We start from the raw sequence: 144179 nt of genomic DNA on the forward strand, positions 1-144179 counted from the left end.
TAGATGGTGTTCTTTCCTCTGAGTCCCTACTGAGCTGATGATATGGTGCTACTTGACACGCCATTTTAGATGTGATGTAAAACTGGACAGCTTGACTGCTTATACTTATTAAAATTCCCATCACACTTGCAGTAGTTTTAGCCTAACTGGCTGGCCAAATTCCAACTTAGGTAATTACATCCTGCCTACTTAAGGGTCCCCTGCTTTTTTCAATGGGATATAATGTCTGCCTTAACTTACTAAACTTTTGGGTGGATAAAGTTGAGATCAGTTGCTACTTTACATGCCGCTTGTCTGTGTTGACCCAATACCTATAAAAATGTCTCTCTATAGATAGATAGATAGATAATAAGGTATCCAACACAGGTAATTATATATGGGTAAATATTAGAGCTGGCTGGAGGATGACAATTCCATTTTATGACAACTTTTGAGGTTCCAAAATTTGTTTGTGTTTTCGTTCCATGTTAGAACAAAACCAAAACCTTTCAGATGTTTTCACAAAATGGAATTGTGTCAAAATGTCCATTTTCAGATGAAAAGGGGCAGGGGTCCAATGCAGATGTCTTTCTCTCTCTCTCAGTCTCAAAATGACCAGGGAATAAACCCTGGACCTCAGAAAATGTTGTCAAAATCTATACATCTCTACAAAACATTTTGGCTTCAACAAAAAGCATATTGTGATGGAGCAGTTCTGCTCTCTCAAATGATGCAAGTTATAAACATCTCAAAAAGTGCATTTAATTTTTTTTACAAAGGTATTTAAATAAACTGGCATCTTTTGAGCCAAACCTTGCCAAAGTCAAGAAATACAAAGTTATGACTGAGATGTCCATCTTTATCTTGTATGGGACTCTCACCCATAACAATGAATTAGGGGACTGAAGCATTGGTCTAAACTATGAAATTATTGGCTTTGGTTACTTGGTATCACATTATTTCACCATCGGTCAGTCATCGTTTTTATTTTCTGCTATTCTTGAGTACTTGAAGGCAAATGGCAAAATGCCACCAACCAAACATTTATTTTTCTGCATTCCATTTGTATACACTTTTTGTATTTTAATGAAAAGCAGTTACACAAGTTATCTCCACAACCCTCGATCTTCTCAGAGATAAGATGTGCCAAACCTCACTCTTTCGATCAGACCCTTTGCTTATGTAAGTCAGTGTCGCTCCTCTGAAGGCAATGACCAGTTTACAATATCTGAAGACCTCACCCTTTTATTGTATACCCCGCAAATCACCATGTGATAAGTGCCATTAAATAGCATCTATTGACCAAGAAAATTCAATGCATGTTTCAGGAGATTTCATACTGCAAACTGTGTGGCAATGGATCTGTGAATTGCTTACAAATTTCCAGAGTCATTATCAAGATGTGACCAAATTCAAAACAGAATTGTTGTTTCCCAGACAGACCTTGTATAAATCTATTGATTTACACCATATTTCCCCATCACTGGAAGCACATTTCCCCAGTATGTAATAGGGCATCCCTAAAATGCTTTGGAATAATCACACTTCCCTCAAGATATGACTAGGGAACTACTTCTATGTGAAAACTATGCAATTTGAGAACTGCAAACCTCATGTTTTGCCATCTATGTCAATTTCCCTACCCATCAGCCACTGCTGCATGGATATGTCCAGGGAACAGGGCTGGAGGCACGGGGTCTTTTTTTTTTTTTTTTTTTTTAGGAACATCCCATCATTTTGACCTTGTGAATCAATCTGCAGGGAATAATAGGTCCCCAGTCTCACCTCAATGATATTTTAGCCATACTTGCTGAAGAAGCAGGAGTCAGTCACATGGTTATACACGAACCCAAGTTCTACACACAACAAGCACCCAATTAGGCATATTTGGTTATTCTATAATTTTCCTTGCAATGTTAGTGCTGATGCCAGGTGCTGGACTGACAGCCCTGGCAAATGAAACCTTAACTTAGGTCTACACTTACCTCCGGGTCCGGCGGTAAGCAATCGATCTTCTGGGATCGATTTATCGCGTCTTGTCTAGATCGATCCCGGAAGTGCTCGCCGTCGACGCCGGTACTCCAGCTCAGCGAGAGGAGTACGCGGCATCGACAGGGGAGCCTGCCTGCCGCGTCTGGACCCGCGGTAAGTTCGGACTAAGGTACTTCGAATTCAGCTACGTTATTAGTTCGAAGTGGGGGGTTAGTGTGGACCAGTTATTCCAAACTAAGGGCAGTGATGGTGCAAGAATCACCACACTGCCTAAGTGTGCTTCATGCCTAACCTGGAGAGTCTGCCTCCACAGGTACAAGGAGAGCTGAGACTCCATTACCTGTTCAAACCTTAGTACCTCTTCTGACAACAAAGATTCCATTTATGACCCTGGTTTCTATCTTCTGAACACTTGTCTACTAGGAGCTGGCCTGAAATCAACAAGTGCACTTCACATAGGCCCACCAGATAATAAACGTGGATCCAAGGCTGGATTCTTCAGTCTTGCCCCAGGAGGCATATTTGATTTATTGCCATTTCAAAAGGTTTGATTAGATTTAACTCTTACCATGCCATTAATGCTAAGTTCAGTCTGTTATGGAAGGAACTGAAAATTGCTTACATTATATTATATACTTAAAAAAACAGTTTGTCCACTTTAAAATGATGCTTATTTACCAAGAAAGGAAGTCAGCAACTGTTCTGTCATTGGTGAATAATGCCATATGAATCCCGATTATGCAATGCCGGGAAAATTATTGCCTCTAAATATAGCCTTGTTTGATATGGAAGTGTCTTTGGAATAACAAATTTTCTCTTATGGATGTAAATATTATACTTTAATAAAACCAAAATCACTGCTACAAATCTCAAATTTAGCTAAAGGGTATGCATTGTAAATTCAACTTTGTTACCCTCACTTTCATAACTCACAAGAGCCAGTCCACTTGGTGATTCTGATTTACTCATTCCTGTCTTACTAGAGGTGCTGGTAGAACAAATACATTGTAGTATTTTGTACTGAACTGACAGGAAAACTATGCTTAGCCCTGTGTAAAACCTTCCCATTGTTTAATGCTTTCTGTCACGCTATCACATTCTCTCTGCATAATAGAAACAGCACCCACAGCTAGTAGGCTGCAAATTATAGAATAGTTCATCATTCAAGGCTCCCCAGCATATGATAGTATTGCAAATATTTATATTAGCAACTTTTGTGTTTGACTGCAAGACTGGAGATCTTTCTGAAAGTCTTATGGAGAATATAGTAATAACTACAGCTCCATGCACAAACACTGACCATCAAAAAACAGAGTGGGTGATGGAACTGCTGAAGTTCCAGCCTTTTACAAACTTGTTTTTCCATTCAGGGCAGAAACACAAGTCAGTATTTGCAAGTAGTTCCTACTACACAAATGCCCATGCTGCCTTGTGAAAATAGTGAGTGCTTTGCCCTGCAGTAAATTTACAATTCTGACAGATTAGATGGATTTAGATGGAATTTAACAGAATTTCTATACTACAAAAGCTGTGTTTGCTGGCTGAAGTTTTGAATGTAGTCCTTGAATAAAATAGATGGAATTCTAGTGGGGAAAGAAATGGTGTTTTCACACACACACACACACACACACACACACACACACACAAAAGCATCCACTATTGTCAGGACTAGAATGAAGACCTGTGTTCACAGGGAGATAACCTAGCTTTAAAAGAGCCACTTGGGCTCAGTTGTGCATTACCTTGACCATAGCAGTGTGGGAAACTCTGGCAGGAATTCTGCCTCAGAACTCAACCAACAGCTCCCAGCATACACGAAGAACTCACCTGCTACTGCACCTCTACAGGAGGGCAGGATACTCATTGCACAATCTGATGCAGAGAGCCCTGGACCATGGTCTCTGCTCTAACCCTCCGAGTCCCTTGAGGGAATGTGTGTTCCTCTGACCAAATGGACTGCATTAATTTGTGACAGGTCCTTATTACGGGCCACACAAGGGGCTGGGCTCCTGCACATTCTCACTCCCTCCTGTCCACTCACAGAAATGTCTCTCACTATCTGAGATACTAGGACTTACTATAGGAGAGACCAATGTATTTCCTTGCCCCATTTTGGGATGTTCCATTCATATGGATGCTTTTGTTATCAAAGTGCACAAAGAAGAGAAAAGTCTTCCTCTTGTGGAGACTCATTTACATTTTCACAACTTGCAAATGATTGATTTTAAGAATGAAACCCTGTGCTAAATTATGCAGAATGTTGGCCCTTTTAGATCATATGTTTTTGGTGTGTTGTTTGAGAAAATGCCTGAGTTACATCTGGAACTTATTACGTCATAGGTACAGAAATGTTTTTTTCTTTTTCCTTGGTAATGCTCGCTTCCTCGTTGACATCATTCAGTGGGTGCCTTGATTACAATACTTACAAAATTGACTTTCAGTGGGACTTTCCCCCCCAAATCCTTTAGGCACTTTTGAAAAATCTCTCCCATAATGTTCTAGGCGCCTCAACAAATTGTAACTACTTGGCAGAATTGAACAGGCAACATTTCAAAATAACAATCCCCCACCCCCGCCAAATCCCAACATCATCCTTACAATGATATAACCCAAACAGACAACACACACTGACATTAGGAAGGTTACATCTCCCTAAAAACTGGTAGGTGTCTGCTAGGTAGCTGATGGTGGGTGTTGCAATATCACAAGCCAATCAGACTCTCTCTGTGTTACTTGACTGGAATGGACTCTACTAAAAAGAATCAGAGGTTTGACTGCAAGTATCCTATCCTTATAATACACTAATAGGTTTACACCTGGAAAGTGCAGTAAGAAAATTGCAAGTGTAAAATGTTATGCACGTACAAGTGGAAGCTGGACAGAAGCCTAGTTGAAAATATAGCCTTTTATTTCACAGTATGGCCACAATCCTGCAATCTTTAAAATAAATACCCTTTGCAAGGGAGAAGTCTACAGGCAGTTACTGTAGCCTTCTGTGTAATTATCACTTTAAACTAAACACCCCGGTTCTTTTGTTTTTGTTTTTTTTTATTTTTTTGTGAACCAAGCTGCATTTGGTCCTTTGAGGAAATATTTTGAGATGGATAAATGTTAAAGTGCAGCGGTGAGACGTCACCGCTGTCTGCAAATCTGGGGCTGTCGTTGAATTTTTGACTTTGTACACTAGTTTATTTCTTATATCCATTCATGAATCATTCGTTAGTGATACAATGGTTATCAGATGCCATAGGAGCATGAAAAATTTCAACTCTAATAAACGCTATCGTAACTGTCACTTCTTTATGATGTGCAGGAGGATATGTACATGGGATTGCCAGCTTTTCATCAGCGCAAAGTTGGACATCTTTTCTTGGGAATTCAGTTCCCCATCAAGCTGTCCTTCTCAGAAGTTAATTTGGTGTAGTCAAGACAGGCACAGCCTCCCATGTGCACACCTACATGCCCGCTTGCCCCTACATCAGGGAAGTTGGGGGATCAAGGATAACATGCTATTTTTGGTTCCCACTCCTTGTTTGAGGTGATCAATTAATATGATCAGTAAATATTATAGGCTGGTTTTATTGAGTTAGATAGGTTTTTTTAAATGCTAGAACAGAAATTGAACTCCTATCAGGACCAAATAACCCAAGATCTTGAAGAAAAATGTAAGCAGTTATGGAGTAGGAGTAAGAACAGGATTTTAATAAGAGCCGGCCTGAGCTGTAGAGATCAGATCTGTACATGGAGATGAGCTTTCACAAAGCTGGGGGGGGGGGGGGCGGGTGATGATCACATCTAGGGCTTCTAGGAGAACAGGAGGGCAAATGAAGTTAGAAGAGAAAGAGACAAGCAGGGGGGATGTAGGCAAGGACAGAATCATGGCAAGCCATGAAGGTGAAAACAAGAAGGAAGTGACATGTTCATAGTGACGGGACAGGAAGATCTGTTTTAGAAGTAACATGCTGAATAGCCTGTTTTTCACTCCTCTGCTGACATTAGGCACAGTGGGCCTGATTCTCAGTTACACTAAAGCTACTTTATAACTCCAGCAGCATAAAGGGGGCTCCTTAAAATGGGCTTAAATTAATTAACACTCATTTTAAGGTCCCTAGACCAGTGAAAAAAGTAGCCTTAATGTAAATGAGAATCAGGCCCAGAACTTTTATTGTGTCAAATGTGTTCTTGCCCCACTATGTTCAAGGCTCCTGTTTCTCTCAATACAGGGTTACCAATGGCCTGATTTTGAAAGAATGCCTCCAATTTTCTCAGCATAAAATTATATCCACAACTTATTTATGGGTGTAAATCAGAGGATGTGTAGGCAACTATCAGATTGTGCCCACCTATTGTGTAACTGGACAGCTATGGTAAATATTGTCATTTGTGCTCACAATTAAATGAGGGTGCAGGGTCTAACCAGAAAAGAAAAGAAAAAGCCATGTTGAGGCCTTGTTAAACTTTGAACCTTAATTATACTTTGTAGGAATCCTCAATAATATATTGAAGGTTCTGAAGACTATAATGAGAGTTTAAAGGACAGAACAGTCCCTCATTTTATATTGTTCCATAATATGGGGACAACAAGGTATCACTCCATATAGTGAATGGCAGGTAACAAAATACCAGAGTTGCCTACGTTTCAAATGTGTTGCCAGTTTTCCAGATCATCCTGAGGCCCAAGGGCAATCCTTGCACCCTCATGACTATTTCCCTCCTTCATCTGCCCTTTTCTTTATCACAACTGATTAATCCACTTCCCACCACCATCACCACCTCCCATAGAGTCATAGATTCCAAGGCGAGAGGGGGCCACTGTGATCATCTGTTCAAGTCTGACCTATATAACACGGGCCACAGAACTCCCCCCGAATAATTTCTTTTGAACTAGAGCATATCTTTTAAAAAAATCCAATCTTGATTTAAAAATTGCCAAACCACTTGAATCCCCTTGTTCAAGTGGTTAATTACACTCACAGTTACAAATGTATGCCTTATTTCCAGTCTGAATTTGTTTAGCTGTAGCTATTGGTTCGTGTTATACTTTTCTCTGCTATCTTGAAGCACCCACTGTCAAATATTTGTTCCTTATATATGTACTAATAGACTGTAATCAAATCTCCCCTTAACCTTCTCCTTGTTAAGCTAAATAGATTGGGAAATAGATTCCCATTTTTAATCGTTCTTGTGGCTCTTCTCTGGCCCGTCTTGAATTTATCAACATCTTTCTTGAATTGTGGACACCAAAACTGGACACAGGATTCCAGCAGCAGTTGCACCAGCGCCAAATACAGAGTTAAAATAACCTCTCGGCTTCTACTGGAGATTCCCCTTTTTACGCATTAGCCCTTTTGACTACTGCATTCCACTGGGAGTTCATTATCCAGCTTGGTCCTCCAAAACTTATTCAGAGACACTGCTTCCCGAGATAGTCCCCACGCTGTCTCCTAACTGGCTCCACGCATCTCATCCATCTGGATCCTTCTGCCCTTTCTCTATGACTTCTCTGCCCCCAGCACCTGAATGAGCCCCCCTTCCTACTCTCTACAAAGTGCCCTGGCACCTGCTTTTGCTGAGGAAAGAGGAGCAGCCAAAGATCAGGGAAGAGAGGGGAAACTGACCTGCCAGGTGAAGAGCAGCTTAGAGAAGATGTATCTGCTCCTCAGCCTGGACTTTCAGAAATCTAGGATTGTCCCAGACAAACTGCTGCCCTTGCCTTCTGTATTTGCTGATTCATTTCTGAATGCATAAGATGAACCTCAGGAAGGTCGGGGTTAAACACTGTGGGGCAGATCTTCAACTGGTGTAAATCAGATTAAATCAGCTGTAGTCATTGGAACTATGCTGATTTACACCAGCATATATATGCTGATCTTACACTGAAGATCTGGGCCAGAAGCTGGATTTTAAAATTATGTCTGGTAACTTTACAACCTATAATAACTTTTGTAATTATGGACATTGCAACCTCTTCCCATGCTTCTGGATGTTGGAAGGGCATCAGAGAGAAATTCTCTCCCCTTTCTATAGCATTGCATGGCTAGGTCCATTACATGCGGTTGGGGTGGTATCTTCCTCCTATTGCCAAATTCAGCTTGATAGAGTGATGGTCTGATGCTATGTAATAAATCCTAAGTGCCTGTATGAATACATATGGCAGCGTATGCATCATATTAGATAAGAATGGCATTTCACGAACCATATAGTTGCAAAGTAGAGCTGACTCTGAGTGATGGAGAGATGAGGACTGTTTTAGGTTATAATCTAGTGTTCCAAGTGAATATGAAACTATTTGGGATTATCAATACATTTTTAATTTAAACAAATCAAATTATACTAAATTAAAGATGTATTTAGCCAACATTGTAATATTAAATGCTTAAAAATGTTAGATGTCTGAGATAAATATAATAAAACAGCTCGTTTAATCTACAAATTAATCCCCCCAAAAAATTGAATTTTAATTACCTTGATAATGATCAAGCCGAAGCATGACTGGCATATCCCTTTCAAGAGATAGCCAAGCAGCAGAGAAAAGCAACCATTATGGGTCAGATTCAGCTGTCATTTACACCCTTGAAAATATTGAGTAACTCCCTTAAATTCAATGAGCTTATTCCAGTTTGCAATGGCCTAACTGAGAACAGAATTTGGATCTGTACCTGAAGTTAGCCCAACACATTCCTGCCCTGTAGATGGCTCTAGTAATGAAAACCTGTCTTGCAAATGACTCATTGTGAGAAGACTGTGCTGAAGATGTTGAAAATCAGGATGATGCATTTGAAAATGAAATTAATCAATATGAAGATGAGGATCAGCGGTCTATCAGAGCAGAGCTGTTTGATAATAATGAAACCTGAGGAAACAGCCAGCACTAGGGAAACACATGAAATTGCAGGAAATGTCAGTGATAATAATGAATTAGTAACTATTTCAAGACACAGAAGAGACAGAGTTTGTAGACAAAGAAAGGTGAACTAGAAAGTTATGGCACTTGTGAGAGGCCAGATTTTTTGAAAACTTGGCTGTATAAATGTGTATGCAAAATATATGTCTAATTTTCTTCTGCAATTACGCTAAGTGTGTATTCAAGTTAAACAATTGCCCACGCAAAGAAATTTTATTAGTAATTTATATGCTGAGCTGCTCAATCTGCAATGCAATGGTGGGAGCTGCATGTGCAAACTAGGTTATTCAGTTACCCATGTACTTTCCCCCCCCCTGTAAAATCTGGGACAAAATGTTTATCCAAAATTAGGTAATAAATTAAAAGGATTAAAAGGTGGAACAAACGCTCATCAGTTAACATCACTAATTGGTTAAAACAACCAATTATTGACACAATCACTGGTCCTATCTTGCAAGATCTTCTCAGAGATAATGGCTATTCCCCAGCACACAGCAGCTTTAACAACCACCATCCCCACCAGTGCCTCTGGCCAGCACACAGTAGGTTGTCATGTGGCATTTCTTGCTGCAGACACATATCTGTATTCAATGACTGCCCTGGCTGGTTACTGACTTGCAAGCAGAGTGTCAGTTTTGACCTATAAAGCCCTAAATAGGTTGAGAGCTGCCTGTTTAGGTGGCTGCTCTCTATTTGGCACACTGCAGCTGAGGTTAACAGATATTGGAGAACCCTGGTTTCAAAGAGAGCAAGAGAGAGCTGCTCTTAGACAATTCACCTGGAAGGAGACCTTAGCTTTGCTCCCTGTGGCCCCTTCTCAGTAGCTCAAATCTGTTGACCTACAGGGGTGAGCTACAAACTTGTCTACTCCCCCTACTCCCCAGGTTTTGAGAGCTGGAAAGGTGAGAGGAGTCTTGATTGGTGTGCATCAATGGCTGGGATTTGTTAGTGTTTTAATTCCTCTTTTGGGGTTTTGAGAAGGCTGCTTCACTTAGTTTTGTTGTATTGGTGGTGGTGTATTGTTTTGTGCATTTAATATATGGCACAGGCTCCTAGAGGCCCAGGATAGGCACTTTTTAATGCTTTATATAAACTTAAAGAAATGTATATCATGAGGAGCACAGATAAGTAACTGATGGAAGGGCTCAGAGTTGAATTAAAATATGATTTCAGCTGACATTCATCTGATGAGCCTGAAAGGGAAAAAACCCCAAACAGGAGAAAAAAGACTAATTATGAGACACACATACTTGGAGAAGTAACCTAAGGTCACCACTCCATGTGCCAATCTTTCCACATGGCATGAAATCACTGTCTCTTTTTTTTTTTTTTTTTTAATTGACTGCTTTGAGGTCTATACAGTTAACTTAATAAATGACAGGTGTTAGCAACTGTAAGCTGATCTTAATCGCGGCAGCAGCAGCCAAGAGGGGGAATTCTCCACTGCCAGTGACGGTAAAGAAACTGGCAGTAAGAGGCACAAGGTCTGTTTCCTGGCCTAAATGGCTGCCTACATGGCAGCCATTACTGTAGTATCTGAGTACCTCACAATCATGAATGTATTTATTCTCCGAGCAGCCCTGTGAGGTAGGAAAGTGCTGTTATTCCCATTTCAAAGATGGGGAACTGAGTAACAGAAAGACTAAGGGCCAGATTCTCAAAGTCCTTAGGAGCTAACTCCCTTTAGGTACCTAACTTCCATTGAAGTCACACTAGGTGCCTATCTGCATCTTTAGGCACCTACGCACTTTTAAAAATCTGGCCCTAAATGACGTGCCTGAAATCACATAAGAAGTTTGAGGTGAAGCAAAGCGTTGAACTCAGGTTCTCCAAGTCCTACTCGTGCTGCCTAACCACTGGGCCAACCTTCCTTCTAGGGCCTTGTTGTTAGGGTGCAACATGTGATATGCTGCCCTGGGTGGCAGGGGCTTGGCCAAGTGAGGGGATTCACTTTTGGGGTGCAGTAGGACTAACTCCTGGTGTCAATGATTTCAGTAGGAGTTCCGACAACTAATACTTTAGGATTTGGCCATCATTTTGTAAGATGTTGGCTGGATGTCTTTATTTATTTATTTTTAAACATTTAACAGTAAACAGTGGAGTGGAATAGTTAATCTACCCTGCCCTTCAAAACGTAATCCATAGTCAGTAACTCTAGTGTAATATGTAAAATGCAGCAAGTTCTTGGGAATTACAAAGAGACTGAACTGTAATGTGCCACCACATGCCTGCAGAAGCCACAATCTAGATGTTTATTATATATTTACTGGATCATACTCCTAAATCAAGAAGCTAGACATCTTCATGGGGACTGATGCTCATTTATGCTATTGGTATTATAAAGGCACCTTAAAGCGAATGTGTAACATTTTCAAAAGCACCTAAGTGAGCACCTTGACTTTCAGTGTAACTGAGGACTCTAAGTTCTATTCAGGCATTTTTGAAAATGTTACCTAGTGTAAATGTAATTTTCACCCACTTTAAAGCTACTTCAATGCTGCCAGGAAGGTACAAAGTACAATTGTAAGTAACATTTACTTGCATGATCTTTAAAATAGTGCTTCTAAAGATTAAATGAAATCCAGGTTCACACGTTCCTTGGAATTGTATTTCAACAGTGTTTACTGCTTCCCACATTCTGGCAGCAGTATTGCAGATGCACAACTATATTGCAGAATCCTATTTTATGCCATACTAGAAGAATATTTGCCTAGTAAACTGGAATAACCAGGTATTGCCTTTTTTCTTGGGTTTGTATTAAAGGGTTAGTCTGAACTATACATCAAATTGAGCACAGGGGTTTAAAAACCCCTTTATTGGAAGAATGCAAACAATATAGCCTATCTTTTTTTATTTTTATTTTTCATTTTTATTGAGTACTTTTAGGACCTCTGATGACAAAGGGGGAAAAACAGACAAAAATATTGCTTTCAGTCTATTGTAATAAATAATTTGCCTCAAGTTCCAAGTCTGTTGTTAAATGAAATTTGAGGTAATCTTCTAAGCAGAGCTTCAGGGCACCTATGACTTTTAAATGGAACTATTCTGTTTCTAGGGAAATACATAGTTTTAAAAATTAAGCTTGAGGCTAAAAGCCTCAAACAATAAATCTCTTCCAGCACACTTCTCTGGGGATAAATGTACTATGCAGTCTACAAGCAGGGCACTTGGCCTACCTTTGGGTCTCAGGGAAGCAAAAGTCCCTTTGTCCTTCCTCAAAGTACGGATTCCAGCTGGAGATCCTCTGTGCCTTGTTGAGTTTTCGAAGACTCTAAAACATCTCCTGAAATTACTCCATCTGTTGACTTGGCGAATGATCTCTAAACAAGAAGAACGGGTTAGAAAAATTATCATCTAAACATTTTTTGTCAGAAAATGCCATTTTTGCAACATTGCAAAAAAACAAACAAAAGTCAATTCCGAGAAAAATTCCTGGGGAGGGGAAATATTTGAAAATGACACTTTTTCATTTCTGAAATAAAATTCCAAAAATTTCTGATTTGGTGGGAATTTTGTTTTGAATTTTATTGGGGTTTCTCACTTTTATATCTTTATTTTATGACCTGCCAGGAACAGTAGTACATACTACGCTCTACAACTGACATGTCATAGTATGACATAACATAACGGTTAAAATAGTCTGGTTTAGTTTTACTTTAAAATCATTAAGGGTAATTTCTGCTTAGTACTGATGGGTCTAGAAAAGAAGAGACGATATTACAAACAGAAACAGGAGACACTTGGAAATGAGGACGTGTGGCCTCATGGATAGAGCCCTGGCCTGGGACTCAAGAGACCAGAGCTCTATTCCCTGATCTGCCATTGTCCTTGGCAAGTCACTTCCCCTCCTTGTGTGTCAGTTTCCCCATCTGTAAAATGAAGATAATAATACTGACCTCCTTTGTGAAGCACTTGGAAATATGCTGATGAAAGGTGCTATATAAGAGCTAGGTGGTATTATAGTTCAACATGGCTGCAGAAACTCTCAGTTGTTATGAAATGTTCTGCTGGAAAATTTTCAACCAGCTCTACCTCAGTTATGCAGCAGGGATCCGTGACACTGCCCACCAAAGTCCATAGTCTCTCATTGCCCCTCTCCTGTCCAAGCATACTCTATTCTTGGTTATTCCTTTATCTTGTTGTTAAAGTCAGTTTACTTTATACTAACCAGAAATTTTCCATATTCAGTGTGTTGTAGATTTTTGTATTGAAAATGCATAATTAGATTGTGGAAAAATTGGAGACTTAGAAGCTGTGTTGGGGACAATTGTAGCTTTTGGCAACCTGTAAGCAGTAAAGTAGTAGGTTTGGACTGTGATTCAGGAAAGTATCAATATTCAATGGGACTTGAACACCTGGTTAAAGTTGAGCCTGTGCTTAAGTACTACCCTGAATGGATGGACTGAAATATGTGCTTTCCTGAATAAGAACAATAAAATACGATGATTTCCTTTGTCTTAGTCTTGAGTGCCACCCTCCCCAAGCAGAAGAGGTTTTTGGTACTACCCTTTCTCTGCTCCTGTGAGAAGAGTTGGAAGTGACATTAAAACTGAAGCAGCAAGTTTAGACTTCCTAATTCCCTACACCAGCAAACCTTGACAGCATCATGTTATATCTTTGTTTCATTAAAAAAAATCCCAAATGCACCGCAAACACCTCTCCTTTCCCCTGTCCTTCCAACACAAAACTGCTTCCCATGTCTTTGGTCCACATGTGTATTTCCTTGGCTATACAGGTGAGTTATTAGTGTGAAATAAGATATTCTGTGACCCTGGTGAATCTGTTTAAGGTTTGAACAATGACAACAAATGGTCTGAAAAGCCTCTTGGAATCAATTATGCCCCTTTACCTTAAACTGTGAAGGGACATGGCATGGACCAAATATGGGCTGAATTTTCCCATATATTAAGCCCTATTGTGCTCCATATATAAAGAAGAGATGGGATGGCATATACTGAATATGTTGAAAATGATGTAAAATCAGCTGTGTTCCAGAAAGAACTATACACCACACGTGACAGAGATAGCCCAAGGTGGCTGTGATGTGACTTTGGCTTTGCAGAACTTCTTTGGCTTGCAAAACAAAGACCAGGGTAGTTTTGGATCTGGGTTGTATTTTAATTGAGAGTTTGGATATGAGGTTCTGGTTTGGGGCCCATCTGTCTAAAATCTATAGAACTAGATTCTCCTTTGTAAAGCATGATTAACACCCATGAAGGCATAGAAATTACACTGGTGTAAAACCAGGGTAAATGAGTTCAGTTCAAGCCTGTGTTGCTTATTATAATACACATTTTGCTGGAAATGTGGCTGTGTGCTTTATTTATATACACAATCACTGCATATGAATGCATACTTGCCACAATTGCACACTCAGCTGACCTGTTAGTCTGAAATAGCACATGTAAATAAAATAACTATCACTGCAAATGCACTAATTGCACCGTAAATTAGCCACACAATTGTGTGCACACTTTTGCACATGCAATTTCCTGAAACTTAAAGTCACTGAATTCAATGGAAAGTCTGGTTAATCTGGAGCCATTTCAAATATATTACAGCATTGTAATGCTTGTGTATCTAGAAAAATAGGTGCAGCATTACTAGATCTGTTATAGGTGGCTGGTATCTTCACATGTTCTTCAGGTTGCCTGCCAGTTATTTAGAACTTTGCTGAAGTTTAACCATGTGGGCTGCAATTACCCATGCCAAGAGTGAGGTTAGGGTTGGCTGGTTTGTTTTCCCAGTGTTAAAAAATAATTCTGCCCACCTTTCACTTGAGAAACTCTGGCACCTCCATGCTTTGGGTAGGGACTTGAATTTTATCAATGAAGAGAGGAAACTGTAAGGGGAAAGGTAAGGGAACTGGGAACCAGTGTGGAAGGGAGGAGGGATGGGTCTAACAAGGAACCAGGGTGTTGGGAGAGAACTGGCACTGGCTAGACAAAGACACTGGAACAAGGAACTAAACAAGGAGGCGACTGAGGCAAGGAGCTGGTGAAAGGGTGGAGTGGAGATGGAGATTGGAGCCCAAGCCAGGGATGGATATGGGGATTGGGAGCCAGTAGGAGTGGAGGGAGAGACCGATTGGATGAGTTGGGAGGAGGAAAATGAGGTTTGCTGGACAAGGAGACTGAGACTGAGGGTGGGGCGTTGGAAGTCGGGGAGAATTTGGGACTCTTACAAGGAGCCCAGAGAGGGAGACTGGGGCTGGTTGATCATAAAGAGTGGGACTGGGATGAGGAGGAGAGACTGAGACTAGTTGGCAAGGAGAATGGGACTGGCAAAAGGAGCTAGTGATGGCAGATGGATGGGAGTGGAACAAGGACTGGCTGGAGGTGATGGGGTAACAGACAGAAGTGTCTGTGACCAATAGACCACTGTCCTCCAGAGTCTAGAATGGATCCCAAGATTCCTGAGTTTTAGCATTCTTCTGCAGTCAGCAATTATCTGTGAAACCCGCTGATAAAGTGTGTGTCTCATCCTTCTGTCCTGCTGGTCCACATAGTAATAGTAGGTTATCATCCTCTATTAGTTATTCCATTAACTCAACTGGTAGATATCTGTGTGGTGGCTTGAAAGGTCCCAAGCCTACTGATGAACCATGTGGGTGTCAAAACGATGCCATATGAAGGAATTTGGGGGGAAGGAATTTGGGAAGGAATTTGGGAAATTACACACAAAAACCACATTATTAGAACATTGAGGTTTGAAAAACCAAGCACTCAGAAATAGGAAATGTGGGAATTAAAGTTGCCTGTGCAATTTGGCCCCTTTGTGCATAAGCACTATGATATAGTCTTTAATTACAAGGCCACTTTTTTTCTATGGGACCCCTGCCTCATTCACTGCACAAGATGGACCTGCTCTTGGAATGAATCAGGGTTCACAAGGGAAGGAGGGAAAGAAGGAAGGAATCTGTTGTCTATAGGACCCCTCCCTCATTTGTTGCAGAATTGTGAAGGTATATAGTGAATGAGGCAGATGATTGCAGGAAGAGCAAGGATAATCTCATGGTTAAGGTACTTGAATGCTGACCTGAAAAACTGGATTCTATCCTTGCCCAGCATCACATACAAACTCTGTGGCAGAGGTAAGTCACTTTAACCAAATTTTCATGGGTGGTCACTAATTGTATGTTTCTCGTTTGTTTTGGTGTCTGACCTAAGACCCTGAACTGCAGGAGTGCTGGGCACTCACAACAGCAGCTGAAATCAGTGGGAGCTGTGCTTGGATATACAAAGTACTTTATAATGCTAAGTACTTTTAAAAATCAGGTCCTAGACATCTCAGGTTGGACACCCAAAATTAGTAGAAACTTTCAGGTAAATCAGTTTTTCTTCTTCTGTAAAATGGGGATGATAATATACCCTCATCTGACTTGGATGTTGTATAGATAAAGTAATGTTTGTCAAGCACTGAGATACTATAATGATGGCTGCCAGAAAAAAGCCCCAAACGAAATTAATCATTCTGTCTTCAGAGCAAGGTTTGAATAGTGTGCAGTAAATATGGCAGGGAACACACTTTGAAGAAAGAATTAAACAAATTATTGAATAGATGCTCATTAGTCAAGTACTATTCATTCTGATCACTGTCTGAAGCAGAGGTCCTACAGAAAAAATAGCTACCATGATGCATACACACAAGGAGGGATGAATTAAGTTCCCCGGGCATATATAAATAGGATATAGATTTTTTTTTTTTAATACACCCAATGGTAGCGCAATCTTTCTATGAGGGCATTCTTATGATCCACTACCTTGTATTATGTTTCTGAATGTTACATATTAGAAACACAGAGTAATTATTTTTGCTCATGTATCATAAATGTTACACTACAATTTAGCCAGCTATTGTATTGTGCAGCATCCCCAGACAAATGAATAACATTTTGGTTTCTATCTCATTCTGTATTTAGACATTTATATTATTGACTTACATAGAGGCTGACCGATCTAGCTGTTTTCAGTTTACTTTTCAATGCATTATGACTTTGGTATTTCGGTCAATATGTTGATCATTTGTATGACGCCCCATCTTAAACTGTTTAATAAAATGTAAATAACAGGAAGGTATATCCAAAGTCAAAATAACTCATTATTGCTGGTTATACACTCGTCAAAATCCTAAAGGGGCCATGACCTGATTGTAATTTTCCCCTAGAGCCATACAATAATTTTAGCTGCGAAAGGAAATTTTATGGCATGTAAGATTAGCCCACACTAATGCAAGGTCAAAAATAATAGAATCAATAAACAAACTCAATACTGCTAACATTTTGAGAAAATTACTACCAGAAAACAATGTCAACAATGGATTGAAATGGGTCTCCAAAGTTGTCTTATTGATTTCCTTTCAGTTTCATGACAATCTAACTCTTTTTTCCTTTGCAATATGGCATTCTTTTGCTTTTTTTCTGCCCCACCCCCAGATCTGCAAATTATAACTGCAGAATATTTTTTGCAATGTTTACTATTGTGTGTATGGCAAAATGAATGTGATTACGCCTACATTATGGAATAGGAGAGAGCCTCTGATGCCATCAATAAATGCCTAAAAAGCCATAGACTGGTTTTAAAGGTTTAATTTTGTTTGTGATGAATGAAAACACCAGCACAAAATAGAAAATAAAGTGAAAGCAACTTTTAAGGTCTGTCTGGAACTGTCAGAATCAGGAATATTAAAACTAGAGACAGAAATTCAGTGCTTAATGCATACTTGTTAAGTATTGCATTTCATACAGTTAATACTTTATGCTACCGTATAACCCCAAACCACATGAGTTATGCCCATGAAATGAATGAGTTGCAGCCTTAACTTTAAAATGGAGGATGTGTGGTCTAGTGCTTTGAGCCAGGAGCTGACTTCCTGTTCTCCACACCAATCTGATATGATTGTGAGCAAGCCGTGTAATTTCTCTCTGTGTTAGTCTAGCTTCCTGTAATAAGGGTATAATATATCTCTCCAATAGGTTGTTTGCAATGTGTTAATGTTTGTACAGTGCTTTGAGATCTTGGATGAAAGGCTCCATATGAAAACAAAGCAGTAGCATTATCACTCTTTTTGCTTTAATTCTTATTTAAATATGCCCAAAGGTTGAGTACACCACTTCTACTCTTTCCCCTTACACGGGTGACTGGATGTTTCTGGTTATTTGTATATTTCACATGAAGCATGCCTGGTATGTAGAGCTGAATGAATAGTGGGAGAAAATGCTGCAAATATTCACCTGAATTAAAAAGTATATTTTGATTCAACCCATGTCCGTGACCCTTTCATGTTCCTTTTCAATGAACATTGGAGTACTTCAGCTTTGCTGACACAAATACTCATGGAAAAATATCTTAAGCTCAAAAGCTTGAATATTCATCAAAAGCAAAATTGCAATTGGATTTTCAAATGTAGTAGAGAGATAGTAACATATGATCTGCATAACAAACTAACATACGGTGGGTGAACTGTGACTATTCACAATGAACTGTTCATAAACAATCTGCAGGGCAAAAATAAGGAGTAAACTTGAGAATTTTATTATACGTTTGCAGACAATTCATGACCATGAAAAATTGAATTAATCAAATCTATTATTCATTGCTTATCATTTCTTCAGCTCTCCTTTAAAGTATCCTTCACTAAATTGGACAGCATGCATTTGGATGGCAAAAAGCCAACATTTCCTCAGAGGTCAAATAACCACCATTCCACCAGCCTAGACTCTCAGCCACTATGGCCTCGATTTAAGAGACAAGTATCGGAGGGTTAGCCGTTTTAGTCTGGACCTGTAAAAAGCAACAAAGAGTCCTGTGGCACCTTATAGACTAACAGACATATTGGAGCATAAGCTTTTGTGGACATGAGTCTGACGACGTGGGTATTCAAGATTTAAGAGAGTCTCTCTACGCACATGCTGAAATGATGCCTATCCTTGTAAAGCAAAATGTCCTGTTACGCTAACATATGTGGTTATCCAGTAATTCCATGAGCAATGGGAAAACCTCTTTGTGTGGGACTATTCCTCTTGTACATTTGGAGGTCTGACATTTGCAAGCTATAGTTACTGACCAGAGATGGTTTCAAGTTGTGATTGGCATTTTGAAGTCTTAAAGTCAGGAATGTTTGAATCTGGGATTGTAGTTTTTGGGTCCATCTCTAACATCAAAAGTAAAAGTTATTGGGTTTTTGTAGTTTTGTAGTGAATCAACTTCTCATAGCCTTACAATGGTGTTTGAGCAGTTTATGTTCTGAAAATATGTTGTAAGGGGCATCTCCTCCACCATTAGTGTGTGCGTGTGGTTTGAGAAAGAGAGTATGTGAGAATGGGAATTGAAACAAAGGTATTGTTGGTGCCACTTGTTACCATTGTAGTGTTGTGTTGTAGTGGGTGATTCCACTTGTTGCCATTTCTAGGGGAGGCAGGTGCTGTTAGGTGAGGACTCTGGCTGCTTTAAAATGTACTGGTCTTTTTTAGACAATGAGGTGTCTCTTCTCATTCCTTCACAGAATACTGATATTACAACATCTTGGATGTGTTGATTTCTCATTGGATTCACTTCATCAGGTTTCACAAGAATATTCTTGTTTTATTTTTCCAATCATTGTGGGCTTGCACACTTCAAAACAAGCCGGAAATCCAAAGCTAAAATCAACTAAAACAATGCCAGAGTCTTCAGGCAGGTGATGTATCATAATTCTACTACATCATCAGGCAGAACACTACAAAAACTAGTAGTACAATAAGGTGAGTTGCACCACTGTTGATTTGTGTGCATTTAGGTCTAGTCATTACAGTTTTTGTTTATAGCAGCCCAATCTAATACTTTTTGCTTTCCTTTTCTCCCCTCCCCACCCCACCTCTCTGAGTTTAATACTTTTGACCATGCAAATGTATTTTGGGTTGAGGCTTAATAATCTTCAAACCTAACTGAGATTTGCTGTAAGTAGAGTCAACTCAACTGATTTTGCTGGAGTTATATCATATGCACAATGTCATGCCCTTAGCACTTGAGCAAAATTAATTTGTATTTTTCAGTGGTCATTGTTGATGGGTTCAGCTGCATTTTCTTTACTTTTAAAATTTGTATTTGAGTGAGAGATGAATGGGTCACATTCAGCTTTGGTGTAACTCCACTGAAGTCTGTCTCAAGTATTTCTAGGGCATCCTTAACCATAATAGCTAAGTGCTATATACAGTAATTAGGGTTTCCATAGTGTTGTCCATAGTGGACTCTGCTCTGTGCTTCTCCAAAGTTCAGCAGTTTTGCATATGTCTTGGGTACAACACAACTCCCTTCCTCCCCCAAACATAATCCTTTTGGGCTTTCTTTTTGTAATAATTATATTAATTATCATTAGGGGCAGATGTATTATGCAGTCCTGATGTGGTCGTTGCTGTAGCAACATCTGTGTTTTGCAACAAAAGCAAGTGCTGTGTTCCTTATAAATAGGGCTTAACTTGTCATAAGGGCAGGCTATCAAAAGTTCATTTGAACAAGATGATTTTCTGTGAGCCTGATGCCACCAGCAGGAACAGATGTTTGGACAAACCAGTATTGGCGACTACTCAGTATGCAAGATTTAGCCAACGAATAACGGTGGAGTTTGTGAATCTAATCAAACTTTGACAGTCACCCAGAACTTGTTTGGAATGCATTTGTCACTGTCATTTTAAAAAAGCCTCCGAAGGGAGTTGTCACATAAAAGTGTGTGGTATGAACTCAGGGACCTAAAAAATCAATCATGGCAATTATTTTACTAAATTATTTTAAACAGTAGTGTGTCCAGAAATCTCTCTGTTAAATGTCTGCTGTCACAGCAACAAGCTGTGCTGTTTCCATCTCTGACCTTTTTCATGTTAAAATGTGTGTCAGTATGTAAAACAGAAATGCTCCATACGAAGATAACTGCAGCACTGCTTTGCTTTCCTGAACCAAAGGTCCTGAAGATACATATTTTGCAGGAAATGAGTATAATGGGACAATTCACCATTTCGTAAGGGGGGGGGAGGCGGAAAATCCCAACAACAAGCAAAGGTTGCTTTTTTCTATGGTTGTTTTGTCATGTTCATTTTCACTGTAATATATTTGAGGGAACAGAATGAAAGACTTAAATGGCACACATGGTGACTAGATGACTTAATGATCAAGTGTGAAATGACCATTAAAGCATTGACCATTTATCCTTAATACTTAATTCAGACCTGAGATCCTAAGTTAAATGAGTTTAGTGGTTTCAGATCAGTACCAAGTGGACAGGAGTCCATATGTCACAGAAATCTAAATCACCATGTGCAATTGGACATCAGCAACAGCACTGACTTAGAACAGACATGGATCAGATTCGCAGATGATGACAATAAGGATGCGAGTAGTTCCCCCAAAGTGGGTTTTGAGAAACATTTATGGACATTTCCAAAACATTCTATCTTTTTTGTAAAGGGTGTTTTAGGGTTGATTGGTTTGTTTGTATCATTATGGTTTTGTTTTTCCCCTATGAGAAATTATGGCCTAATATTTTTCCTGAAGGGTTGCATCCAATTTTCCCTCCCCCCACACTCCCCCCCTGCAAAATAAATAAATAAACACTACCACACCAGCAGCTCACTATGGACACTTGGGAATTGTGCCTTCATGTGACCACAACTAGTCATTTCAATGAAATGCCTGGATTCACCTGTGAAAATGTGGTAAGTGCATGTGCCATTTCAGTGCACACAATTAACACACAACTTACTTCAAAATTAGGCATAATGTTTCACATCTACACAGTTGTCTTCATGCTGAATAACACCAAAAGGAGGTGGGTTGGTGTAAGTCATAATAGCTTCATTTACTCCACTGGAGCTATACAAATTTACACCAACTGAGAATCTGCCCCACCATTCCTTAGGGATTTTAGTCAATAGGTGGAATCAGTGTCATCATAGGAGTCTTTTTAAAGCTACATTAAAAGACATTTGTAAGGCACTTTGTCATGCCTGGATGAAGATGCTCTCGAAGTGTGAATTTATTATATTATTATTTATGTATTTATACATACTATGGCAATATCTGGTCATGATCGGGTCCCACTGTGCAAGATGCTGTACAAACACAGAATGAAAGAATTGACAATGTAACTTAGATGTTATTACAAACTTTATGTACAGAAATCACATCCATCATCTCTGGCATGGAAGGAACCCACTCTTCTATTTCTCTTAGTTCTTTGCCTAGGAAGTCATAAATGTATTTGGTTGATTAAATTTAACACATCAATAATATCTGTATACTGTTGTGCCTCAGAACTTTATAAAATCAGCCTCTGGGATACCTATTACTGTAGTTATCTGTAAATATATAAATCTGGTACAGGCAAGTAAAGGAAATGAGCTGTAGTAGCATTTCAGCTACGCTGTTCTTCCAACCCAGTAAAACTCTGGCATTAGAGAGATTGTTATTGTCTGTTACTGGCCAACCTCGTGATATTTTTTCCTGAGTGAATGTATTTTTCTGAATAAGAGAGTGGAAGTACATAAACACTACTCTGGTAACTTGTTTGGTTTCCAAACAAGACTCTGAATCAGTGAAAAAAGAAGCTGTGAGGGCCTGTTGCAGCTGAGCTACAGATCTAAGATTGTGTAGTTGAGCCAAGGTGCATGTCCCAGAAACCAAATGAGAGTCACAGCTGTGAAAGAGTACAACAGACTGGCCACATGCAGAACAGCTATTCTGGGATACTTAACCTGAGCAAATGCAAACCCAGAAAACCTGTCGTAGAAGTCCAAACTTGACCCTGAAATAGCAAAAAACAAAGAATTCCAAAAATATAAAATACCCCACAAAATTAAGTGTGATCTAATTGTTAAAGAATGGAGACTGAATGTCAGGAAATCTGACTTCTATCCCAACTCTACCCTCCGACTTCATTTCTGACCCCTTTTGTGACATTGAGCAAATTACTAAACTGTATGTGTTATCATCTAGACTATATCTTCCCTGAGCAACAGATAAGAACCACAGAAGAAAGAGGGCTATTTATGTTTAAACACAGAAAATGGTTCAATTTTTGTCAGCTCCCTTTTGAATTAATCTGATTAAACTGCAGCACAGTCCCAGGCCAGATGTGAACTGTTAGCTCTTCATGCTCTAAGCCACAGTACACAGCTCCTCCCACCTGACCAACCACTGTAAACGTGCTCCATGGTTTGAAAACAGAAGAACAATATCCTTTTCAGAGAAACTGTAACATGTGGAAATGAGGCTTGCAGCAGTAGATTCTCCCTTTTGAGATTATGTGACTTTGCTAAGTAATGAAGGATTGCAGAAAGGTTATAGTCATTCTCTCCCAGAAGCAGGGCCGGCTCCAGGCACCAGCTTACCAAGCAGGTGCTTGGGGCGGCCACTCCGGAGAGGGGCGGCACATCCAGCTGTTCGGCGGCAATTCGGAGGACGGTCCCTCATTCCTGCTCGGAGCGAAGGACCTCCCGCCGAATTGCCGCCGCAGATCGCGATCGCGGCTTTTTTTTTGTTTGGCTGTTTGGGGCGGCCAAAACCCTGGAGCCGGCCCTGCCCAGAAGAGGGTAGTATGAGAATTTCCTGGAAAATAATAGCCACACGGTGGGTGAGGTAAATTTTTTTTTTTTAATTGGACCAAGTTCTCTTGATGAGAGAGACAAGCTTTTGAGCTACACAGAGCTCTTCTTCAGGACATTAATAGTATTGTAAAACTGGGATAATACTGGCATTTTCTTCAGGACCTGAAAGAGAGCTCCGCGTAGCTCAAAAGCTTGCCCCTTTCACCAACAGAAGTTGGTCCAATAAAAGGTATTACCTCACCCATCTTGTCTCTCTAATACCTTTTTTCTGTGAGTTGAACCTTTACAATTGCAGACATGTATGCAGAAATAGGAGCCATTTTGTTCTCAAAGTTACTGTACCATTTTACATATACAAACAGTGTGCTCTCTCCTGGAGAATATTTTTTAACTAGCTTATTTTGTTGTTGTCATTAGTTTATAAAATAGTAATTCTGACTCACTCATTGATACAGTTGCAGTTGAAGTACAACAAAAGAAAATATAACTATAATCTTCATGAGGGAGAGAGCATATGTATATTTCCTCTGTACCAGCTGCAGTAACTTCACCTCATGCCATAGCAGCTACCCCTGGAGACAAGCAGACTCTATGGGGCCATATTTTCTAAAGAGTTCAGCTTTCATTTAGGCACCTATATTAAGTGGCTGGGTTTTTCAAATGTGTTCAGCTGTTCACCTGTTCACCTAGGAGCTACTGAGTGCTGAGGGCTTATTAAAATCTGACTCTAGCATTTTAAATGTGCAGTAAAGAGAAAACAAAGCACAGCTGGTATAGTTACATACTTCCATTGTATTATTGCTTGTGTTATGACAGATGTTTTATGTAGGATTTTGAAGCTAGCTAAAAATTTGACCCAAATTTGCAGCCAGCTTACATTTCACTGGGGTTATGTGACATTTTAGACCATGACAGAAGTCCAGACTTGACCCTGAAATAGCAACTGCTATTTAGCTAACTGCGAACATGCTCTCAAGTTTTGAAGGGAAAAGACAAAAATTATTCTTCAAAAACATGATTCCATAATAGCTCCTGCACTGAAGATGGTGGAGGGTGGGAGATGAAACTAAACTAGTTTCTTCATATTAGCCATATACATATCAACTTGAGAAAACTAGTGCAATACGAGTAGTGATCACTGGTTATTTGGCACTCATCTTCAAAACCAAATGGCATGTTGGAGATATCACATGCAGGATCAGGTTAGCATGTAGACTGAGCACATATGCTACTTAGTAAAAATAATAGTTTCACCTGATTCACCGAGACCTCAAGGCCAAGAATCTGTTGTCCGACTGGGTTGTAAGGAAATCAAATGCTCAGCCCAAGCTTATGGGGATGATACTATGTTAAAAAGGGGGATGCAACCTTTGGTGCAAACTTACGGAAACAATCTGAAGAAAGGCAGAGAATGAAGTAAAATTCAGTGCAAGCCTGGGGCAATGGTATTACTATATGAGGCAAAACCATGGATACTCAGTTTAAGAAAACATGGTGAGCACTATTCACCCCCTCTACTCTGCTAGTGGAAACCAGCAGAAACTTGGGTAAGGAGACCCCAGAGTCAAATGTCTACCCAAAGCAGGACTTAGAGCAGCACAAGGCACCCTCACTATGTTTGTGGGTTGCAGACATGGCTGATGCAGCCTGAAAGTAAGTAGGAACGGCATTAAATTCACTAGGACAGGAAGTGTGGTGCAGTGGTTAGGGTACCAGCTTAGGCTAGAGTTCAATTCTCTTCACCACCACAGATTTCCTGTGTGGTGCTGCTAAGTCACATAGTCTCTCTGTCCCTGAGATCCCCTTTTTTTTTAAAATGGGGATAGTGGTATTAACCTACCTCAAAGGGGTGTTGTGAGGATAAATGCATTAAAAGATTGTGAGCCATTACAGTAATGGGGGCCACATAAGCAACTAAAATACATACATAAAATAGATGTGTAATGACTCTAGAACAATGTGCCATTTGTCAGATCCTAATCTATTTTTTTTTCTAGCTAGAAACACTTTCCCATAGGAAAAAGTCTGTGCATTTAACCTGCATGATCTGTAGTTATATAAGTAAAGGGGATGTGTGTAATATCATAATGGGATATTGCCATGTGTGCCATAAAATTTAAAGTTAGTAATACATAATGCAAGAGCAGGTTTTCTCACTTTATTTCTGTATCTGGAAAGTTCAGTACTGGCACCATATCAATATTTATTAATGCATTGTGAACTAGAACCTGTGATTATTACTCATACTATCTCTTACTTTACAAGCTTCAGCTCAGAAGAATAAAACCACATCTGCTTTTACTCACCCCATATTTTATTCAATGTTTTAACAGCTTTGCCATAAATATCTCATCCATTATGATTCAGTTGTGACTGTATCAACATCACATCTCCTGTTTTATTGCTGTCATTACTGTTAAACAACACACTTGTTAATTCTGTTAACTAAGTTCATTGTTCTCACTAGTCAGCAATCTCCATTTGTTGAGTCCACAGCATTATTGGTTGTAAATCAAAACCAGTGACTGATTGAAGCATTTTCCTTCATTTGGAAAATGACAATAAGTTCTACATAAAGGCTGCTTAATAAAAAACCTATTTGAGAGGCCAGGTAATTACTGATTTAGTGAGAGCAAAAATACTGGTATTTGTTCTCTGCAAGTCCCATCATATCAACCAGATGAAAGAGGTGTGAGTATACACTAAGTTGGGGTGAATTACTCAATACATGTACTTGATACTATCAATAAAAACAAGATCAGTGAAATGAAGGGGGAAGAGGGAATGTTAGGGTATGTCTACACTACCCGCCGGATCGGTGGGCAGCGATCGATCCAGCGGGGATCGATTTATCGCGTCTAGTCTAGACGCGATAAATCGACCCCCGAGCCCTCTCCCATCAACTCCTGTACTCCACGAGAGGCGCAGGCAGAGTCAATGGGGAAGCGGCAGCAGTCAACTCACCGCGGTGAAGACACCACAGTAAGTCGATCTAAGTATGTCGACTTCAGCTACATTATTCACGTAGCTGAAGTTGCGTAACTTAGACCGATTTCCGCCTCTCCCCCAAGTGTAGACTAGGACTTAGAGAAACAGTCAGATGGAAAACATCTTGCTCAGTTTTATAACTACTTACCTTCCATACTAGCTCTAATGCTCACTACTTCTCCTTGAAGTGGGCAAGCCACATCACCCTTGACATAATCCCTAAGCTTCCCTGCTCCCTCACAGTAATTGCTTCGTTTGGCAGGGAAGTGTTAGGTGAAACTGTCCTAAAGATACCTTGACATATCTCACTCTTGCTCAGGACTTCTGAGTTCTGGGAAATATTCTTTGTGCCGTAAGAAATAGTATTCAGAGAGCATTGGAATGTAGTGTGATTAAACTGTGCTGTCCATTCCAAAATAATGCATCAAACTCTTCCCCCAACTACTTAGACGCTAAGATATCTCTCTCTCACGCACACACATGCGCCAAAGAATGGTTTGATCCATCCTTCCTGTGGGAAATATTTAGAAGAGCTATTTTAACTTTGAAAACTCCACTGGATCACTGCTTCTTGGATCCAACTGCCCCGGAGGGCTATGTGCCCACCCTGACCTCTGCCAGCTCTCACTTTGATGAAGTGCTAAGCGTGGTACCTTCTTTGTGTGTAATCACTTTCCCTTGGGAGCTCCCAGCAGTGATTACCCTTTACCTAACCAGCACCATTTCCAATATTTTTAAATAAAACCAGGTTTATTTGACACTGAAAACAGAAAAATCAAGAGTAAATCCAAGTTGAGGAGAACGTAACATGCTCATCACAGTGTTACACTAACTATGAAGCAAACTACAGAGGCTAGATCAGATAATTTAAAATCCATTCATTAAGCAGGATTAAAAATCTGTGTAATTAGTCTATTTACCTCTGTACTAATCACAGTCTTGCTCCCAGTCTCCTCACTGCAGTAGGGAAGGGGTGCACTGTAGTAGTTCTATCCCTGTTGCTGCTAATGCTCCCTAATGGACCAGAGCAAGCACTCTGATGGGGACATTGAAAGAGCAGAGTCAAGACTGTACCCACCTGCACAAAAGGGTATGTAGCAGTTCTGTGAAGCCTGCAACGTCCCAGCATGGTACACTGGTGTAAGGGATTAAAGAGGCATACATCCCTTGTACCGGCACACAAATGGGTCCTAACTTGGTCCTAAACAATTCCAAGACGTACTAGTAAAAAATTAGTTCTCTTGCCTCCAGTAACTATGCATCTACATCTAGGATTGATAGCAACTGAGATTTGTTGAGCTGCTGTATCTTGGCCCATTTCAAACTGTCTTTTGTGCAAAAAATAGAATCTGCCCTTTTAAGGATATGTGAGTCAATTGATTTCACAACATGAGTAAGCTTGTCTTATTTTGAAAAATATGTAGTCATTAGATCTAATTTTTTTTAAGTACAATTCCTAAAGGAAAATATACCTCGCTTATGATTTGAAAGCTGTCTCTTGAGAAATCTTCTATGCCTGGTGATCATTTGAATTCCTTGCAGTCCTTAACTTGCTGGCTGTGTGCTAGAAATCATTTTAAATGAATTGAATAAAATTCACAAGTGTTATGTGCCAGCATATGATGAACTCTTAGGAAATATGACTCAAATCTAGATTTTCTTCTTTTTTATTATAATAAATAGGAATGGACACACATGATTTTAATGGCACATGTCTGAGTGAGATCTTTTCTTGGCCTGTTATCATTTGGAAGCATGTAATGTGTTGGTTAAGTCAGGTGGTTCAAGATATTCACAAGATTGAAAATTTTTATTTTGCTATATTTCATTGACATTTCCTATCGATATGTAACCCCTACGAACCAAATAGTGCCCAGGGTATGCATGGGTGCAGCTGCTATTGATGCTAATTAAGCCCAATTCTGTAAATAAAATACAATTAAATGTTGTTTTTTCCTGAGATATAGGTATATTCCCATTTTTATCCTACAATAACCCTTTTTCCCCCAGGGGTCCATAAGTGAAGGGTTTGTTCACCCTAACCAACTGCTGAGGTCAATACTAGGATACGCCAAGCAGGCAGCCCTGTCAATGGAACCAGTTCAGATTCAGTACAATACAAAGATCAGGCAGTGTGGCCTAATAGAGCAGTATGGCCTAGCAGAGGGACTAAGGAGACCTTGATTCTATTCCCAGCTTAACCATCAGATTGCTGGGTGATTTTGGCTAAGTCTTTTTAACTTCTCCATGCCTCTGTTTCCTCATCTGTAAAATGGGGATAATGATACTTAACTACGCCGTAAAGTGCTTTGAGCTCTATGGATGAAAAGCACTACTTAAGACTAGATATCCTAATTAAATCTACCTGGCCACCTTTTGGGGGGACTTGGACTATTAAGGGGCAGATTTTCAAGTTCTTGGCACCCACAGTCTGGATCAAATTTCCAAAAGGGCTCATCTCCAATGTAGACACACAAATAATTATCAAAAATGCTCAGCCCCTAGCAGTTCCCTTTGTGACACTCCTGTTTAGGCTTTCAGAAGATGATACAAAATTGTTCAAAATAGTTAAGTCATAGCAGACTGTGAAGAGTTACTAAGGGATCTCACAAAGCTGGATGACTGGGCAACAAAAGGGCAGCTGAAATTCAATGCTGATAAGTGCAAAGTAATGCACATGGGGGGGGGGAGGGAAATAATCCCATTATACATATATAATATTAGCTGTTACTACCCAAGGAAGAGATCTTAGCCTTTTTGACTGCTTGATTCTAACAGTATGTTAGGAACTATTAGAAAAGGGTTGGAAAATATCATCAAGCCAATATATAAATCCATGGTGCACCCAGACATTGAATATTGTTTCCAGTTCTGGTTGCCTCATCTCAGAAAGGGTATAATGGGACTGGAGAAGGGCAACAAAGATGATCAAGGGTATGGAATGGCTGCCATTTGAGGAGAGACTAAAAATATTAGGGCTGTTCAGTTTAGAAAAGAGACAACTTGTAAGGATTTGATAGAAGTCTGTAAATCATGAAATGGTGTGTGGAAAATTAACAGAGAAGTGTAATTTACCCGTTCACACAATACAAAGAACTAGGGGTCACCCAATGAAGTTGCCATGGTGTAGCTTTAATACAAATAAGAGGAAGTACTTTTTCACACAACACACAGTAAACCTGTGGAACTCATTGCCATGGGATGTTGTAATGGCCAAAAGTATAACTGGGTTCAAAAAAGAATTACATATATTCACAGAGGATAGGTCCATCAATGGCTATTAGCCAAGATGGTCAGGGATGCAACCCATGCTTGGAGTGACCTGAAACTTCTGACTACCAGAAGCTGGGAATGGAAGACAGGGGGGAGGGATAGCTCAGTGGTTTGAGCATTGGCCTGCTAGACCCAGGATTGTGAGTTCAATCCTTGAGTGGGCCACTTAGGGATCTGGGGCAAAATCAGTACTTGGTCTTGCTAGTGAAGGCAGGGGGTTGGACTTGATGACCTTTTGGGGTCCCTTCCAGTTCTATGAGATAGGTATATCTCCATAAATTACTCCACAATTGCCCTGTTCTGTCCATTCCCCCTGTATGGGCCATCACTGGAAACAGGATACTGGGCAAGATGGACCATGGTCTGATCCAGTATGGCAACTCTTACATTCTTAAGAGCTCAACATCCCATGTGTGGACTGAACGTCTGGCCACTTATGTTAGTATGTTAATGGGAAATGGGAGCTGAGCTCAATCTATGCCTGTTTTGTCTAGAATTACACTAGATGGTTGTGTTGAGCTCATGTGCTTATAATTAGACACAGGCTTAAGTACCTTGCTGAATAGTGTACAGAAAGATGCATCTCATTGGGGGCCCATGAAGGTAAGGTACTTCCCACCTACACTAGAGTAAGAGACTCCTCGGGCCAGGCAGGGTAGTCTTTGTTTAAGTTAGTGTGGGTCAGATACAGTATGATCTTTCTTCATTCCCTGTAGCCTGACAGCATATTTTTGTATTCCTTTTTTGCTTAACCACCTTTTGCTGTGATCAACCTCCACTCAGACAGCAGTAATGACTGAGATAAGCAATATGCTAATAGTATAGTAATGCATCACATATTGTAAAGCAGTCACTGGTAGAATGAATCCTAGTGAGGTTCGAGAGTGGAAAGCGGTCATGGGGAGGGCCTGCTTCTCCCCTCACCCATGATTGCCCTGTGGGATGGGCTATTCTCATGGACCCATCCCTCCCTTCCTGGTCTTAGGTGACCTCTCCATTTCAGTGCTGTGGTCCAAGTCTAAAGCCTCGGATTGGGTCACGCCCTCGGCCCCTTATTGTCTTTTTAGCTGTCACTCTGCTTGGGAGAGCCAACTTCTGAAACCGAGATCATGTGGGAGACTCTCTCTCTGGTATCACTCCCATGTCTAGGGGGCAATACAGAGACCACCTCTTGGGTGTGGTGCACAGTGGGGTAGGGCTGCTGTGGGGCAGTTGCCCAACTATGGCTGAGGAGAACCTCCCTGGTCAGCACTGGAGCAGCATTCAAAGGGAAGGGAGACAGGAGTTGGAGCCTGCCTGGGCAGTGAGGCTTTGGTAGGGTTCTGTGTCTCCACTGTTCCAAGTTCAGGGTTTGGCCCAGTGTAACTTCTATAAGCTTTGGCCCAAGAATGTACCCAGCTGAAAAGAAAACTGTTACTTAGGTTGTAAAGAACCGTATGTATAAATGGGACACCACTCACGTGACTGCACAAAATATGCTTCAAATTATGTCAGTTTAAACTGGGCATTGTTCTTATGCTGTTGCATTGTGGGGGGTTGTTTGTTTGTTTTTCTTTTCACAATCAATTATTACATTTATTGACAAAGAAACGAAAGAACTTGAGGGTACAGTGGAAAAACAAAGGCCTGCTTTATTCTGAATATCCTCTCAACTATTAAGTCTGTTTGTTTATAAGAAGCCTGAAAGCGGCTGCTGTGTCCCTTTGCTGAGATGTTTATGTTTCTGCAGAATTAGTAATTGGAGAGGGAGTGCCACTAATTCCCATTTCCCCATTTGGAACTTACTGCTAGGTAGTGTATCAAATTGAACACAATGTGTAGCTCGGCTCAGTGACAATCAGTTTACCCATTTGTTGGTATTTTTAATTGAATTTAATAATGGAACTAAAGCTGTGTGGAATAGGGTGGCAATTGATTCACAGGGGCCTGTTGGAACCTGTTCTGCACAAGGGTTTTGTTTTGAGATTCAGATCTGAATCAGCTCCAAAACTACCAGTGAAACTCGGACAAAACACAGCCCAAAAGCAACTTCAATCATCCCAGGCTTGCTATCATCTTGAAATTTGAGCCAGGATGGCTCAGAACTTGATCCAGTCTCTCTAAAAGGCTCTCAGACCTCAACTGACCTGGTGTCAGGTTGTCCTATGATTAAGGCATAGGTCTGAGAGTTCTGGATTCAATTTCTCACTTGTGCATAACCTTAGGCACATAATGTAACCTCAGTTTCCCCATTTGCAAAATGGAGTGAATAGTACTTTCCTATAAGGGGTTATTTTTGAGCCTTTAATTCAATCATATTTATAATTTGTAAAGAACTGAGTTCCTCATATGAAAGGAACTTGGGGGGGGGCACTTTAAAACAAACAAACAAACAAACAAAAACTGTGCATAATTCTGAGGGGGACTTCCTTACCCTAAACCAGGGGTAGGCAACCTATGGCACGTGTGCCGAAGGCGGCACGCGAGGTGATTTTCAGTGGCACTCTCACTGCCTGGGTCTTGGCCACCGATCTGGGGGGCTCTGCATTTTAATTTAATTTTAAATGAAGCTTCTTAAACATTTTAAAACCCTTATTTACTTTACATACAACAATAGTTTAGGTATATATTATAGACTTATAGAAAGAGACCTTGTAAAAATGTTAAAATTTATTACTGGCACGTGAAACCTTAAATTAGAGTGAATAAATGAAGACTCGGCACACCACTTCTGAAAGGTTGCCTACCCCTGCCCTAAACTTTGCTTTCAGCACTTTAACTGTATTACATATGGACTTGTAACTCATTTTAACTCCGCTTTGTTTCCTTTCTATAAAATTTTGTTCCAAGGAATTCTAGAGAGGACTGAACTTTTCAGTAGGAAGCATAGTTCTGAAAAGAAGTGACTAAAATGTGGGAGGGATTAAATAATAGTTAGCATTTATATAGGGCTTTACAACACCAGAGTTTTCTACTGTACAAATATTAAGGGTTATAACCCTGATCTTGTGAGGTACTTGGCTCCTATCAACTCACTGAAATCATTGTGCTTGTATTTCTTGATCACACAGGACCTGATTCTGCAAGCCTTGCTCACATTGAGTAGTACTTACGCATGCAAATAATTCTGTGGGTTCAATGGGGTTCATGTATTAATAGGCTGAAAGGTGAGAGAATTGGACTGTATCTCTCACTACTTTACAGCACTCACGGATAAGGGCATTTGGTGATAACTGTGATACCCACTATGTTGGGTGTTCTTGTTTTGATTTTCTTGAGCTGTTGAAATCAATGGGATTACTCAGCATGAGTTGTACTGGAAGGGTTGCAGAACTGGAAGATGATACACCATGGAGATCCTCAAAGGTTAATTCAAATTGCCACTTCCCTCACTAGCTTTGGGGTACTGACAGTGAGTACAACATGGTGTGTTAACTTATATGCCATTTCCATAGCAGCTAGGAAAATAAATGTGCCTCCGTCCTGAAGCTCAGGCCCACCTGAAAAAGAGGCTTCCTGACTGAAAATTTCAGTAGCCAAGTCTCCGTTCTAGACAGGCATTTGCCAGCTGGATGACCTCTAACTGGGCAACTGAATTTGTATTTGGGACTGTTATTAATCTGTGCCAAATATATGATCTCATGTGAAGCTTGTACTTGGTATTATTTAATTTGGTTCCAATTATTCCAGAAAAAACAATTAAGAACATGAATAATTATAAAAGTAAGGTCAACTCAATTTTCTCTACTAATGTTTTTAGTTACTAAACTCATTATTGCTAATTCATTTCATAATCTTTGCCATCTAACCTCATTTGTTTCATTTATAAGTGGCAAGAAGGGAGCAACATAAAACTTCAGTGAAAACAAAGCAGCAAAACCATGTCATTTTAGTGATTTCCTGAGCAAGTAATTATCCATTGTTAACCTTTATGGGAAGAACTCTTCTGATTTAACCACAATATAGTTGTTAAATTTATCAAACAGAAATTTCTCTCCTTCCATTTGTAACTGCAACTGCCTAAAGTAAAACAAAAAATTAATAATTGTATTATATATATTTCATTTATAAAATATATATCCATTTTCTAAGGCTTAGAAGCAAGCCATTTTGCCTCTTTACTACATAATCAAAACTAAGAACTTATAAGTGAATTTCAAATAGTTTTTTGGTGAATCTGAGTCCTGGGCCTGCAAATATACCCTGGAAATCTTTTAAGAGCGGGTTCTCTCATAGTATGTAAGATCTGAGCCAAGATCTATTGAAATCAATGGGAGTCATTCTATTAATTTCACTGGACATCAGCTCAGGCCTTTTCACTTTAATCTTGCAAGTTACAATGTATGGGCAGATCCCTGCACAGTTTACATCTACGGGAATTTTGCGCCACTGCGCATGCGCGGAATTCATTACTTCTCTGTAGAAAAATGACTTTCTGACAGGGAAGCAAAGAGAAGCCTCAGGAGTGGTCAGGCACCACTCCCCAGCTGAATGGGTGCATTATTTCAGGCAACGAGGTAAATCACAGCAGGGGGCGGTGCTGGGGATGCCCCGGCCAGTGGCTCCTTCCCTGCACCGGGCCCAGCTGCTAATCCTGGCTGGACTGGGGATGGGGAAGGACGGGACTGCCTTTTCCCTTAGGGTTGGCAGGTGTCCAGTTTTCGACTGGAATGCCCCAGTCAAAAAGGGACCCTCGTGGCTCCAGTGAGCACTGCTGACTAGGCAGTTAAAAGTCTGGTTGGCAGGGCTGGCAGGCTCCTTACCTGGTTCCGTGCCGCTCCCCAGAAGCGGTGACATGTCCCTCGATTCCTAGGTGAAGGGACGGCCATGGGGGCTCCATGCGCTGCCCCCACCCCAAGCGCTGGCTCTGTACCTTCTATTGATTGAGAACTGCAGCCAATAGGAGCTGCAAGGGTGGCGCCTGCGGGCAGAGGCAGTGCACAGAGACGCCTGGCCACGCCTCCACCTAGGAGCTGAGTGACATGTCACTGCTTCCGGGGAGCTACCCAAGGTGAGTGCCACTCGGAGCCCACTCCCCGAAACTCCTCCCACATCCCAACCCCCTACCCCAGTCCTTAGCCACCTCCCGCACCCAAACTCCCTCCCAGAGTCCACTCGCCCTCCTGCATGTCAAACCCTGCCCCAGCTCGGAACCCCCTCCCGGACTCTGAACCCTTCAGCCCCAGCCTGGAGCCCTCTCCTGCACCCCAAACCCTCATTCCCAGCCCACCCTACAGCCTGCACCCCCAGCTGGAGCCCTCACACACACCCCCGGAACCCCTGCCCCAGCCCAGATCCCCCACTTCTCATTTCTGGCCCCACCCTGGAGACCACACCCCCAGCCCAGAGCTCGTACCCAGGGCTTTGGAGTTGTGCTCCGGCTCCGGAGCAAGCTCCAGGCAAAAACCTGCAGCTCCACTGCTCCGGAGCTGCTCCGCTCTTCAGCTCTGGGCTCCACTCCAAAGCCCTGCCCGTACCCCCCTCCTACAACCCCATCCTCTGCCTCAGCCTGGAGCCCCCTCCCACACTCTGAACCCCTCAACCCCATCCTGGAGCCTCCTCCTGCACTCCAAATCCCTCATCTCTGGCCTCAGCCCGGAGCCCGTACCCCCAGCATGGAGCCCCCTCCTGCACCCTAAACCCCTCATCCTGGCCCCACCCCAGAGCCCACACCCCCACCTGCACCCAAATACCCTGCCCCAGCCCAGTGAAAATGAGTGAGTGAGGGCTGGGGAGAGCGAGCGACAGAGGGAGTGGATGGAGTGAGCGGGGAGACGGAGCCTCGGAGAAGAGGCAGGGCAAGGGATGGGACCTCTTGGCAGGGGTGGGGAAGGGAGTGGGGCAAGAGTGTTCAGTTTTGTGCAATTAGAAAGTTGGCAACCCTATCTTCCCCTGCAAGGAGCAGACTGGGCCACCTCAGATCCACCCCCAGAAATCTTCCCTGGCTGCAGGACGTGCCGCACCCCTCCCCCTGCTTTCTGCCCCATTGCTCCTCAACTGCAGGGGGAGGGGTCACTGTACGGGGAGCTGCTCCTTCTGTCTGCCACCCATGCATCTGGACCCCCCCCCCATCGAGCCTCCCCCCCCGCACTCAGAACCTCCCTACTGAGCCCCCCACATCCTAACCCCCACCTCAATGAGTCTCACCCCCTGCATCCAGACCCCCACCCCTGCACCCACACTACCACTTGTTGAAGCTCCCTGCACTTAAACCCTCACCTCAATGAGTCCCAATCCCCCTGCACCTGTACCACATCTCATTGAGCCCCCGACACTTGACCCCCCCTGCTGAGCACCATCCCCTCATACCCAGACCTCCCCTGCTGAGCCCCAACCACCTTCACCTGGACCCCTCTGCAGAATCCATTACCCCTGCACCCAGAACCCCCAACAACCCCCTGAGCATCCAGATCCCCCCCCCACTAAGCCGCTGCACACAGATTGCCCCACATTGAACCCTCACCCCACACCTGGATACCTCACACTAAGCCCCTCCACACTTGGATACTGCTGGGATGAACTTGCCTGCCCCACACCTGGTGCGCCTGGCATGGAGGGGCAGTGCCCTGGGGTGTTTCTCAAGCAGGTGTCAGGGTCAGGTGCAGCTGAGTCTGTGTCCTGGCGGTGGGCTGCAGGGTGATCTCCCACCTCCATGCAGCCAGTGGCCTGTGCTCCCCACTGCCATGCTGGAGCCTCCACATTTATTTATTGACAAATAAAATTTGCCAAATTTTAAAATATTGTGTTCAGAAATATTTCTTTTGTGCAGAAATTTTAATTTTTTGGCACAGAATTCCCTCAGGAGTAATAGTTGTGAGACCTGCTGACGTCAATGAGGCACTGCATGAGTTAGGGGACCAGCTTCCTGCAAGAGGAGTGAGTCTCTTTTCTCGCGTTTCTAGCCAAAACCAAAAAACAGGAGGAGGTGACTGTGTTTAAAAAAAAAAAAAAAAAAAAAAAAAGCGTATGGGAGAGAAGTTAAGGGTTGGGTTCTGATCTCAGTTATGCTACCAATCAATTTATTAAAATGAATGGAGTTACCTCTTATTTACTATACACTGATTTAAGATCCAAAAATGGCCTTAATGGAACTTTTTTAAACCACTAAAAATGGCTGTTTGCTTTGAGTTTTAGGTGAAAGTTCTTATTTTATTTGAAGAGCGATCCCCAGTTATGACCAATAATGAAATAATTGTACTAGCTATAGAAAAATACTCCTATTTCAAAATCAAACTTATAGTAAAATCCTTTGAGCTATATTGATATGTAGGGATAGTAAATTTAACAATGACATGTTGATGGGAGCCTTGATAATTCCTTAATTGTAGGGAAACCATTATACAAGAATGTTAAGGTGAAAAGGAAACCTTTGTAGATGTTTAAAGGAGCATATCCACTTCAAGAAGCCTAAATTAAAAGGGGGGACAAAGGTCATGGGCAGTCTTTCACCGGTGATGGGTTTATTGAGAGGGAAGCCAGGAGAAGAATAAACTGCTATATAAATTTTTCTCAGTATGATGGTACCAAGAAAAGGGAACATTTAAACTGAGAATTTGGGGGGGGGGGGAAATAAATGAAGATTGAGGTATTTCCCCCCCCCCTGCCCAGTAGGGCTTCTGCTGATACTTTGGTAGCAGCAGGATATTTTATTGTCTCTTCAAGAAGAGCTATCAGTGCTCTTTGTGAGAAGAGGAGTGGATACTGTGTAACTGCCATCTCACAAGTGCAAGTGAAAACAGAGACAAAGGATGTCATGAATGGAGTGCTTAATAGCATTACACATGGTGAGGCTGGTAAGAAGAATTCTACACATCAAAGCAGCTCATGTCTAGGGTCTGAGGTCTTCTATCCCTCCCTTTTCCTACCTTTCTTTCTATCATAGCCTTCATCCTTTCATCCATGCTCCTCTTTCCTCCTGATCTCCTCATTCTCTTTCCACCAATTCCGCTGGGATCCCCAGTTGTCCCCCTGAGAAGAATCAGCTCTCTAGATGATTTCCCAGCATTCCTATATCGAAAGACAGTGTGGATGACTCAAACAAGCAGTAACAAATTAGGCCAATTGCTGTATTAGAAACCCTTAAAAAATCCCAATTTTCAGAGAGGGTCTGTTTAAAACTTTCTGAAAATTGGGTCCCTTAAGAGATTTCTCAAGTTGGGCATCTAAAATCAGTAGTCACTTTTGAAAATCTTGGCCTAAGTGCCACAGGGAGACCAGGTACCAGCTCTTGCCAAGACTTCAGACATTCACTAAGAACTGACAAACTCACAACTGGAGACCAGACCAGTTCATATGTATGTTAGATTTGCTGAAAATAGATATTAGTCTTATTAGAATGCTTTTACTGTTTAGACCAGAGGTGTGCAAACTACGGCCCATGGGCCACATCTGGCCCACGGGACCATCCTGCCTGGCCCTTCAGCTCCCGGCCAGGGAGGCTAGCCCCCGGCCCCTCCCCTGCTGTTCCCCCTCCCCCGCAGCCAAGCTGCTGTGCAGGCAGCGCGGTGGGTGGCGTGTCTGGCTCCGGCAGGTCAGCACGGCTGCCAGACATGCTGCTCTGAGCAGCCTGGTAAGAGGGCCGGGGGGTTCCAGGGGACAGGGAGCAGGGGGCGGTTGGATGGGACAGGGATTCTGGGGGACGGTCGGGGGATGGAGGGTTGGATCAGCGTGGGAGTCCTGGGGGGGCCTGTCAGGGGGCGGGGGTGTGGATAGGGGTCAGAGCAGTCAGGAGATGGGGAATGGGGGGGTTGGCTAGGGGGTGGGGCCCTGGGAGGGGGTGGTTAGTGGTGGGTGGGGGGGGTCCCGGGAGGGGGCAGTTAAGGGACAAGGAGCAGGGGGGGTTGGATGGGTCAGGAGGTTCTGAGGGGGGCAGTCGGGGTGCGGGAAGAGGGAGGGGGTCAGATTGGGGGCGGGGGCCAGGCTGTTTGGAGAGGCAGAGCCTTCCCTACCCAACCCTCCATACAGTTTTGCAACCCCAATATGGCCCTCGGGCCAAAAAGTTTGCCACCCCTGGTTTAGATTCTATGAAATGCTTATAAATTGCTGCATGCGTTAATCTCACTTGTAATGTCTGTATTCCATGCTATAAGAAAATTATGTAAATTTTGCTTTATAACTTTGAAAATGTTTTGCTCTGAAGTTGTGAACCCAGGGACAAGAATTGTCGTTCCCACCTCTTGCCCATCCAGGAGGACTATCGATATTTAAATGGTCCGTTATAAGAAAAAAACATTATTAGTTGCCCCACCCATGCAGGAGGCCTTGTCCCATTGCTTTGAATGCTGGAAGAGGGAAATAAAAATAGTTGATGTGAAGATTTTTTTCATCTCTTTGACCCTGTGAGAATTCTCACAGGGTCAGACATGCCAAACTAGATCTAGTGATCCTCAGTGGCTGCTTCCTGGGTCCGCTCTGAAAGATGCTTTGAATTGATAGATCACTATAACTCTGTCATTCTTAGGGTTTAGATTGCAGCTTATTTGTTCAACTGTTTCCTTGCTTTAACCTGTACACAACTATCTTATTTCTCTTTCCTAATTAATAAACCTTTAGATAGTTTATTACAGGATTGGTTATAGGCACTGTCTTTGGTGTAAGATCTGGGGTAGAGGACTGGCCTCTTGGGATGGGAAGTAACCGAAGTATTGTGTGATATTTATTTTTGTGTTAGTGACCATTTATCACATAGTCCAGTTTGTCTGGGTGACAAGATAGACTGGAGAGTAAAAGCACTGGTCTAAGGGGTCTGTCTGTCTGACTCCATGGTAAGACCATTATAATGATCCAGGAGTTCCCATTTGTTACTGACTTGGTAAAACCTAATTATCAAACATACCACCACTTGGAGGGATCTGCCCTGTTTTTGACAGTCTGCCCTGAGCTAGGCAGTCACGAGCCACTCCAGACACTGTGACACTCTATATGTATATATCTTTTTGGGGAGGGGCAGGGAAACGTTATCTGAAATGAAACTACTCAGGTTGGCAACAACTGCATGTCTCTAGCACCTCTGTGAAAATTATACTAAACTAGACCCATAAAGCCTTTGATTACTTAGGTCACAAGATTATAAGTGTTGAATTTATAAGCATGATTTTTTAAAAGTGCCAAAATGGTAAAATATTGTGACACCTCCACAAGGATCTTTCTATTCAGACTTTTGGCTAAAACCTAGTGTGGGAACAGTTTAGTATCTGATATATCCTCTGCCAGAGATAATATCCTGCCTTGGAAGGGAGGTGGATTTGAAGAACTAATAGGTCTTTTCCATCTATAACTATTGCCAGTATTCTCATATTTTTAATCAGAAAAATGTGTTGCTGAAAAGTACAGAGAATAACTATCACAATTGCCTGTACCAAAGGCAAATTTTGTTGGATGAGCAGAGATGTTGATGAATGACATGATTTGAAATGTTTTCATCCTAATGGCTTCCTCTGCTGGTGTGTTTTGTTTTTTGTTTTTGTTTTGTTTTTTCAGTTGCCAAAACATTTTATGAGCAGATTTGTGGATAATGACACTCTTACTTGGGGGTTTAAATAAAAATCTGTTCCATTTGCAACTGAAAAGACCTAGAATTAAATTAAGCAAACTGGGTTGGATTCTGATCTCACACCAGTAAAATAAATCAACTGAAGTCAATAGAGTTACACTGCTAGACAACTGTGTAGTAAGTGAGCTCCCAATCACAGCCCTGTTGTTTCTTCCTTGGAAAAAGTTAGGGTCAGAAATGACTGATACTGACAAAATATTATCTTGCAGTAAATTTTCACTATCCACTAGAATGGGCTTTTAATATGCAGAAGTTCCCACTTTCCTGGCCTAAGCTGGAACCATTGGAAGAAAAAGCAAAATTAATTAAGCATTGCAAATGTCTTACTTTACAAAATGTAGGTATTTGTTTCATAATCAGTCCCTTTATCAAGTATTCACCATGAGTCATCATACTTGAGGGGAGGAGTCAGAAACAGGGCAAAAATGAGAAGTCTTTTGTCCAGACAGACCTCATGGTGGACAGTCACACAGAGCTTAGACTTGAGCAGAAATGAACTAGGGAAAAGGTTGATTGGGAATTGTTTGATAGAAGTACTCATTCCTTGTGAAAAATTTAACAAGAAGAGTGCAGAGCTGACTAGTTTATATTTCTTTTTCATGTGTAACTAAGAGCAAATCTTCAACACCTTTTAAATCCTACATTAGAACAGAAAGATGCAGGAACCTCTAGTTCATAAAAGGATTCATAGAGCCTTAGGCCAGATCCCCAGCTGGTGTAAATCTGCATCACTCCATTGAAGTCACTGGAGGCTGTGCCACATTATATCACCTGAGGGTCTGGCCCTGTGTCTTTTATTTGTATAAATGTGTGAGCCTTGCTGATGTCACCTGTACAACTCAGTTGACAGTCCAGTGGAATGAAAAGCTCTTAGTTAGGAGATTAAGTACTGAGAAATGAAAATTTATTCTGTAGAATAAACTGGAAACCTTAAAACGGTGAACCTGTAATTGTCCAATTTTCAACCTCACAGTCAACGTGCCACGGAAAATGCCCTGACATAGCTGAAGCACAAGCATTGTCATGTGAAAAATCTACATTTTCATATGTAAAACACACATTTTATGCACGCAAGGCCTATCGAGGGATTTTGCAATTCCACCCATTTTAGTGTGCAAGTATGGCGGGTGCATCCAATGATACATCTACACTGCAAAAAAAAAGTGTTCTTTTGGGTTAGCTAATCCAGGTTAAAATAACAATGAAGACATGACAACTCGGCTTTTAATTCAGGCTGGCAGCTCAAGTTCAACCCCAAACTCCCTTATAGGCTTTAACTCAAGCTACTAACCTGTGTTAAAAGCCGAGTTGTATTTTTTGTAGTGTAAACAAACCACTAAGAGGCCTTAAAAAATGTGGCCCATTATCAATCTTTCCAGCCAGCAGAGTGTATGATGTATGGGATTTTTGCATGGCATGTTTCCACATGTAACTAGAAAAGGCCACTATCCTCGAAGTATTAACTTCTGTAATATCATTGGAATGTCATGGGAACTTCTGTAATATCATGTATCATCTCCTAATAATGCCAAAGTGAACTTTTATGTCTCACTTTGCAAGGAGATGCCCACAAAGCCCCCTTTGCTGTTTAATCCTTGTAGGATGTCCAGATCTCATTGCAAACATCTCTAATAGGTGATAAATATGCTAGCATCTGCATCTTCAGAATGCTCCTACAAAACACTGTAATATTTTAGTCTGTAAACATACATTTTCTTTTTCTTAAAAGTAGGTTGGAGAGAAGTGTAAATTAGAATCCTTAGATCATAAGGTGACATCCTGGACTAATTTAAATCAATGGCAAAACTCCAATTGACTTAGAGGGCCAGCATTTCACCTATAATATTTAGGATATAAAAAAGACCTTTCAGGTTCTACCTACACTATTATCAGGCCAGTGCAATGTTGATTCCTCTAATATATTTTCTGGTGTTTATTTTCCAGTCTACTTTTAAACAATGGGGTTTTTACCACTTTCCTCAGGATATTATTCCACAATCTAATAGATCCTGTTCATGCTGGACTTTGAATCAGCTTTCAAATACCCACTCATTTCTTCAAAGCCTTCTGAAAAAGAATTGTTTTTTTGCGTTGCCAGTATTATGATTTGTTATTCATCTTGTGGATTTTTAAAGATCTCTGTACTTGGTATTCAAATTTAATGGCCTTGCTGTATTTGGCTGGATACAACACATTCAGTACAATGTACATAATACTTGCATTTCTCTGATATGCATACTTGGTAAAAGCTTTCTCAGTTTCATCATTTAGACAGGTAGGATCCAGTAAATCATGCACTGCACTCAGAGTGGGTGACAGTGGGGTTGGGGGTAGAGGAAAATAGCGGGCAGCTGCTGCAGGAGACCTATCCAAAAGCCTTGAGCCAATGTTTAAACCTGAAAGGTGTGAAGTGGTTTGAAATGCATTAAACTGATATTCCTTTGCTTTCTCCACTTGCAAATGAGGTTTCAGTAGAACAGGGGTTGGCATATCCCTCGCCTGCGCCGCTTCCTGCCGCCCCCATTGGCCCGGGACGGCGAACCGCGGCGAGTGGGGGCCGCGATCAGCCGAACCTGCCGCGTCAGCAGGTAAATAAACTGGCCCGGCCCGCTAGGGTGCTTACCCTGGCGAGCCGCGTGCCAAACGTTGCTGACCCCTGCAGTAAAAGCTTATGTTTCCTATATATGGTCTGCTCTTGTTTCCAACCCCATATGTACCAAAGTATCATTCTAAATCCATTCTGCCACTGGCCAGTTGTGGACCCTCGCACATATCACTTAGTTCTAGATTTTCAAAAATGTCCACTAGTGTTGAGTACCTCTGTTTTCTTGGATATCCAGCTTGAGACATATGGGGCCTGATTTTCAGAAAAGCTGAACATCCTACACCAGCTGATGAAGTCAATGAGAGTTGCACGTGTTTGACAATGCTTAAAATTGTATTTGATATTTCTAAAATTGGGGGCCCAAATACTGAGGTGCACACAACTAGTGGATACCTTTGAAAATCTAGTCCTTAATTTCTCTGATTCAGTTTCTCATTGTATAAAATGGGAAAGTGCCATTCTGGATTCAGCACTGTGCGATGCCAGCTCTGACAGAGGGATGTTGTGATGATAACAGAATATCCATAGCCCCTGCTCCAGTGGGTCACCCCACCTCTTGAACATTTTTGAGCCTAGATTTATCAGTGAAGACCTCATTGCATGCTGCAGAAATCCATTTGACCATTGTATGGTAGTGGCAGCAGCAAAGTGGAATGGGTCACCTGGTAATCTGTCAGTAAAATAAAAATACATCCTTGATCTCAACAGTCTGAGAAGGAAAGTCTCTGAGCTTGATTCGCCTCTCACTTTTATACCAGTTTCAAACCCTGTCTTGGAAACTGGCTATTCAGCAGTTAAAGTACAGTAGCTAGGGACATCTCCTACAGTATATACAGTGGACAATGGAGAAATACTACCTGAGGGCCAAGTTCTGTTCCCATGGAGGGGTAAATTCAACATAACTCTATTGACTTTAATCTAGTCAGTCCAGACTTGCACCAGTGTAAATGAAAGAGGAATTTAGCCCTTGGCTAGAATTTCTCCACTTGAAAGTCTTCATTCTCTACAGTATGCTGTACAGATATGTGCCCCCATTATAACTTTAGCAACTGTAAGCTTAACTGCTGAATAGCCAGTTTGCAATACAGGTTTTGCTATTCATAATTATTGTCTGGAGGAAAAACATCAGTAGACTGTGTGCATAAACAGGCCAAGTATCCCTGTTAGATGAAGGCAATGGTAATTTAGTGGAAGGGATCAACAGAAAGGCAAACCTATTGCATCTCATCATTCTCCCTTAAGCTTTCACTTAATTTCCTCCTAACACACATTGTCATGACTTTTTTTAATTTCACACAAGCTTTTGTCAAGGTTAGAACATCTAATCAGTGAGAACAGAACATTTGTCTTTTTTTTTAATTTAAATTCACTGCTTGCTAGTCGACTCCCTTAAACACACAAGAACACAAACTATCTTCACAAACCTATATACACACTGTCTCTCATTGTCTCACATCCTTGTGTGTGTATGCACATGCTCTTTCTCTGCTTCTCTCACTCACTCACAATCACAGTTTTCTTCTTCAGCATCTCCAGTTTTACTTCATAACTATAACATATCACTGGATCCCCTCTTGCATGGCAATTGTCCTGTTTTTTTTTAAAAATGAGGAAAATAACCTTTTGCTTACCTTAAACCTAAAACAATGGGTGTTTAACTGAGTGTCAGAGAGAGAAAATTAAAATAATCAATGTAATTTGCAGTCTGGTCAATGTCATTGGTATTAATTTACCGCTCCTCTCAACTGATCAGAATCCTTTTACCCTTTCTGCTACTTGGTAGCGTCTCAGCAAAAATTACCAGCATCACCCCACTTCTTGCTGTAGGCTGTGAAAACACAACCTACTATAGGCTTATCCATGCACATTCTAAAAGAAAAAGTCCTACATTTCTCTTTCAGATTTCTAAGCCTTGTTTATGTGCTAGCCATATAAGTATTATGAATAAGAATATAAATTCCTTATTGTTTTCACCCAGGCCTTAAAAATTCTAAGATCTGTTCCAGAAATAAAATTTAGGTATTTTTCGCCTCACATTAATTGATGATCCTGCTGCTGCCATAATGAGGCAGTTTCCCAATAGCCTGGACATGTCTGTTCTTTAGTTGAGGTCATGATGATAACAAAAATTGCACATTTAATAGTCGAATTGGGGGAGGGTGTCAGGTTATCTATCAAGGGATCACTTTGATCCATGACTTCTATGAAGCACACATCCCCAAAAGAAACTCTTGTACCTGTCCCATTGGGATTGGAAGTTATTCTATATAAGGAGTCAAAGGTAATTGGGCCCCCACTAATCCACAATCCCATAATACTGGTCACCATGAAACAGAGAGATTTATGACCAAACTTGTTTTAATAACAAATCTTTCAAATTGATTTTTAAAGGGATATGCTTCACTAATTGTATTAGTTGCTAATTCTATATTTATCTAGCCATTATTGGTAAAATCTGTTTAGCTTGAAAACACAAAGTTCTCACCCCCCCCCTTTTTTTTTTCTTTTTATTCAGTGATTCCTGAGTTGTTGTTGTTTTTCCTCCACTGGATTCCTAAAAGCAGCAAAAAGATAACCAGAGTTCTTGTTGACTTCATTGTTTGCGCACTGGTACCATCAAACATCCATGTGAATATGAACAGATCTAAGAAGTTTATGCTTGTTCATTTACAAAGTAGAACTGTACAAAACTAAAGAGTTTAAGATTTCATTATAAACCCCCAAACCTGGTCAGACTCACTGAAATTATTTTTTTGGTAATCTTGGGTTGACTCTCCATGGTACCAAATCCATCCACTATTTAGCTATTTATAACATTCTTACTTTTATTATTTGTTGATGTTTATTAAGTAATCCCTAGAGGCCCCAATCAAGATCAGGGACCCATTGTACTGTGTACTGTACAGACACCTAGTAAGAGACATCGTCTGCTCCAAAAAATTTACAATCTAAATAGGAAAGACAGATTGAGGGCTTGTCTTCACTACCCGCCCGGATTGGCGGTAGAAAATCAATCTCTCGGGGATCGAATTATCACGTCTCGTCAAGACACGGCAGTCGATCCCCGAATCGACGCGCGTACTCCACCAGCCCAGGTAGGAGTAAGCGCCATCGACGGGGGAGCCACGGCGGTCGATTTGCCACCGTCCTCACAGCGGGGTAAGTCGGATCGGATACGTCGAATTCAGCTACGCTATTTGCGTAGCTGAATTTGCGTATCTTAAATCGATTCCCCCCCCCCAGTGTAGCCTAAGTGAATTGTCCAAGGTCATATGGGAATCCTACATTAGAAATGAGCATTTAATGCAGCTCTTCTGATTCTCATCCTAGTTCAGTAACCACAAGACCAATTATTCCGTTATCATGGCCAGATCTTGGGATAAGTTTCAAGCAAACCCGGGTTGATTGTGTTCGAGCCTGAAATCAGGTGAAACTTTTCAGTTGTGGCCGAGTTTTGCTTTGAGCTTGGGGAGCACTCACAGGGTATAAATGTATGCAAAGTTAATCAAATTAAAAAGATGTTTGCAGGAGGGGTGGGTCTCAGAGTCCAGGTTCCAGCCTGAGTAGGAATGCCAATACCACTATTTTTAGCCATGTAATGCAAGCAGGAGTCAGTTCACCCAGGGTCTGAGAGTCACAGGAGAAGGGGAGGTTGTTTTGGTGTTTTTACTATATAGATGTTCCCATGGTTTATTGAGTGTCTTGCATAAATGGTAGCTATTTAGCTTTCTATAAACAGGAAAGGTGCTTGGAATCAGAAGAATAATCTCCACCAATGTATAGCCACTTCTTAATGTGATCAAGCATTAGATCCTTTAACTGAGATTCTGTCATTCTCTAAGGTCCTGATGCTATCAAGGACACTCAAGCTGGTGTACCTATATCAGTTCAGTTACTATAGTCCAAATTGCCCAGTGCAATTTAGTTAGCATCAGTGCAGTGGTATAGTCTGGTGTAGCACTGGTATAGCTACATTAATGTAGTTATACCAGTGTGAATTTCCTTAATGGAGGCCGTACCTAATGTTCACTTCACTTCCTGACAGTTTTCTGGGGCTTGGAATCTGCATTTCAGCCAAACCCTTGCCCTAGCATTTTCTGATGAAGGTACAGCACCTTATGTTCCTTCTCTTTCATACATTTTAAATTCATGTCACTTGGCAATTCATATGAACAGCCCTTTCCTTTATTTTCCATCATGTCTAAAGCACTAGGAGAAGAGCTTTGGGAGTGCACCAGGAGAATGATGTTGATAATTATGGTTTTAAAGTTTTAAGAGGCTTCATGCATCATATGAAGTTTTATACTTCACCAATAACTTTAAAACATTTAAATTGATTTATCTACAATTGTGGCATATTTAAGACTTTTAAAACACCATGGCACATGTGGCTTTCCCTGCATGTTCTGAAGTATTTTGAAAATACTTTAGAATACGTTAATGTGTGACGTGTCTACAGGCTATTAAAAATTATCAGAGGCGTAATTAACTCTTTAAGCTGTCTGCTTAATGAAAGCAGCAGATAAACTAAGGCATTATATATCACTTAGTCTCAGTTGTGCTAAATTGCTCATCCTTTAGTCACAACAATTGTAACAAAGCTTGGAATAAATCATGCGGAGTGTGCTCATAATGCTAAACCTATGACTTTTGTTTGTGCTTTTGCAAGCATGAATTCTTTCTCATTTCAACAACGTAATAGAACCAGGAAGTGTTTCTAGTTTATTCTTTTCATGTTAGATTTAAATTTGTGCTCAGGTGTAGGTGGTTGTCTTTATTTTTTCATAGTCAAACCCTTTTTGTTTTTGTTTTCCTGTCTGCAATTAATTTATATCAAAGAATTTCAGCCTCATTAATGAGTTACTTTGAATTATTTTACTAGTCATTAGTTGACCGACTGACTAGAGTTTGTGATCACCTTTCAGCCCCTCCCCCTCCACCCGACCTTCCCCACTCATGGGTTGTTCTTTTTCAAATTTACCTACCTGTTCGTTAGAGATGGTCGAAACACAGAATTTCCATTCTGCAGAGAATGCCAACATTTCGAAACTTCCTTTCATCCTTAATCAGAACAAAAAAAAAAAATTTCAAAAATTTCAGCAAAACAAAAATTCTGAAAAATATTGTTTTGGAAATATAGAAATGACCTAATTAAAGCACTTGGTTTCAGACCACAAGGCCTCAATATTTTGGCATCACTTCTCCTGCCATGGAAGTGCAGCCACCACTTAGGATGCAGAAGCTGTTTCCTATTTCAGAGCAGTACTAAACATTGTACAAATAGGAAGATGAAGGAATACCACACCCAACAAAACTGCAGAGGACATTTATCAATTGAGGTACATATTTGGCCCCATCCCTATAGTAGCTTGAGTGCCTGACAATCGTTGAGTGAAATAATCATCACATTGCCCTTGTAATTATGGAAATATCTTCATTTTGCAGATGAGGAACTGACATTGGATCCTAAGATCCAGGGCCGGCTCTAGGCACCAGCGCTCCAAGCATGTGCTTGGGGCAGCACTTAACAAGGGGCGGCACTCCGGCTCCTTTTTATTTTTTTTCCTTGGGGCGCAAAAAGCCGGGAGCCAGCCCTGAGCGGAGGTGAGCTGTGGGGTGGGGGCGCGGGGAGGGCCGTAGGAAGTAACCCTGGGGGGAGGCGGGGGCAGAGGAACCACTCCCCCCCCAGCTCACCTCCGCTCCACTGCCGCCTGCTCCCCTGAGCCCGCCGCTACTCCGCTTCTCCCCCGCCCTCCCAGGCTTGCCTGGGATGGGAGGGAGGGGTAGGAGGGGAAATGCCGCGCGCCCGGGAGGAGGCAGGGCCGGGGATTTGGGGAAGGGGTTGGAATGGGGCGGGGAAGGGGCGGAGTTGGGGCGGGGCCGGGGGGGGTGCAGGACATTTTTTTTTGCTTGGGGCAGCAAAAAACTTGGAGCCGGCCCTGCTAAGATCACAAGGGAAGTGTGTAGCAGAGGAACAGAGCTGAGATCTCCTGAACCCTAATCCAGTAGCAAGGCCATCTTTCCTTGCTCAAAAATAGGCAAGAAGTTGGACATCGCTGTGAGGCTAGCACCCTTACTAATTTTTCATAGATCCAAAAATATTGCCCATCCTTTTTAAAAAAAAAAAAAAAAAGAATGCACTATGGCTTATTTCCTAAATCAACCATACACTGGAATTTTATCTTCACTCCTGAGTTGAGAAATCACATAATGCAACTGCAGTCAATATTTACATTTCATGTGTTCATATTTAAAATAGAAAACAGGAAATTGTATGTAATAAAACTGACATTTGTGCTGACCCCTTATCACCTTTTCGACTGTGGTTCTTTCGTAGGGGGAAAACAGTCTGTACTCCAGGGAGGGTAGAACCTTGTTCTCTTTTTGAAATAGCTTGAAACAGAATCTCCCCAGAGCACTTTTACTCACACGTCAGAGGCACCTCACCCTTAACTTTTCTGTGATAAGGTGGCGGCCTTTTGTCTACTCACAAACAGAGCTGAAAATTATTTCTGCTTCTCTGATGACAGATCATGTCTGTCAGATATGATAGATGGGCATTTTCTTAAAGGAAAAAAAAAACACTTGACATGAAATTTGAAAAATGGTATGGCTGCTCTTGGCCAGACTTTTTAAAGAAAAGTTGACAGAAAATTTGAAATATGGTGTCTAAGCCCATTCTATCCTCTTTTTCCCCCATAAAGAGTCAGCTGCTCTCCATTATCAGTATGCCATGTGGGCCAGTGAGTTAAATATTATGATCTAGCACTGCACAAAAGTCTGAATGTTTTTACCATATTTACATTGTATTGTCATTTTTCTGATAATGAGTTGAACATTTAGCCACTCTTGGTTACTAAAGAGTTCGTCCCAGATCTTCAGAATTGAATATGTGCACATTTGCACACCTAACATGCTTGCATATTTATGACCCGGTCCATCTGTCACTGAAGTCAATAGGAGTATCTCCATTGACTCCAATGGGAGTTGATTTGGCCCTCACAGCACTTCATGTGGGTGTGCTTACCTGAAGGCAGAATTCATCCAATATGTATTCCCACTAGTGTAATGCTGTTGGGTACTGATTACATTCTCACTTCATGATGGTGTAAATCAGGAGTAATTCCAAATGAAATCAGTGGCACAAATGTTCTGCTCCCAGATCCAATTTGAAAGGTGGGATGGATCAGCCCTTTTCTTCTCGCAGCCAATGTTGTTGGCCCTGGTATAGATTAAAGTAGCGTTGGGGCTGCTCTAACTTGTGACAGCTGGCAATGCAGTGCCTAAGGGATTATATATCTCATGGAGATGTCCAGAACACATTGTATTCAGACTATTCTCTTTCTCCATCTCTAGTAACATGAACACACCCCTGCACACCGCTCGTGAATGGCAGAGTGGCACAGAAGCTAGATACATAGGCTCTGTAACAGATAAGAAATTCCCTCTGCCAGGGGAGTTCTCAGATGGCCAGATCTATCTCCTATCTTGAGTAGTGCAAAGAGGCTGGAATGCAGTAGAGATTCCAGCTCAGTGGTGTTATTCAGATGCAACACTTCTATGTGTGAAATCAGAATCATGTCACAGGTATCAAGGAAAATGAACATCTATAACAGGCCATGTATGGCAAATTAGAAAGGAACTGGGAAACTGCAAAGCAATGGGGTAAAATTGCACTTAAGTAAAAATGATGCATGTTCTTGGAAGCCCACATTCAGTATCTAAAGTTAATGAAGTTATAGTCTTTAGGTTTGAACCTTTGATATAGCAAAACATTTTGTAACACACACACTGTGCAAGTGCAATTGCCATTTTAAAACTTGCTCGTATCTTTTGCTGCATTGAAGTATGGTTCCTCCAAGATATCTAAAGACCCTAGTCCACCTAAAGGGTGACGTGTCTTAAGAACTCAACACATTTAGTGATGACAAGCCTTTTTGTTTCTTTTGAAAGTAATAGTGGGTGTAAAAAGCTATTTAACTAACAAACTTTGTTACCTTCCTCTAACAGAAATAAATTCCCAAACTGACTGTCTTCATATTTTCTAGGGGCAAAATATGTTGCCATATAAAACCTCTGTGAGTGCCAATTTTTAGTCTAGAATGAAATTTCACCACAATGTAAGCCTTTGATTGTAGGAATTTATACTAGATATTACAGTTATTGAATGTAAAATTGATACCGAAAAGGTTTAAAAGCAACTGCCAAAAGAGGTTGGTTGGTTGTTTTTTTACATTGGCTTGCAAGGAATATACAATAGTGATTTATTTTTTAAATGTAAAACAAAGGCTTAACTGTCAAAACAAAGGCTCCTTAATAACAGGGGATAAGCATAGTATACATGCTTAGATTGTTGGTTAGGAATGTTTGTTTAGCTAAACTAAATCAATACCATCACCCCAACTTTCTTGAGCAACCCTACAATAACAAACCATTGCGTAACACTGTAGTGTTCCTGAGCAACAGGAAAGTCAGACCAGTGTGCAGAGTCCAGTACTTATGAGCAATATTACAATAACAAAGAAGGTTGGAGCAATCCAGAGTCCATACCCAGTGCTTATGAATAGCATTACTGTTAACAATCCATTGTGTCCAAAACACAACATTCCTAAATAACTTTATAAGTATGAACCAAGAAGTATGTGAAATACAGGGAGGGGGGAATTTGCAAAGGAACAGATTTCTGCTTCCATTTCCCAATGGTTTTATTTTAAACTACACTGAGGAAAAGAAGATTTTTAGAACTTATGAAAAATAACTTGATATTGCCTTTTTAAATTGTCTATTGATATCCTAACCCATACTGGCATTTGTTCATCCAGATCTCTCTACACACATGTATTCATAATGATACATCCTTCAAATGGCACAGTTCTTCTGTGGTTGCTACCTGTCAGTGCTTGTACTCGAGAACCTTGAATATCAGTGACTCACTAATGTTTTATGATATTTTACCTTACTTTATGGTAGTCATTTATGACAAGACCAAAATGACATAAACTGCCATAAAGCAAAGCAGTGCAATCATACAAATGACCATAAATCAAGGTAGCAACACAAAAAGGTCATAAAAGGAAAGAAAATTGAAGAAGAAAACATTTGAGCTTAGATTCAGAAGTCTGGAGTTAGCAGCCCCAAAGTTGAGGACAGATGGATGTGAATAAAAGCAAATTCAGTGTTCCACTGTTACTAATCATTTTGTGTGTGCATGGATGCATCGGCAGATTGATACATTGTTAAATCTTCTTTACTTATAAGCCTGTTATGATGCATATATTAGGCTGCATACAGTGTGCCCAGGTCTTTCTGGTGACACAGTAGCTTCTATTTGTCTCAGTTTGCTCTTGAAGTTGTCCCCAATGTAAATAACTTTTAAGGAAATTTCCCCATAGCCTTTACATATTTATTCAGAGACCATTTTACTGTCCCGTTGCACTGTAAAATAGGGTAGGTATAGAGACTTCCTAGAAAGATGATGCATCCTTTGGCAGGGGGAGAGGCTGTCTAGTCTGATCAAGAGAGAAGATTGGATGTTGCTTGGAAAGGGGATTAAAATAGAGCTCCAGGCAGTTGTGAAGTGGGGTGGGTGGATCAGGTCGGAAGTAGTAGTTTATTCCTCTGTATGAGGTCAGAAATAATTGAAGGGCTCTGTCCTGTGTGATGGTCAGTGTGCCATGGAAAGGAGTGAATCAATGGGAATGGAGGCCCCAGCATCTCACAGTATCAGAGGCTAAAAGGGAGAGGGGGGAACTATATGGAATGTAGTAGAACTGTATGTTCACCACACCTTCAAGTTATACTATCATAAAAATGAGAAACTGCTAGTTGTAGAGATAATAGCATTTATGAGGAGGATTTATGGGCAGTTCATGTGGTATGAATATATACAGTACAAAACACCAGTGGGGATAAATTCCAGTGGACAGTCCTGTTGTTTTAGCAGTAACCTTGAAAGTATGGTTGGTATCATTATTTGACTAAAGAAAGTGTTAATGGAATAATATATATTTCACTTCTTTTTCCACCCTGTGCCATTCACCTCTATATTAACAGCTACTGGTGCTTAACAAAAATGTGTACTGAGATAAACATTGAAGTTTAATTACATTTATTTTAACACCCCATCTTTGCTCATCCTTGTGCCCCTCCCCACCCTACTTGCAAAGCTAATTTTCAGTGGAGTGTGTTTTCTTTAAACATTATAAATAAATATTTTTATTCCCATTCTTTGTTTAAGTCCTCTGCTTATCACCCTATAACTCTGCTTCTCTGTGTCTAAAGCCAGTCTCTTTCCCCTTTTGTTGGTACAGGGGTAGCATTTGCATTAGTTACTGATGTAAACTATGCCAATCATATTTTATACATGTATGGCCATTTTCATTCCAAAGCACTTAATAAATTATGTACATCCAACCCTTTGAAATGCAACTGGTTCTAGGGTGGAGGGTGGCAGCCAGGCAGGCAACTGATCCTGGGAGGTGCTGAGCATTCACAACTCCCATTGTTTTCAGCTCACGCAGTATAAAATTGCTGAGTCAAGAAATCAAACATGGGATAAACTGATCAGGTGATCTAGTGCTGGATTGCTCGCTATGGTACATTTTCGACAGTAGTTTGTAATGATGGGAATGAAAGTGATGGTAAAGAACATCCTGACTAGTGCTGGGTGAAATTTTTCATACAAAACTTTTTTCGCCAAAAAATACAGATTGACCCAAACACTTCACAGATTTGTGTTGAACATGCCAAATTGTTTTGGTTGAAAACAGCAAAAACAAATTCAGAAAAAAATCAGTGGTTCATTTTGACATTTTTGAGATGAAACAATATTTTTTGAAATGGCTTTTTCCAAAATTTCACTTTATTTTTTATTTTAAAAATAAAATCTAGAAAACAAGTTTGACCAGATGAGAACATCAGTTATTCCCACAGCTCTAATCCTGACCTCCCCAAAACACAACAAGGAGGCCATATGGACTAGAGTAAATGAGCTAGAAAAACACTTGAACTCCCAGGAAGCCCATGTGAATGGAAAACTACTAGGATCTGTTCTTTTTAAATGATATAAGGCTTGATCTACTGCCACTGGCTCAGATGGGTTAGGGAATGGGGGATACAAATGCAAGTAAGGAGAGGTCTTTGTACCATGGTACAAAGACAGGCAGAATTTGCATCCAACTTCCTGGGGTTTCTGCCAGTTCCACTGGGGCATCACTGAAATGCTGTCCATGAAAGCTGCCATGGGATGCCCTGAATCAGTGAATCCCACAGTCCCCATGGCCAGCAATCCCACATCGGGGGTTGTGCAGACCTCTTTCCTCCACCCAATGCAGAAAGAGATTTGGGGTGCCTTGCACCATTGCAATCTACTTCTGGATGGACTTTATGCAGTTCGGGGCTCTGTGGGCCTGGGAGTCCTTGGGATATTAATTCATGGAAAGAGCAGTGGACAAGCCCTTTTAAATATCTTTAAAGTGAAATGAGCTCAATGAAGAAGGGTGGTCTTGTGGAGTAGAAGCCAGGAGTTCGTTTCCTGGCTCTGCCATAGACTAATTGTGTGACCTTGGGCAAGCAATTTAATCTTTCTATGCCTCAGCTCATGCCCTGTAAAATGGGGAGGATGCTTCTTCCATATCTAACAGGGGGCATTTTGAATATAAATTAATGAATGTCTATGAAAAGCTCAGAAACTGTGTGGTAATGGGGAGCACATAAGTACTTAGATAAATGAAATAATTATAGGCATTCCATTACCCACATATCACAGTTGTGACCAGAGACCGTGGCAACTGGATGCTTTATTGATGGGTCATATTAATACAAGATTATTAGATATGCTGTCCTTCATTGCATCTGTATGTCCTACAATAAGAGCAATGATTAAATTAATCCAATTCAATCTGAACAGTCATAGGGCCTGCTTTTGTTCCCATTCTAGTCAATGACAAAACTCATATTGAGTTCAGTGGGGTAGGACTGGACCCATAATAGAATGCCTTTGTTTCTTGTGGGTCATCAGCATTCTCTTGCACTTAAAGATCAGGACCAGACACCAAGAGCAGAATACAGTGCTTCTTACTTGCAAGGGCAATGTAATCTGCACAGAAATCAGCAGGATAACTCACATGAGGAAAGGGTTTGCAGAATCAGCCCCCTAGATCCAATTCTTCAGCCATGCCACATATACCAAGAGAAATTTCATTTGCCTTTAAAAAGACTTTTTGCAGGACGGAGTTACCCTGCTCAAAGGAGCACTCTCTTTTACCTCTTTTCACTGACACAGAACTTTTATTTATTACGATGGAGCTTCTGCTGTTACTGTACTCAAGAAAATAAAATAGGACAAATTAACAGAGGGAGCCAAGAGTAAAAAAAGAAGCTGGTATCTGCATTTTTGATGCAGTCTATGCATTCTCATTATTACATTGTCTTTTTGTATTACTTTTGATTTATAATGTAATTGGGGAACTATGGAAATGTTAATGGGAATGATGCTGTTTTGAAAATGACAAAGTTGTTTACTAATTACTGCCTTTAACTTAGGCTAATTTTTGTAGTATTAAAACACTTTAGAAATACCCTTTTCTTGAGGGTTGCCTTGAAATTGTTGTCTAGTTTGAACTCAGTCTTCAGTTAACTGAGTTTTCCCCCTTAAAACTAAGGACACGTAAATTAAAAATTTGCTACACTGGAGTTCAATCTCAAACCTATTCATTTAGTTAAATATTTAGATGAGAAATTGTTGCTTGTATGTTTATTTATTTATTTTTGTAACATCCAGTGTGCTGCTCATTATCTTAGGGGAGATGGAGAATATTGCAATGATTATTAGTGAGCTTGGTAATGAGATTACTGAACCATTTGGAGTTGACTTTTTTGTGATGCATAATTACAGGGGTTTATTTACAGTGTGATTTTTTTTTTTTTTAAATGATTCACATTTGTATTCTTTGTTCTTTGTCTGAAGGATTCAGTTCTTTAACTCTCTGGATGCTTTGTAATTCCCCCTGAAACGGAAATGAAAAAGATTGTTAAAAAATAAAATATAAACAGAAAGATTTTAAACAGCTCTGTAGGCCTGATCCTTCAAACTCATGTATACAAGAGTAGTGTCACTGAGGTCAAATGGGATTATGCATGTAGGTAAAGTTACTAGTGTGTAAGCGTTTGGTCTAGGTTACTGTTTCAGTGTCCATTGAAGTCAGGAAAGATTCATATTGCTTTCCATTGGCACTGGCTGGGACCCTAAATATATGATATTCTGATAGCATATAAACAGAAAGGAAAAGCCACCCTGCAGGTCTCAGATATCTAGCAAACATAATGTGGAAATGTATATTGTTTTATTTCTTGCTTCTCTGTATGACCTGGTCCAAAGCCCATTAAAGTTGATGTAAAGACTCCAGTGGACTTCCTCCTGTCTTCCTCCTTTTCCTGCAATGCTGTTAATATGTACTTTCATATGCTTCCTTTAAACCAGGGGTAGTCAATAGGCATGGGCGGCTCCAGGCACCAGCGCAGCAAGCGCGTGCCTGGGGCGGCAAGCCGCAATGGGCAGCGTGCCGGTCACCGTGAGGGCGGCAGTCAGGCAGCCTTCTGCAGCATGCCTGCGGGAGGTCAACCGGTCTCACGGTCTCACGGCCTCAGCAGCAATTCGGCGGCGGGTACGCCAAAGGCGCGGGACCTGCAGAAACGCCACCGAATCCGTGTGACCGTGCTGCCGAAGGCCGCCTGACTGCCGTGCTTGGGGCAGCAAAAAACATAGAGCCGCCCCTGTCAATAGGCAGACCAAGGGCCAAATCCAGACCACCAGATGCTTTTGAATCTTATTTACTTATTATTAGTATCATTATTGTTGTTGCTGTTTTCTCTGGAGTCTGAACTTTGTCTATACCTTGACCAAGAAATTTGGACCTTGACAAAAAATAATTGACTACCCCTGCTTTAAACCAAGGCTCATGTGATCCAATGGATATACCTGTTGCACTTCCTTTAAATGAAATGAGTTCTTACATCATAAACACTTGTGTACTATGCAGTGGCAGATATCATAAATACAGCACATTTCTGAGACTACACAGAAAAGATGTTCCTTCTCATCACAAAGTGACCAAGAATCTGATTAGAGTATCCCTGCCATGAGGAAAAAAACAGACAAAAAATATTGTATGTTCTGGGTAAATTTTACTCTTCAAATTACAGATTCAGCTAAACTGCTATCCCCCTCATTGTGATAACTCGTCACACTGTCAGAATTTAAGCACTTTAGCGATCTTCTGGGAGTAAATGTCCTTATGTACATGTCTTAAAAGATAGCTACCCTGGGGTTTCTATCAAGCTTACATGATCATATATTGATGCTAGGCTTATTTATTTCAGTGGTTCTGAAGTACAGTTAATCATTTTACTAAGGTGTCCTGTGCGGTATATAATTAATAAAACATGTTGGCTTTGGAAGAGAGCTGTGCCGAAGATTCAGGTGAACCAAAAGAAATATTGTAGCTTCTTTATATTCAACAGAGATCCTAGACTGTAAAGGCTGAGATCTTCCATTGACAGAAATGAGGAACAATGTTAATTTTTTTCATATACCCCCCTTCCCATATCACTTTCCACAATCACTCAACTTAAACACTGATCAACTGCTAAATTTTTGCCAAAAGAGAGAGTAAAATCATTAATTCAACTTCTCACTGTTTTGCCTCTGGTGATTGCTGTCACTTCAGGTAATAGCTTGTCTATGGTTCTGACCCAATTCCAAAACCTGTTTTACCATACTCAACCAATTAATCTAATGGTTCATTAATTGCAAACATCTGAAATCATTAGAACCTGATTGAGCACAAAAGCATCAAACCCTGGGAAGCTGTGACTGCTTAGCCAGCAAATGGTCTCATTGCAAAGGAATGTCAATGTTTATAGTAAATGTAACCTAAACTGGGGTGTTCATTGACATATCCCTCCATTTGTATACAACGGCTCTGACATCTATCAGTTCAAGAGTGCATGATTTATCCACTGCTGTATCCTGGAACTGACAAGCCAAAGATTACAGCTTAACCTACATGAAAGCAGAGGCTGTATGTATTCCTAAAATAAATATTTAGTAACTGACAAGATCTGGTTAATATTAATTCATGATAGAAAGCAGTCAATTTAAGCTTACTTCATGCCAAAATCTATTTGTATTTTGTAAATCATTTTTCATGAATGTGGTCTAGAGAGGCTCAAGAAAATATGGGGAGAGGGAAAGGTTGCTCTATTATTTGACTTACAGATGGGTAATGTATAAAATGTATTAAAAGAGAACCTTCCACTGATACATTCTTTTCCAGTTCTAAACAGTAATTTGTATCTAAACAGCACTATGATAGTAACTAGTGATGTAGTTGATTTTTTTTAAGTGAATTTAGTGTGTGTGAAAGATCTCAAATGGGCAGCATCAGAGAATGAAGTCCTGTGTTTTATCCAGAGAATGTATACAGCATGGATAGTAGTACTGCTAGCACACAGCCCCTTCATTGTGCCTCAACCCCGAACTGGAGGATGAACTTCAAGGGTGAGATGGGAGGTCCGTCTCTCCGACCTGGTCAATCTTTGACTTTCTGTTTTAAAAGAGTATGTCAATGGTGCCAATTGTGCTGATATTTTTGACAATGGGTAAAAATGGAGGGGAAAGGAATGGGGCTGGGGATTCCACAAAAATGGTTTTGAATTTTCTGAAATTTTTTGAGGAGCTTTGTTGATATGGTCTTCTCCACTATAGTAAACAGTCTAAGACCATAAATTAATGTTCCACTGGCCAAGGTTAATTTCTGCATAGAAAGAAAGGGAGATATTGAGCTTGTTAGTTCAGAGTTACTGAGAAGAAAGATTTGAATATGTGTGCAATAGAAAAATAATATTGTTGCCCTTTTCGATCTGAGCATTTAGCCAATATTCATGGTCTTCCAGGTTGTTTCTGTTAGAAGCAGATGATGGAGTTGGGTATTTCTTTGATGCAATCCTGTATATTTAGAAGAATTCACATTAAGTACTCTTTCCCTGAACACAGCAGGAATCAAACAGCAGGGGGCAGTTTCTTTGTACGCAGTTCCCAGCCAACACTCTTTGCCCAAAAGCTATCTCCCCTACGTTTTCCCCAAAGTCACACTACAGGTGCTTCCCTGGCAGCCTCTGGGGCTTCCTTGCTTCCTTGACTACATGCTTTTGTCATGTTCCTTGGCTGCTTTACTCACTCACTCACACCTCCATCCAACAATACACAGCCCCTTGCACGTCCATTCAGTCCACAGCAACCCTCTGTCCACATAGCTCAGATTCCTGACTAGCCTTGCATGTGGCCTGTGATTTGGGCAGTGGCTCCAATTGTTTCAGCTGTCTTAGCTCATAAATGAGTATGATCACGTCTTATGTTTATTCTGAATGAAGAGTGGCTGTTACACGCACCAGCTTCAACAAGGTTTCACCCAACCCTCGGCAGAATAATATTGCCCCTTTTTGACCTGATGGCTAGTTAAAAGTTTGGGTCCTGGGGATGCTCCAGATGGAAGTAGAAATTGGTGGGTTTTTTTTTTTTTAATGCAATCTTGTTTATTTACAAGTAATGTACGAAGTCCTGCTTCTCTGAACACAGGAGGAACCAAGAACTAGAGGATATTAGCTTAGAACACCAAGCTCTTTAGCCAACAGACCCAGAAAGTTCTCTTTGGCTTTTTCCAGAATCACACTGTGCTCGCCAGCTACTGCTTGACTTTCTTAATTTTTGCCTCTGCCTCTTTTTCTGTTCTTGTCTGTTCTCTAGTCCAGTGGTCTCCAAACTTTTTTGATCGCACACCCCTATCAGTAAAAAAATTTTGAGCACGCACCCCCTGCTGCGCCGAAGCAAAAAAAAAAAAAAAAGGCCACTCGGACTCACGCCTGATGAAGCAAAAAAAAAAAAAAACCACTCCTCCTGCCGCGCACACCCCCAAGGATCCTGGTGCGCGCACACCACTTTGGAGACCACTGCTCTAGTCCTCTGTGTTCTGCCTATATTCTCATTCTTTCTCTCTCTCTCTCTCTCTCTCTCTCTCTCTCTGCTCTCACAGTCCAAAACCGCTGGGTGGGTTCACCTAACTCTGTTGTCTTAGGTTGGGGCTTGTGATTAATTTGTCCTTACAGTTATGATAACAGAAGGGTAAGTTCACAACCATTAACCTCAGTGAGATTTTTAACTCGACCCATAACAAGGTTGCAGCTAATTCATAACAATAATACTGTAGGTATAATAGGCCTGAACCAAAATTTCTTATTCAAAAACATCCAAATTTTGGAGGTGACTTGTAATCTGACCTTTGAGCTCATCTTTTTATTTTCTGCTCAGTCCCATCTCATGCATCGTGTGTGTGTGTGTGTGTGTGTGTGTGTGTGTGTGTGTGTGTGTGTGTGTGTGTACATATGTGCAATCTGTATTGTAATCAGACCTGGGTGAATTGGAGGGAATAGATCCGGCTACTAGAGGGGACTATCACCCACTTCAACATCCATCCAGTAAAGGACTCCATAATCACTAAAGTACAGGAAAAAGGGCTGAAAGGGGCTTAGGAGAGAGCCACCATGGGAGTGGGAGCAGACAGCTGGAGGCAAGAGCCTAGGAGTTGGCTATGGAGATGCCGGAGGAGACTCTGGGGGTATTTCTACATTGCATAGTAAACTTGGGTCTGTGGGACCCACGCATGCAGGTCCATTCTTTCCCAACTCACGCTTGAGCGTCCACACTGCAAGCCGTCATATCCATACAGCACTACCAGACCTGAGTCCGATGATGTTGGCTCTGTAGGGTATCCCAGGGTTCTTAGTGCCCTTGCTAGCTTTAGCCACTCTAGGGCTTGGTTCATAATGTACTGTGGGAGAGCTTGTCTGTCCATCCTGTGGGACAGCTTGCCTGTCCATCCTGTGGTACTTGACCAGAAGTGATCTTAGGCCCCCAACACATCCAGCCAAGCCATTTTTGAGTCTGCACGCTCCCTACAACCAAACATGTATCCTGCACTGGCAGACGAACTTCTCCTGCTCACGTTTTCACTCTTGTTTCGTGATTCAGGCAGACATCTTTGGGATGCTGAGGGATATTTTGGTGGCAGTATTTGTCCTATTGAAGACACTTCCTGGATGGAGGTACAGACATGGACAGCCATGACCCAGCTGATGCTTCTCATGCCTGTTGAGATAACTGCAGATTTCCCATATGTAGATTGGTGCTTCTGGAGCAGGGCCATGATCACAGACCAGTGACATTGTCATGCAGACTTGGGATGACCAGCAGTGGCTGCAGAACTTTCACATGAAGAGGTAGATGTTTCTGGAGCTATGTGAACAGCTTGCTTGGATCCTCCAGCATCAGGACACAAGCCTGAGGGAGGGCATGCTGGTCCAGAAGCTGGTCGTTATAGTCATCTGATAGCTTACTAAAGGTTCCTGACTAACCAGTTTGGTGCTTCCAAGTCAACTGTGGGGGTTGTGGTGATAGAGTTTTGTGAGGAAATCAGCACTGTGATTTATCTGAAGGTGGTGGGAATAAGTAATGTTCCTGAAATAACTGCTGGCTTTGAGAGAAAGGGCTTTCTGAACTCCTCTGGGTCTATCAATGGGACTCATGTTTGACCTCCACTAGGAGCATATGAGTACATAAACCACAGACTCCATCATTCTGCAAGCCCTGGTTGACTAAAAGGCAGGTCCATGTACACCAGCATGGGGTGTACTGGGTGCATGATGCTAGTGTTTTCTGGAAATTGGGACCTTTTCAGGGACAAGCTGGCTTCCTTAATACCCTTTACTAGACTGCCTTTTGGGACTGAGCGAGGATCCGTTGGTTTGATCTTCTGTGTTGTTCCTAGGGCAGGGATTCTCAAACTGTGGGTCGTGACCCTTCAGGGGGTCATGAGGTTATTACATGGGGGGGGGGGTCACAAGCTGTCAGCCTCCATCCCAAACCCCATCTCACATTTATAATAGTGCTAAATAGTTTAAAAAGTGTTCTTCAATTATAAGGGGGGATTGCACTCAGAGGCTTGCTGCGTGAAAGGGGTCACCAATACAAAAGTTTGAGAACCACTGGACAGTAATTGCACCTTTTGTATTTCAGGCAGTTGTAGTAAAGCAATTCTCTGTTGTTTGAGTGTGGGAATGTTTATGGGAATCCACCAAGGGATAGATCATCGTGCTTGGAGCACCAATAGTTCTTTCCCCTGAGCATATGGCATATGGACCTCGCTACCAAACATCTAGCAAGGATGTATATACACGTATAAGTTCTCACAATGACACGCTGCATTGTGATCAGTGATGATATAACTATTATTATAAACCAGATTTTCAAAAGAGCTTAGCATCCATGTTTGGTGTGCACCCAGGGCATATATGTGTTCATAAATATATGTATATATACTTAATAGCTCCTATATATAGTAATATGCCAGAAATTGCAACAATTCTATTGTTCAGTAGATTTAAATTACTTATGGAGTGACATTTTTAATTCCTTGGCAATTTTTTTAATGGAAACATGGTTCACAATATTCAATGAAAACATTACATTCTTCTGTCATTAGGGTGAATTTTGTTTGCATGCTCTCTTCCTGGAATACTGATGTTAATTTTTACTTAACTTTAATCTTGCAAGGTATGAAGCAATTTAACTGACTAAGTAACCTTTCATTAAAGTTCAGTGCAGTACTTAGGGGTGTTGGGTGCATTAATTGTTAGCTGACAGCTATTATTTCTGTGAAACCTTTTTATAGTAAAATTTCTGTTTGATTAATTGGAATTTACCAAATTTGCATTTCACTGAGCCACACTCAACTTGTGCTTCGAGTTACTGTAGATATTTAACTGGAAAACCAATAATTCTTTAAAGTATTAAATATTTATTCAAAAATAAAAAAAAATTCACTGAGATAGAGTTCATTAAAGATTGAACTTGGATCTCGACAGTGTTGACTTTGTATGCAGGGAATCATAATAGTACATTATTAGAGTAAGAGCACTTTTTCATATAGATATGATTTCATATCCAAGGCCAAATCCCGGACTGGACCCTGCTGTGTGTGTGGCATGAAGCCTACTGGAGCTGTACTGACCAGCCTGGCTCCACAGCTGCAGAGACTTAATGGGAACCCGAGGGGGAAATGCTCACCAAAAGGGTTGTGACTTTCTAAGGCTCGGCTGTGCCTAGGGATGAAGTCACAGGGTATGTCTACACTACGAGAGTAGTTCGATTTTACTTAAATCGAATATGTGGAATCGATATTACAAAGTCGAACGTGTGTGTCCACACTAAGGACAGTAATTCGACTTTGTGAGTCCACACTAACGGGGCAAGCGTCGACATTGGAAGCGGTGCACTGTGGGCAGCTATCCCACAGTTCCCGCAGTCCCTGCTGCCCATTGGAATTCTGGGTCGAGCCCCCAATGCCTTCTGGGGAAAAAAATGTGTCGAGGGTGGTTTTGGGTAACTGTCGTCATACAACCGTCACTCCCGCCCTCCCTCCCTGAAAGCGCCGGCGGGAAATCAGTTCGCGCACTTTTCTGGTCAGTGACAGCGCGGACGCCACAGCACTGCGAGCATGGAGCCCGCTGCGACCATCGCTGCAGTTATGGCCGTTGTCAACACCTCGCAGCTTATCATCCACCTTTCCCAGAGGCTGATGCTGAGAAATCGGGCGAGGAGGCTACGGCAGCGCGGTGAGGACCTGAAGTCTGAGAGTGGCACAGACCTGTCACAAAGCACGGGACCCCACGCCGAGGACATCATGGTGGCAATGGGTCATGTTGATGTTGTGGAACGGCGATTCTGGGCCCGGGAAACAAGCACGGACTGGTGGGACCGCATAGTGCTGCAGGTCTGGGATGAATCATAGTGGCTGCGAAACTTTCGCATGCGTAAGGGAACTTTCCTTGAACTTTGTGAGTTGCTGTCCCCTGCCCTGAAGCGCAAGGACACCCGGATGCGAGCAGCCCTGACTGTCCAGAAGCGAGTGGCCATAGCCCTCTGGAAGCTTGCAACGCCGGACAGCTACCGGTCAGTAACGAACCGCTTTGGCGTGGGCAAATCTACCGTGGGGGTTGTTGTCATGCAAGTAGCCAACGCAATCGTTGAGGTACTGCTCTCAAAGGTAGTGACCCTGGGAAACGCGCAGGTCATCCTAGATGGCTTCGCCGCGATGGGATTCCCAAACTGCGGTGGGGCTATAGATGGAACTCACATCCCTATCCTGGGACCGGATCACCAGGCCAGCCAGTACATTAACCGAAAGGGCTACTTTTCAATGGTGCTGCAAGCACTGGTGGACCATAGGGGACGTTTTACAAACATCAACGTCGGATGGCCGGGCAAGGTCCATGACGCTCGTGTTTTCAGGAACTCTGGTCTGTTTAGACGGCTGCAGGAAGGTATTTACTTCCCGGACCACAAAATAAGTCTTGGGGATGTGGAGATGCCTATAGTCATCCTCGGGGACCCAGCCTACCCGCTAATGCTGCTGTATGCTGCTCCTCTCCCGCCTCCACCGCGTGGCTCTAAACCACCGGTTACAGTTCTGTAAAGGAACAGGCAAGCAGTCCCAATACTAACATTCCCCTACCTAATTCAAAGCAGGTCACCATGAGCGACATCACTCTGATGAGGATTTCAGAGACGGAGAAAGAACGGATGCTTCAGGAAAGCCTGCAAAGACCAGGGCCGTATGCCGCCATGCTCTGCAAGGCAATGATCCCCGAGTACTTGCTTGTCTCCTGGCGCGGAAACGTTTCCTACCACGGAGGACCCAATAAGGCCGCTCTCCCCAGGAACCTGATGCAAAGGCTTTCCAATTACCTCCAGGAGAGCTTCGTGGAGATGTCCCAGGAGGATTTCTGCTCTATCCCCGGACATATAGACCGGATTTTACTGTAGCTGCACTGGCAGGGACTAAACAGTAGAGCGCCTAGGGCAAAACAGTCATGCTAAACCGGACATTGTTAGATTTTTTTTCAGTAGTTGCACTGCCAAGGACTGAAACGTTAAGCGCCTAGGGCAAAGTAATCATGAAAAACCCATTGTTAATATTGTTAATTTTCCTGTTCTGTTAAAAATAAATGTTTACATGTTTAAAACACTTACTGACTGATCCTTCCCCTGATTCTGTGTCCGGGTTAACGCCTGGGGACGGTTGGTAGGGGATCTCTGTAAGGGTGATGAAGAGATCCTGGCTGTCTGGGAAATCAGCGTTGTAAGCGCTGTCGACTGCCTCGTCCTCCTCATCTCCTTCCTCATCTTCCCCGTCCGCTAACATGTCCGAGGAACCGGCCGTCGACAATATCCCATCCTCAGAGTCCACGGTCAGTGGTGGGGTAGTGGTGGCGGCCGCACCTAGGATGGAATGCAGTGCCTCATAGAAACGGGATGTCTGGGGCTGGGATCCGGAGCGTCCGTTTGCCTCTTTGGTCTTCTGGTAGCCTTGTCTCAGCTCCTTGATTTTCACGCGGCACTGCGTTGCATCCCGGCTGTATCCTCTCTCTGCCATGGCTTTAGAGATCTTCTCGTAGATCTTTGCATTCCGTCTTTTCGATCGCAGCTCGGAAAGCACGGACTCATCGCCCCACACAGTGATCAGATCCAAGACTTCCCGATCAGTCCATGCTGGGGCCCTCTTTCTATTCTGAGATTGCATGGCCATCTCTGCTGGAGAGCTCTGCATCGTTGCCAGTGCTGCTGAGCTCGCCACGATGTCCAAACAGGAAATGAGATTCAAACTGCCCAGACAGGAAAAGGAATTCAAATTTTCCCCGGGCTTTTCCTGTGTGGCTGGTCAGAACATCCGAGCTCGGACTGCTGTCCGAATTTAGCGCTACTCCCCTCGTTTAAGAGACCTCTGTGTCGAACTAAATAGCTTCGTGGTGTGGACGGGTGCAGAGTTAATTCAATGTAACGGTGCTAAATTCGACATAAACTCCTAGTGTAGACCAGGCCACAGACTCTGCCCCACCCAGGCACTGGGAGATGTTATTGGATCTCATAGTGTGTGGGCAGAAATTCCATGGGATTCCCCCTGCTAGTAGACTTAGAAAGGTTAAATTAAGCAAACCTTGTTCTTCTGGCTGATGCCCCTTTCAGTCGTTAAGCTGAACCAAATACCTGCCCTGCTACTCTCCCCCACACCCCAATACTACAACAATCAAAGGGAAGGGCAGCAGAAAGATAAGGAGATAGCAGCAGTGCTGATGTTGGGGGGGGGGGAGGTCAGAGAAAGAAAGCGAGATAGGAGTTAAACTACACCAAGTTTGTGAGCCTGAAGAGGAATAAGCATGGTGGCATTACCAACAGTGACCGACAAGGTGGATTTTGAAGGTAATTAGAAGAGTTTGAATTATAATCAGTTGGTGGGAAAACATCCTGGAAGTGATGTGAGTCTGAATGAAGGGCGAAAGCTAATGGGCAGAGAGAGAAATCTGAGAACATTAGAGATGGTAGCTGAAGCTCTGTAACAGACTGGATGTGTTTGTCCAGGGAGGGAAGGATGACATTAGGAAGCAAAAAGGAGCAGCAGGAGGAGAAACCAAAGGAGAGAGTAGTTGTAGGATGAGAACCAAGAGAATACAGAGTCTCTGAAGTCCAGAACACTGAGTGTCCAGGAGAAGGGGACGGGCAGCAGTGTTGACGGTGGCAGAAAGATTAAGGGTGAGGATGGGAAACAGGCCATGTGACTTTTATGCCCTTTATGTGCATTGGACTTGTCAACAATACACTACGACTAGGACTGTCAGAGCTTGATTTAAAGGGAAACCACTCAAACTTTTATTTCAAACTTCCTTATGTAAGCCTTTCCTTGCTTATTGCCCATGACTCCCTCTGCTTTCACCCTTGTTCCTCATCCTTAGATTGCTTAAACTGCAACCATCCAGTGTGAGCTTACTGGGACAGAGACCCGTGTATGTGTTTCTGTGAAATGTCACACATATCTGTATATAAATAATAATGAAAATATCCTGCAGGTGTTTCTCTCATTCGGTAGTTTAAAATGAAGCACTATTAACGTATTGGTGGATGGCAGACTTGAATCCCATCTCTAAAGTAATCAAAGAGGTAAGTAGAAGTTGAAATATGTGTCATACCTAGGTATCAAAAACTGGCCTAACCTGACAATTACCTTCAAAATGTTGGGTTCAGTGTTGCTTACTTATGAACTACAAAAAATGACTGGTTGAGATCTCATGGTGTATTGTCTCAACAACACTGGCCCATCACCTACAGTCCTCAGCTAAAACCTCTCCAACGCATCATCAGTGATCTACAACCCATCCTGGACAACGATCCCTCCCTTTCACAGGCCTTGGGAGGCAGGCCAGTCCTCGCCCACAGACAACCCACCAACCTTAAGCATATTGTCACCAACAACCACACACCGCACCATAGTAACTCTAACTCAGGAACCAATCCATGCAACAAACCTCGATGCCAACTCTGCCCACATATCTACACCAGCGACACCATCACAGGACCTAACCAGATCAACCACAACATCACCGGTTCATTCACCTGCACATCCACCAATGTAATATATGCCATCATGTGCCAACAATGCCCCTTTGCTATGTACATCGGCCATACTGGACAGTCTCTACGTAAAAGGATAAATGGACACAAGTCAGATATTAGGAATAGCAATATACAAAAACCTGTAGGAGAACACTTCAATCTCCCTGGACACACAATAGCAGATTTAAAGGTAGCCATCCTGCAGCAAAAAAACTTCAGGACCAGACTTCAAAGAGAAACTGCTGAGCTTCAGTTCATTTGCAAATTGGACACCATCAGCTCAGGATTAAACAAAGACTGTGAATGGCTAGCCAACTACAAAAGCAGTTTCTAGCACTTGAGGTATGAACACCAAGGGAGGAGAAGAGGGCCTCATCCTCCCTGATTGAACTAACCTTGTTATCTCTAGACTGATTCTTTCCTGCATATTTATACCTGCCTCTGGAAATTTCCACTACATGCATCTGACGAAGTGAGTATTCACCCACAAAAGCTTATGCTCCAATACGTCTGTTAGCCTATAAGGTGCCACAGGACTCTTTGTCGCTTTTTACAGATCCAGACTAACACGGCTACCCCTCTGATACATGATCAGGAAGAAACAGAAAGAACAGAACAGTGAGGAGAAATGCATGTCTTCTAATTTTGATGAGGACTTCTTCTCCACTAGAATCCGTCTCCTAACTCACTCTGTTGAAGGTTGGTTTAATTAAATAAGCAGTGAAAAAGCATGAAGTGGAAAATTATTGGATTAATCACACTTAGGAGACAAACAGAAGAAATACAGAACCTCGGGTGTGGGAACAGCCTTTTCCAAAAGAAAGGATGGAGGGGAAATTGAGTTGTCTTATGGTATATGCCCTGGTCGGAAACCTCATGGAATTCATAGTAGTTAGTGACCAGACTGCTCTGGGAACCTTGAACATTTTCAAATTATACTAATTGAAATTCCCCATGTTTGCACTTCACACGTAGGGAAAAAGACTTTCCAACACACAAGCTATATCAGGCTCTGAAATAAGTAAGAGCAGAGTGCAGCACCATTATGGAAAACGTTAGTGTCATAATATGTGGTGTACCTCATACAGTGCATCAAATGCCCCAATAACAGCTATATGGGTGAAACCAGACAATCACTACAATCTCAGGTGAATTCATACAGAAAAATGATAAAAGACAAAAACACGCTATCACCTGTGAGTGAACACTTTTTACAAAGAGGTCAGATACAGAGCGATCAATCAGTCCTCATGCTCAAAGGAAACCTGCACAATACTTTCAAAAGACAAGCATGGGAACTTAAATTCATAACTCTGTTAGACACAAGAAATCATGGGCTCAGAGACACTGGTTTTATGGCTTTTTACAACAATTTGTAACTACGAACCCTTGGACAATACAGCAGAAGAAGAGACAAACATTCAGTTTGTTGAAAGCAGAGAAATGGACATAGCACATTCTTTTAACAAGAACTAGTCAGGAGTGTATTCTAATGGTTCCACAAAGAATAAAAAAGATTCAAATAGATTGAGGGAGACATCTCAATGGGATGTCAATGCTAAGCAGAGTACATTAGAAATTGACAGCGGGATGTTTGAAATATACCAAGCTAAGAGCAAAGGCAGGCTGACAGATGGTGTGCTGCTGCATGTCCCTGAGGTGTGGGACAAACAACATTTCAGGTTAGGCCCATGTACAAGATATCACATTTTAAAGTAACTACACAGAAATGCCACATCACAGCCTCTACACGGAAGCTTCTACAAAAAACAGTAATGAAGGATTTTGAGAGAGCATTGAGTGCTAATCAGACAGCAGGAAAAATTGTTCACAGAAATTTTCAGTTTTTCTGTTTCCATTAGAAACCCATTTTGATAGAAATTTTCTGACTTTGTTCTCAGATTGAGGTGAAATGGCTAGTGAATCTGAAAAAGTTCTATTTGGGAAGATGAAAAAGATTCTTCTGGAAGAGACTTGAGTGCATGTCAGGGCCATTTCTGAAAGTGCTGGAACTCAGGCCTGGCCTATGCTACAAAGTTAGGTCGACATAAGCCACGTTAGGTCAATTAAAAAACTTTGTGTCTACACTACCGAGTCCCTTCCGCCAACCTAAGTGGCCTATAAAGTAGACTTCTGTACTCCACCTCCGCGAGAGGCGTTGCGCCCTTGATTCGACATCCACAGGTCGATGTGGAGTTAGTGTAGACACTGCATTGTGTAATTCAAATGAAATGGCCTCCAGGAGATGTCCCACATTGCTCTGCCGTGACCGCTCTGGAAAGCGCTTTCAACGCCGCTGCACGTCAGCCAGGTACACAGGAAACAGCTGGTTCCCCTGTTAAAGCCCTGGGAACTTTTGAATTTTCATTTCCTGTTTGATCAGCATGGAGAGCTCGTCAGCAGAGCTGATCATGGAGACTCAAGGCCACAAACGCGCTCCAGCATGGAGTACACAGGAGGTGCAGGATCTTATTGCTGTGTGGGGAGAAGAGTCTGTGCTGGCAGAGCTCCAGTCTAGCAGAAGAAACGCTGACATCTATGCCAAAATCGCACGGGGCATGGGGGAGAAGGGCTATACCAGGGAAACACAGCAATGCCGCGTGAAAATAAAGAAGCTTCGGCAAGTGTACCAGAAGACAAGGGAGGCAAACAGTCATTCTAGTTCTGTCCCACAGATATGCTGCTTTTATCAGGGGCTGCATGCGATTCTCAGCAGCAACCCCACCACTATCCCAAAATGCTCCGTGGATACCTCCCAGGAGCCCTGGGCGACCTCGAGCAACAACGAGGAGGACATTGTTGACGAGGAAGAGGAGGAGAATGCGTGGCAGGCAAGCAGAGGATTCATTCTCCCTGACAGCCAAGAACTGTTTTTAACTCTGTTTTTAGCCCATCCCTTCACAGGACCAATTGCTAGTGGAGCATGATGTCGGGGAAGGCACCTCTGGCATTTTTAATGTTTAATCTGAATAAAAAAGTAGGTGTAGTGGATATTGGTGGCCACTCCAGCTACGCAGAAGGTGCTTGCCAAAAAAGACTGTTTATGTGCAAAGGGATGGCCACGGAATCCTCCATGGAGATCTCTAGGAAGCTTTCATGGAGGTACTCTGCAAGGTTTCTGGGAAGGGCTGCCTTATTTCGTCCACCACAGTAGGACACTTTCCTGCACCCCTCCAGTATTAACTCTTCTGCCATCATTGTGGCACACAGCATTACAGCATAAGGGCCAGGTCTGTACCCAAATGCTTTCAGCATCTGCTCCCTTTCCACCTCTGTTACCCTCAGGAGAGTGATATCGCATATGGTCACCTAGGGGAAATGGGGGAAATTTTCAGTGCTAGCCCTTAAACCTCAAACAATTCAACAAGTAATCCGCCCCTTTTTGGTGAAATCTGGGTGTCACAACCATGCTTACCCAAGCGTTCCATGGTTGTGGTTGGAAGGGATCACTGTATTGCAACCAGCATTTAAAAAGGGGGAGAGGCGGCTTCCTGTTTGTCTCCTTCCCCGCCCCCCCCCCCCCAAACCCAGTGCTGCTTTTGAAAAATCAAACTATGTGGGGGGGCTTTACACTGGTGCCTGTCCTCAAGCACCAGCCAGGTTGCTAAGGGAAAGGCGGCTTTTCTGAAGTGGCAGCCAGTGATCCCAAAGTTGCCTTCACAAAAGCTGCAGCACAAGACCTCTCGCCCATGCCTCATGGCCTTACTCACCATGGCTGGAGCAGCGAACCGACTCTTGCAGTAGCCAGCGGTTGTGATTATGTTGTAGCTTGCAAGGAAGTACTTTGAGAAGTCTTTCTTTTTTCTATAAAAAGAATTAACCTTGCACCAGAAGCAATGTATGCACTGTCAATGCTACCCTTGTGCTTTGTATTCTTTGAGCTGAAACCTTGTTGGCTGTCGCATCCTCCACACCAGGACAGAGACTTTCCCAGATTAGAAGGCGGAAAAAGAAGACTCGGGAGGACATGTTCAATGAGTTAATGGGTGCCTCTGAGAGTGACAAGACGGAGCTCAGTATGTGGAGGATTACACTGTCCAAGAACCTGGACACGGACAGGAGAGCATGCAGGAACAAGAGCGTGCCATGCAGGAAGAGATGCTGCGGATTATGAGGGAGCAATCGGACATGTTGAGGCATCTGCTTGAGGTTCAAGAAAGGCAGCTGGATGCTAGAGTCCCTCTGCAGCCTATGCTGAACCTGCTGCCATCATCGCCAAGTTCCACATCCTCCTCCCCAAAACGTCCTATGAGGCGGGGGGGAGTTCAGTATCCCTTGCACTCAACACCAGCGGAGGGCACAAGGACCAGAAGGTACCCATTCCCACACCTTTGATTTGCAGTGCAGTTGTAAGCAAGCTGTTCTCGTTTCTCTTCCTCCCTTCCGCCCCCCCCCCCCGGGTTGTTAGCCCTTTTGCCCCATTTTCATTGCTGTCTCTGTGTGTTTGTGTGCATAATAAAACTTAATGGATTGAGGAGAAAAGGCTCTTTATTCATTCAGCCCACTGTGGCTAGTGGGGGGGTGGAGTTTACAGGGGAGAAAATGCAATGAAGGGGACAGCTTGGTAAGGAACAACACAGATAAGTGTCACATTACTGTGGATCATTGCTGAAACTGGTCTTCAAAGCCTCCCGGAGACGCGGAGCCCCTCGATGTGCTCTTCTTATTGGCCTGGTGTCTGCCTGGGAGCCAATTTTGTGCAGCCAATCTGCCTCAACCCCCCACCCCACCAGAAACTTTTCTCCCTTTGTTTCACAGATAGTATGGAGCACCACACAGCTATTGCCACTCGCTTCTCCACTGTCCGAGCAGCTCTCATTTTAGTATTGCTGCGCTTCAGGGCTGGGGAAAGCTCTTCACACAGTTCCTGGAAAGTGGCCTTACATAGTCGAAAGTTCTGCAGTCACTGCTCATCATCCCATAGCTGCATAATGATGTTGTCTCACCAGTCAGTGCTGGTTTCCCAGGCCCAGAAGTAGCACTCAGCCATGTCAAGGTGATGCGTGACTGTCACCAGCAACTGCAAATTGTTCTGCTCCATGGCTTCCAGCAGGGCTGCTTGCGGGGCATCACATAGTTCCATGCAGTGGCTCCTGTATTGGCTGAGCAAATACTGTAGGATAAGGCATGAGGTGTTTGTAATGCTAACAACAACAGTAAAAAGCAACAGAGAGTCCTGTGGCACCTTTAAGACTAACAGATGTATTGGAGCATAAGCTTTCGTGGGTGAATACCCACTTCGTCAGATGCATGACAAAGTGGATATTCACCCATGAAAGCTTATGCTCCAATACATCTGTTAGTCTTAAGGTGCCACAGGACTTAGTCTGGATCTGTAAAAAGCAACAAACACGGCTACCCCTCTGATACTTAACAACAGTGTACAGCTGAGCGGGGTCCATGCTTACCATGCTATGGCATCTGCATGGGTAACCCAGGCTTACAAAAAAGACTTGGTTTGTTTGTCGTTGATTACAGGGACGTAGGGAGGGAGGTGAAGTGCATAATGGGAGGCTAACGCCATGTTCTCTTAACCACCCGTGCAAATGTTTCGGACCCATAAGGCATTGCAAGCCCAACCCAAAATTCCACTCCGCTACATGCACTGTGGGATAGCTACCCAGAGTGCAGCGCTCCGTGTGTCGATGCAAGCCCTGCTAGTGGGGATGCGCTCCGCCGACACAATGAGCATAGTGGGGACACGCAAGATTGACTTGCTTAAATCGGAGGCTCGATGTCGACTTACATAAAATCGACTTAACTCTGTAGTGTAGACATGACCTCAGTCTACCGCCTTGGGAATAAAGTCATTGGAGTTAGTTTGCATCAGTGACATTCTAGGCCATGTTGTCACAATCATTTAACTCTGCTACCATTTTGAAGATGGGGCAAGTTTTCAAACCAACATCCAAAATTATGCCTGAAAATTTTCCATTCCTATTTGTTTCCCCAATAAAAAATATATATATTTACATACTCAGGCAGCTACACAAACTAATTACGTTGGTAAATTCAAAATTCATTATCTAAGTTGCATGAATAAATGGCCTTTATGCATGCAAAAAGATGCGCAGGCAAGATTTACATAGTCACCTTCTAAAGTTGTGTTTGGAAATTTTGATCATTCCTTTTTAAATTCTCTCTGGCTTCAGAAAACCAGACTTATGTATTTGGGGGTTTTACATGCGCTTTGGGTTTGTGGAGGGGTTTGAGTTTTTTTTTCCCCCTCCTCCATCTTTTTTCTTGAGATTACATTCTTGTCTTCTTTATTTGAAAACGATCTCTGCATGTGTGTTTTCTATTGAAACAGTGAATCTTAAGTATGTCAACGGCTGCTATAGCGAGCAACTTCTTTGTGATGTATGCTAAAAAGAATCTTTCGTGGAAAGACGTATTTGGCACAGAGTGATAACTTCAGCGGTGGAAACAAACCTGACAGTTGCTTAGTTTCTAGCAACTAGGTCACAGCATTCTTGACTGTTAGCATCACTCATTGGCAAGGATAATGCACTTCCTGATTTCCTAACTGAACAGGATATTTTTAATTTTGCACACAAAAAAAATTAGCGAGATAGAGAGGGAAAGGACAATGTGTTTACAGTGTCCTAAGGGAAGCTTTCTCTGTGGATAAGTTTCCTAAGGGGCTGGCCCAACCTCACCTGTTTTTGGTGCAACTTACACCTGCAAAAATTACATCTGCAGTTTTGTACATGCAAAATGAATTACAGGTGCAAATCAGAGCACTTAGACATCTAACCATATCATTTACACTTGTAATCACAAAGTTGGAGGTGCAAGTACCCATAGCTGTTCTGTAATTCAGTTGCAGGTGCAAACATATGGGTGCAAATGAGCCCACAAAAAGAAGGCTGCCTTTTTAAAAATACTGCCCCATATATTCTTTTATGAAACTATGCTTTAAGGCAGGGATCGGCAACCTTTGGCACGTGGCTCGCCAGGGTAAGCACCCTGGCAGGCCGGGCCGGTTTGTTTACCTGTCGCGTCCGCAGGTTCGGCCGATCACGGCTCCCACTGGCCACGGTTTGCCGCTCCAGGCCAATGGGGGCTGCGGCCAGCACATCCCTCGGCCCACACTGCTTCCTGCAGCCCCCATTGGCCTGGAGCGGCGAACCGCAGCCAGTGGGAGCCGCGATTAGCCGAGCCTGCGGACGGAGCAGGTAAACAAACCGGCCCAGCCCGCCAGGGTGCTTACCCTGGTGAGCAGTGTGCCAAAGGTTGCCGATCCCTGCTTTAAGGTCTGATTCCAGTACAGGATTGCATGAGTTGAGACCTATGTGACAGCCTTTATTCAGAATTTTCTTGTTAGGTTTGTTTAGTTTTACGATTAACATTAGTGCTGCTTATTGCACCTGTTATGTACACACTGATTGAACTAGAATCCGTGCTTTACTAGGCAATATGATCTGCTTTGCTATAACTGGACAGCAAGAATTCAATTGCCTTAACCCAGGGGCAGGCAACCTATGGCACGCATGCTGAAGGCGGCACGCGAGCTGATTTTCAGTGGCACTCACACTGTCCGGGTCCTGGCCACTGGTCCGGGGGACTCTGCATTTTAATTTAATTTTAAATGAAGCTTCTTAAACATTTAAAAAACCTTATTTACTTTACATACAACAACAGTTTAGTTATATATTATAGACTTATAGAAAAAGACCTTCTAAAAACATTAAAATGTATTACTGGCACGCAAAACCTTAAATTAGAGTGAATAAATGAAGACTCGGCACACCATTTCTGAAAGGTTGCCGACCCCTGCCTTAACCCATTTTAGAGCTGATAGGACATTTTCAATCTTAAGCAGTTTTGAACAGAAAATGGTATCTCAATGTTGCCTCTGGAAAAGAAAAGGAAACAAAAATGGGGAAGGAAAAAAAGGTAGGGGGGGGGAGGGAAAAAAAAGCGATTTAAAAATCCAAAACCGAATGTTTATTGGGTTTTGGTTTTGTGGCAACTTCAGCTATGTTAAAGCAAATTAACTTCCCAGATCTTAGGATGTGTGACGGTCAGATATGTTGATACAAAAATGTTATGAAGTTGCCATTAAGGTTTTGTGATAGAATTTGATAAAGCTGGAGGTGTATTGCTTTATGGTATGTGTTGGAGATGGAAGCCAAAGCCTCATGGAGTTTTGGAGTGTGATATCTGCAGGTGGCAAAGAATGCGGAAGACTTCTTGCTTCATTTGTGATTTTTATGCTTTTGACACTGAGTGACTGAGGCTTATCTTGATGCAACCTTAACTGTCACTCAGTATAGTTTTGGGTTTTTATTAATATAATTGTATCTACATATATTAATAGTATGGCTAGATTTTCAAACATGCCAGGCATGCCGGGGCATACATCATTAGCACATGCAATTATGACAATTGGATATCAGGTAATGGCTTGCAAAAATGACAGTAAACAGTCATTTGCGTGCACTATTTAACATTTTGTATGTGTAATTGTGGTACTTGTGCACTTGATTTAGGTGTCCAAGTGCACGTCGAATGTGTCAGAAAATCTGTTTCACAATCTGTATAATAATATAACACTTTGGGATACCCTGTGAGAACAGGTGTTATATAAAATTTAAGAGTATAATTGCTGTCATATGCAAAATGCTCTTAATAGGATGATGCCTTCATGTCAAGAAGCAAGCAAACTTGAATGTTGTTTATCAAATGTAGCAGATATGGCTATTTTAGAGAAATGGAAAGGGGGGTGGAAGAGAGAGAGTGTGTTAAAGTTTATATTTAAAAAAAAATCAGAGCTTTCTTGGCAGCAAGGAAACAAGTGTCTGAATCCTTTCCCACTATTTTTTCATCTACCCCAAAGTCAAAACAATACTACAACCTTCCATTTCTTCTTTTATAAGTGAGCTCATAATAAGTCACTCAGAGATGAGTGTAATCATACTACAATGCACAGTTAGGATAATGTACAACTGAGACTCTGTAAAATATATGCATCTTGAGGAATCGCGGTATGCCTTGGAGGAATGCATTAAATGTTATGGTTAATTAACTAATTTACTCAATCAAGTTTAACAGTGGTTTTAACTTTAATGGCACCATTACATTTTAATATGAAAATAACAGGCTGTATTCCTAGCGTTCCCTCCAGTCCGCCTCCTCTTTACCATCCACTTTACAGTTTGATTCTGATTTGTGAAGCCTTATACCTGTTTATAACATCAAGCACATGTAATACAATATGTCTGGTGTACATTACACATGCACACCTCACAAAAAGGTTTGCTGAAGTTGTATCTTCTGACAGACACAATGTGCATTCTTCAGGAATTGCACAGATTTTACATGTCCTTCATGCATGTAAACATTTGAATGAAATTACAATGCAAGGACACTTAGGGCCCAATCCAGCAAAATTTTAAGCACATGCATAACTTTAAGCCATTGAAGTCAAGTGAGACAGCTCATGCGCACTGAATTCAATGGGATTATTCATGTGCTTAAAAGTTATGCACTTCTTTAAATGTTTTGCTGGGCGTGAAGGACAGATCCTGCTCCTTCCTCCCCTCCTCTCCTGAAGTCAACTGCAAAATCTCCTTTGACTACAATGAAGTAGAATCAGGCCCATTTTTCAAATGGCTGTCCTCACCTTTTGCAAATACAATTTACCCCACAAAACTTGCATGCACCTAGAATTTTATACGTGCATTTGAGTTGCAGGAGCAAATCTGAGTGCATGTGCCTTTAAGATAGATTGGCGGTGCAATTCATTTTGGGGACCCAAAGTTAGAAATGCGAGTTTTACAGGTATAAATCACCCCTGTAAAAAGGAGGCTAGGACTCAGCCTGGCTGTAGAATTGGGCCTTAATGCCCACCATGTATGTTCATAATGTATATACTGACTGCAGAAAGGGGAAAATCCATCTTTGTGCAGAGGGCCACCACAGGGCATGTGTACCACTTAAGTCCAACTTAAGCCCTCTTGCACAAAGGATTTCAGCCTGAGTGTATCAGGATGCACAAGAGAAGGAAATGATTGATTGACAGTAACAGCAGCAGAAGCAAAGAGTTGAGGTGCCTGAGAGAAGGCACCCATCTCCAATTTATATTAAATTTAATCGGACTTCTGGTATGTGCAGTAAACCTTCAATATACAGCTATAGATTACTTTTTTGGGGAACTTTTACTATCAAAGGTACAGGAGACTACTATAGAGATTAACTAGCAAAAGTTGTACAAGACAGTGGAGATAATGAATCACGAATTCTGTAAGGGTGAACCTACCATGCTGAATCAAAGTACAGCTGTCTCAAATTTGCTCTGTGTGCATTTTGCAACCAGTAATTTTGTCATCAATTTTCATATTTTTTGTTTAAACATATTTGTCTTTTGGACAAGATAGGTCATATTTCATACATTTGATGAATTTTCTCTTTGGTCCAGTTCTACAGAATTTGCACTTAATTAATTGCACAACCTTTAATTCGACAGACTGTTTTTAATGTCCATGTAGTTTCAAATGCACATACATAAAACAATTTCCAGAAGTAATTGTTTTTGTGTCACTGCCATTGAAAGTTGCACTTATTAAAATGTATAGAAAATGGCACACATTTCCACCGTGGTTTACACTAAATTGCATGCATGTTGTTTGCATGTCCTTTGCAGTGCCTGTGTTGAAGTTGGAATATTGTGCAAATATAGGTACATTTATATACAACGACACCGACTTCTGAGAGTGCATTGAGCATTGCCTGTGTACAGTTCTGGGCTTGCCAGAAACGCTAGCTGTTTTGCACGCATGCTTTTGCAAATGTGGGTCATTTTTCATGTGTGTACTAATTAGAAAGAAATCCAATTATATGTTGATGTATCATTTCAATTTGGCATTCACTAGAAATATTTCGTTTTTAAAATGCAGAAGAAATCCTGTGCGTCCAAATGTTATATAAGCCTGGCTATGAAAAAAAACTGCCTTTCATTATTACAAGAGCTAAGCACTGATGGCTGAGGCACTTTTTAAAAGCTTCCTTAGTTCTTAGCAGATTCACAAAGCACAACTACTTCACCCATCCAGACAGCACACTGTCTGGAAATGTGCCCATCAAATCTGTCTGTCAAGCCACCAGGCTTTTCCATGCCGGGTAAAAGGCAGACAGGAAAGAGTAGACAAAGGTCAATCCTTGTCAGTTTCTTTGTAAATGTAATTGTACTGCCAGTTTGCAAAGCACTGGCTTGTATCCTAGCAACTTTGTGTATATGTGGAAGAGTTAAATACATATTTTTGCTTGTGTTATTTTCACCAGGGTTTTTTCGTATTGTGGTGTTTTTTGCTCTGCGTAGTTTTGTTTTTTGTGTGTATATATAAAATGCAACCTGACATAAGAAGTCATGCTAGGCACTGAAAAAAATCTTTTACTTAAGAGAGACTGTCTTCTAATAATGGCAGAGTAGAACTATACTCATCAGGCCAGGTTCTGATTCCATTTACATGGACATGAAACTGGAGTGACTCCATGGAATTAGAGATTTGCTTCATATTGATATTAGCAAATTAAGAACAGAATTTCCGTATATTTAGGGATGCTTTGGAGTAGTCTCTTATAATGGGAGATTGTCTAACAAGGATTTTTTTCTAGTATAGTTTTCACTATGTTTCATAAGTTACTCCTGTTTTGGACAAAGACTAATAGAAAGGACAATTATTTTATTGGTGAGTTTGGTGTGGATTTTAGGTTGGGGAGAAGATTCGTATTTATAGAGACAAATTCAGCCCTTGAGTAATGGAGTACAACTTCACTGGTACTAGTGGAAGTTACACCCACTTACACCAAAGATAAATTAGGCACAGTTAAAGCATTCAAACTTCAGACAAAACTGTGGGGCCCAAATTCTCTGTTGGTGTACATTTGCATAGTTCCATTGACTCTTTGAATGAGTTGGTGTTTGATGCATTTGATGTTGAGGGATACATTTCTTTGCAGGAACAATTTGTACCTATAAAATTGGTGCCAGCAATTCTGATTTCCCAAAATAAATTACAGGTGGACACGTGCCTTTAACTATCTGAGCAGCACCTGCAATCAGATAGCTAGAAGTATAAGTACCCTGGTTTGTGCCCTCAACTCAACTGCAAGTGCAAATATGTGGGTGCAAATTTTGCAAGTCCAAGCAATACTCACAAAAAGGGAAGCCTGTCTTTCAAAAATTTTGTCCTGATTATAATCAGAGATGCTACAGTCAGAGATGGAGATGGTGCCATAATACTATGTTAATCCAGTTTTAATTTAATGGACCAAAATCTCTGATGTAATTCCTTTGATTTCAATGAAGTTACACCAGCAGAAAATTTGGTCCAATGATTTTTATAGTTGTACTGACTCTTGGGAATTTATCATTATAGACATGTATCACCTTAACTGATAAAAACTACAAGCAAGGATGTATTGGTGTGAATTGCGCTCTCTCTCTCTCAGCATAGATAGTAATGACTCATACTTTGCACATGTTTTTTCCCCCCTCATCTGTAGATCTCAAAGTGCTTTATAAATGTAGTGCCCAAGCTGTGCCTATTAAGGCGATTGGACATTTCAGGGTTCCAAAAGAAGCCTCCTGGAACACTGTGGTGCATAGGGGGAGTGTACTTGTGGTGATGCCTTCTTAGTAGGTTGCAGCATGCATTGCCTTCTGTGGCTGGCCAGTTCTGCCAGTCCTACATGGTGGGGGCAGGGGAAAGCCATGCCCTGCTCTAACTCTTCCTCACCCCACTTATACATGGCTCTTCCATGGTGAGAGGGAAGAGGAGGGGCAGTAGCCAGGGGTAAAGGGAGAGCTTCTTTTGCTCTCTTTCCCTCCAATTCCCTTTACACCTCTTGCAATGTCAGGAACAGTCTGCTTGTTAGGTATAATTCTCCTTATAGGAAAACTGAGGCACTCAGAGGTTAAGGGGTACGTTTTTAAAAGATTTGGTCTCCCTTTCCATGAGCAGGTCATGCACCTACAAAATGTGCATTTTTGCACCTGAAAAATGAATAATGGTCACAAATCTGGGTCTTGGCTCCTAGAGTACCAGATGAGGACGTGTAGTGAGAGGCTCAACTAGTCAGGTTGATGCCCACGGTTGAATCTCAGCCATTAAAATGCAAGTGCAGTTTTTGCCTTTTGAAATATGGTCATAAGTGATGTGGCCACACAAGGAGTTTGTGGCAGTCAGGAGCACAGTCTCCTCACTCCCATCCATACCATAGCCACTGAATGCCACCACCTCTCTGCATACGAACCAGATAACCGGGCAATATTAGGTGGCTGACATTTTAGGCTGATGGGTTTTTCATTTCATACTGGCATCAGCGTGTGCCAACATCAGCTAGGTCATTTGCTGCTGCTGCTGCTGTTTTATTATTTGCTCATTTGAAACAGCTCCATATTGTCACATTAGAATCTTGGCTCCTTTGTAACAGTTTCATTTTGCATCATATTGAGTTTCTCGTACTTGTTCATTGCAGTTTCTAAATCATTGCTGGACACAAAGCTCTTCGCAAAGAGGTGGTTTCTTTTGGCATGGAAGGATAATTGCCGGAAATTACCTGTGAATGCCTTATTTTTTGGACAGGCCAGACATGCATACTACACTCCTCCTCCCTGCGCTCCAACAGGTATCAGCTGTACTAATTAAAACATTAGAACTGGTTTTAAATCTAGGTTCCAAACCTGCAGCCAGATTCTCAACCCTTCTATGGCACCCTTGTTCCTTTCCAGCAGCACAAAGAGACCATCAAGCCAATTTAACAGGCTAGCTGGGATTCCCTCATGGGGAGAATTCTTGTGTGGTGGCATGACCAGGGAAAAGAGGACACACACACACGCACACACACACTTCAGGGATCGTTGGCCGCAGGAATCATTGGCCCCTTGATATTCTAGACAGCGGGCACAATTTAGAGTGGTCCTGCTGGCCTAATAAAAACTGGTAAAATCCAGGATTTTCAGGGGGTAAGACTGCCATTCCACCCATATATCACCCTGTGGGCCTCCGGCATTGAAGGAGTCAGATCAGTGCTCATTAAATAAATAAATAAAATTTTCAAAATGAAGTAACACAGATGGAAAAAATCCAGGTTCGTGGGGCAAAGACGCTGACTGAACTAACTAGAAACAAATAAGAAAGGTCTGACTAGACTGTCCTAATAAATCACAAACAACTTGTTCTTTGTTTTTTAATGTTCCTGGTTGTAATGGGGTCAGCTGCCTCCTGAGCACCCCCTCCTGGCCAGAGGTCACTCTGCAGCACGCTGCCTCTGTTTCCCCCTCTTCTGAGCCCCCTAAGAACTTCACACAGGATTTCCTGTGCACTCCCAACCCCGACTGTGGCTGGTTTGATAACAGAAACCGTTCAAAATAATCCTCAGGATCCCCAAATAGAGCCCGTTACCACAACACAAACCTCCAGACCCAAGCCCAGTTAAGGTTTCCTACAAAAGCCTCATTGGGCTTTGACCTCCAAACTCCCCTGAGGTCAGGATTTTTCCTGCAGCAGCCTTTCCCACTTCTTGCTGCTCTTGATAGTGGACTCACCTGATCCAACTCAGGTGTGCCTCCTCAGGGTTGGCTAGCCCCAGGCCCTTTAAGAGGCAAGCTACATGGTTACACTGAACTAATAGGGTCTTAGAGTAGTGAGAAAGGTGTGGCAGTTCCTTTTGGGGTTTTTTTTCCCCCTGTGACTTTTCCAATTAACATTGTAGTTGCTCCTTAGAAGCAGACACAAAAGATCTCAGTGCAGAGGAATAATGTCCTTACACTCATGTTATTTTCTGTTCCAGTGGTTCTTTGGACATTATTATTATTATTTATTATGTATTTCAGCTGGTGACAGGAGATCGTCCATAGTTTTGAACTGAGGTTGGGAGAAGTTTCCATGCTGAGCTGAACTATTCACCCACCTTGTCTGTTTGGTTGGAAATGGCATAAAATCAGGTTCTCTCAGGTATTTTCTTCTGTTCCCAGCCTGAACCAGGAATCTTGACGTAATGAAAAGTAGTGAGGAAATAAAAAGGTAACTGACTATTTCTGACCATTGGAGAGGTTCAACGTGGGTGTCGTAACATACTAGTGAAGGACTCTTATGGTGCAGGTAAAAAAGTGCAGTGGATGTATATGGGAGGCTGCACTGTCTAGGTAAGAAGGGCTGGCTCTGGCACCCAAGTCTCGGGCACTTGCCATTGGTAAGTCACCGGTCAGTCCTTTGTTTTTTCATTCTGTACAATATGTAATACTTAGCTATCCCCCCGAAAGGCTAAGCCTGATCCAAGATCCGCTGAAGTCAATGGGAGTCTTTCAATGGTTCGGGCCCTTAATGAATTAGTATTTGCGAAGCACTGTGAGACCCTTGCTGGCACTACACAAATAATACATAATGTCAATAGTAATTATAGATTACAGTGATGGGCACCTGAAAAATACCTAAGGTAGATAGGCCTTTTATCTTCTGGACATAAGAGCTATGTATTCTTGTTATTTTCTTACATAAACAATAGCTGCCATTCAGTCTTAAAATATCTTACTTTACTTTGCTTCTTAATACCTAAAGACAATAAGGACAGATCCTCAGCAGGTGTAAATCGGCATACACCCATCTGGCACCATGGTCTATACTATCCACAAGGTTCCGGAAAAATTAAGCCATTTTTAGTTAGATAAGAGCAGGTGTGTGGGGTGGAGTACACAAAATTACTTTAAAAACCCCTCTCTTTGAGCTGTTTTACTTTATTGCTTTTAAAGTAATCTTTTAGTCAAAACAATTGTATCCAAGCTAAAAATTCACATGCCAAGTTACAGCCTGATGAAATGCAAACTGATTGAATTATAAACCTATAGAAAACTGATTTTATTATGGAAATGTAAACTGTCCCCTAAGCATAGTATGGGGAGATGATGCTATAACAACATGCCAGTAAGTAATAAACAACCCCCAATATTACATTGTGTGACTGAATACAGCTAGAAATGTATGTTTGGGTGTTGAATTATCCCCAAATTTGAATTATGGGCATAAAATTCAAATGATCCCTTTCTAGTAGTATAAAGCCTGACAGACATATTTTTTTAATAAACCTCTTGTGCTGCTTTGCATTATGTCACATCCTCCAGTGTTAAAGCTGCAGTTTTCCTACCATGATTCATCAGAAATCAAGGGGGGGGGAAGTAGTTGAGATTTGATATACTGAGCACTCTTAAATTACATAGCAACTTCAAGTATAGTGTCTGAGGAGAGAGAAGCAGAGTGAATAAGTACGTCTCAGGCTGTCATGTCCATGAACTGGGAAACTCACTGGCTCATTGAATCATTTTCTGGTACTTCTGCTCATCCATCGATACAGTAGGCAACCAGACCAGGTTTACAGAGATGAAAGCCAGAGTAATTCACAGCCAGCTGTAATTCTTTATAAAACATACAGTAAGTATTTTTGTTGACTCCTACATGACATTTCCAAGGTGGTTGGGAAACCAGGCCATTTGTTACGTGGCATCCAGATCAATAGAAAGCACAGAGGAAAGCAAGTAAAGTTAAAATCCAGTGGAAAGAAGGGCAGAACAACTTCCAAGCTTGAACACTGATGGTTTAAATGGAGAATTTACAAATGCATCCAATTTCTTCCGCAGGCAATATGGGGCCTAAGGATGATATTCAAAAATATTTGGTGAATGGAAAATCTACTGTGGGATCACTATGTGCAGTTACCGTGTTTCTGTCCCTGCATGTAAATTAAGTGCATTTGCACAGTTATCCAGTTTGTGTGCAACTGCAGTAATTGCATATGCCCATTTATACTCATGTGTGTACTCATTCTGTGCACACTCTTGTATAAGTGAATCTCTTTTCACTTACACTAATGAATCTCTATGGATGTCACTGAATTAGTTACATATTTATATCAGCATAAGTGAGATTAAAATCAGTCTCCTAATGTTTTGGTAAATATGTGTTTTCCTAGAGTTAATCTATAAAAGATGCAAATAAAAAAATCATACTAATCATGCTTGTTATGCAATATGGATCTCAAAGGGCCTAATCCAAAGCCCGTTGGAAGGGCTCCCTCCCCTTGATTTCACTGGTCTTTGTTAGATAATTCTTATTATTTCCACTTTTATAGGGGAAGAAACTGAGGCAAGGAATGGTTTAATGAGACACCCAAGGTCAGAGGAAGTCTGTATCTGAGCTGGGTCATAGTCTTACGCTTTAAACACAAGAGCATCCTTCCTTAACCTTTAGATTTTGTAAACAAGTTATACTATATAGAGAAGGGGCTTGTTCTTCAAAATTTGCATTCAGATCCAGATTTTCAAACCTCCCTAGTTTGGACCCAGGGTTTACTTTGTAACATTATAAAGACTGGGCCTATTTCAGCTTATGTTTGGAACACTCATTATTCAGGAGTGTTTGCTTCCAGGTTTTTTGTTGGTGTGTTTCCCCTCCCTTACAATATAGAAACAAATCCATGATTTTCTTCCTCTTAGGGTTTCTAGTCTCTAGTCACACCTCAGTGTCTGAAAAATTAACACATCACCTGGACTTTACATGTAGAGATTTAACTTTTGATAAACAACAAAGTCAGCTACTGCTGTGCTAGCTATTTTTAACCCACCTTGTGAGTGTGCTTTTTTTATTGCTTTATACAGCATATCTGATTCTCTCTAAAGCACAAACTAAAAAATCTATCCGGCTGTCATTTGCTGCATAGTGCCATCTATCATCATGCAGCTTGGCAGCTCTAGTGCATGACAGAGAGAGAGAGGGGAGCTAAAACAGGAGGCACAGTCAAGGACTTTCACATGTAACAAAAAAAAAACTTGTCACAGTTATTTATGACTCTTGCTAGGGCACATAATAGGACACATAAAACCTCTGTTTCAGTTTCAAGCACCTTCACATCCCTGCTCCCTTGTCGAAGTTGGTCGCAGGCAGTTTTGCTTTACACATACAATTTCCTGAACAATGCCGAGCACTTGTGAAGTGACAGTGACAAATACTAGAGATGCTGGCTGCAGCTCTGCAGGCAGCTACAGGAGCAGCGGTGTCAATAATCCGGCCCGGCTGCCAACAATACCAAAACGCCAATGTGAAATTCTGCTTCTCTGGCCAACTGCCTTGAATGTTATTGTTTTGAAGTTGTAAGAAGCTTCCTCCGGCCCTATGTAATCCCAAACACTATAGGAAACAGAGTGACTCCTGTCTTAATTTGTCAGAGGAAACTGTGCTAGGAATCAGATTCTCTGATCTTCAGTGTAGTTCGGTTTTCTGATGGCTGAATATCCCTGTTCCAGAATAAATGGTTCAATTAGTTTTTTTTACCTCTTTGCTGGCCTAGAGTAAGGTCATTTTTGTCAGGTTCTATCATCTCAGCCTTGTGCCGTGGTATTCTTGACTTTGCTGATCATAAAGTAACCTTTGCTTCAGGTCCCAGCTGAGGAATTTCACAGAAATTCTGTCTACTAGCTCTCTAGATGACAGGCTATGCAGAACTGTGCTGCTAAGGGTACCTTGCTAATTAAACATCAAACTTGGGTCCCATCCAATAAATGATCTTTTCTGAAGTACGAAGCAAGAGAGTAAGAGCACAGATAGATATTAACCTTGATGTCCCCATTAAAGTCCACTGATACACTTTTTGTTTCCCTTATCTCTTTAGTGTTTCTGAGCTCCAGCGTTAAATAGCAGACTATACATATCTTTAATCAAATTAGCAATAGAGAGCCAGGATATACTTGCTGCCATGAAGCAACTCAAGTTGAATATAAGGTCCACAAAAATGCCAGGAATAGGAACTAACCAGAAACAGTTGAAAACTAAGCACACCAATTTTGAACTTAACTAAAACAAACCAGAACTTCTGTGCTCCTACGACAACTGCAAACTAGCTCCACTATGAACACCCTCATTCCATCTCTATACTTCTGGGTAATACCTTTTAGTATTACCAATTCAAGACCATGTTTATCCAACCAGAATGCATGTGAACTCTTCCGTAACTTACCAGAACAAAAAACATTCAGACCTGGTAGGAAAACACGTAGAACTAATTCAATTACAATATTTCTAGAAAGGAATTTGAGGTTCTTCACTGTTTTGAAAGAGCAGTTAAAAAAAAAAAAAAAGCCACATCAGGCCATGACCTCAATATCTTTTCTTGTACCTGCCACTTGATTTCTCTGGTATGTTGCTTCCTTGTTTCAGGTATGTTGGAATGAGTGTGCAGGCTACATGCTGAGTGGTGCATTCCAACTTGGTTCTACCACAATCAGAACTATAACTATCTTGTCATGACAGTTCCAACAGGTTAGAAGAGAGGAAAGAAGTGTTTAGAGAGTGTTCTGATTTGGTCCTGATATGTTAGCGATATTCATTTTTCAGCTTACTTAGCTCTTCCTCTCATCGGTGATTTGAGAAACTTTTTACATATGGTAAAACCTGTCTCTGCCTGTTTCTCAGCAATCCACCTCGCAAACCTCTCCTCAATTCAATAAAAGACTTCCTAGCAAACAGGACTTCTTGATGGCTAGTTGCATAAAAACTTGTTTGCCAATACATTTTGTTTACCAATACATAAATGTTAGGCATAGTATACACAACATTAATGGGTATGATATGCACTGTGTGTGTGTGTATGTATGTATGTATGTATATAGTGTATCCCTCAGCACATTGCATAGTTGAAGTCGGCTTTGGCATTAGAAAATGCAAAAGCCAAGATATATGAATGGTATGTCCTAGCTCAGGTTTGGATGTACTTCTATGCCTAAATGGTTTGGAATGTAGCATCCAAAACAGAGATAACAAAAGTACAGAACAAAACAACAAGTTAAGGAACTGTTATGACCTGGTGCTGGATTTCAGTGATGTGCAAAGAGTTCTGTAACTTGTAGAATTATGCTATAAATGCTCCAGCTGAAATGCATACCTTGGAAGCACACCTTCTCTGCAAGGTGAACATGCTGTGAGAATATGCTTCCCAGCAGGAAGGTATGTGTATGTCTCCTTTTCATATTGTACTGCTTTGTCTTCAAAGAATAAATTTGGCTAAGTTCAGGTATTTGGTCTCTTGAACATTTAAGAACAAACTGTAAGTGTAGTCAATACAAATATAAGCTGAAGCAGCTGTTTGTTCTTCACTTTATCTGCACTAGAAATCACATGCCATTTTCTGATCGTTGCTTCCTTCTTCCCAGTCTTTCCAGGTTAAATACATACAAACACATACTTCTTCTATAACTTTCATTTTATTTCCTCTCCTTATGTTTGGGATTCTTCTTTTCCCACCTTAGTGAAAATAGTAGAGGGATCAAAGTTTAAGAAGAAATAATACCTGTTTCCACCAACACTAATAATTGAGGATGTTTTCTTTACATAGCAAGTATCTGGTTGGCAGTACCTGCTTTGGTTGGATAGTAGTAACTGGTTCTTGTAGAAGGTACTTGGACAGGTCATTTATGTGGATGTCCATATCTATCCTTAAAACAACAACAAAAGTGAATCTTCTTACTTTAACTAATGTTTTGGCATGTTCTTTACCTGCTGCATCTCAGCCAGGGCTTTTCTTGACTTTACTAAGCAAGGTGGCTACAGTGAACTGCAGTGTGTTGTAGCCATGTTGGTTCCAGGATATTAGAGAGACAAAGTGGGTGAGGCAATTTGATGTGGACACAGCGGGGAAATGAGGCCAGACACGTGCGTGGAATTAAGTGGTGGGTCACAATCTTTATTAAACTTCAGCACAGGAGAGGGGCACTACCCACCCATCACCCATATTCTCCTATACCAGGTGTTTAATTGGTTCCAGTGTGGGGATTACAGGACACATTACCATATAAACCTAACTCAGCTCTAGCACCTCTGAGTCCTAGGGCCACTGTGAGGGGGACAGAGGGTGCATAAAAGTGGGGGTCTTGGCCTACGAGGTCTGACCTTGGCCTGTGAAGGCCACAAGGTCTCACCTTCTCCCATGAGCCCAAGGCCCATCACCAAAATCCCATGTCTTTTACCTCTCCTAAAGCACTGGGATCTTACAGACCCCTTATTTTTTTTACTGGCCTGTTGGAACAGCCCTTTACTCCCATAACAGTGCATTATGCTGACCCTCCTAAAGTGGTGTTTATACCTGCATTGAGAGTGAAAACTTTCCCATCAATAAATGCAAAGCACACATTGGCGCTTTTTTTTAATTATTATTTTTAATGAGGTTTTTGGCACTGGCAACCTGCTGTCTGTGAATGCTTGCTGGGCAGGCCGATAAGGAGACCTGCACTCAAGCCAAGTTCCAGGTCTATTTTACCTCGGGGTAAATCAGGCTGCTGTGCTGCCTTCTGTCTAAATTCTCTGTCATCCTTACGACCTAGGGCCTGACCACTGCTGCCTCCCGCATTCTGCCCTGCTCCCTTAAAGTGGCTCCTGGAGTGGGCATCTGCAGGCCATATCCCTGGCTGAAGCCACCAAGCCGTTCCCTGCCACCCACCAGAAGCCTGAAGTGGGGAGAGGCCTAGCAGGACACAAGGAGCAGTGCATTCCCGAGGCTTCTGCAGCATGCCCCTGGCCTCTCCTCCTGCATGCAAGGGAAGGGGTGGGGGCCAAGGCAACAGACCTGTCTCAAATAGTGCCACTGGGGACACACGACCCCACCCCAGCTGCTGTAGAGACACTATATGACCTCCCTCCCCCTCCCAGCAAGTAGTGGGGGGAGGGGATGCGCCAACAAATCTGGCCCCACCAGGGCCACCACTGGTCCCATCAAGTTTCCCCACCAGTTGAGGCAGGTGGGTGGCATATCTTTTATTGAACCTGAAAAATAGCTCTGTGTAAGCTTGATCGCTTGTCTCTTTCACCAACAGAAGTTGGTCCACCCGCTTCATCCCCTTGTCTAGCTAAAGTGAACGCTATTATATATCCTATAATAGTTCAACACACTGTGCAAATGTGTTCCCTGATACAAAGTCTGCGACATGGTCTTCAAGCAGGGTTGTTTTTTTCTATAGCTGCTCACTTAAAGTGATGTCAGAAATCATAAGGGAGATTGAACATACTGACTTACGTAGTTCTAACAATATGTTTGCAAAGTGTTTTTTCCTTTCCAAGTCATTAATAGAGAGTGCATTAGTTCTTCCACCACAGCCTTGGATATGGTAGATGAAATGTCTGACTTACGTATTGCCCAGTGGTACTGTTATGACTGTATGAATTACTCTTGCATTTTTGACCCATGTGCAATGAATGATGAGAACCTGTTGTCCTCTTGTTAATTTCTGTCCTCCTTGTACTTTTCCTACATACTTATAGCATCTTCTAACAGTGCAGCATTCTGTGGAGTGGAAAAACATTTCTGATAGGAGTATGAAACCTTCGATTTAGAACAGACATGAATTTCTGGAAAAACCTGCAAGGAACCACTACCAGTAGTATATACACTCCAGTATAAAATCCATGCAGTGGACATTTTATATGGTTTACACTTGGTCTTTAATGCTCTGCATGTTACTTTGGGTTTGCTGCTCTGGTAGATACAAGTTTACATTTTCATATCTGATTTCAAGTGTTTTGGGAAGCTGTGGAACTGTAAATCCTTGGGGGTAGGGGCTGTTTCTTCTTTAAATTTAGAAAGAACGTGGCATATTTTGGATGCTACCACAGTGTAAATAATTAGTAATGATATGAATGCCTGGCTATGCAATTGCAAAATTCAGAGGTCATTGCAATTGAAAGAGCTTCATTTTTTGCTGCTGCTTTTTTTTTTTTTTTTTTGCTCCTTTCTTACTCCAAATTGTATTTATTTTGAATACAAAGATATTCACTCTCCCTCCCTTGTGCTATATTTTACAAGGCTATGGAAATGCTGCAATAAAGCTGGGGTTGCCATAGTCTGGGTGTGTTGACCCTGAGCCTTGATAAGGCAAAATAATTACCCAGAATGTGGGTGAATGCACAAATTTTGAATTGATGTGTGTTTTTAGAATTGGAATATGGCTAAGAATAACTATAGGACAGATGTTGGTATTCCTCACTCCTTTGTTTACATTTTCAGCTCTCTCCTTCCCATATAAAATGAAGGTTTCAACTTGTTCCTCAGTAGTATCCATTGGATTTGTTTAATAATCAAACATATCTGATTTGGTTGGCTCGTGCTTTGGAAATATACACTCCAGTTAAAAGAGTAAAGGTACGTGCTAAATTCAATGGCCTTTGCATGTGAAAATTAGCCACATTTTGTAACCTTTCCCCCTTAAAAATAAAATCTGGCCCAGAATGTCCTTATCTTGGGCCAGATTTAAAAAAAAATAGGCATTGCAAACATATGCCTGATTGGAAAGGGGGGGCTGTACACACAGATGAGCATAAATAGTCATTTGTGCACACAACTATCTGATTTGCCCACACCAACCTGGGAAATTGTGCACAAAAACTAGGTATGCAGTTACATGCATTTGCATGCCTAACTTTTTTTAAAATCTCTGCTCATAATACGTTTTCCCCTACATTGTAGATTAACGTATAGTGAAAGATCAACAAGCAGAAATAACACGTCTTTTATCCTAATAGGGAATATGGTGGTGGGATTTCCTTTTTCTATCTCATACTCATTCACGCAAACCATGTTGTCTGTCACATGAGTTCATTGACACACATTTCCAACATGTAAAAAGTGGACTATTGTTCAAGGGTGCCTATCAAAGTTTTAGATGTGGCTTTCAAGATGTTTCTGCACTAAAAAATGTACCTAATTAACACATTCTTTATTAGGCAGCCAATGAACCACTGTTCCAAAGTAAAAGGGTTTAAAGGGTTGTTGTTGTTGTTGTTTTAATCAAGCTCTTAATTGAGTTCAGAATTTTATATTATTATTAAATATTTAACCCTATTTGGAATTTTATTTCCTCTGATGGCACAATGCATTGTTCTTTGCCTGAAATTCTGACACCAATTTAGCAAGATGTGGCAAACATACAGCTACCAAGGAAATAGTTTCCTTAGCAACAAGGAACCTATTGACAACTCTCAACGCAGAACCCACTTCAGCCCCAATCTGTGGTGTTTCTATTTTTCTGTTTTCTACTGTTCTTTGCAGCTTTACAAATGTGACATTAGAGGATCAAATTCTGCTCTCCATATACACACAGGCAACATCAGATCCAATGGCAATTGCACATGTGTGTAAAAGAAGGAGTTGGTGAACTATGGTTTGTGCCATTAAAACCTGCATATGCATCACGGCATATTAATACTTAAAACCTGCATGCCATTTGAGGTATTTCCCATTCTAAGTAAGACTGCAGTAAAATCCAGGGGTAAGCTAAGTATCCAGTTTTTACTAATGCCCATTGTAAAGTAGGAGGAATAGGAACATGACTTTGGTTAACTATAGACAGAAGACATTTTGGACAATGAATATTTACATGTAGTCAATGCAAGAAACCTGTATAAATACAACATTAAGTGTAAGACTGAAAACCAAAAACATTCAGGAAATTCAAGGTGAGAGAGAGAGAGAGAGAGAGAGAGAGAGACTGGTCACCAATATAACACTTGAGAACTGGCCCTTGGCCCCACTTATACTGTCAAAAATAGAATAATGTATTTTCCTCTTTTGATACTAATCAAGGAAAGGAACTGATCCTGCTTTCATGGAAGTGTGGCTAATAATTTTGATGGGAGAAGATCCAATACACCTAGAACAGGGGTAGGCAACCTATGGCATGCGTGCCAAAGGCGGCATGCGAGCTGATTTTCAGTGGCACTCACACTGCCCAGGTCCTGGCCACTGGTCCGGGGGGCTCTGCATTTTAATTTAATTTTAAATGAAGCTTCTTAAACATTTTAAAAACCTTATTTACTTTACATACAACAACAGTTTAGTTATATATTATAGACTTATAGAAAGAGACCTTCTAAAAATGTTCAAATGTATTACTGGCACGCAAAACCTTAAATCAGAGTGAATAAATGAAGACTCGGCACACCACTTCTGAAAAGTTGCCGACCCCTGACCTAGAAGGTTACCTATTCATTACAAGGCTCCCCCATTACTCTAAATCACTTTCTTATTGATTCTATCAGTGCATTAGAGACCATTTAGATCCCAGGCCTGCAGGTGATTCCATAGAGAAGAAAGGTAGGCCAGTGGTTCAGGCAATAGCCGAGGAGTTGGTTGGGAGATCTGGGTTAAAATCCCTGCTCTGTTTAACCTTTGGAAAATCTTAGGCTAAGATTTTCAAAAGTGACTAGTGATTTGGAGCGTTTCAATTTTTGGATGCCCAGCTTGAGGCACATTAAAGGGTTGTGACTTTCAAAAAATGCTGGGCATCTACCCTCAGAAAAACAAGCCTCTTTAAATTGTCTCAAGTTGAGGACTCCAAAATTGCGGCACTAAATATATCACGAAACATCTGAAAATCTTGGCCTGAGTCTCTCTTTGCCTCAATTTCCCTTTTGTCAAATAGTCCCTTATAGAGGGGTTGGGCCGATAAATACATAGAAGGTACTCAGATACTATAGCAATGCATAGATTCATAGATTCCAAGGCCAGAAGGAACCATTGTCTGTCATCTAGTCTGATCTCCGGTATAAGATAGGCCAGAGAACATCCCAGAAATAATTCTTAAGTGTATTTTTTTAGAACACCATCCAACCTTGATTTTAAAATTGTCAGAGATAGAATCCACCACACTCCTTTGTAAATTGTTCCAGTCGCTAATTACCCTCAATGGCAAAATGTCAAATAGCACAGGGCCAAGAACCAATCCCTGCAGAACCCCACTAGAAACACACCGTCTTGATGACATTTCTCCATTTGCAATTACATTTTGAGACCTATCAATTAGCCAGCTTTTAATCCATTTAATGTGTGCCATGTTAATTTTATATTCAAGTTTTTAAATCAAAATGTCATGCAGTATCAAGTCAAATGCCTTACAGAAGTTTATGTCAGCACTATGACCTTTAACAAACAAACTTGTAATCTCATCAAAAAAAGGTATCGAGTTAATTTGGGGACCATAGTAATGGAGCCATATATGTACCTAAGATATGATGAAGTGGGCTGTAGCCCACGAAAGCTTATGCTCAAATAAATTTGTTAGTCTCTAAGGTGCCACAAGTACTCCTGTTCTTTTTTTGGCTGACTTCAGTGGGCCTCAGTGTAGGCACAGGGGCTGGCTGCATGGAGCAGTTTGCAGCACCAGGTCCTCAAGTTGTAATCTCCTTGGGTTAACGACAATCTTTTTGCACCTTGTGCAGCACCAAGCATGTCACTGGCACTTAACAAATAACAAACTATTGTTATTGATTTCAGTCTCATCATTTAATTAATACCGAAGTGATAATCCTTCCTTCAAAAAAGGAACTGGGAATGAATTAGTGAAATTTTATGCCATGCTTTGAAATTACAAAGCACTGTATAAATGCTAAGTATTAACATTATTATTACATCCAGCCAGCTGCTATTTGGAACTCAGTGTTTTGTTTCTGTAAGCGTTAAGGACTTGGGGCCAAATTTTCAATAAGGTCTCCAAAGCCTACAATCACAACCATGTGCTCATACAAGAATATGTGTCATATTCATTTTCACCCTAACTTTTGCACAATCTTAACACTGTATACAATTAAAGGAGAAGGAGGCAGAGAATGATGAAGATATATCTTTTGGGCTGAGAGATAAAGCGCCTGATTCAAACCCCTCTTAAGTCAATGAGTGTCTTTCAGTTGACTTTGGTGGGACTATGGGTCTGGCTCTCAGAGAGACCTATTTCTCCTGAGTGCAAATGAATCCAGAAATTGTGACATACTATATTTTGGGGGAGCATCTTGTAACCCCCATATTCCTCATCTGTATATAATTGTGATATTGCATATAAAGCATGCCACGTGAGGTATCAGGGGAAAGGTTATGATCGGCTGAAAGTCACTGTTCTATTTAAATATGTATATCTTTAGTGCATATGAAGTTATGAGATTGTGTTGTATGGTTGTCACTAAAACATGCTGTAAATTGGGGAATCAGCCAGATATTAGCTCCCCAGAGACAATAGCAAGGAAAGTAACCAACACCCGGGTGGGGTGTCAAACAACCCATCAACAGCCATTGTCCAGCAAGGGAGCTACAATTCAATGACTCACATAAGGCCACACCAGGGGAATTGCTCAGCCTTGTCTGGGGACTCAACAATGCCTACCAGATCTGTCTGGACTTGTGTTCTCCAAGCACATGGGACTGAGGGTATAAAACAGAACACAGGGGCCCCATGGTTGGCCTTTCTCCTGCCCCCACCTATGCTGCAAGCAACAAGGACACTGAGAGGACTTAAGACTCCAACACAGGAGACTGGCCCAGGTTTCAAGGGTGAAATCTGTGTACTATGAATTGCTATATCCAGTGGGGTGAGAAAAACTGCTTAATCTAGGTGTTGTCCACCTAATAGGGTTGAGAGTTTAGACTACATACTTACATTTTATTTTCTTTTTGTAACTAACTCTGACTTTTTGCCTGTCACTTATAATCACTTAAAATCTATCTTTTGTAGTCAATGATTTTGTTTAACTGTTTATCTTTACCAGTGAGTTCACCTGAAGCAGAGGCGTAGCGAGCGCCCTCCGTACCCTCCGACCGGAGGGGGCCCCGCAAGGAAGGGGGCCCCTAAAAGTGGCAAAATAAATACTGCATTCCAGTTTCTGCATTGTAAGGGGCCCCACCCGGACATATGTTCGGAGGGGGCCACGTTCGGAGGGGGCCACGTTCTTTGTTGCTACGGCCCTGGCCTGAAGTGTTTAAGGATGCTTGCTCAGGTTTACAAAGGCTGGTGTATATCCACTTTCTATTGATGGAAATGGTGAACCAATTAATAAATTTGCACTGCCCATCTTGAGTAGTGCAAGACGGTATATTCCTGAGGTACAAGGCTGGGAGCTGGGGGGATTGGGCTGGTGCCTTTCTCTGTCTGATTCATGAGTGGCTCTGGGAGCATTCATGCAATCTAGCTGAGTGTGGGGCTCCACATGCGGTTGTGCTGAGTGATAACAGCGCCTGGAGGGGTTTGCTACTTGTCACTAGCAAAGCATTGTGAGAGACAGTCCAGGCTGGAGCGCTGAGGAGGCACAGCAGTCCCCTCAACTCTCACCCCGGGGATCCCGTTACAGAAATAATTTCAGAAATCCCTCCAGAAGCAAGTATGTGAGGAGAAAATGTGCTAAATGTAGTGCACCATTTTGTGATCCCTACTGCTGTCTTCATTTTTTTCAGCTGAAACTATTTGCCAAATTTGCCCCATATTCATGAATAGTTTTCATTGACCCCAAACTATATATTTTTGGCTAATAAACTATTCATCTGAAAAATTTCGCCCAGCTCTAGTGGACTGTGCTGCTGAATAGCACTTATGCCAATTATTTTCCCCTCCCCAGACCTGAATGACCCAATTCACTTCTTTTGTTTGCATCCTTTTCTTGTAGAAAAAGATCACAAATGTTCAAATTCTTGAACCTGTGGCAGCTCTTTAAGAACTCTACTTTCTTGCTGCTAAACTGCTTTAATTAAATTGCTGTATCAGCAATTCCACATTGAACAATTCTTTTATTTTGAATGGTTGTGATTTGATTATCTCTTCCATGAAACCTTGCAATTGTGTGGATATGCTTTTGTATAATTAGATGAAGTGCGATCTGAATACCAACAATATTTCCTAGCCATTGGTTTTAGAAAACCTTGCCAGAGAACATACTAGTAATAAACTGAAGGTTTTTTTATTTTTATGCAAATACAAGTATTATAATCACCATATACTTTAGCATTACTTGTTCTCCAATCTGAGGAAATGCTGATTTAAAATATAACTTGATACAAATTATTCAGTGGAGCATAATAAAAAAACATGAAACTTCCTTCCATAACATTTTTACAGGCGTTTGGGCAAGGACAGTAATAGTTTAGTAGAATTTTTGTTAAAAACTGCTAGCTAAGATGCTCTTGTAAGAAGTCTAATGCAGTGTGCAAGTAGGCACCTGTGTCAACATACACAGTATGGGGCCAAACAATCGGATTATGCAGGCATAGCTGAGAGAGCATAATTTGGTCCATAATCTTTAAGTGATTTCTCTGAAACTGTACTCTGAAGTATTTCCTCAAAAGTGCAAGGTGCGCTGTTGATTGCTGCCTGACAGTTGAAGGTAATAGTGATTGCAGTGTGCAGACTGACGCCATCTTGACTTATCTGTAGAACATATACAGAAGATAGAGCTAAGCGAATCATTGATTTTTTTTTTTTTGGTTCAGTGGCCAAACTGAAAAAATTTCATTTCATATTAACCAAAACATTTTGATCAAAATATTTTTTTAAATTTGGTTTGGGGGTGTTTTGACTTTTTTTTTAAAAAAAAATTTCAACTGAAACTATTTGTCAAATTTGACCCAAATTCGTGAATAGTTTCCATTGACCCAAAACTGTAATTTTTGGTTAATAAACTCTTCATCCAAAAAATTTCACCCAGCTCTAACAGGAGAGGCATCACAATGGTCTCCAAACTATCCTGTAAACTTGCTTCAATCCTTTGGCTCATCCACTTTTAGGGATGAGATGGAAGCCCAGTTTCTAGTCCCATGTAATCCTTGGCCTCACCCCAGTGACTGCTAGCCCAGATATAGGGTCTGATGAATCTGATCACTCAGATAGTTATCTTGCTGATGGGGCTGCCTCAAAATAGCTTTGCAAGCTCTGTGTCTGATAAGAAGACCATTACTCATGGATTGCCCAACGTATCATGTCTTCTGCATTTCTCTCCCTTTTAGACTGTAAGCACTAAGGAGGGGGTCTGTCTTTATTTTTGTGTGTGGTACAGTGCTGGGCACAGTGTCAATGCTAGACATACTAAATAACAATGCAGACACTTCTCATGATCCAACAACTTACTTCATTGGCAGTTCATTCCCAGAGGCAACTAAAAGCCTGTTTGAAAATGTATCCCTCTGTGTATATCAAATAATGATGATTTTCCATTGACCTCTGCTGGATATGAGCAAGTGACCTGGAAGAGATTTAACCTCTATATCTTAATGCCAGCTCCCTGAGCCATCCAGTCCCTCACGCTCAACATAGGTGTAATTTTTGTTTTTGTGTGTGGGAACAGACATTTCAATTTCTTGCTTTCATCTCTGGTGCATAATGATGCCGAAGAGTAACATTAGGGATATGCTATTGCTTCAGTTTTCCTGACACTTATTAAAAACTCCAGATGAATACACCACCGCCTGTTGAGGTCACTCATGCTGAAACTCAGTGTTACATAGATATTGAAAGCTGTGGATTTACCATTGCTGAATTTATGTAACCAGCCCCCCATGCCTCCTTGACTATAGATTATCCGGAATTATGCCAGAGGAGGCAGGATCCTGAGATTCACCAGGGCAGGAAATAGTGGCCGCAAACTCCAGTCTGCCAGCAGCAAGTGCAACCCAAGAAAGGCCAGGTGTGGGAAGTGTATTGTCAGGCCATCTAATCAACTTCAGAGCTTTTGTGAAGCCCTGCTGAAAACTAGAGCGACCTCAATTCCCTGGTGGCTGACTTTCCCCTCCTCCTGGGGTTCACAGGAAGTAGTTGGTCTCTGCCCAACCATCAATGAATCTGGCCCACGTAGTTTGGGCTGTAATTTGTGTTTTTTTAAAAAAAAGAAGTGTGAGGCTGTAAGAGCAGGTTGAGTTTATCAAAAAGAATTTAGTGAGTCCAGAGAGTTCAGAAATAGACTGAGCCAATTCTGTACTGTCGCTGCTCAGTGGCCTGTACGTCATCTTGAGAGTCTTCATGTTTTTACAGATGGCTGCATTGAGTTAGAGGCTCATAGGAAAAGGAGCTGGAAAGGTTGTCTGAGAGATGTCAAACACCACATTTCTTTTTCTATTTTCATGACGCTGGATTTATATTTGCTCTAATAAATATAATGCATATACCAGCAAATCTCTCTGTAAATATACAAATTATTCCATATCTAAAAATGAAAAAAAATCTGACAATAAGAATTTCAAGGGGCTTTTGTTTGTTTGTTTATTGTTATGTGGAGTTTTGTTATATGCACTAAAGATATTTATAGTTCATTCAGCCCTGAAACCTTCAAATTCCACCAATTCTGGGTGAAGGAAACAGGGTGTTTGTTTGTTTTGTTTGTTTGTTTGTTTGAACAGGAACACAGTGATGTTCCAGCAAATTCACATGGGAAAGGTGGAATTTGACGGCCCTGCATATGAAATACACACAAACAGTAGATAATGGAGATGAACAGCATAGAGGTCGACTAAATATGTATAAGCAATCATGCTATTCAACTACACTACATAGTACCTAGAGAAACTACCATTGGCAATAACAAGGAATTGGATCACCCATTCCCTTATCAATACTTGGCATCACTGGCATATCATAAAGAGTCTGGAACATGACAAAGGACTAAGTTAACAGAACAAAGATGCCAAGAAACAACACAAATATCCACGATCAAGCTGTGGCAAATGAATATGTATGAGGACTCAATGACACAGTGGGGACTGGCAGCTAGTGAGTGTGGGGGAGAGTGGGACGTTCTGTGGGGTGAGGTGGGACCAAAAGTCTGTGCAGTCCAACCTTAATTCACCACCCCTTGTTTGTATGCATAGTCTTATTCCATTATCACATACTATTTTTTCCATAGGACCCTGGCCACATTCAATACACAAGATTGACCTGCTCTGGGCATGAATCAGGGCTGTGTACTGATGGAGACCGTTGTCTGTCGGACCCCTGCTTCATTTGTTGCAGAAGTTGAAAGGTGTGTAGTAAATGAAGCAGGAGTTGCAAAAGACAGGAGGTTTAATCAGAGTGCTGCTCTGGAGGATTGAATTCTATTCTTGCCTCGGCCACAGAGTTTTTATATGTGGTGCCAGAGAAGTTACTAAAACCAAACTTTTCACAGATGGTCACTATTGTATGTTCCTCACCTTATGGGTGTCCAACATGAGACCCTGGGCTAAGCAGTCACAGCTGTAACTAAAGTCAGTGGGAACTCAGCTCTGAAAATATAAACTGATATGTAATATTAGGTACTCTGAAAAATCAGGTCCCAGGTGTCTCAAATTGGGCACCCAAAATTAGTGAACACTTTTGAGCTTTATCTCTGCCTCAGTTTCCCATCTGTAAAATGGGGATAATTGCCTCTCATCTCAAAGAGGTGTTGTGAAAATTAATTAATGTTTGGGAAGCACTGAAGGGCCAGATTTTTAAAGATATGGAGGTACATAAAGATTAGAGCTGGGCAACCTTTTGTTTTTTTGGTCAAAAATGCAAATTTGGTAGCACGAAACATTTTATGAATTCACATCAGTTTTGCCAAATAATTCATCTAAAAAATCTTAGAAACCCCCCCCAAAATTCTGAAAAATCAAAACAACATTTTGCATTGAAATTAACTTTTTTTCTTTTTCTTTTTCTTAAATGCAAAAACAGAAAAGAAAAGTGCTTGAAATTGAAATGAAATGTTTGGTTCCAGGTCAAATTAAATGTTTTGTTCAATCTGAAATTAAGTTTTCTTTTTATTTTCACTGAAAATTGTAAAATATTTCATCTTCTGGTCAACCCAAAACAATTTTTTTTTTCACAATTGCCAGTGAATCAATTGGCTGTTTGTGCAGCTCTACTAAAGATGCAGACAGGTGCTTGGTGGGCTTTGAAAAAGCACTTAGATACCTAAATTCTATTGATTTCACTTTGGAAAATCCCATTAGGCAGTGTTTCCCAAACTTGGGACGCCGCTTGTGTAGGAAAAGCCCCTGGCGGGCTGGGCTGGTTTGTGTATCTGCCGTGTCCGCAGGTCTGGCCGATCGCGGCTCCCACTGGCCACGGTTCGCTGCTCCAGGCCAATGGGAGCTGCTGGATGCGGCGGCCAGTACGTCCCTCGGCCCGTGCTGCTTCCAGCAGCTCCCATTGGCCTGGAGCGGCGAACCGCGGCCAGTGGAAGCCGCGATCGGCTGGACCTGCAGATGTGGCAGGTAAACAAACCGGCCTGGCCCGCCAGGGGCTTTCCCTACACAAGCGGTGACCCCTGTTTGAGAAACACTGCCGTTAGGCATCATTCAGCATCTTTAGTTACCTAAATACATTTAAAAATCTGGCTCTCAGATACCATAGTGATAAATGCCATAGAAAACCCCAGGAGAAAATTAATTATTCTGTATTCAGAACAAGGTTTGAATAGTGTGAAGTAAATAAAGCATGAGGCCACATTAAATAATAAGGATAAAACAAAATGTTGAATAGCTGCTCATTCAGTGAGCACTATCCAGCCTGTGCACTGAATGAGGCTAGGGTCCGGTGGAAAAAATAGTATGTGACCATGTAATTAAAGACATATGCACAAGGGGAGCAAATTAAGGTTGCATATTTAACCATAATTTTGGCATTTCCTAACTTTTGGAGTGTTTCACTTTACAACCTTAATATTCTTTTAGCATATTTTTGTTTGTAATATATACAAGCTGACATTTTTCAAAGCCACCTTGCAGATTTGGTGCCCAAATTCTTACTAAATTCAATGGGAATTGTTTGTCCAGATCCCTTAAGTGTCTTTGAAAATCTCATCCACAGTAGATATTTCAATTTGCTGGCAGTTCCAAAAAAAAAAAAAAAAAAAAAAAAAAAACCCTGTTTGACCAAAAACAAAACCGAAAATTCTGAAAAATGCCCTGAAATGATTCACTGACATATTTTTAAAAAATAAAAGCAGGAGCAGGAGGAGGAGGTGGCAATAGTGGTGCTGCCCACTTATAACTTTAAGGGTTTGTCTATTCAGTAGCTGGGAGCATGTTGCCTAGCCGGGATTGGCAGACGTGCTAGCGCTACTCATGCTAACTCCGTAAAAATAGCAGCGTGACCACAGCTGCCCAAGTACATGCCCAGGCCAGGTGGGATTGTACTCAGGCAGCTAGCCCAACCCATGCTGTTTTTAGCATGCTAACTGGAGCAGGGTTAATGGGTGTCTGTCTACCCATGCTGCAAAATACCCTTGCAGTGGCTGTATAGGTGGATAAAGCACTCACATGGGAGATGTGGGTTCAATTTCCCACCTCTTCCTCATGTGAACTTGAGTCTCCAGCAATGCAGGAGAGTGGTCTGGGCTATGCATATTTTGCTGGGCTGTCTCTCAATCTCTTTCCCCCACTCCCTTCATTTTTGTGACTAGCACCTAAATCCCAAGAAAAAAGAATTGGCCAAAACTATTTGGTGAATTTGTGTCAGATTTGTGAATAGTTTCAGGTCAATCAAAACTGCACTTCCAGGAGAATAAACGATCTGTCCAAAAAATATTGCCCAGCGCTAATCCACAGTATTTAGTTAGCAAACAAGAAGGGAACAATCTTTCGCTAAATTACAATGCTAATTTCCATTATTATATTATTCAGAAAAGCCATGCGAAATATACTGGGAGGTTTTCTTCCTAGATTTTCAATGCACATCTTTGTCACTTTCTATTTCCCTAGTAAAAATATCCAGATACAAGTGTTCTGCTGTAAAACTGAGTAAATATATGAACACTTCAATAATGAAAATGCACCCAAATCAGCAAATGATGTTAGATCTCTCTGTGAATACACTGGGGACAAAAAATCCAAAAGTTTTGGTGACCATCAGTTTTTGGGCATTCAGTATTGGACTAAGCTACCCGTTTTTGCTAATGATTTGAAAGGCAGAGAAATAATCCAGTGACTATGTTGCAGGCTGAATTGACTACAAATTACTACATGTTTCTAAGGTTAATGAGAGAGGAATTGAACACGTTCACACATGTGGATATCTCTGTTTCTGTAAGAGCTGTTAATTTAGGATAGCAGTAATAAACCTATAAATTAAAGGTTCTTAATTGTCACTAGAAAATATTGCTATCTTTAAATGCAAATGTAAACTGGGGGGAAACCTTTCTTTTTTTTAAATGAGCATGAGTTAAGCAAAAAAAAAAAAACTAGGATTTTATTTTCCTTTTAACTTTAACTGGGGAAATGCTGAATATGCAGTGATTTTTTTTTACATTAATAATAATAATAGGAAATGGTAGATAGTGGCATCTCAGCACAATTCTAATTTAATGAGAAACAATAAAATAGTTTTCCAAAGGGGCCTATTTAGGCCCAAGAAAAGGGGATATTAAAGTTTCAAGATTTATTTTACTTTCGTTACGGTATGCTGATGTGCATTTTCTATGGCTATGTTCTATCTGTTGATTAGATCTTTTATAATTTCCTTATTTGGGAGAGAACTGGACTGGTATTCTTCAGACCAGATCACTTAGAAAAGTTTTTCAGCCAGGTCATTTTATTATAGTTAACAGTTGTGTTGATCTACATTGCAAAACATTTGCTTTTGTGTATGTATAACACAGTTTTGTGCAATAGAAAGTTGTGCAGATTCCAAATTCAGTTGCACGAATCTGGATCTTAAAGGTTTGGGAAATTGAGGGGATAATTACTGATCAAAGCCTGGGGAAATGCTATGGAAGCCTCTCTAAACAACTGTGCCTGTGCAAATCGGTTCTTATGTGCAACGACCCTACTTTAGGGTCTGAGTCCTACATCTCTCTGCAATAAACAGGGCAAACATTGTGGTGGTTTTGTGGTGTGGATGAATATCTGGTAGAAACAGGAGAGAATCCACTTAATGTTAATGAGTATTGTACGAATATATCCAAAGGAGAAATTTGGCCCATAGCTTTAGCTACTTGCTAAAGCAGGTCAAAAATATTCCCCTCACCCCCCACAGGAAATTAAACTTTTGGTCTGCAAAACTAAATTTTCAATTAAAAAAATGCCGATATGGTGCCTCATGGGAGATGTAGTTAGTATGCCTTTTGTCCCCATTCTCCATCATAGGTTGGGCTCACTGGCCTGGACTACATTTCCCATGATGTACTATGGTCTCCTCTCTAACTGAGCCATGGTAGGGAGATCATAAGAAAGATGTAGCCAGGCTGGGAAACCCAACACTAGTGGATGAAAATATGGGCACGAGGGATCTGACTGACAGCTCCCATGATGCACCGTGGTGGCATTTCTAGATGGATTTTTTTTTTCTTTTTAGTTTTTACTAGGGCTGTCAATCACAGTTAACTAATGCGATTAACTCAAAAAAAGTAATTGTGATTAAAAAAATTAATTGCGATTAATTGCACTGTTAAACAATAGAATACCAATTGAAATGTATTAAATATTTTGGGATGATTTTCTACATTTTTAAATAGATTGATTTCTATTACAACACAGAATACAAAGTGTACAGTGCTCACTTTATATTATTTTTTATTACAAATATTTGCACAGTAAAAATGATACATTTTTCAATTCCCCTCATACAAGAACTGTAGTGCAATCTCTTTATCGTGAAAGTTTAACTTCAATTAAATTTTTCAACCAGCCTTGCTACTTGCCTATACCATCCTGGACTCAGCCAAGTAATAGGCCACATTTTCATCTGTAGTCACACTAAATACACCATCAAAAATGGACGTGCATCTGAAAAAGAACCACATTGGTGCATGCAAATTCCATGTGCTGGTACAAATGTCTATATGAACACTACAGTGTTGAGTCACAATTGTGTTGTCATGCATTTTTGTGAGTGCATCTGTAGCATTTAGGAAAGGCATAGTATCCTTTTAAATATTTTGTGAGTACTGCTTATTGTGTTCCGTATTTCAGCAGGGCCGCTCAGAAGGGGGGGCAAGTGGGGCAATTTGCCCCAGGCCCCGGGCCCCGCAGGGGCCCCGCGAGCCCTGGCCCGGCAGCGGTCCGGGTCTTCAACGGCATTTCGGTGGCGGGGGGCCCTTCAGTCGCTCCGGGTCTTCAGCGGCATTTCGGCGGCGGGTCCTTCAGTGCTGCCGAAGACGCGGAGTGACTGAAGGGCCCCCCGCCACCGAAATGCCGCCGAAGACCTGGACCGCTGCCGGGTAAGTACAAGCACCGCAGCTCCCCCGCTTTGCCCTAGGTCCCCTGAATCCTCTGGGCGGCCCTGTATTTCAGAAGCTGCCAGATACCAGCCCCAGCAGCAGCCGGTATGTAGCTAGGCCTTACATGTTTGTGTATACTTATTAAAACTGGTTGTTTGGGGCCCAACTGTGCCCATGTGTTTTCTTAATATTATTTTTGTTGTGTGAAAAGACACAACAGCACCTTTGGCTGGAAATGTATTTCTCTTTGTCTTGAGGATAAGTTAAAGGTGACCTGCAAAAAGTCGTGCATCATTTATCTATTATAGTTATCCAGATCTGCAGCCCTTCTTAAGTCCCCTTTATGCTGTACTGTTGGTTAAAAGAGGTCTTAAAATTGTCTTTAGGTAGCATATGTGGATTTCCCTAGCATATGGGAACCTTCATCTGTTGTAGGGTTGACATATAACCAGCCCTACACAAGTTCTTCTGAGATCACTTGTACTAAGGAGTAATCTGGGGCTGGGAGAGGGAGAGGGACAGAGTGTGATATAACAAATTTTGTAACATGGTTGTGTTCTTTTATTGAAAACAAAAAAAATCATGTGAACTTAGTGTTGGTAAAAGACAAATATCTTAAAAACTATAATGGCATTAAGAATTGGATTCTACGATTAGTAAATACGTTTATATGGAAGTAACTGGGGAGAGATGTACTTTTCAGAGCAGTTCTCTGTTACAGAACTATTCTCTTCTTTAGTTGATCTTTCACTTTATCTCTGAATTTCTTCATATTTGATTTGTGAATTATAGATTTTCTGGACTAGTTTACCTTCCTCATGCTAAATTGACTGTATCTTGATAATGGGAAGAGCTTTAGTTTCTGATCATATAACCCCGTCCATTTTCAGCTGTTATGTTCTATGTAACATATCACAGCATCCTCTCTTCAGTCCATTGCAATTATTCTTCTATAATTGGGCTTCAAAACTTGTGTTTTCTCCTTCCTTTAAAAATGTACATGCATATAGCCCTAGGATATTTGACTAGTCTAAGACAATAAAGAAAATAAAGGAACTAACATTTTCAGAACAGTAACAATTTAGCTTTTAGATCATCCATCCCCTGCCTTGTTTTAGGTGCTCATTTCTAACCCAGATGTCTTGAGACACCTTCTTGGGTAAATTTCAGTAGATACCAATATGATCAGGAGTGATAGTATATTTGCATTATAGTTCCATAATTAAGTGCTGGGATGTGGATTTAAAACATCGTTTACCAGTTTCTCACTCTATAATATCTGTTTAGAAATTGGTAGGAGTTCACTCTGTCTCCTTTTCATTACAAACTTCTATGCTTAAAAAAAAAAAAGTCTCTCTTCTGAAGGACACTTCCTGTATAATCCCTTTGTTAGGATAACGGGACCATCTGGTCCCATCCATCTCACTGCAATTTGATCCTGGGTTAATTGCATGCTATCAGCAAGCGTGATTGACACTGTATGTTTTCTCTCTTCACTAAGAGTAGTTCATTCCCAAGGCAGCTCTTCTGAATTCTAGAACATCTTTTCAAAGAGGCTTGGGTGGGAACATATACCTTTCTGAAGTTTTACTAGCATCCCCCACAAATAAAAACATATTAAAAAATAAAATAATAATAAATCTGTGGCAAGGCTAATGGAAAAGTGAAATTCAGTGGTTTTATAACTATTTTCTGCTGGTGTTTTCTCCTTTTGCATCAATGAATTAGTGAGCCCATTGTTTCAATGGTGGAACAGGACTCCCCTTGATAATGCATTTTTATGACCACATGCTAATATGGACCCAAATTCAGCAATGTGTTTGTGGTCACAATTCTCTTGACTTCAGTGGAGTTGTGCCAATTTAAGTCAGGCCTGAATTTGAATCATGAAGTTACAAAATACACAGAAACATGAAGTACTGCATGCCATTTTAAAATCCAGCCCCCTCTGTACTAATCTATCTGTCTGCTTTTCATAGATTTTCTTGATAACTACAGTCCTGCAGTTCTTACTCAGGCAAAACTCATGATGACTTCAGTATGGGTTTTGCCTGATTAAATGTTAAAGTTTCAGTGCCAGGTGTATGCAGCTTCACTTGAGGTTCAACAATAAGGTCCATGGGTCAGTCACAAGAGCTTTATGTTGTGCAATACGTGTTCTCTGGCTCCTGCAGCACCTGATTTACAGCATATCCACTGATGGACGACCAAGATTCACTGTTTGCCATTAAAAGAAAAAGGCCAACCAATTCATAATTTTAAGGAAAGCCGGTTTTAACAGCTCTATTAGTTTTATAGTTCAGACTTTTGCAAGCTTCTATTTGTTAGGTTTAAGTCATTTGATTGCGAGAGTTTGAGGTCTAAAATTCCATAGGCCTAACCCTTCACTACTATGTGCCTTGTGCAACCTTTACACCCATGTGAAGTGGATGTATAATGCAACCAAAGTAGTATGGTAGCATTTTACATTCGCTTCCAACTCATTTTGCATAGGTCTAAATGATGACACCAAGCAGTGGAGACTCATGCCCCATTTTTCCAAGCAGGGTTTCTACTGGGAGAAGGCACCAGTGCTTTTCATTCATTCAATATCAATTACACAGTAGGGAGAAAAGTAAGGGTGCTTAAAGTTGTAGCAAGTAAAGGTAAACACTGCAGGGGGCAAGAAGATGTAAGATGAAGTAAGAAGCAGCCAGTGTTCTATTACAGATTCTCACACCTTCAGCTGGTTACTTTTCCTGCTACAATCTTGCTCTTCCACCCCTTCAGCAGATCATTTAAACCACCCCAGTCTTACCCCCACCATACAGGGAGGTGGAGACTTCCCCTTCATCTCTCAGGGAATCAGAGATGCTTACACTGCATGCAGGTATATCACTATAACATTCGCCCCAGCTCTGAATCTGGTCTCATGTATTTATTCCCACAGATCCAGAATAACTAACTGACCAAACACCTATGAAAATATTCATCTGTCAACCATTTTATATAATCTTTCCAATGTTGTTGTTAGTTATTATTTGTGTTGTAATAACACCTAGGAGCCCCCTGTTCAGGACCCCAGAACCTGTACAAACAAAAAGATGGTCCCTGCCCACAAGACCTTGCGGTTCATCCCATCCAGCATCTCAGACCTGAATATATCACATACTAACTAACTGATGAGCCAGGTTCTATTCTCCGTTGCACTGTAACTGAGAATGGAAACTGGCCCTTTGTTGTTGTTGTTCCCCCTTTAGATGTGTGACAACTGGTGGATCTCCATGTATAAGATGATGTGGGCCCTCCATAATATTATCAAACGTCATTTGGAGTAGAAATGACTGTTCCTTTCTGTTAATTTCTGTGGCTGTTTTGTTTGGAAGTTATAATTTAACCACAACACCTCTTCTCACCCCCCATAGAATATCAGGGTTGGAAGGGACCTCAGGAGGTTATCTAGTCCACCCCCCTGCTCAAAGCAGGACCAATCCTCAGAGAGATTTTTGCCCCAGATCCCTAAATGGCCCCCTCAAGGATTGAACTCACAACCCTGGGTTTAGCAGGCCAATGTTCAAACCACTGAGCTATCCCTCCCCCTTACACCTTCTTGTTTCTTCTCATGATATCTTTCACTGCAATCCCCAGTTCTCCTACAAAAGAATTAACATAATACCATGTTACACCTGAAAATACTATGTTACATCACAATACTATGCTCCCTCTGATCATTTCTTGGACATTATTCCTATCTCAAGCATCTCACCGATGAGCTGGCGAGATGTCGAAGACAGTATTGTCAGTACTAATTCCATCCCTCACCGTATTCGGCAATTGTCAGTGAGAACAATGTTCACTGAATTAAACTTGTTCCTAGTCATCAAATTATTATAACTTAGTTTCAGCAAATACAGTAGCTGCTCAAAAAACACATTACTTTGTGGAGCTGGGTGAAATATCTTGCACATATAGCAAATGCGGCAAAATTTGCCAGTTCACTGATTTTTCAAAAAGGCCAATAAATAAATAAAAAAGAGAGCGAGAGCAAGAAATCCCCATTTTTTCCCTACTGTAATATCACTAATTACCACATTAGCAAAAAAGATAATTTCATCAACAAAAAAGTGGTATTTGTACATTTCATGTAAGTGATACTGGAAGTAGTAAACAGGAACAGAGAGTTTGTCACGCTTGTTCAGACCAATACTGGCAACTATATGACAGCATGGAGGTGGGGAAAAAAACAACCTAGGGCCAGGTCCTGGGAAGGAGCATTGTCTAGTGGGTAGGGCACTGGATTGGCCTCAGATGAATTCCTGTCTCTGCCACAGCTGTGTGCCTTTGGGCAACTCATTCTAGGTCTCTGTAACTCTGCCATATTTTGCTTGTCTTGTCTAGTTAGACTATAAGCTCTTCGAGACTGGGACTGTCTTTCACTATGTACAACGCCTAGCACATTGGTTCTCAATCTTAGGTGGAGCATCTAGGCACTAGAGCAGTGGTTCCCAAACTCTGGTCCATGAGCTTCAGGGATGTCCTTAGGCATACGTGGCATATGCGGCTGCGTAGGGCACCCGAAAATTTGGGGCACCACCGGGATGTGGGACTGTTCTGCTTGTGCTGCGCTCTGACTCCACTGTCCCTACCCATAGGCAGGCTGGCCGGGATTGTGTGCAGTTTGCACCCGGCGTCTTCCTAGCTGCACATGTGCGGAGTGAATCAGGACAACCAATCAGCAGTGCGGGTGGGAAATTTAAAAAAGAAAGGGGGGGAAGGGGAAGAAGCTCCCTGACTCCTCCCCCTCGCCCACTGCTCACTCCAGCCCGCCTGGTGGCCAGAGGGCTTCTCTCCGCTCCATGGGAGATCAACAAGGTAGGAACTGGCATGGGGCTGTGGGTGCCGGGAGGGAGCCGTGGGCGCTGGAGAGCAGAGTCTGCTCTCAAAGCTGAGTTGTGGGGGGGCACTGGCCAGAGCTTCCATCACCCCCCGTGCAGATTAACACACAGGCCAACAGGGCCCGAGCCCAGAGCCCCCCCCCCCCCGGACAATATGGGACCCCCAGAAGTATGGGCACCCAAGCAGACAGCCCAAGCTGTGGGGTGGAAGAAGCCCCGAGCTCGCCTGGGTACCCTGGCAGAAGCTGTGCCAGGGGGGCAGCAGAGGGAAGCCCCAAGCTCCAGCAAAAGCCGCACTGGGTGGGCAGCAGAGGGAAGGGCAGCACCGGGCAGGGGGAGGGTTCTGGGAGTTTGCAGGGGATGGGGTGGCTGTGCCCCTCGACACACTGAGGTCAGCGGCACTGGCTGGAGATTGCCTTCAGTGGAGCCCCCGCCTTCCCCTCCCCCATCCCTCAATATCCCCCCTCAGGTAACTTGCATAGGGCCTCATAAATCCTAAGGATGGCCCTGATGAGCTTGATGGTCCATCAATTCATTTCATACCAGCTGAGGATCTAGCCACTACTATGTAATGCTGCACATAGGGAAAGTTTTCCTGCCTGATCTCTATAGTCATCAGTTTATGTCCTGAAGCATGACATTTGATTAACCTTAATTCAGCATCGGTAAGTGTAAATGTTGCTGCTGGTGATAGTGGAGGCATATTGGGAAAATTACAACTTTCATTGTAATATAATGTTGGCAACATTCTGTCAGTTTCACAAAACATCTCCAGCTTCTCTGCCCACTTTTGCTGAAGCAAACAAATATAATCATTTTTACTCACTCCCACCACTACATTGTTGTCCAGAGCATCGTCATGACATGTAGGATATAATCTTAATATAATTCCTGCTTTTTTGCCACAAAATAAATGAGTATTTTAGGTTTATAATGCCACATATTATAATACTGGATACTATGAAAAGCAGCATCTGATTTACAGGCAAACATTCTGACTGCAAATATCTAAAGTACTATACACAGGAAGTGGTTATCTGTCCCTTTGTAGATACATCATGAGTAAACATATACTGTAGACTAGAAAATTAATAAGCTACTCAGAAGTTTAGTTGTGTTCATTTGTGTCTCAGCAGTTTGACTGGGCTCAGCCCTTGAAAACACAACCCACATGTTGATATACCTTTTGTAAATGTCAAGAGAGGATGCACTTATTCCTTTGGATAAGAGGTGGCAAGCTACTGAATGCAGTTTGACTTTCCTGTTGTATTCATCCTGTCCTCCCAAACAGAAAATTCATTTCTCCTAAAAGCTGTAGTCAGGATATTTTCTGTTCACACGGGTAAGGAAAATACATAGAGCTTCTGAATCAATCTATGCCTGCTGTCTGGAGCCCTACTGGGGCTAAGGAAGGAAATGAAGAGAAGATAGAAATCAGTCCCAAATAAATATTAGAGAGAACCTGACACTCTTCCGCTGTTGAGAGGACCCTTGGATAATTTGGGAAGATAGAAACATAGGACATTGGACTGAAAGGGACCCCTTGGGTCATTGATTCCAGTTCCCTGCTATCACAGTCATCTCTGTCCTATAATCCCATTCATAAACTTTTCAGTTATCATTTATTGTAAGGTTTTCTGTAGATAAGCAGGAAGGGAATTCCTCTGCAGATTTACCATACTAGGAGTGAAATCCTAGACCCATGGAAGTCAATCACAAAAGTCCCATTGATGCCAATTGATTTCACCCCTTAGAAGGGCCTTTTTCTTCTAACACTTGTCAGGAAGCAAGCACTGTTTTAGAATCCTTCACTGAGGATCAAAAATGTGCCAACCTATGCTTTGCTGTGGGTTCTGATCACAAGGATTCTTAATTTTATTCTATATGGGGTTTTATAGTGTTCATCACTGTGGTAGTAGAGCACCTTCCATTAGTGCATTAAGCCATATAACTACACAGCTGTCATGTGTTGTTTGTTCTCTCATACTCTCCACACAGCGAGAAATATGTGCCAGGCGGGATCTTGTTTTGATAGTGTGTGTCTTTTTAGATAGATAGACAAATAGATAGATGTTGCTATGTGTTTATATTAGACAGAGCAAGGTTAAAGAAATGTGCCTTGTAGTTGGAGCAGAAAGTGGTGAAGTTTGTAATGGTCCTTAGTACCTGGGGGAGTTCATTCCTCAGTCTCAGACTACTCCCAGAGAAGGTTCGGTCACCTGCACAGATGAGATTTACTCTTCTTGCTGAGAGTTCTATTGTGCCAGATGTGTGTAGTTGTCAACCATGGTCTTTGTCCCGGAGCTTTAGATGATTGTTTAGAGATGCTGAGCCCAGGCCATGGAGAGCTTTGAACATAAAGAATGAGACCTTGAACTTGATTCAAAATTCTATGGGAAGCCAATATAGAGAGCAAACAGGTCTGATATGTTCGTGGTAGCCTGTGTTGCTGAGGAGATGAACTGTGATGTTTTGTACTATTTAGAGTTTCCTAAAGGCTGAAGGCTTCACACCCAGGTATATTGCATTTTTGTAGTCCAGCGGAGAGGTGATGAAGGCATGATTAACTGAGGGCAGGCCTTCATCTGCCAGGATGGCAGGGAGTTTCCTAGCCAGGCACAGAGAGTAGAAAATGTTATTTGTGAATACTGCTATTTGAGAGCTCAGCATCAGTGAGGAATCAAGGAGTCCTCCTAGACTACAGACTGAATTGACCAATTGTGGTTATGTATTGTCAACCAACAGAGACCTCACTGTAGCTACCAGTTCTTCATAAAACCATCCTCTGCCCACCACTATCACCTCTGCCTTGTTTCCGGCAGCTGTTTTTAACCCAAAAGCTGAGCTCATCTAAGCACTGGGCCATCCTAGTAGTAATGGTATGGTCATATGTTGTGAAGGATAGGTAGAGCTGTGAATCATCTGCATATTGCTGGCACTTGAGTCCATGTTCTCTGACCCGCTCACCTTGTGGTTGCATGCAGATGTTGAAAAGGAATGCAGAGAGAATTGATCCTTGTGGAACTCCATAAGTCAGGGGGTCTAGTGGTGGAGGTGCAGTTCCCCTTCACTACTCATTGGGAGCATCCTTCCAAGAAGGACTGAAACCATTTTAGCACATGCCCTGGACCCCTGCCACTTCTCTCAGGTGAGACAGCAGAATATCCTGATCAATAGTGTTGATTGCTGCAGAGATATCCAGGAGGATGAAAATAGATGTCTGTCCTCTATCCATTGACATTAGGAGATCATCCAGCCGTGCCACTAAAGTGGTTTTGGTTCTGTGTCCTGGCCTGAATCCAGATTGTGCCAGGTCTGTAATGTTAGCTTCAGTTAGCTGAGCTTCTAGTTGGCTTTCTGTTTGAGCTTGCTCAGGAGTGGAAGATTTGGTAGTAGTTTGTTAGGGCTAAAATATCACGGGTGGGTTTCTTCAGTTTTGGTTAGACTATTGCGTATTTAAAGGAGGAAGGGAAGGTTCCTTCTCCGAATGAGGCACAACAACCTACACAAAGGAAGGTATCCGAGGGCATGTCTATATAGGGACATTCAGGTAAACCAGATTAACATTGCCAGTGAAGACGTGCCTTAAGTTTTGAGTTTAAATTCACACTGTTAGTTAATTTCGTTTACCTTTCCTGAGTGTCCCTTTCTAGATGTGCACTAAGTGGTATCTTTTTTGTAATCTCATATTGAATATAAGAGACCAAGTTTTGCTCTCACTTACACTGGAGTGAATTCAGGGTAACTACTTTGAAGTCAATGAAGTTATCCTGGATTTACCACAATGTAATTTAGAGCTAGGGTGACCAGATGTCCCGATTTTATAGGGACAGTCCCGATATTTGGGGCTTTTTTTTTATATGGGCACCTATTATCCTCCCCACCCCCTTTCCCAATTTTTCACACTTGCTATCTGGTCACACTATTTAGAGCACAATTTGGCACAAGACTGAAGTGTCTTCTCCCTCACCATAGTGTAGTTTCTGCATATTGGTGCTTTTAAACCTCAATGGCAAAAGATTCTCACTAGGTTAGAATTTTCCTCCCCATAATACAACTAGCAACAACAGGACAACAATCTTACCTGTGCCACATTTCCTGTGCAAAATGTCTTCAGGCCCAATTGACAGATATGGGTAAAGAAAAAATGATTGCAGGCAGCAAAACTCATCCTTCCATCATAAGATCTATGCATTTGAATACATTTTATAAAGTTTTTACTTAGAAGCATTTAACAATAGGAGCAACTTATGTGAACAGTTCTTTTTTTTGCTCCTAAGTCCAGAGTCTGCAAGGCTTTCTTTTTCAAAACACAGTCATCTTTGCAAAGCACTTTCATATTGTCATACTTGCTGGGGAAGAAATTCAGTCAGCCATTAAAAGGTGGGAAAGCTTCCTGCTGTTATGTATATGAGAGCAGGGCATTGTCTTGTCACATGTCAGATACGCAGCAGTAGAGGGAGAGAAAATCCTATTGGTATATGATGGAGTTTGCGAGATATCCAAACCGTAATTATTGGAATGCGTCCTGGGATAAGTGATGCTGTCACTGAACCCTGATTAGTTCTGAGGCAGGGTGGATGCAAGAAGGAGGAAAAATAATGTCAAACTTGTTAATTAGCAGCTAGTAAAAGCTACCAAAATTGTACATTGTGAAGAGCAATTTGTCATCCACTTGCTTTAAGTTATTTCTGGACCTCAACACACTTTATATACATTAACTAAACCTCACAATGTCTCTGTGAGGTGGGCAAATATTAGCATGCCCATTTTAAGATGGGATAAACAGAGGCACAGAAAGGGTAAGTGACTTCTCTAAAGGTCACACAGCAAGATCAGTAGCCAAGCCAGGAATAGAATTCAGGAATCTTAAGTGCCAGCCATCTTCTCTAACCATGAGACAATGCTCCCTCCGACTGATTTAGAGAAAAGAAATATGCAGCTGGAAAAATAGTTCATGACAGATGCATCAATAAGATCAATGAGCATGTAAAATACAGTTCTGAGCCTGCATCTTGAAAGCCACATATGGGATATGAGTTTTAGCTCTCAGCATGCTCAAGAATTCTGCCCATTTACTGTTTAATAGACATGACCATTCTCAAGACCAGAACATTGGCCTCACTAAATCTGTTCTGTCCACCAGTTGGGTGGTAACAAAACAGGCTTAAAGTTGGTTTTAGCCAACAAGTGGAGGATTCCCCACATATAAAGCAATTCTTCAGCATTGTAGGGCTACCCTAATGGCTTCTATATCACTTCTTCCCCCCAGCATAGGGAGCCTGGCTCAGGAAACGGAAGCATGGAGAGAGCACTCTAGTGATCCCCAAATGCCAGAATAGCCCTTGCGGGGTCATGGGCAGCCAGGAGCAACTTAGAGCAGCCCAAAGCTTCTCTGTTACTCCAGGAGTCAGACCAGCTCAAAATCAGGGGAACACAAAGGAGGCTTCTCCCTTTTCCACCGCTCAAGCCCCAGACTATAACCCAGCTGCTGCTCAGGATTTAGCCAATAGGTCTGTGAGCTCAAAAGTTCTCATGTACACCTGGGCCATTCTTCTTGATGTCACTTGTTTGAACATTTCACAAAAGTAAACCTAGCTTTCAGTAGACCTTTGAATGCTTTATTAAAAAAACTCAGTAAATGTTACTCATTAAATTGTGGAAAGATAGTCATCCAAAAAATGTGCCTGGGAACTTGTGCGGCAAAAGGAAACAACAACAACAACAACAAAACAAGTCCACATTGTTTCTTTGGAGAGAAACTTTTTTTGTTAACAATCTACCAATATGGAATACTTTCAGCATTTCCTGGATGACTTTCTAAAGGCTTAAAACATCTAAAGGTATTACTGAGTGCTGTACTTGGAAAAAAGTATTACTTTAAAGACTGGACAAATGATGCACAAACACTTTGTAATAGTGCCTCTAAACTGGCTATTACCACAGTGAGTTTATACATGCATAGGATTGGTCAGTTACTACTTCCAGTCAATGCTAAAGAGGTAACTAGTATAAGAGGGTTCTCTCTATATAGAAATGAGGAGAGGACTAAAGGGGATTCCCAACTGTAAAACAAAACATGTCAGGAGGGAAGGGATTGTTTCAGAGTGACACTAACAGCTATATGGGGAGGGAAATAGGGGAAGGCTTTGTGTGTATTTATAGAGCACTGGAGAATTGTATATTTAGAGCCCCCAGGTGAACTGAACCATACTAAAAGAACAACATTCAGTGGTGTAGGGATCTTGGCAAACAGGTTCCTGTGACATTTCCTGGACATATTCCAAAGGGTTCAATAGCTCCTTGCTACAGCATGTTTTCCAGCTTAGTAATGAAATGCAGAGACTCCTGCCAGTAATTTATTACAGTTATCAGGGAAATTTGTTTTTTCTTTCAATAATTTGTTTCAATAATTTGGTGCTATGTGACTGATAGACAGATGGACACTGGACCAAATTCTGCACCGATTTACAACACCTTGAAGCCCACTGAAGTCATCCAGAATACGGGGATTAAGTCTAGAGAGATTGTCAAATTCAGGGCTGATGTGTAAAGGGGTAAGGGAAAGGGGGAACAGGTTGCATTCCCACCCTGTTCCAAATAGTTGACACATGCCATATAAGGTCGGTTTACCCCTTTCTTTGGATTTAACTTTATTGGTAACTCAAATAATAACAGAGCATAACCTGCAGACAGAACTTTCTCCCAACTCTGTCTTCCTCTAGTTTCCTTGGATTTGGATCATGCCATATATCCCGGTGGAGTTAACAAACCACATCCAATACAATCAGGCACCAAAATATACTCATCATCACCCTTATGCAGGGTTCTAACTTCCACTGACAGGGAGGGTCAACAGCCTGGCATCTCTGTATGGCTGTAGGACCTGCCATCCTGTTACAGGAATAAGGGCCAGATTTTCAAAGGTATTTGGGTGCCTAAAGGCGCAGATAGGCATCTAGACACTTTTCAAAATCCCATTAGGTGCCCATCTGCACCTTTAGGCACCTAAATACCTTTGGAAATCCGGCCTTAAGTTACTTTTTGGTACGTTGAGCTAAATAAATCTAGATCCTGAGGGACTGAAAGAAGGTACAAGTGACAACAGCTTCCACAAAATGATGCAGTGGTTAAAATTCTAGTGATGAATGGTTGCCTTTTCCACACGTGCACTCAGACCACTGAAATGCAGAGCTGCACTACTGGTAGGGAAAAGAAATAGAATGTAGACACAGCCTTAGACTCATGTCAGACTTATCTCAGAAAATAGCTTGAGCCACAAAATTCAGATCCAGATTCAAATCTGGATCCAAACTTCCCAGGGCATCTACTCTGTCTTTATAGAAATGTGTGTGAGCTACACCTGAGCTGAACATCCCCAAATTTCAAGGAGGTTCAGATCTAGGCTTCAATATCTGGCACAAATTGTATCATGGCAGCTCATATAAATATACCTGAAGGGCAAGCATTTTACCTTTGGAATAGATCAGGTGTTTAAAAAAAAAAAAAAAAGTCCTGAAGAAAGAGACTCTCAAATCCTTCTATAAGGCCTTTGTCCCCATTCTAATACCTCCTCCAATTTCAAAGTATGCAAGATGAGCCCTTTGCCATACACTGAGGGCTATATTAATAGTATCTTTTCAGGACACAATGTAAATATTTCCAGTGACATGAACAGAACAGTCCAGATCGGTGGTTCTCAACTTATTTAACATTGTGGGCCACAATGTGTTACCTGGGCCGCAGGTTGAGAACCACTGTGGCCCCACCAAGTGTCCTCCAGAGACCCCTATGCCCAGCGCTTGCCCCTGCCCAGAGACCCCTCCACAGAATGGGACCACAAGTGGACCCCACTACTGTGCTGGGTGGCAGAGCAGCCCTGGACCCTGCCGTGCAGCAAGGCAGCGCAGCCCCGGTGCCCTGGACCCCACAGAATGTAGCAGAGCAGCCCCAGACCCCACAGCGTGGGACAGAGCAGCCCCGGACCCCACAGCATGGGGTAGGGAAGGGCAGCCCAGCCCCGGACCCCACCGCGCTGGGTGGCAGGGCAGCCCGAGACTATGCTGGGCGGCAGGGTGGCCCCAGACCATTCCGGGCAGCAGGGCCACGCTGCGTTGGTCAGCAGAGCAGCTGGGGCCCTGGACCCCACCGCAACAGCAGGGCAGCCTGACAGCCCAGACCCCAGCCACGCAGGCCCTGCGGCCTTTAGCACACAGCTGGGCCGCAGCTGTGTGCTAATTGGGCCACGTGTTGAGAACTGCTGGTCCAGATTCTCCACTACATTCAGCTTAAAGCAGAGCGAGGGCCTATCAAGGAACCGGTTCTGGCTCCCTGGTTCTCTGCTTCACCTTCAGCACAGTTTGCAGTGTAATTTATAGACTACAGGGCTGGCTGCACCAAAGTGCGCCAGCCAGCAATTTTTCCCCAGAGACCGTACTTCAGCACTGGTATGCCAATGTGTACACTCCAGCCACTCCTTTTACCTGACCCTCCCCACCTGGGGAGATATTATAGCCTGATAGAAAACCGTTTCATGGGAACCTTTTCCTAAAATAGCAGCAGCACATCACCCATTGCTGTGGGATACTGCTAAATGTGGGTGGTTTGAAAATAATTACTGTTTGATCATTCAGTGCCTAGCCCTTCTCCTGCTCTCTTTTGAAATTAGACTGTTCCACATCTAGCCCTGCCCTCCAGCTGCTGAAGCAGAATTATCTGTCTCTAAGGTTCAAAACAAAGGATTCCTTTCAAATAGAAGGGTGTGGACTTGGATTGCTTGCCAACTGGTATAGAAATCAAGAATTCGGTCCTGTGAGAAGCTAAGAATCCTCAACTTCCGTAGACTTCAATGGGAGTTGGGGATATCCATGACCTTGTTCCAAATATCTTTCAAATATTGCTTCAGTTTGGAGAATTGTGACAGTTCTGTTGTGTCAAATGTGGACTGCATCATATGTCATCCAATTGGCTTTACTTGTGAGGAGATGCATTATGGGTAGGGCCCTACCAAATTCATGGTCCATTTTCATAAATTTCACAGTCATAGCATTTTAAAAATCATGAATTTCACAGTTTTGGATATTTAAATCTTAAATTACACAGTGTTGTAACCAATCATGAATACGTATTTAAAAATGGCAAAATATAAACATGTAAAGCCCGTAAGACTCCGCGTTTCTCAAACTGGAGGTCCTGACCAAAAAGGGGGTCGCAATCACAAAGCTATTGTAGGGGGATTGCAGTATTGCCACCCTTACTTCTGCGCTGTCTTCAGAGCTGGGCAGCTGGAGAGTTGCAGTTGCTGGCTGGGTGCCCAGCTCTGAAGGCAGTGCCCATTCCAGCAACAGGTAGAAGTAAGGGTGGCATGTCATGGTGGCAGTAGTATTGCCATGATTATGCTGCGCTGTTGCTGGCGGTGGTGCTGCCTTCAGAGCTGGGTGCCTAGCCAGCAGCCATTGCTCTCCAGCCGTCCAACTCTGAAGGACAGGGTAAAAGTATCCAAAAGACCAGATTTCACGAGGGAGACCAGATTTCACGGTCTGTGATGTGTTTTTACTGCTGTGAATTTGGTAGGGCCCTAATTATGGCATGGTCAGATTTAACCTGATGCAATGTTGTACAATCACTTTGATTGTTTTAAGTTATTTCAAGTCAGTCACTTATTATCATTTTGGCTCGCAAATATTGACACATCAGTATTCTATCCATGGCTGAACTGACATGAGCATATAAATACAAAGCTAAGCAAGCTGGCAAGTACTCTTTGTTACAGCTCCTCAAATTAAAGACAGGTACTTTGGTGTGTCTTCTACCAGAAACAAACTGTGAAAATTCATTTCCCAGTGCTATCTGAGTGTATATTTTTTTGTAATTCACCATGATCACACTATATATGCAGATAGAAGTTAAAAATAAGCTTTTCAACTCTTCCTTGTTTATACAATATTAGCAGCACTTTATAGAAGTGGGTGCTAATTAAATACTGTATTTTAATGGAATTCCAATGAATTTGTAGAGTACATGCTAGAGAGACTTTCAAAATAATTTACTTTTAAAATAAGTGGGATTATCAAGATCAAAATAATTCAAATATTATGTTTTGATTCCCACTACCTTTATCACCAAACGTATTATGCTTAAATGCCTCACATGCAGAAAAGAGTGGGGGGGAAAGAGGATCAAAGGAATTTTTTGCTCACTTAATTTTTCAAGAGTGGCTATTTAAATAAAGGTTTTCCCCCTATTTTGATCAACCTGAGACAGCTAGTTATAGGCCAGATTTTTGAAGTGTTCAGCCATGAATTTGCACACAAAAATCAAGTAACTGTGCATTTGAATGGCTAATTAGGTACATCTGCACACACACAAGAACCAATGTAATTTGCACTTGCAGTCACAGGAGTTGTAAGTGCATGTTAAGCACATATATTTTGCCCACACAATTTTTTTGAAAATCTTGCTCTGAAATATTTCAAGAAGAGATTTTTTGTGTTTTTTCACAAGATTTTGTTGAAATTTTTGAGGCTTGTTTGCTACTTAAACCACAGTGTGAAATCTCAAACCCCATCATTTTGATTTATGGCATTTTCCTGAGAACTAAGTGGAGAGCTCTCCAGTATGAAGTGTTAAATTATAATTTACAGGGCTACAAGCTGCTGTTCAGGATAGTGAAAGCTAAGGGCTACATTCTGTGCTGTGAGAGAATCCAGGGGAAAGACTGTGACCTTTGTACCACCTGGATCCCAGGGTGGACCCTGGAACTACTCTAACTTGTGCCAGCCTCCCCAAGGCTGCCTGTGGGATGCACGGCAGCCCAGAATTTCTGTAACTCTGAGGAATAACAACCTCCTATCTCTGACACACTCCCGGCACTGCTCCTGCACTGAGGGAATTATCTGCCAATCCCTTGTGGATCATTTATGGCCCTTATATGCTGTCAGAGACATGTCTACAGACCAGAGTGGAGGGCAGAATCACCACTCCTCCAGAGTCTGAAGATATTGAAAACAGGTCAAGAACCATGGGCCTAATCCTACAAAATGCTCAGCCCATTTTGCACACTGTTGAGTTCCTTCAACACCAATCAAAAGTCAATGGGAGTTAAAGATGTTCAGTCCTTTGGAGTAGTTGTTCAGTAGTTTGATCAAGTCCTGTGTCTATACTCAAGGGCATCAGTCAGAGGCACCACTCTTTGTCCTTGATATTAGGGACAGGTGCATCGGTTTGGATGAAATAAGAAGTGACCCACGTTTTCATGGGGACTGATCCTTTCTGGAGGTTCAGAAATCTGTGTTAACTTCATTCTTGCACTTCTCTGCGCTTCTGAGTCATAGATCAGGTTGGAAGTTGAAATGACAAAATATTTTGAAAGTAGCTGTTTTTGTGTCTGGGAATGGAGAAAGGCAGAGCAAGTCTATGCCTTCTAGATACATCAAAAATTCAAGGTATACCTTATTTGTTTGAGTGAATTATTCAACCTTAATTCAAACATAATGTGCCTAATTCGCCTTGTGCTTTCAACAGTTTTACATTGACTCCATACATTATCTCCTAACAAATAAGAAGAGAACCAGACCCCTAGGTACAAATACAAACCATAGTATTTTGGTATTCCTGCTTCACAAGAGCATAGAAAAAAATTCCCCAATTATCTATCTGCCCAGTTGCAGAAGCACAAATGGCTTTCATTTTTGCCTTCCATAACATTGGAAAAAACATCTCATAACAGAGATCTCCATCCAGCCTAAGTAGGTTTTGAAAATACAAAGAGGGGATAGGGACACTTCAAGCAAAGTTAATAAAAATGGCAAATCAACATTGTCAAAGTTATTAAGAAATTGCATACTCCATGAAAAAGTGATTGCAAATGCAGAGACAATAAAATCTGAAAGTTGTTAAAGTCCAGATTGATTACACATATGATTTTCCATTTATTATATTTCATTATTTTAAAATGGATACTGAGTCATAAACATGGCTGCCAATAAGTCCACCTGGGTCCTATGAAAAAGATAATAAATACTCCTCCCTGACTTTTTTCTGTCATATTACAGATATTGCAGAGATTGCTTTGGGGCTTTCAACCAGGGCCCTAGAAACCTCGTCCCCTGTGCTATTCTCTACTCCATAAGTCGTGGTTATAAAACATTTTCATCTGTGTTCCGTATCAGAAAGCATCTGCATTATATTATATTTCATCTTTGAGCCAAGAATATGTTTTTGGAATTTCTGAACACTGTCAAATAGTTTTCATTGCTAAAAAAGTAGGGGGAAAACCCCACCATATAGTCTTGCAATGACCTTAAATAGAAAGAAGGCCTGCAAGAAACTTTACGTGGATAAAATATATTGACTGACAGGGCCCAGTTTATCCCTGGTGTAAGCCCCTTTAACTTACATCAAGGATGAATTAAGTTTACTTATTGTCAATAGCATTTTGCAGTTGAAAAGAAAGAAAGAGAGGGAGAAATTGGTTATTAATAGTAAGCTACATTTCAGTATTCTGTAACAGCAATAAATTAGCTGAGCTTAAATATGTTCTGCAAAGTGGATAACAACAAAAAATAATCATGAATATTTCACGTATGAAAACTAGATTCACAAAAACAAATCCCTTGGAGCATTTTTTTTATCATTATTTCTAAAGTAATTTATTTTCTAGTCATATAATGTCAGCATGGACATCACTAAGCACATCTATTTTGTTAAAAAGATAGAGGCATATACATAGTACTGAGAGCCAAGAATACCTGGGATCTAATGCCAGCGTTGACATTCGTTCCCTGTGTAACTTTGGGAAACTTAGCCTCTCTATCTCCTCTTCACAACATGTAAAATGGAGAAAAAATATTTAACTCCACAGGACTCTTATGAGGGCAGATAAGCCAATATATGTACAGGAATTTGAAGATGGAAACAGCTATGTCAATGCAAATTGTTAATTCCTTTTTTTAGGAAACCTACATAGTTAACACTTTAGCAATCATTTTTTGCCTTTTTGCCCTGTTTTAAATTATTATCTTGAAAACGCAAAATAGCAACTTTTTGCTGAACTTTAGCCAATCAGGATCATCCCTCCGAAATAATGTAAATACAGTTAGTTGATTTAAAGCATATTTCATGTTATGCTTATCTGCTAAGTGTTTCAGTTATGGCGTTCATACAGCATGAGTCACTCATACATATTCCTCAAGGAAGAGCCAAAAGATGGAAGGAAAATGCAGCCTGAGGAAAAAGTCTATAAAGATTTCTCGCTTTTCTAATCCCTTCTCTCTAATGTTTCTTTGTAAATTTGTCAGATGGGAATGAAATTGCCTCATAACTCTCCAGACGTGAAGAGCATCACTGCACAAAATTACGTACTTGTCAAAGCAAGGGGGAATTTATGTTGGTGTTCCTGAGATGTGATTTTATTCAGTCTATTTCCTTTGTGCACATCATAGCAACTAGAGAGACAAAAACAACTAGTTTATGTATATTCTTTTTTCCTTTGGTTTCTTTTTTTTTTTTTCACTCTGGTGAATTTTTTTTTCTATTTTTCCCTTTTGTTTCTCCCCCCCCCCCTTTATCTACTGCTTATTGCTAGTGACAGTAAACTTCCATCCAACAATACAGTGATGATAGCAGCTATGATTCTACCAGCACTAGGCAGTTCAAACAAGTACTAAGATAATTTCCCTATGGAGCATACAGGAAGGTGTGGGTTCTTTTCCGGAGCCATGACAAAAACTGCTCAGGAAAGATTTTGGTTCAAAAACCTTTAACATGTCTTCCAGACAGCGGAAACTTTATTTCAATTAGTTCTTTCCCCTGAGTTTTTGTATTGTAATTTGAACTCCATGCATTTCCCATCTGAAGGCTCTGCCTTTGTATCTAGCCACTGTGGATAAATTTGCCGTAAGCCTCTTCCCCATATGTTTAGGTCCAGCTCTTTGGCACTATTTTGAAATTGTGTGGATCTTGGATTTTGTATTTTTTGTTGTTGTTCCTTTATCTTTAACACTGGGATTTGCATAGGAGATGAAGGGATTTGGGCACCTAAATCCCATTGAATTTCAATGATACTTGGGTGCCCTAGTCCCCCTAGGCATCTTTAAGAATTCCAGGCTTAAATGTTATGTATATAGGTATTTGTCTGTGTCCACATTGTTAGTTTATTTTTGGAAAATATACAAAATAGGTAGATAAAGGCTCAGTCCTTTATCTGTCAGATCAAATTAATGTATCTAATTGATCTCTGGTTCTTTACAACACCTCTAACTATAGTATCCAGATTGAACCAGAAAAGCATTGTCCATAATGGACTTCATAATGGATTCTACTCTTCACCTCTCCCCAGACACTATGAATTCTTCTAGGCTTGTTTTGTTTGTTTGTTTTTCTTGACTTCTGTTATAATAGCTGGGTTTCCCGATGTGTTTTGAAAATAGCTAGTCTCTGGGTTAGTCTTGCTTTATTCATGCAGGTAGTCCTACTGAATCCTTACTTATATGAACTAGATATCTATGGGGAGCTATTCATAGCTGGAGTTGGGCTCAAGTTACAAAGTTCATATATGGGTGCAGATCTGGACTTGCAGGCAGAGGAGGTCATTTCCATGGTGTGGTCTCAAGACCATCTATGTTGCTAGCATCACACATGGTAAACTAACCAAATGAACATGCAAAACTAAAAGTACAGTTGTGTGAAGTAGTTTACAGTACAACTCGAATGGCTCTAAAGGAATAAATGCATTAGGGAAATCTTACAAAATCTAGTCGGACACATGCCCAGAGCAAATAACTTTTCTTCAGAAGGAAATGAACTATTGTTTTTTTTATCAATATCATGAACATCATTACGGGGCTGAGGAGAATTTATGCCAGGGCTGCTAATCTGTCGTGACAATTTTACAAGGCGATATTAGAATAGATAATGTACTTAACTTGTAAACTATCTAGGGCAGGGATTGCCTTTTTGTTCTGTGTTTGTACAGCGCCTAGCACAATGGGGTTCTTGTTCATGAGTGGGACTCCTGGATGCTACCCCAGTACAAATAATAATAATAAAACTAGTGAGCCTTCAAGCTGTTAAGTCCTGCCCCCTACCATCACAAGTAGCCCTGTTGTATAAGTGCACTCATTTATTTGTCCAGTCCTCTCTAAAAAACCAAATAAGTTGTTTGCCCCTACAACACCTGCTGGGAGACTGTTCCAGAACCTCACCTCTCCAATGGTTAGAACCTTCTAATTTCCAGCCTGAATTTGTTCACAGCCAGTGTATATCCAGTTTTTCTTGTGCCAACGTTGTCCTTTAGCTTAAATAGCTTTTTCACCCTCCCTGATATTTACCCGTTAATGTATTTCTAGAGAGGAATCATATCCCCCCTAGGCCTTCTTTTTGCTAGTGTAAATAAGCCTCCTCTCATAAGATATGGCCTCCATTCCCCAGATCATCCTACTAGCTTTTCTGTGCACCTATTCCACTTTAAATTCATCTTTCTTGAACATGGGTGACCAGAATTGCACACTGTATTCCAAATGAGGTCTTACCAGTGCCTTGTACAATGACATTAATACTTCTCTATGCAAATATATATTTATTTTGCCTGTATTATGGTTTGATCCTACAAGCAATGTATGTGTGCAACTACCATTGAATTCAATGAGCCATTAATATTTGTCTATTAATGTTTGATATTGATCAATGTTTTGTCTAGAAGAGAGTATAGTCCAATGGTTCCCAAACAGTGGGTTGGGACCCCAAAGTGGGTTGTGACCCCTGCCGTTTGCCAGGGCTGGCGTTAGATTTGCTGGGGCTTGGGCCCAAGCCCCCCACCCGGGGCAGCAGGACTCTGGCTTCAGGTTCAGCCCCAGGGAAGTGGGGCTCGGGCTTCTGGCAGGCTCAGGCTTTGGTCTCCCCTCCTGGGGTCATGGAGTAATTTTTGTTGTTAGATGGGGGTCGGGTGCAATGAAGTTTGAGAACCTCTGGAGAACAATGAGCTAGCAGTCAGGACTACTGGGTTCTGTTTCCTGCACTGCCACAGCCCTGTCCTCTGACATTTCAGAGAAGCAGTTTATCCATCTGTATATTGGGTATAATAACATTTCCCTCCACATAGGTGGAATTGCAAGGCTAGTTTTAATAATGCTGATGAAGTGTTTTGAGAGCCATATAAGAAAGATGTGTGTAAAGGCCAAGCCACATATTGTGCTAAAGTAAATTAACAAGCTTCATGGCAGAATTTTCTACTATTACTCTTTTTTTTTTTTTTTTTTTACCCCTTTATATTTTCTCTGCTGTTTTGATCAGAACATACGTTGTTTATAACCCCTAGTTTACTGGCCCCAAATATCATTACAGCGTCTGCTCTATGATATATGGTTGGTTGTTACCCTTTTAATGGATAAAAAAAGATTTAAGTACTTCATTCTGTTGCATTTTGACAGCTGTTAGCCATCATTTTTCCATTCACCTGCATTTAGCAATCCCATAAAGGGAGGCAATCTTAGAACTAACAAGAGCTGGGCACTGCAAGGTGATAATTCTGTATCACTTTGGCCTATAAATACCTGACAGGCTTTGCGCTGAGTCAGCAGTCTGTAACAAAGTGGCAGCCATGCCCTTTTATCTGTGTGAGTGTTTCACAGCAATTGGACTATCAGCCCCTGCAGTGAAAATCCATAGTATCGATCAGGCCATTTCTCCACTGTAATTCTTTTGTAGGAAATCCCTGATGACAAATTTTATCTGCACCACTTTTTGATCGCTGGTTTGATGTAAGCGATCTCCAAGGGCAGAGTTAAGCTCTTGGCCGTTCCACATTATCAAGCACTAGCTTTATTTACTGAAACTACACTTGTGGTCACCAAAGAAAATAAAAAGAGAGAGAAGGGGGAGCTGAAAATTAGGAGTGAAATAATATTTCAAAGAAGCAGGACTGGGGGGAAAACAGGTGCATTAGCTACTTGACTCTGTGTAGGTTATAAAAGCAGGTGCCACATTTATAAACACACACATAGTAGAAATATGTTTTGATAAGAATGCCTACATGATGCAGGATGGTACATTGAAAGTGAAGTGTTTGTGGACTTGATCCTGCAAGCCCTTGCTTTTGTGATTGGTCCTGCTGGTTTCAAGAGGGCAACACTGTTGAGAAAAGACAGGTCACGTGAGTAAAGGGTGAAGAATTAGATTTGCCTCCATTTTCAGATTTATCAATCTTCCTTTTAAGCTGTTTCCCTAACACACATGTAAGGGTGCCTTGGGCCACAATGAAGTTTGCTCTCCTGTTAAGACTTCCCCCTCCCCACGCCCCCCATTATCTCAAAAGGTTTGGAATCTGAGTCTGGTTCTGATACTAATTCAAAAGATCAGATGCTTATACAAAGCTTGCACACAATTAATTCCTGGTAGAAATCTGTCAGTATTTGGAAGTGGTAAACCAAGGATTAATTTTTAGGCCCTTTAGTCTCTAATTTGGACAAGGAAACCTTACAAAAACAGGCTCATGAGATTCTAGCCCTTCTATTTCTGGTCAAAACCAGAAGCAGAGAGAAACTATAAAACACTGAAGAACAAAGGAAAGGTGCAGTTCTAGAAGAGGACCCAGGTTTAGGGATTTCCTATTTTTAATGATCTCGCTTGATCTTTCCTTGTCTTGTACCAGTGACACTTCCCCACACAAGTCCTATTGCAGCTAATGGAATGTGTGCATGGGTGTCCCCCAGTTAGCTCAGTTGCCACAAATGATCGATCTATTGGGGATCGATTTATCGCATCTAGTGTAGACGTGATAAATCGATCCCCGATCACTCTGCCGTGGACTCCGGAACTCTTCCGTGGCGAGAGGCGGAAGCGGAGTCGACGGGGGAGCGGCGGCAGTCGATCCCGTGCTGTGAGGACAGGAGGTAAGTCGAACTAAGATAAGTCGACTTCAGCTACGCTATTCTCGTAGTTGAAGTTGCATATTTTAGGTCGATCCCTCCCCCAGTGTAGACCAGGCCTTTGTTTGGCTTAAATGAAGAGGTATAGCAAGCTCATTAGAGGCATGGTACTGCACTCCTTGGACCCTTCTCCCAAATACTCCAGTTGACTTTTGAGGGCACAATGAATGTAGGTTTAGGGGCTATAGTTGCATCCCTACTAATAATATAGACTTATTTCTCACAGATGCAGATGAAAGCTTTGTGTTCAATGTCTGTTGCACACTAGCCATACTCGGTTAGTATTACTTACTATGCCCTTGCTTACATATTTCCTCTTTATCCAACTACTCCAACAAGAAAGACCAAAAGGGTGCCCGTGTTTCCTAAAATTGTACCAACAGATATTCAGATGTTTTTATTTATTCAGAGCCCTGAATCTTCAACATATCCCAAACATGGCATGTAAAGTGCAGAACTACTTAGAGAATGCTCGGCCTTTTTTTTTTTTCTGATAGGTTAGGTATAAAAACAAAATAGGTTGCATAGCAATGAGTTCCTGATTATGAAAACGTCTTTCTGTTTCCATAGTTGTGCTTCTGCATGGAATTATGTCACTCCAATGAAAGTCAATCTTATATCCACAGCTACATATTGGGTAGGTTAAGATTAAGAAATTGGAACTGGATGACGGGATGGATCACTCGATAAATTGCCCTGCTCAGTTCACTCTCTCTGAATAATCTGGCATGGACCACTGTTAGAAGAGAGGATACTGGACTAGATGGACCATTGGTCTGAGCCTGTATGGCCATTCTTATGTTAAGGATGACCTCAGTTTGATAGAGATACTAATCCTAATTTACAAAGGGTTTTAAGTGCACAAGTGTGTGTGCAGAACAGGCATTTGCAAGCACAATACCACAACAATCAATTTGCACATGCAGTTACAGTTTGCATGCGATTATGGTCCCTACAGGCACACATCAGGCATGCATTTATGTGAACATTTTTTACTTCCAGTTCCATACCTAATTCATTGAAAATTTGGCTTGTTATTACTGGAGCACTGAAAGGCATGCAGTAATAGCTTGAGATGAGTAGTAAAATGATCCATTTTTGACTTGCTTTTCTTACAATATTTGGTTCATTCTGGATGCTATCCCAAAGAAGTTGCTTTTCTCATCCCTTACTTCAGCAAGCTGACTTAGGTTAAGGGAATCAACAGCCATTAGGTTGGAGAACTTTGGGGAAACCTTCTTAATTATACGTATAGTTGAATTAATTCAAAATTTACCACGTTGGTTCTTACTATGTAGACTTATAAGCACGGACACAAATAATTGAAGTTTTGTTGGGCGTTCACAACACACTTAGAAGGCAATAAGAAATATTCATAGTTTGTTTATTTCGATTTTTAGTGACCAAGTATCTTATGTTCAAGTTGCCTCCCATAAAATAATGGACAGTATTCCGTACAAACAGTTGAGCTCTTAAAGTAATTATACAGTTACCATTACAGTATTACCACATGCCCAGAAAGTATCCGTAATCCTTAATGCATATCACCTTTTTTTTTTTTTTTTTTTTTTTTAAATCCAAGCTTAATTGCTGACTCCCTTTTCAAATGCCTGGGGGAAAAGGCATTTCCTTGGGAAGTTAGCAAATGCCCTGCCACAGCTAAATGACATTGATAAAGAGGAAGCTCCAGCTCAGATGCTGCTTAAGGATCATCACAGTACCATGGGAATGTAGAGGCGGTCTTTTGGGTAACGGGTAGTAAACCACCCAGGAACCTGCTGGCAGCCAGTGCAGCTCCCAGTAGTTGTAGGGTTTGTATCTTTTGTGATTCAATCAGCCCTCGGGGTTTCTTTTGTTTGTTTTAAATCTTTCAAATAAATTCAGCACTGGTGAAATATACCAGCATGACAGCTTAGGCAGTTGATTTTGTGTGTGATACAGACACCTGTTCACTAGGAACTGTATTGGGACCACCAACGCATTTCACTTGAGCTACTGAACAGCTATCAAGTGGTAATGACTTTCAATTACTACTAACCTGGGCTGGAGTTGAACCAGTGACCTTGAAACAGTCTCTAGCCCATTAACAATCCCCTGGTGTTTGAGTGTTCTGAATACTGCATAGGGGCTTTTCCTCTTTTCTCTTTATTTCAGTTTTTAAAAGCACTTAGCATTGTGGGGAGGGAGGAATTGAAATACTCAATTTGCAGTTTCTCTGTATCTCTACTATCACATCCAGAAGAACAACTTTCATTTTTCACTCCTGCTGAAATCAAATTCTTTTTTTCTCAGTCCTCGATATCCTGTCTGTCTCTGATACCTTTTGCACACCTCAATTTCAAGAATCATTAGAAGCTGCTGCAATTCTCTTTAAATTACAGATGTGAACCTCTGAATCCCACTGTGAACCCTGGGATCTCCTGATTACTAGCTGAGTATGAGGAAAGGCTGAGCAAATAACACTCAGTGAGTTATGTACAGCATCTAACTAATTTAGCCCGTTTTTTTCAGCTTGTGGAATATCCACCATCAGAGCTCATTTTCCTCAAATTAATTGGTTATTTTAATTATTTGATTTTTTTTTCCAAAATTTTTTGCTCTGTGGATTGATCACAAACCGTTCTCAGCAAGTATTGGATATTTGAGCGATGTTGGTTAGTTGCGCTTAGTCAGATAAGTCACATAGTATTGATTCTGTTCCCTGAATGGATGAACCAGGCCTTGAGTCTTTAAAATGAAGACTTCTCCCTGCAAATACGGTCCGTGAGGTAAGACATTAAACTTAGTTACACATGACTGAAGGCTACTGACACTCTTATCACATAACTGCAGCTTGTCACTCACCTGAAAGAAAGGTCTAACTTCTCCTGGAAGGTTTTGAGAATGTGTGAGTCCATTGCAAACAGGTTTCTGAGATATTTCCAAATTTCATTCTCCCTCCTGTTGCTGGATTTGTGGGGGGAGGGCTTATGACTTTCCTGACCATAAATAGTCTTGAAATAGGCTTTTAAAATGTGGCATCATGATAGATCCTATTTGGCCATTTCTGGGTAAACAATCCTATCAAAGGTGATCAGCTTTCAGTCGTGTCACGTTAGCTTGTAGGTTATACACACTACGGTTAATATGCTAAGTGGAAGGGTACTTATCTATAGCAAGGACAAAGTGTAATGTACCGAATTCAGCATTAAAATCAAAAACACAAATGAATTAGGAAGGTTCTCCCACAAATACATATGATGGCATTCGTTATAATCCTACATTGTGAACCAGACCTGGTGTTCCCCATACAGAAGATCTGATGTTGACTTAACTGACCCAACCAGCTGCCTGAGATTCCACCCCTACCCCCAGATATTTGCCTTACCACAAACTCCAAGGAAAGGGTCATGTTTTTGCAACACTCCTAACAATGCTATCACTAAAAGTCATGTCATAGACTCAATCCGTCAATCAATCAGCATTGGCTAAAAGTTTGGTAGCCTACCCAGAAATACCACTTACTCAGCTTATACTTCAAAAAAATCACATATTTCAAGCAAGGTGACAGCAGAACCTAAGGATTTTATAGAAAGGTCAGGTACCCAGAAACCCTTTTCCTAGAGTTACCTAAACAGTGTTTTTCTATATCTTTTGTGGCCATGTCTAGTTACGCACAGGTACCGTATATCACGAGGTGCTGCTACAGATCTCATTAAATAGGCAGGGATTTTAAATAAAGTGTTTTGAGAACTTGGTGGTAGGGGCAGCACTTGGGGCTGAGAGTCTGGCAAACCAGGTACCAGCTTATACCAAGGTCCCCGTGCCTCACTTGAATACTGACAAACACATAGCTGGAATCAGTCACAATTCAGTCTGTGTGTTAGAATTGTGACTGTATTAGAGTTACGAAAATATGCTTAGTGTTTAGGCTGTATTGAACGCTTGTAAGTTGCTGCCTGCATTAACGTCACTTATAACATCTGTATCCCATATTGTAAGGTAATATTTGAGCATTGCATTGTAAGTCTCTGAAACTGTGCAAACCACCAGACAAGAGGAAGCATTAACTAGTGTGAAATACTAGGCTATGTGGATGCTACCACTTTTGTTGGTATAACTTATGTCGCTCAGGGGTGTGAATAAGCCACCCCCTGAGCGGCATAAGTTACGCCATCCTAAGCACCGATGTGGACAGTGCTGTGTCGGCCAGAGAGCTTCTCCTGCAGACATAGCTATTGCTGCTTATTGGGGGTGGATTAATTAAGTCAATGGGAGACCTCTCTTCTAATGGGAGACCTCTCTTCTATTGGCACTGATGCAGCTGTGCCGCTGTAAGCTCTCTAGTATAGCGGTAGCCAAAGTCTCCAACAAGTGTTATGTCCTGCCTGACAAAGGCCCATTGACACCAGATGAACTATTGTGCAACACCTGAGGACAAAAGACTTTGTTGATGGCTTCCCCCTCCCGCTACGAAGAGGAGAGGTGCAAATGAATTCCTCCCATCAGCTGAGTTTGCAACTCAAATCAGAAGGGGGGGAAGGAGTAAAAAGTCCTAACAAGGAGGAACTGCTTGGACTCTGGGGGGCAAGGATTACGAAGCATAAGCAAAAGATCGCCAGTGCTTAGCCTGGCTAAGCCCTTAAGGACATATAGAGATTGCTAATCATAGAAGCATCTATTAGTTTACTTAAGATTGTAACTCATTTGTGTGTATCTATGTTTACCTGCTTTAACCTTGTAAATAACTCTCATTTCCTTTTCCTACATAATACATCTTTAGTTTGTCTACAAGGGTTGTCATTGGTGTGAGATCTAAGGTGCAATTGACCGGGGGAAAGTGACCAGTCCTTTGGAACTGGGAGTAACCTGAATATTGCTGTGATTTTTGGTGTAAGGGATCATCTATAACAAAGGTAAGCTTATCTGGGTGGCAAGATAGCTCCGAGTACCCAAGAGAACTGTCTGTGACTCCATGTTAAGGCTGTTACAGTGCCTGAGGAGTTCACACTTGATAACTGGTTGGTGACACCTAACTATAGAACTCCCAACCAATTTGGGGTTTGTGCCCTGTTTCCTAACAGTCTGCCCTGAGTTTGCTACACTCTCAAGCCAATACAGGAGAGCTCTGAGGGGGGCATTTCCAGAATTTAGGTAATTTTATGCATGTAATATCCTAGTGACCACCAGTTATGTATCGTAACGTCACACAAAAGTGTGATAGACAGCTCACAATAGTCATATGATGACAGTGAAGAGGATTAGAAACCAGGGAGGACAGAGGAGGCAGAGGAAGCATGAGCCAGGTTTACAGCTATAATATTATGTGCTGCTCAGTAGAGACCAGGGCACAGCATTGTAAAGCAAATAAAATAATTATATATACACAGTGGACTGAATCCTCAGTTGTGCCATGATCAGGCTTGATGTAGCTGAAGTGGGAGAAGCAAAGATGGCTCTAAGCCACTTTTCTGCCCTCCCTATGATCCTAGAGGAAGAGAGTGACTTAAAGCAGGAATTCTCAACTGCTCACTGATGGTTTAAGTCTGAGCACCAGAATAAGTGTCCCCAAATGGGGTCCTATACTGAAATAACTATTCCAAAATAATTGTAATATTCCAGATTAACTCTTTTAGTAAATTTCCAAGTGTAGACAAGCCCTTATTAATTTTCTTCCTAAAGTACTCATTTGCTCCAGCACCACGACTAATACAAACAATGGGGTGTGTGTGTGTAAAATGCCTGATATGTAATTTATTTTTTGGTCTATCATGGAGTAAAGTTGCAGGTGTGGTAATTGCACCTACACATTTATGTACACAATTGTGCATGAATTGACATGCTAAATCATCTGGAAATCTAGAAAAATCATTTTCTTACTATTCCCTGTCTCATTTTGGAAGAACAAGATATCACTGACCATCGAGTACAAAGGGTCAGTTCTTTAACAGTGGAGTTTTATACTATCACCAAAGAAAAAGTAATCATCCTAAGTTTTTGTATGTGTCCCTTTTTTTTCCCTATTGCGGCATATTCAGGTTCCCACTACTGCTGAAGAGAAAAATTCTCTACTGGTATAAGTGGGAAATACTCCATTGAAATCATGGAGCTACATCTATTTAGACCAGCAGACAATTTGGCCTGTAAGTTTTAGCACAGTCCTTTCTTAAACGGGATAATTTAAAAACATATGGATCTGCCAGTCAGAATGTAATAAAATGCAGAATATACTTGTAAAAAGAAATTTGATATTTACTGTTCAGCCATGTAATATCCTCCACTTATACAACTCCCTCAAGGATAATTTTATGTGGTAAAGCTCTTATATTATCCAAAGTGCAGTCCTCTTACAGATGCTCCATTTTCCTTCTTTCAAACTCTTTTGCTCCTTTTTGTCACACTCTTCTCTTCTCTTCTCTTCTTCATCTTTCTTTAGGAAGTGCTGGTCCAGCAAAGTGTGGTACTGTGGTAGCAGACAGAGGTAGCCCAAGACAATCTGTTGCCTTAGGCAAAACTTCAGTGTGCCACCCACTTTTTATCCCATCCCATCCCATCCCATCTCCTAGAGCTGGAAGGGACCTTGAAAGGTCATCGAGTCCAGCCCCCTGCCTTCACTAGCAGGACCAAGTACTGATTTTGCCCCAGATCTCCAAGTGGCCCCCTCAAGGATTGAACTCACAACCCTGGGTTTAGCAGGTCAGTGCTCAAACCACTGAGCTATCCCTCCCCCAAGTTCTCAACCAGGGATGTGCGTTGGACTTTCCGGGGGGGGGAGGAGGTCTGATGAGCCTTCTGATGGTTCAGTGGTTATGGTAGGCGTGGGGAGGCCAAGCACCAGGTTGCAATATCACTCACTCAGATTTGGCCCAGCCACCCCCAAAACAGGGGTCTGTTTTGGGACCGGCTCTGTTCAATATCTTCATTAACGACTTAGATATTGGCATAGAAAGTACGCTTATTAAGTTTGCGGATGATACCAAACTGGGAGGGATTGCAACTGCTTTGGAGGACAGGGTCATAATTCAAAATGATCTGGACAAATTGGAGAAATGGTCTGAGTTAAACAGGATGAAGTTTAACAAAGACAAATGCAAAGTGCTCCACTTAGGAAGAAAAAATCAGTTTCACACATACAGAATGGGAAGAGACTGTCTAGGAAGGAGTACGGCAGAAAGGGATCTAGGGGTTATAGTGGACCACAAGCTAAATATGAGTCAACAGTGTGATGCTGTTGCAAAAAAAGCAAACATGATTCTGGGATGTATTAACAGGTGTGTTGTGAGCAAGACACGAGAAGTCATTCTTCCGCTCTACTCTGCTCTGGTTAGGCCTCAGCTGGAGTATTGTGTCCAGTTCTGGGCACCGCATTTCAAGAAAGATGTGGAGAAATTGGAAAGGGTCCAGAGAAGAGCAACAAGAATGATTAAAGGTCTTGAGAACATGACCTATGAAGGAAGGCTGAAAGAATTGGGTTTGTTTAGTTTGGAAAAGAGAAGACTGAGAGGGGACATGATAGCAGTTTTCAGGTATCTAAAAGGGTGTCATAAGGAGGAGGGAGAAAACTTGTTCACCTTAGCCTCTGAGGATAGAACAAGAAGCAATGGGCTTAAACTGCAGCAAGGGAGGTCTAGGTTGGACATTAGGAAAAAGTTCCTAACTGTCAGGGTGGTTAAACACTGGAATAAATTGCCTAGGGAGGTTGTGGAATCTCCATCTCTGGAGATATTTAAGAGTAGGTTAGATAAATGTCTATCAGGGATGGTCTAGACAGTATTTGGTCCTGCCATGCGGGCAGGGGACTGGACTCGATGACCTCTCGAGGTCCCTTCCAGTCCTAGAATCTATGAATCTATGATAAACCCCTCTGTCATGACATGGGGGTGGCCAGGCCAAATTTGCATGAGTGGCTCTGCGACCTGGTGTGCAGAGTCACAGCACCACTTAGGTTTGGCCTGACCACCTCGCCATCACAACAGTTGGGTGGCTGGGCCAAATTTGAGTGAGTGGTGTTGTGCCCTGGAACGGGGTCGCAGCACCACTAAGCTTTGGCCCTATCACCCTAGGCAGAATCTGCCACCCTAGGCATCTGCCTAGTTTGCCTATAGCTAGAGTGGCCCCTGGTAGTAGAGATGAGTAGCCCCTACAGACAGAACATCATAATGATTTCAGAATATAATAGTGGGTAGTGGTATAAGCTGAGTCTATTTTAACTCCACGGAAGATCTAGGCCCTGGTTCTTATTTACACCAGAGTAAATAGCTCAGTGGTTTGAGCATTGGCCTGCTAAACCCAGGGTTGTGAGTTCAATTCTTGAGGGGACCATTTAGAGATCTGGGTCAAAAATCTGTCTGGGGATTGGTCCTGCTTTGAGGTCCCTCCTGAGGTCCCTTCCAACCCTGATAGTCTATGATTCAAACAGTATAAGCAAGACCAGAATCAAGCCCTGGGAATAACGAACAATGAGGTTACCCTTCAAGAGAGCTGATTTACACTAGCTGAGGATCTGGCCCTTTCTCTCACTAAACTTTGTGGCCATATTCCAGTCTCTAACAGAATGGGTGTCAGGTACCTGGATCCAAAACTAGAATATGATCCTGTGTATAAAATCCTCTTAGATTGCATCCTAATCTTTCACTGTTACACTAGACAGAGAGATGTTATACTGACCGGGAAGCATATAGTATTGCACATCTGCTACACCGAGCATCTCATGGGAAGCAACTCATAGTGTTGGGAGGGGGTAGTCTGGTAAGTGGGGTGCTGAAAGGCTAGGAACCATACAGGGCATAGAATTAAGATCTGTGGTGTGTGTTTTGTGTGTGTAGTTGTGGAAGTGGTAAGATATGTGCCTGTGGATGGAGGAGTGGAGAGTATATACTGTACATTTCCTTGCTCTTTGGCTTTGAGTCAGGAATGTTATATGTGGAGTGCAGCAACGTGTGACTATTATACTTATTCCCATAGAAAGGATGATCATGTTGAAAGCCCAGCCAAGGAACCCCAGATTTCACTGTGACGGAAATTCAGTATGGAAGGCTAGTACAAGTCCCTCTGTACCAATTAAGCCCCCATTGGGTCTGTGCATGAGGTCAGCAAGCTAACGATCTGTGGAGGGCTGTCGTCTCCCCCTCCTTTGTACTCTGGAACTAGTCTCCATGTATCATCTATGTATGGGGGCAACATGGGGAAGGGCCAAGAAAGAGACTATGGATCCACATGCGCACAGATGCAGGGCCCTAGTATCCCATGCAATAAATGTGGAGGGGCTGCAGCCATTGTTCTGGGATATAGAAAGTTCTGCATCCTTACCCCGGGTTAGTGCAGTCAATTTTCTTCCCCATGCTCTGTTCACATTGAGTACGAATACAAATGCCTTATGCAGGTGGTGTGAATTTCACCCTTTATTAGCAGTGCTTTTTCTGTACAGTATTTTTGCAGTGTGCTGGGCTGAAATGACTGCTTTCGCCAAAGATGCTGCAGCCAATACCATCCCCTTGTGAGCCAGAAAGGGAATGCTACAGCCGAATGCATCCCCTGATGAGATTTAGTCAATCACATCTACAATATCTCCTGACCTCAGCTTTCATATAGGTCAAGAACCCAAGTCCGCTTCTGATCCCAGGTCACTGCACAATGAGCTGCTGCCATGCTCTGAGCGATAATAAGCTCTTGATTTTCAGCTGGGGGATAGAGTGATGTAAAAAAAAAAAATACCCCAAAACAACCCAGATCTCTGTTTGGACTCTAATGCAAGGGAGAGACACATGCCCACTCTGGAGGAATTTATACTATTAATTAGGCTGCACCCTTTGATATTTACCTTTGAAAGCAGTGCATCAAACAACACAGTGCATTGCACATCATTTTTACATTGCGCATGGCATGGCGCATAGGCTTCTGCCATGTGTAATGGAAGTTGACAGAAATTTAGAAAAAGTTGGCTTTAGATTGAGAGGCAGTGATCAATTCTGACAGCATCTTGCTCAACTAGATATTATTTCTGAACTGCCTAGAACCAAATGCCAGTGAGCAGTGCATGTCTTTCCAAAGTTCAAGAGGGTAGATGCAAACACAGGCCGTAAAAGACCTGCATGTCTTGAGCTTGTAGGGGTCATAATTCTTTCCAGCAAAGTTACCTTTCCTGTTTCTATGAATTACTCTTACATTCTTGTACGAGATATGGTTTGAGGTATTTATGGTGCATTCAATTCTGCTATCATTGATTTACTGGACTAAACCTGCTCCAGGATATGATGTAAAGCCCCTAATTCCAAAAAAAACTCTTACATCTTGGTGAGAACAGCATTTTCTGCCCTGTTGCCCTCAAGCAGATGACCAATGGAGATAAACAGAGGGCACTCCACTCTCGGTTGCAATGTGCTTGGTGATGTGAAGGAATCAATCAGACAAAAGCAGATTATTAGAGTGTCTGAGAGAGATCAAACATTGTTGGCATCTTCACCCACACACGGTTGATTTACAGGCAAGCTGATAAAGTGCTGCAGCTCACTGTCAGAAGTACATGACAGCTCCTCTAGCTCTATGGATAAATTATTGCTGAAGCCCATGATAACATTTCTCCACCTAGCAACCAAACATAACAGGATGTGGCTTTTAGTACTAGAAGCCAAAGTGATACAAAGAGAAACATAGGAACTCTTCAAGCAGGAAGGTAGTGCACTAAGAGAGAAATGGTTTAATGGAATCACACACGCATGCACACATATTTTATGAATCTACATAGAGGGGGGTGTAAATAACAGGCAAATTTTTAGAATTGCAAACTTGGAAATACATATGCAAAATAATCCTGCATAATTTGGGTATGCAAATACTGCAACAGCGTGCCCATTCATGGTAATCATGCAGTGGTATATGCATACAAATTATGGCACACCGTTTCAGACTTCAGGGCCATTGTCTGAGTTTTTGAGTCTGTTTATGTCTCACACACAGTAATTTTTAGAGCTGTACCTTCACTCCTCTTTCAACTTCACAAATATGCACAAACACGCAGAAAAAACAAGCAGTTCAATTAGTTTTGTGCTGCTGACCGGAGAAGATAGCAGTGATATGGAGATAAGCAAATGATCTTGCTGGATGTAGCAGCCTCACAGTGCTTTTAAAAACAATGATCTGGAAGACAACATTAAACAAAAATATAGTTCAAATCATTCAAAGGCATAGATACTATTTTCCTTTTATCTAATATCTTATGTTGTTAATTCTAATGCATATTATTTTATATTATTACATTGTAGATTTAGTCAATTGGATCTCGCTCTAAAATTAAACTGGGTTAATAGCATTATTGGTTATTAGAGCAGTAAGTGTTGAAATTTATGCCCTAAAAGGGGTAAATTAAACACTGACTCAGGAGCTCAACCTTTTCAAAGATTCAAAGATTCTCAACTTAAAATCTAGACATTTTCAAACACTGAGTTAAAAGTAGTTTCAAGTCCTATCCTGACTCAAAATCACCTTGCCGGTTTTTGTTGTTTTAATATATATCTTTATATTGTTTTTTTTTAAGAATAGTTTTTTCTGATCACTGTTGCTGTATGTAATATCCACACACACAGAAGAGTCGGAAAATAAGTATATAAAGGAAACAATGATACTGTTTGTACACAATATGTTGCCTAGTGAACAAACTTAAAACAGGGAGTTTTTTCTCTCTCTGAACTCCTCCAGTTATAGAAGTAATAGATGTTACTTGGGAAAATAGTAGGTGAGAAATTTTGAAACATAACTATCATTTTTTGAGCTGACAGTGTTCCTTTAATAATTCCTTGCTTTGTACTATTAACTTATTCCAGTTCTCCTTATACAGACAGAACTCCCATTGGCATTAGTCAGAGTTCTGTTTGCCAGGATCTAGTATTCTGGGCCCTGCTGTTTGTCAAGAACAATTTCAAGAACTGCATTTGCACATCTAATTTGTACCCATACAACTATTGCTGGGATTGAGTGCCGTCATAGCAAGAGGACTCACAAGTCTGCCTAATTAACCATTTACACATGCTGTTGGCTGCTTTGTGTGCACAACTGCAATAACTGCATGTGCAATTTTGAATATGTGGGCCTAACTAGAGTGTTTTCTTTATGATTAATATCACAGTTCTCTCTGGATCATTTGCGTTCCTCTCTACTTTGGTTCTCTGCATTGGGATATGAGAGAAGGGGTTCTGTGGTTGCTAGTCATATTTTAAAATATCAATATAATGTTTAACCTAATCCTACACACACACACAAATATACACATACACTCTAGATCAGTTTTCAGTGGACTGCATGGGGAGGATTTAGCTGTGTGACTCCTGTAAGTGGCTTAATCCTTGCTACATTGAAAAATTACCCATAAATATTTCACCATTATATTTTATTATTACAGTCAAATTTGTTTTATGTACTTATTATTTAAGAGATAATAGGGCAGATGTCCCATTTTATGAGGCAATAATCTGGTTTGCTTTGGCTCCGTAGTTTATCCCTACCAATGAGCTGCATTATTGCTAGGGAAATGGGGAGCTTGTCCGATTGTAGTAATAGCATCCTATACTTCAATAGCACCTTTCATCTCAGAAGAATCTTAAAGCACTTTACAAATCCTATCAAGAATGATCTCAACAGCACCAATTTTGGAATCAGGGCCAGAACCATAGTTTAGACTGATTGTGCCTCCTCTCCTGATTCTCCTCTTGTGTACACCATTGTAACTCAAACGACTCGGTGTAAGCATGCGGAGAATGAGGCCCAACGTGCTGATGGATGTCACTCACTCTGAGACCCCATACTGTAGCATATGAACGTGATGCCCTTCTTCTCAGACATCTTGCAAACACAACTTCGTAAAAGTATGAAACAGATTTCTATGGAGAATAATGTCTTGAGATGGATAATTGCAGTGCAAAGCCAGCCTTTATATTTATTGGAAGGATGGCTAGAAACTACATCAAATAGAAATGATTCCAGCACTCTGTTAGACAATGTTCTTATTCCAGATGATTTAGAGTGTATTTCCTCTACCCGGTCACAACGATAGGCAGCATTAGTGGCCTTTTGCTAGATACTGGTGCTGTTTCCAGATATACATATTCTATGTTCCATGTAGTTTAGTTTTGCACTGCGTCAGTGATGAAAGGAGCATTTAAGTCTAGGCTGGGCTGTTGTCCCTGTGCTATTTTTACGGGCAGTCAGTGAGTAAGGAGGAGATTCCGATTGCCTAATAGCCTGAAGTGCCTAGGTACACCAGTTCCCAGCAGCCATTTTATGGATCTGTCCCATTTGAGCTCTTGGTTAGTCTCTGAATAATGCTATATAACACATGTGCCCCCAAGTGTCTTCAGCCCCTTCAACTAGTTCTGGTGTGGCTGTATGACAAAATACCTCATCACTCAATATTTCTAGGGCTACAGACACCTCCAGAACTTGTGATTACAATGTTTCTTGTCAGTTGTAGCCTGTTCTGGGGAAAAGAGTTGCCAAATTGAGGTTAGGCTGATAATGTATGTTATTAGAGGAAAAAGAGGGATTTACCCACAATCTGCTGTTTCTTCTGCCTCTTCATTCTCTCTGTCTCATTCATTTTCTCTTCCTTCTTTTTCTTTCTCCTTATCCAGCTGAGGAGCCAGAAAAACAAAGTAATTTTATTATCTTATAGCAACAGTGTAATTTTAAATAGTAAATATTGTTTTATTTGTACTTGTACCTGAAAGTGGAAACTGGGGTATTGGAGACCGTGCCTTTAAGGTCTGAGTGTTCCAGACAGACAGACTGGGCAGGGCACTCTGAATGTCTTCTTGTTATGCACAGCTAGTTGGAACCCAGCACCAAATCAAGCAGATGTCTTGCTAGAACCTTAGGCACTGAGGGAACACCACAGAAATCAGTCCTGGTTAAGCTGTGTCAGCTTTGATTAAGGAAGATAGGCAGATCAGACACTGTATGCTCTTTTCACATCAAGGGGCCCTCCTTTGCAGGACATAAGTGACTCCCATTGATTTCAGTGGAAAATACCTGTGTCCTTCAGAGTGAGTGGGTATGCAGGGGTCCATACAGCCCCCGTTTGGGTAGACTGAGTCACTGGACTCCTTCCATAAACTATAAAGCTAATGCTAGAAAATCTGGACTCTCTTGTGACCTTTACTTTTCTGGGAAAACACTACCAAGTTATTAGGCCCCAATTCAGCGGGGTACTTAAGCTCAGGCTTAAAATCACCCTGACTCAGTACAGTACGTAAGTAGTCAATGGTTATTGAAGCAGCAAAACACTGAAGTCAGTGAGACTTAAGTACATGTTTTAAACTAAGTATGGGTTTAAGTGTTTGGCAGAATTGGGGCTTTCACCTACTAAGTTGCAAACCATGCTGCATGGATATGCTGCACTGTACGGCATCTGGTACTTTGGAAATTACCTTAGGTGGAAGGGTGGTGACCAGAGAGAAAAGCAGGCAGACAACTCCAGTAATCTAGCAGTGAAATGCCTCTAGAAAATCTTGTATTTCTTAACATCTTTTTAAAGTGATCATCATGATAAACTTGGGAAAGAAGATGGAGAAACAAAACCTACACAGAGACAAACACTGAGGTTTTTCATGTGGAAAAGTGGCTTCTTTTTTGCTGGTGATGGGCTCAAGTCCCAAAATTTCCAAACACAGCAAAGTCTGGCAGTTGACAGAGCCAAGGAATAGGCTCAAGTCTATCTCTGCTTTCAGTGTACTCAAGTTCTGTGCTCTATAAATCTTGTATAAATCGGCATACTCAAAATATGCCACTTTTCAATAAGTATTGATGCAAACAAAGGGCCAAATCCTGCAGTTTTCAAAGAGAGTTACGGGCTACAGGTCAGATTTTAAAGGTTTTTCATAGATTCATAGCTTCCAAGGCCAAAAGGGACAATTTGTTATCATCTAGTCTGACCTGCTGTATAACACGGGCCATAGAACTTCTCCAGAATAATTCCTAAAGCATATTTTTAGAAAAATATCCAATCTTGGTTGAAAAACTGTCAGTGATTGAGAATCCACTATGACTGTTGGTAAATTAAGAACATAAGAACAGACGTACTGGGTCAAACAAATGGTCTATCTAGCCCAGTACCCTGTCTTTTGACAGAGGCCAGTGCCAGATGGAATGAACAGAACAGCGAAATTATCTAGTGATCCATTTCCTATCGTCCAGTCTAGCTTCCAGTTGTCAGAAATTTAGGGACACCCAGAGCATGGGATTGCATCCCTGATGATTTTGGCTAATAACCATTGATGAACCTATCTTCCATGAAGTTATCTAATTCGTTTTTGAACCCAGTTATACTTTTGGCCTTCACAACATCCCCTGGCAATGAGTTCCAGAGGTTGTGCATTCTGTGAAGAAGTTATTTTAAACTTGCTGCCTATTAATTTCACTGGGTCACCCCTGGTTCTTGTGTTACATGAAGGGATGAAGAACACTTCCCTATTCACTTTTTCCATACCATTCATGATTTTATAGACCTCTAGCATATCCCCTCTCTTTTCTAAGACAAGCAGTCCCAGTCTTTTTAATGTCTCCCCATATGGAAGCTGTTCAATAACCCTAATAATTTTTGTTGCCTTTCTCTGTACCTTTTTCCAATTCAAATATCTTTTTTGAGATGGGGTAATCAGAACTGCACTCAGTATTCAAGGTGTGGGAGTACCATGGATTTATATAGTGGCATTATGATATTTTTGGTCTTACTAGCTATCCCTTTCCTAATGGTTCCTAACATTCTGTTAGCTTTTTTGACTGCCACTGCACATTGAGCAGTTGTTTTCAGAGAACTATCCATGATGACTCCAAGATCTTTCTTGAGTGGCAACAGCTAATTTAGATCCCATCATTTTATATGTATAGTTGGGATTATGTTTTCCAATGTGTATTACTTTGCACTTATTAACATTGAATTTCATCTGCCATTGTATTATCCAGTCACCCAGTTTTGTGAAGTCCCTTTGTAACTCTTCACAGTCAGCTCTGGACTTCACCAACTTGAGTAATTTTGTATCAGCTGCGTATTTTGCCATCTCACTGTTCACCCCCATTTCCAGATCATTTATGAATATGTTGAACAGCACAGGTCCCGCTACAGAATCTTGGGGGAACTCTGCTGTTGACCTCTCTCCATTGTGAAAACTGACCATTTATTCCTACCCTTTGATTCCTATCTTTTTACCAGCTAATGATCCATGAGAGGACCTTACCTCTTGTCCCATGACTGCTTATTTTGCTTAAGAGCCTTTGGTGTGGGACCTTGTCTAAAGCTTTTCTGAAAGTCCAAGTACACTATATCAACTGGATCACCCTTGCCCACATGCTTGTTCACATCCTCAAAGAATTCTAGTAGATTGGTGAGACGTGATTTCCTTTTACAAAAGCTGTGTTAACTTGTCCCAAATGTGTTTACGTATCTGACAATTCTATTCTTTACCACAGTTTCAATCAATTTGCCTGGTACTGAAGTTAGACTTACTGGCCTGTAATTGCTAGGATTGCCTCTGAAGTCTTTTTTAAAAATTGGAATTACATTAGCTGTCTTCCAGTTATCTGATACAGAGGCTGATTTACGCAACAGGTAACATACCATAGTTAGTAGCTCTGAAATTTCATATTTGAGTTCCTTCAGAACTCTTAAATGAGTACCATCTGGTGCTGGTGACCTATTACTGTTTATCAGTTTGTTTTAAAACCTCCTCTACTGACACCTCAGTCTGGGCCAGTTCCTCAGATTTGTCACCTAAAAAGAATGGCTCAGGTGTGGGAATCTCCCTCATATTTTCTGCAGTGAACACTGATGCAAAGAATTAACTTAGCTTCTCCTCAATGGCCTTGTCTTCCTTGAGTGCTCCATTAGCATGTTGGTCATCCAGTGGCCCCCTGGCTGACAGGCTTCCTACTTCTGAGGTACTTAAAAAAAATTGATGTTAGTTTTTGTGTCTTTTACTAGTTGGTCTTCAAATTCTTTTTTGGCCTGCCTAATTATACTTTTACACTTGGTTTGTCAGAGTTTATGCT

The sequence above is a fragment of the Emys orbicularis genome, chromosome 12, assembly GCF_028017835.1.
Source record: "Emys orbicularis isolate rEmyOrb1 chromosome 12, rEmyOrb1.hap1, whole genome shotgun sequence".
Classification (NCBI taxonomy): domain Eukaryota; kingdom Metazoa; phylum Chordata; order Testudines; family Emydidae; genus Emys; species Emys orbicularis.